The sequence below is a fragment of the Lampetra fluviatilis genome, chromosome 81 (genome assembly GCF_964198595.1).
Source record: "Lampetra fluviatilis chromosome 81, kcLamFluv1.1, whole genome shotgun sequence".
Lineage (NCBI taxonomy): Eukaryota > Metazoa > Chordata > Hyperoartia > Petromyzontiformes > Petromyzontidae > Lampetra > Lampetra fluviatilis.
The window spans coordinates 1066195-1210373 of NC_136355.1; the positions used below are offsets into that span (position 1 = coordinate 1066195).

Sequence of the window (144179 nt, forward strand, 5' to 3'; positions counted from 1 at the left end):
TTGTGGTGGTTGTAGTTGTGGTTGTCGTGGTGGTCGTAGTTGTCGTGGTCGAAGTTGTGGTTGTTGTTTTGGTTGTGGTTTTAGTGCTCGTAGTAGTGGTGGTTGCTGCAAGGACGGATCAAGGTTCTTATAGGCCATAAGTGATAACTTTCAACAGCTGCTACTGCTGCCCACGTTACTACCGTCGCTGCGTTCGATCTCGCATAGATTGAAGCAGGCTGCTTTATGTGAGGAGCTCGCAAATCCTTGAAAGATCTGGACAGTCCCATCGGTGAACTCCTCCAACAGGCGAGGCTGCGTCGGCTGGGTCATGTGCCCCGTATGCCCAGCCACTGCATGCCCAAGCAGCTTTTGTTAAGTTATATACAGGAGCCTAAACGGGTGTGTCATGGGCTAAAGATGAGATGATATTATACAGGACGATGTATGAGTGATGTGATACAGGATGATGTGGAGCTGAGTGAATTTGCTCACGACTGGTACCAGCGGTGTCAAGATCAGCCTCTGGAGGAGGAGGAGACTCGTGAAGGACGCTACTGGACAGTTGAAGGCAGTCGCCCTCCAGCAACAACGGAGGGCAGAGGAGCGACGCTCTCTACAAATGAGAGGATCGCCGGGTGGCTAAAACACATCGAACTGGCACAGTAGAGGACACAGGTGATGCATCTGCCAATTATCTCAGTCAACCCATTGTTCTGGGTCTGTCTTGTGACCAGCCAGTAGGCGTTCAACAATTCACATGGCCTTAAAGTGCACAGTGCCTGGCACAAGCACGTGGTGATGTCACAACAGTGTCAAATAGGTTATTGTTGTGTGTATGTGTATATATGTTTTGTGTGTAATATGTATGTATAGCTACTGGGTGTACTGCATGTGAACGATGCCCGGGTGCAGTCGAGGGATGGCTCCTTATTGGTCAACCATATTAGGGGCCGTCCATAAATGACGTCACGCGATTTTGGCCGAATTTTTGACCCCCCTCGTCACATAGCGTCACAAAAAGTCAGACCCCCCTCAAATATGACGTCCCCCAAAACAATATTTCCATTTAAAAAAAACATGCTTCAAATCACTTTTAACTATTGTCACTGTAGTGCGTATTTAATGTGGCGCTGCACTCTGATGTTGTAGGAGAAAACATTTATTAAAAAGGAGCCGTTGGAAAGCTGAAATTTCGCGTAAATTTTCTCATAAAATGTACTTGAAAATATTAAACTTTAAATAAAACTGCCAATATTCAGAATATATTGAAATTATATTATAATAGAACGAAGCAAAATGGAGAGTACAATTATAACAATCACATATTCATTCCGCAGAATGAAAGCCCTGGTAGAATCATTAAAATATATATTTTTAATAACAATCATTCAAAAAATTTACAAAATGTATGCTTCTCCATTCTACCATGGAGAAGCAAAATGCTCCTTCATGGAATAAATAAAATGTGACCTTAGTCAATTTAAATCATCAAATAGTTAATAATGAAAATTAATACAAAAATAAGTGTTATAACGCATGTTATGTTTATATTCATTTAAAGTTGCGCATTTTGATGTGACGTGAGATTTCTCAACCCCCCCCTCCCCCTCTCGTCACACATCGTCACAAATGTCTGACCCTCCTCCCCCCCCTAGGTGTGTGACGTCATTTATGGACGGCCCCTTATGTTTGCTGATGATCTGGTGATTGCTGCTCACTCAGAGGTGGAGTTGGAGGCGCTGCTGCTGAACCTGGAGTGTGTCACAAAGAGGTGGGGTCTTACCATCAGCCCCACCAAAACTAAGCACCTGCCTGGGTATTTTGTGTCATCAAAGACTCCACCCCCTCAGCTCCCTATTGGTGGTGTAGCAGTTGATGAGAGGTTGGAGAGTTTCCCATACCTGGGCAGTGTGCTTATGTCCAGCACCGGTTTGACGACAGAGGTCTCACTCTGAATCAGTTGGACATCATTTTCATTTAATCGACTGCATAATTCTGCGTGGCAGCTATCTCGCCTGTCGCTCCACACGAAGCTTCAGGTCTACTCGGATACAGTCATGCCTTCCCTTGCAAAATGTGGAGCCCCCTCTAACTGAACATCTGCACCAGCTTGTAATATTCAGGCTAGCCTGTCTACGATCCATCCTGGGTTTAACCACACTGGTTTGTGTAAGTTGTTCAGGGATCATTGCAAGATCTGGACAAAGTCCCATCAGTGGTGCCACAATGGTGAGATGTTAACTACATCGCCTGGTATACAGGAGGTCATCGGTTCAATCCGGACCCTGACATTTAGAAACATACTTTTAGAATATTTGGCTGCTAAAAATGTCCACGTGATGATAAGCCACTTCGTTGAGCTATCATTTGTGGCCAGGTCATTTCTGAAAAAGAGATCTATTGCTCAGTGCGCTTTACCTGGTGTGATAAAAAATATTTCATGGTTTAAAAAATCCGTGAGCTCTCCTGGCAAGTGAGTCTGCATTGGCTGGGTTATGTCACCCGCATTCCCAGCCACCGCATGCCTAAGTGTCTGTTGGGTTGGGTGTTTCATTTAGTTTAGTTTCATTTATTAGGTATAACCCTGTGAGCTATGGGTGCAACCGCAACAAAACAAAAACATGAACAAGAAACATCTTAAAGTGACTATATGCAACAGAAAAATCCTGGAAAAAAATGCAAAGTCTTCAAGAAAAAACACCGTATTTCAACGCCGTGTGCAAAAATCCCAGTGGGATGCAAGTCAAACAATAACCATACGACAATTTAGATTAAAGTTATCAGCCTAACTCTGTGCTACAACAAACAAACATGGCTTAACCAAAACGTTTTCAAAATCACCAAAATAAAGCTATAAAGACAATGTAACAGTAATCATAGGAACTCAATCAAATTTAACAATAAACGATATACATAACATGTACGACCAAACTTTGCAGCCATAGTTTGCTGCATGAGTCACTCCATAACAGCAGGAGTATCAGTAGCAGAATCAAAAAATTCAATACACCTTTACAGATCAACACACTATAATCAAAACTCAAGATCATACTTTGTAGCGGTTATCCGGAATGATACATTTGATTTCAGGCTATTCTGAATAGCAGTGGCAGCTAGGGATGTACATCTCCTCCAGAGCAGTTTTGAGTGAAGATCTCACAGGTAGTGATCCAAGTTGCAATTTATTGGCGATAGCATTCCAGACCCTGGGGGCATCAATGGAAAAGGCCCTTCCTCCAGTATTTGTACGGCAATAAGGAATGTGAAGCTGGTAAATGAGCAAAGACCTTAGGTCACATTTGTTCTTCGAAACAGTGAGGAGATCCAGCAGGTAGTCCGCTTATTTTTTTGTAAGTACATCGTGAATAATACTACGTGTGCGTGTATAATCTGTATATATTGTGTGTAATGTGTGCATCTCATGTCCCCTGGGTGTACTGTGTGTCAGTATGTAACGCGTGTGTATATTGTGTAAGGTGTAGATGTGTATAATGTGGAGGTGTTCTATAATGTGTATCATGTATATTGGTTATGTATATTTTGTGTGTAATGTGTAGGTTGAATGACATGAAGCAGAGACTCAAGACAGCCCAGTGGTAGAAGGAATCAATGCGAGCAGTGTCCATACGACATGAGCCACACTGGACACATTAATTTCAACCACAAATTACACATGGCAAAGAAGACCTTCAAGTGTACTATATGCGAGAAGGTATTTCGACGTTTACCACTACTTAGAACTCACCAGAGACAACACACAGGAGAGAAGCCCTTTAAGTGCACTGTCTGTGGTAAAGCGTTTCCACGGTCAGGATCTCTTAACGCTCACCAGAAAACACACACAGGGGAAAAACCTTTCAAATGCACTGTGTGTGGAAAGGCATTTGCAACTTCAGGAAATTTGTTTCAACATCAAAAAACACACTCAAGTGATAAGCCCTTCAAGTGCACTTTGTGTGAGAAGACATTTAGACAGTCATCACAGCTCCAAATTCACCAGATAACACACACTGGCGAGAAGCCCTTCAAGTGCACTGTTTGTGGTAAAGCGTTTACACAGTCAGGATATCTTAACATTCACCAGAAAACACACACAGGTGAGAAGCCCTTCAAGTGCACTGTGTGTGGTAAAGCGTTTACATGTTCAGGATCTCTTAACATTCACCAGAGACAACACACAGGCGAGAAGCCCTTCAAGTGCACTGTGTGTGGTAAAGCATTTACACGCTCAAGATGTCTTACCATTCACCAGAGACAACACACAGGCGAGAAGCCCTTCAAGTGCACTTTGTGTGAGAAGACATTTAGACAGTTATCACATCTCCAAATTCACCAGATGACACACACTGGCGAGAGGCCCTTCAAGTGCACTGTTTGTGGTAAATCGTTTACACGGTCTGGATATCTTAACATTCACCAGAGAAAACACACAGGTGAGAAGCCCTTCAAGTGCACTGTGTGTGGGAAGTTATTCACACGGTTAGACGGCCGAAATAGGCATGAGAAGATCCATGTGGAGAAGGAGGTGGAATCGAGCCCATCTCGCATGAAACAAGACCCAAAAGACAACCCGAGTTTAGCAACGTGGCCAGCAGTGAAGGTTGAATGGGAAGAAGTGAAGGGGGAATGTGAAGAGGTGAAGGTGGAATGTGAAAATGTGAAGATGGAATGTGAAGAAGTGAAGGTGGAATGTGAAGATGAAGACTCAACTCCAGGCCCTGACCTCCAGTTGAATGGAGGCAGCGTTAAGCAGGAGGAGCATTCGGACTCTGAGGGAGGGCGAGGCGACCCCCAGGAGGTTGTGGATGTGGAGGTGTGGGTGGAGTTTTTGGCGGAGGGATCGTGCATTCGTTAGTGTGCTGTCTTACGAGCGCAGGAACCCGAGTTTGATTCCCGTTCACGGTCGACATCGGTGACAATTATCTGAATTGGTCCTGGGCCTCCCCTAGGTCAACTCAGCCTCAAATGAGTACCTGGTGTGGTGCCTAAACACCACTGGGAAGATAAAGGCGGACGGGCATGGTTCTGACCACCCACCCCCTCGTGTACCGTGCCGGCCTTCATCGGTGCTCGCTGCCACACTTGTCTTTAAAGTCTGTTCAGGCTCTCAAGGGGCAAATTTATCTTCAAAGTTTTTGGACAAAGCAGAGTAAGAGGGCCCAGCACGTTTGAAGTGGGGTCTGGAAAGGTCTGAAAGAATTCCCAATGAGGTCACCTTATTTACAGGCATCTCATTACAACAATACGTGCAGCTTTTAGCGTCATCCACTCAGAGGTTACCTTTCATTTAACGTAGCTACCCCAAAGCCTTGGGAACCACCTAAGAAGTTTCGTCTCTTGGAATCTCCATCCGGCCATCTCTCATTCAAACTGACTCTCTTTTAAAATCACCAACGTTTAAGTGTGAATGCTATTTTACAACGTAATTACTATTATTACATTTCTTTGTTTTATCTGAAATTGGGTGGAATGCTTTGATGTTACTTACTGGCCCGAGTCGCCCTTAAAACAAATCTCTGCTCAATGGGGTTTGCTCGGAAAATATACTTCTGGTTCTTCGGATTCTGTAAATCTGATGGCATTGAAAACATTATTTAGCATTATGAACGAATGATTACCCATCAACCGATTGTGAGTCTCGATGTAACAAGTTGCGTGTATCGGGGTCACGTATAGAATATGGGATGTCTGGACAGATCAATTGTGTGGTATGAATATGAGCAATGCCCTTGTATTCATGTGACTGCAGATGTTTGTGCGACACGAACTGTCAGCTTAGAAGTGTAGGTACCATCTTCCTCTCGATAACAATTCGTAGTTTTCTTTAAAATAAGGAACCTAATGGGACCTGTCTCGACCTCGCTGTGCATTTCTCTGCACCACTTCGTCTAATAACACAAAACAAGGATAAACGTCAAAACTCCGATGCGTTTAATTAACTTTTTTGTTAACACGCTTTCATGAAATGTACTAAAAAGTAATAAATACATATTTTCTGTTCAAGTACTTTGCATTATATATGTTTCATGTACTCTTGTTGTAACTGACTAAATGAAAGCGTGGGGCGCGCGTACTATTTTTTGAGCAAATATGTCTGTATTCACAATGGAAAGTAAGTGTTCATATCTTGTTAATATGTTGTAATTTAAATATTTCGATTTAAAGCTTTCGTGACTGCAGGGTTTCATATTCTTGGTTCTTCCGGTAAAGTCACGTAGAAGGGAAATAATAAAATAATACAAATTAAACATTAAATTCTCACGACGTTAAGACCACAACGCAAGCAGCCGTCCTCAGATGAAGAACAGATCTGTCGGAAAGACAGCGTCCTAATGAACACTGCTTAGCTTGGCAGTGTATTTTAAGCTGGGTGGGAGGAGCAGAGCACCTTGACAAAGGAGTTTACATATCAACAGGAATTTAGCGTGTTGATGACATGCAGATATGGGGTTAGTCACTCCTTGTGGATTGTGTAGGCGGTGGGGGGGTCTCAGTCATATTATGCGAGTGTATTATGTAGGACTAGCGGTAAGTACCCGGCTTTGCTCGGGCGAAACAGACAGACACACATCTACTTACATACATCGACCCACACCCATAGAAACACATCGACTTAGACGCACACACACACATATGGTTAAACCCAGGATGGATCGTAGGCAGGCCAGCCTAAATTTTTCTTACCGGCGAAGATGTTCCATTAGGGGGGTCCAAGTTTCACAAGAGAAGGAAGGGAATGACCGTGGGCGAAAAGACCTGGAGCTTCGTGCGGAGTGAGAGAGCAGGTAGCTTCCACACAGTGTTACACAGCCCGTGAAAATATAATGCCGCACGACTGATTCGGAGTGAGACCTCTGCTGTGAAACCGGAGCCAGTCATGAGCACACTGGGCAGGTATGGGAAACTCTCCACTCTCTGCACAACTGCCCAATCACCAATTGTGAGTTGTGGGGGTGGATTGTACGATGGTACAAAATACCCAGGCAGGTGCTTAGGTTTGGTGGGGCTGATGGTAAGGCCCCACCTCTTAGTGGCAAGCTCCAGGTTCAGCAGCAGCGCGTCCAACTCGTCCTTTGAGTGAGCATCAATTAGCAGATCATGGGCATACATAACGTGGTTGACCAATAGGGAGCCATCCCTTGACCACAGCCGGGCATAAATCAGCCTCCCATTGTATCTGTACCAAATGGGAATTTTTCTGGTACAGCCATTGAAGGCTTGACGAACTACGTGGTCCAAATATATGTAAAATAATGTGGGAGGCAGAGGACATCCCGGTCGCACCCCAAGGTATAGAGGGAATGGCTCTGACTCACGGCCACGTAGTTTGAAGCAGGGCCGCTCTCCATCATGAAGGTCCTCAAAGAGCGTGGGCAGTGGGTCAGGGACTCTGAAAGCACGAACAACAACCCAGAGCCCAGGCCTACTGATGGTATCATAGGCCTTGACCAGGTGAATAAAGTACACACATGGACTAACACGCACACATGGACTAACACGCACGCAAATAAATGTACTTACACTGACTAACATGGAGGCACGCACACACAGCGACTTTAGACACACACACATGGAGTTACACAGACACATCGACTTATACACACACATACATGGACTCGCACACACATAGACATCCACTTTAGATACACACACATGGAGTTACACACATATCAATGTACACACAGACATACGTGACCTCACACACACATTGACACAATCAACAACAACCGCCATTCGCCACTAAGTGGCGGTGATATCACCACGACGCTTGTGCCAGGCCATGTGCACCTTGAGGCCACGTGAAGTGTCGAACGCCCGCTGGCAGGAGGTCACGGGGCAGACCCAGGTGCCACGGGTCGACTGACTAAGATGACCGAGATGATTGGCTGATGCACCACCTGTGCCCCCTACTGTTCCAACTTGCTGTGCTTTAGCCATCCGGCGCTCCGCTCGTTGTGAGCGTCTCTCCTCCGCCCTCCGTTGTTGCTGGAGGGCAACTGCCTCCAACTGCCCATTAGCGTCCTTCACGAGCCTCCTCCACAGAGGCCGATTTTGACACCGCTGGTACCAGTCATCGGCAAGTCCACTCAGCTCCACGTCCTCCTGTACCACATCACTCCATCTCTTCTCTAGCCCATGCCGTGCCCGTTTAGCCCCCTCGATCCGGCCGAACAAAAGCTGTTTCGGCATGCGGTGACTGGGCATGCAGGCTACATGACCCAGCCAACGCAGCCTTGCCTGCCAGAGGAGCTCACCGATGGGACTTTGCCCAGATCTTTCAAGGATGTGTGAGCTCCTCACACAATCTAGCCTGGTTAAACCCAGGATGGATCGTAGGCCGGCCAGCCTAAATGTTTCCAACCGGCGAAGATGCTCAATTATGGGGGTCCACGTTTCACAAGCGTAGAGAAGGGAGGGAATGACTGTGGCCGAGAAGACTTGAAACTTCGTGCAGAGCGCAGACTATGTAGCTTCCACACCGCGTTACGCAACCGATGAAAAGATATTGCTGCTCGACTGATTCGGAGTGAGACCTCTGCTGTTAAACTGGAGCCGATCATAAGCAAACTACCCAGGTATGGGAAACTCTCCATTCTCTCCACAACTTCCCCATCACCGATTTGGAGTTGTGGGGGTGGAGTGTCCAATGGTACAAAATATCCAGGCAGGTGCTTAGGTTTGGTGGGGCTGATGGTAAGGCCCCACCTCTTAGTGGCTCGCTCCAGTCTCAGCAGCAGCGTCTCCAACTCCTCCTCTGAATGAGCAGCTATTACCAAATCATCGGCATACATAACGTGGTTGACCAATAGGGAGCCATCCCTTTGTAATAAAGGACTCTCTCTCAGATGTCAATCTCTGTTGTCCTTTATTGGGTTCGTAGAAGCTCGTTACCACGGCGTCCTCGCTCAGGCCCGCGTCTCTCCCGACGATCTCTCCACAGCCACTCGGTTGCTCCGATATGCAGTCTCCCTGCTGCTCCACCTTGCAGCCACACCGCTGCTCCGCTCTCTAGCTTCACTGCTGCCCCGTATACAGCTAGCCTCCCACAGCCGCTAGCTCTCTGCGTCTGACACCGATGGCTGACGGTGTCGACGTCTCCCACCGCGTGGTGACCGCGCCACTCTCTCCGTCCTGCCCAGCGTGGCCTCCTCCTGTTTCACTCCGTCTCAACTCCCCCTTCCCCTTCCGGTTCTCCCCCTAAATCCTCTCTCCCACGTGACCCTAACTCCTCCCTCTCCCCACGTGACCCAGACTCCGCCCCCCCTCAATCCTTGCTCGCATTACACGACCCCCCCTCTGATGAAAACCCAGCCGTCCCCGGCTGCAATAAATATAATAAAATAATGCGAGCAACATTTTAACCATCTGGCATCACTGGACAATGGAAAATATAACAACGATAACAAGAACAACAAGAACAATAACAATCAACGAAAGGGATTTGGAACGCGTGCGGGTCGCCGGCCCGTCACAAACGGGCGGCGGTCCCCCCACAGACCGAGAACGCGACGAGGTTTTAAGATCGACGGGAGTAGAACCGCCCGCCGCTGTTGGAGGCCCGTCAACGCCAAGGTCCCGTTCCCCAGAGAGACCCAAGTCCGGGGTCTCTGGCAACCGTGTCTGTGGTGGGGTTGGAGGGGCAGCGGGGTCAAGTGACCCCGTCGCTGTGGTAGGCCCACCCAGAGCAGGATTCGCCACATCCGCCTGCGTCACGGCTGGTTCGTCTGTAGAAGGGCAGAGGTGCGTCGGGTGCAACAGACACCGGCAAGGCAACATCAGGGGATGACGCATCCGTCCGTGGGGCCACGTAGGGCTTCAACCTAGACGTATGGACGTACCAGCGCCGCGATCCGAACCGAACCCGCGCGGACTGTGGGTTAGGGACTTCAATAAGCTTAACCGGCCCCTGCCATGGTTTCTGAAGCTTAGGGGAGGTCCCTGGCCGCACCTGCGGGCAGTGCAGCCAGGCCATGTCCCCCACTCGCCAGGGGCATGTACCGGACGAGCGCCGGGCGCAACGCTCGTTTCGCGCCTGAGTCTTGACAGTAGCCAATCGGGCCCCCTCCCGTGCCTCGGCGACGCGTCGAACAGTGTCCTGAATGTACTCGAGGAGAGGTTTAACAGGACCCTTCGCCCCCGTACCCAGCTGTACTTCCACCGGCGGCACATTCTCGCGGCCGTACATTAGAAAAAATGGAGAATACCCTGTGGACGCATGAGGCGTCATTTGATACACGGAGAGTACCCCAGGTATATGCAAGTCCCAATCAGCTTGTTTCTCGTCAACCGTGTGACATAGCATGGCCGACAGCATCCGATTAAGCCGTTCCACCATGCCATCTGTCTGCAGGTGGTAAGGAGATGTACGAACCTTCTTGGTTCCCAGAGCAGCGCACACTTCCGCCAACAATTTAGAATAAAAATTTCGCCCCTGATCCGTGAGTAGCCTCTCCGGCGCCCCTTTGTCCAGCACATATGCAAACAGGAAGGCGTCCGTGATAGACGCCGCCGACTGGTCGGGTAAGGGCCAAGCCATCGGCCAACGAGAAAGATATTCCACCCCGACCAGCAAAAATGTATTACCCCTAGCGGATGGCGGGAAAGGTCCCAAAATGTCCAGCGCCACCAACTCGGTGATTCGAGACACCTGTATAGACTGCACCGGCGGCACATAAGGGTTTTTAGGTGGCTTCCGCTGGGCACACTCGGGACACACCCGAATGTGTCCGACGACATCCGGCGTCATGCCGTGCCAGAAGTAGTCTCGCTGCAATGTTAACAAAGTCTTCTGCACCCCGAAATGTAATAAAGTGTTGCCGTGCAGAGTCCGAATCAATTCGTACCGTAACGACGACGGTACTACCAGACACCAGCGGTCATGCAATCCCTCCCTCCACATGAGCAACCCATCCCGGAGAGCGGCCCCCGGCGTCCCACCGGACAGCAATCTCCCCGCTCCCTTCGCAGCCCGACTCCGTAAAGCCCCCAACGAGTCGTCAAGCAATTGTTCGCGAATCCATACCGAGCGCGGCAGGTTCAGAACCCCATCGGCCGGTCCTGGGCACACCGGAGCTCCAGGCACCTCGACAGCTGACACGACAGGCCGAGGGGGTAGCTGAACCGGCGTACACCTATTCGTACCCGACGCGCAAGCGCAAGGGGACCCCTGCGGTAATCTGGAGAGCGCGTCCACATTCACGTGACGCGACCCCTTCCGATATTGTATGTCGAAGGAAAATTCCTGCAGGGTCTCCAACCATCGTGCCAGTTGGCCAGATGGTTGGTCAACTCTCAGGGCATATTGCAGAGCCGCATGGTCCGTGCGCACAATAAACGAACGGCCGTAAAGATACGGCCGATATTGGCGGAGAAAATAGACAATAGCCAATAGTTCGCGGCGAGTAACGCGGTAGCGGGTTTCTGCCGGGGACAGTACACGGCTACCGTAGGCTACCACGCGTTCCACGCCGCCCTTGGACTGTGACAGAACGGCCCCGATCCCAGTGTCACTAGCGTCTGTATCCAGAATAAAAGGTCGATCAAAATCCGGATAGTCCAATGTGGGCGCCGTCGCCAACCGATCGCGTAGGCCCTGAAACGCCGCTTCCTCCGGCGGACCCCAACTGAACCTCCGACCCTTTCCCGTAAGGAGGTGCAAGGGCCTAGCGATCACAGCAAAGTTCGGAACGAACCTGCGATAATATGAGGCGAACCCAAGGAAGCGACGTACGTCCCCAACCGAGGCCGGGGTCGGCCAGTTGTGGACGCACGCCATCTTCTCCGGGTCCGTGGCCACCCCGTCCGCACTGACTATATGTCCCAAATAACGCACGGATCGTTGCAGTAGGTGACACTTTTTCGGTTTGAATTTTAAATTGGCGGAGCGCATCCTAGCAAAAACCGTCTCCAATCTCTGCAAATGTTCGTCAAATGTGCGGCTAAATACGATGACATCGTCTAAATAAATCAAACATGTCTCCCACTGCAGACCTGTTAACACCAGCTCCATCAACCGCTGAAAAGTGGCGGGGGCCGCATTCAAGCCCATTGGAAGGCAATTAAACTGAAACAGTCCCTGCGGCGTACGGAAAGCCGTCTTTTCCCTCGAGGACTCGTCGAGGGGAAGCTGCCAGAATCCCGAGGAGAGATCCAGTGTTGAAAAAAACTTCGCCCCAGACAAGGCATCGAGGGAATCGTCCATACGCGGCAAGGGGTACGCGTCTGCGACGGACACCTTGTTCAATTTCCGAAAATCGACGCAAAATCGCAGTTTCCCATCCTTCTTCTTCACAAGGACTACCGGCGCGCCCCATGGACTGTTAGACGGGGATATTATGTCAGCGGCCAGCATATCCTCCACTGCACCGCGAACCTGATCCCGCTCCGTCGGGCTCAACCGATGCGAGTTCAACCGAATCGGAGCGGCATCCCCCGTATCAATGTGGTGGGAAAGCAAGGAGGTGCGTCCCAAGTCAAAATCATCCGAGCTGAACACGTCGGAATAACTTAGCAACAGCGCGCGAAGCACGGACCATTGTTCTCCGGTCAGGGATGAATTCTCCCCGCATAACTCGGCAACCCAACGATCATCCTGCCCCGTAGGCCCCGAAACCCCCCCTACCATGTCCCGGCGGGCCCGGTTGTCATGGGCCGTGAACGCGGTCGTGGCGTGAGCCAAAACCGTTCCGGCCGGGACACTGCCATTCTCTGCACTCCCATTTAGCACCTGTAAGAACGGGGGCTGGCCCGGCCGGACAATCGTTTGTGCCCCAACCAGCGCTGAGCCGCCCGTTATAGCCGTGGACGGTGATAACAAAACCCCCGCCGCTCCCTCAATGCCAGGTACTGGCTTCCGATATCTCAACGGGATAAGCATCTGCGAACCAGGTGGAATGTCAACAGATACCTCGGACAGCGCCTGTACCTGGCAAACAGGGGCAGGCCGGCCCCATGGCGACGGTAAGAACAAAATTTTCCGCCCCCCTGGTAATTCAATGCAATTTTGATCAACCCTTATTTGAATGGGCATTTTTGCCAGGAAATCAGTCCCCAACAAACAGGGTACCGCGAGGGACCTAGAGATCAAAACGGTCCCTGAAGCCGACACCCCCCCAATCGATATGTTGGCGTCCACCTGGCCCACAATGCCCATATTTCCCCCGTTTGCCGCTATGCATGAATCATAAACCGCTCGCACTCTCCCTGGCGGAATGCCCAAAAGATGGAAAATTACATCCGAAATAATGGTCGCCGATGCACCGGAGTCCACCAAAATACGCACCTCAACCCCCTGAATAGAACCCGGTACCGTGGACGACCCCGTAGCGGCCGCAACTACCCTCCGCGCCAATCGGCGCCATTGCGTCAGCGAGCGACACGGGTCAATCGGAGGCACCTCGTTGTTAACGATACACGGAGCGCGCGGCGATGGTGATGCATGAGGTGACAGGCCTTGCCGGGTGTCTGATGCGCACCGACTTGCCTGTCCTGGCTGGTCTTTTCACGCGACGTCCGTGGTCGAGGCCTCCTGCTGGGGCGGCCCCGGGATGCGAGCCCAACAGTCCCTGGCGAAGTGGCCCTTACGGCCGCAGCGGAAACACTCCACGTCGTTTCGGCGCGCGACACCCCCTCTGTCCCGACGCTCCCGCGCCGGCGGGAAGGACCTCGGCCCCGTTCCCCCCCGAGCAGGCCACTGGGCGGAGGCAGCCGTCAACTCCTGCGGACCCTTGTCGTCAGGAACGTAGACCGCCTTCTTAGGATCCCACCGCGTAGCACCGCCTTCAACGATGGGGCCCCCCGTCCAAGCTGATACCTGTTTCCAGCGTCGGAGATTAAATTGAGCGTCCAAGCACTTAGCCGCAGCACGGGACGTCAACTTATCATGGCTGCACACCGGCATGGGGATCCCCAGGTCTCTAGACAATTCCAGCATCTTGCCCAACACAAGGGGCTCCAACAAATCCGGCTCCGTTTCGGGGTATGCTGCCATCGCCAGTTCCAGAACTGCGCCTCTGAAAGCCACTGGCGAATCATCAGTCACCCGTTGCCGCTGAACAAATCTACGATGGGCATCGTCCGGAGGCTCATACGCATCCGCCATTTCCTCGAAGACACCCTGCAGCGTCCTCTTCATGTCGGCCTTGATGGAGCGGAAAAACCGGACGGACTCGTCGTCGAGAAGTGTTGGTAGGACTTCCAGGGCCTCCGCGTTCGTCCATTTGGCGGAGCGTATGGCCGCTTGAAAACGGCAGGCGAATGCGCTCCAATCGCCGCCGATGGAGAATTCTTTGACCGTTGTTAAATGACGGCTGCGGGTCCTTGCTCTGCCGTCCTCCGCCGATGGTGACTAACGCGGCAGCGACAAGATGGCGTCACTCCGCAACGTGTGTAAGATGGCGGCTTCCCGCGGCGGACGGCGCAAGATGGCGGCTTCCCGCGGCGGAGGGCGCAAGATGGCGGCTTCCCGCCGTTCCTCCTCGGCCACGCCCAAGATGGCATCTTCGTGCCGCGTGGTCGAGAGGGCTGATGGCCCGCTGTTCCCCGCCGGGCCTCCCCAAAGTCGTCGCCGGCATCACAAGGTCGCACAACTGCGCCAACACCGTCTTCAGCGCCTCCAGTTGGGCCGCCACCTGTCGCCATCCGTCTTCAGCGTTCAGTCGCGCGGATGGGCCCACCGAGGCGGCCACGTCCTGCACACACGGACCCCCGCTCGTCCCAGCGTCGCTTTCCTCCTCCATCGTCGGTAGCGCCACCGCTGGAGGGAGGTCGTCGTCAGAAGATGCTGCAGAAGATGGTGCAGGGACGTTCTTCCTCCTGAGCTGTTTTGACATGCCGTTTCACTTCTGACACCAATGTAATGAAGGACTCTCTCTCAGATGTCGATCTCCGTTGTCCTTTATTGGGTTCGTAGAATCTCGTTACCACGGCATCCTCGCTCAGGTCCGCGTCTCTCCCGACGATCTCTCCACAGCCACTCGGTTGCTCCGATATGCAGTCTCCCTGCTGCTCCACCTTGCAGCCACACCGCTGCTCCGCTCTCTAGCTTCACTGCTGCCCCGTATACAGCTAGCCTCCCACAGCCGCTAGCTCTCTGCGTCTGACACCGATGGCTGACGGTGTCGACGTCTCCCACTGCGTGGCGACCGCCCCACTCTCTCCGTCCTGCCCAGCGTGGCCTCCTCCTGTTTCACTCCGTCTCAATTCCCCCTTCCCCTTCCGGTTCTCCCCCTAAATCCTCTCTCCCACGTGACCCTAACTCCTCCCTCTCCCCACGTGACCCAGACTCCGCCCCCCCAAATCCTTGCTCGCATTACACCTTGATCGCACCCGGGCATCGATCAGCCTCCCATTATATCTGTACCAAATGGAGATTCCCCCGGTACAGCTATTGAAGGCTTCACGAACTACGTGGTCAAAATAGATGTTAAATAATGTGAGAGCCAGAGGACATCCCTGTCGCACCCCAAGGTGTACAGGGAAATGCTCTGACTCCCGGCCACGTAGTTTAACCCAGGCCCGCTCACCATCATGAGGGTCCTTAATGATCGTGAGCAGAGGGTTAGACACTCCGAAAGCATGAAGAACAACCGAGAGCCCAGGCCTACTGATGGTATCATAGGCCTTGACCAGGTCAATAAAACAGAGATGTAGGTCTTGTTGAAATTCTCTACACTTCTGCTGTAGCAGACGGACATAAAATATGGCATCTGTGCAGGACTGCCCTTTCCTGTAACCGCATTGGGGCTCCGCAAGCCTCTCCTCAGCGTGCCTAGCAAGGCGATGTTGAATAATCCTTGCCAGGACCTTACCCGGCACACTGAGGAGTGAGGTGCCCCTGTAGCCACTGAGGCAGACTCCATCTCCTCAGCAACCCGCGACCACCACCTATCCTTGCAGCGCCTTACGACTCTCTGAACCTCCGAGCGAAGGCTGTGGTAAGCCTCCTCATTCTCTGACGTCGAGTGCTGTAGCCGATGAGAGTGGGCCTGTCGCTTTTTCTCAACTATCCTGAATACCTCTGTCAGCCAGGATCTCTGGGGAGGTCTGGACCACGTACCCAAAGCAGCCATTGTAGCTGCATGAGTCACAGTCCTAAACCTCGCCCATTTACCCTCGACATCAGGAAGAGTGGGGGACGATGCCAACCCCAGCTGCAAGCGATTATGAAATTCTCGCTTGCAACTTTCATCAGCTAACTGAGACCAGGCCATTTTAGGTTGGAATGGGGTCCTGGGTGTACACCCACCACCAGAGTGGAAGAATGGCAGGCGCATCTTACAGATGGGCAGATCAGCTCCACGATAGGTCCTGGTGTCAAGGACATGGGCTCGCATCCACTGGTCCATCACTATGTAGTCCAGCAGATGTTCTTGCTGGGACCCAGCATGCATCACTGATGTTGTCTGGATAAGCTGATGCCGGAACAGCATGTTGGTAATTACCAGCCCATGGGCTGCACAAAAATCTAGCAGCCTCCTACCGTTGTTATTGAGCTGATCTGGCCAATGCCTTCCAATCACTCCAGACCAGGTGCCAGCATCATGACCAACTCGGGCATTGAAGTCACCCAACAAGATGACTCTGTCCCGAGTGACCACTTTAGCCAGCACCTGTGACAGGAGATCTTAGAAGGCATCCGACTAATCGGCTTTGCCTGCATCCCTCCATGGATGTTCGTTTTCGGTGGGGGCATAAGTAACCACGACCACCACTCCTCGCCTCCGGTTGATGGGAAGGCGAGCGCAAAGTAGCCTGGGGCTTAAAGCTTCTCACACCTCACCGCCACGCTCCCACGCCCCCTTAATTATTTTGTTCAGAAGAAGAGCCACACCCTGTTGTTTGGCAGTCTCCTGCCCCGAGTAGAGGACTGCTCACCCCTCATGGTGGCAGGAGCCAGACCCGGTCCACCGGACCTCCTGAATGCCACAGAGATCCAGGCGGTAACGGTCCAGCTCCCGACAAAGGAGTGGCAGCCTCTCCTCCTTAGTGAGCGTTCGAACATTCCACGTGGCCATCCGTAGTGGCTTTTCGTTTCTGGAGGAGCCTCAAGGGTGAAGATTCAATCTCCTGGCTCTGCCAATTGGGGTTTGGCCGGGAGACGTCATAGACGTCTGTCCCACCGGGGCTTCCGGCACAAGCTTATTAGTTACATATTTATGTTTAATTCGTAGTTTCGTGGTAATGAATTGAAGGTGGAGGGGTTACCAGCCCCTCGCACCCGTCCAGAGCCCCCGTTTAGCCACTGTGGTGGTCACAGACGCCATGAGGGGAGAGGCCAATGGGCATTGGCCCTCCACCCACAGCACTGTCCACGACAGAGTTGCCCCACGAGGAGGTAGGGGGTTGTTTTGCCGGACCCAAACACATATGTACTTACACACACACACATTTCGACTAAGACACACATGGACTTGTGTGTGTAAGACACACATGGACTTACACACACACACACATGGACCCACACACACACATCGACGTGCACAGCAATCCCCAATGATGGCACAGCTATCAGCCTCGAAGCAGTACGTATCAGTAAATAGCATGACGTGACCAATGGAAACAATGGAAATGCATAAAAGAAATAAGCTGAAATAAGTGTAAATTAAAGAGCAGCAGTACGCACAGGTAAGTTGAGAAGCAGGCTACAGTCTTGATTATAGACTGGCAGGTCGCCGACTCAATGACATAAGCATTGCTACAGTTGACATTAAAAGCTGAAAATACGGGCAGCAGCTGAAAAAGCAAGATACAGTCGACATGAAAGGCAGGCAGTACACTGAGTGTGGTAAAGAAGCAGGCACCAGATTAGAGACTGGCATATACTCATAATGGCCAAAAGGCAAACTAGCAGTAATAGAGTGCCAGTGCACTGGCGTTAATTAATGAGCAGGCAGCGGTCCACAGCACAGACTGGCAGTACACCATCGCAGCGTAAAAAATAGACAGCAAAAAAAGGGAATATTTAGCAATCTACTAATGAAAAATAAGTTTTCTGCACACAAACATTATTATTGTAATCTTTGCCAACGTATTCATTTGATAATAGTGTAGGGGATCTGCGAGCCACCCTCACGCACACGCACCACGCAAACATGGCGTCACCCGGACCAAGGCGTGCCAGACGGGAGTGTCTATTGGAGATGCGTTAAAGGGCACTGTGGGACGGGTGTTCGAGGTGGGTTGTGGAACGAGTGTAGCTGTGCATTGGTGAATTAAAGAAGTGCTTCAAACCATTATCGACTCCTCTTCAATAGTAAACAATGAACCTGAGTTATCTGCACACAAACATTATGAATGTAATATTTGCCAACGTAGTTGTTTAGTAATAGTGTAGGGGTCTTACGGAAGAAATATGTGTCGAGCTGATATGTATGGGATCCAACGGGAAACTAGCACAGTGAGCGGGGCTACGTCAGTGCACGGGCAGGTGCCCTCTACGACGTCCGCGCTTCGGACGTTACGATCCCCCGGGGCCCCACCCCTCAGGGAGGGGGATGTATAAAAGGGGAATGTATCGGGGGGCTAGGGAGAGTTGGGTTAGCTAAGAAGAGAAGACGGAAGACGTCCGAGACAGAGCCCTGGTCTCCCCCTGCTACGCCGTCCTTGTCAGGACCGCGCAGGCTCGAGCCAGTGGCGTGGTGCCAGAGCCAGTGTTGGTCTGGACTCTGAGTACCGGGCCCGACTGACCAGTGTCGGGCCAAGATAGCCTCCCCTAGTCCACGAGAGGAGGACTCTGAGGCAGGCTAGGGTTAGCTAGGAGGTGTGTCCTCAGAAAGACGGGTGAGGGGGCCGATACCCCCTCAAGTGTGTATGTCACGACGGTTGTTGTAATAAACCTCAGTGTGCCTCAACCCCGGGTGTCGACCTGTATTCGACGGTACTACATCTGGCGTCAGAAGTAAACAACAACGAACATGGACACGCGCCGAACAGCTCGGGCCGGGGTGCAGGAGGCGGAGGACACCGCGGGAAGTGCGGTACCAGAGACGGTTGATGGGGCCAACGAGCAGCCGGGACCGAATGCGTCCTTACCGGGGCATCGGGAGGAAGGGGAGTTGCTGTCCGACGGGCTGCGGCTGGCGCACGCGAGGTTGGCGGAGCTGCTATACGCTGCTGCCGCCACACTCGAGACCATCACTCGGCTGGGGGCTGCTGGACCACCGCGAGGCGAGGACAGCCGACGGCCGTTGCACCTTCCCGCCATTTCTACCGACGGCACTTTTGAAAGTCCCGCCATCGCCGCAGCAGCTGCCGAGGGCGTGGCCAACCTCAACTTGGGGTCCGACATCGACTCCGCTGGAGCTGCCGCGTCACCGCCTTCGGACGAAGCGTCACTATCTGCGCGACAGGCGATTACAGCTGCCGTTCGTGCTGACGCTCGGCCGAGTCGCGGGGACATCAAAGTGCGGCCCTCCACGGCGGTCGCGGCACTACACCAAAGGCTACCCCCGCTGAAGGAGTTCGTGGCTGAGGAGGGCGACTGGGGGGGATTTCAGCGGCGCTTCCTCGCGCATCAAGAGATGGCGGGGTGGTCAGACGACGAAGCCCTCTGCGCACTACCGGCGCTCCTTGACGGCGACGCCCTCGCCGCTCTTACGTCCGCATCGAGGGACAAGCGCTCTACTCTTCAGATGGCGCTGCAATTGCTGGCTGGGGTTTACGGACCCTCGGCGGAGTGTAGGCAGCGATTCTACGACCGCCAGCGGGGTGCGAAGGAGTCGCCCCTCGCCTACCGTACCAGCCTTCTGGCGCTCGCAAAGACGGCCTTCCCTCGTATGGATGACCAAGGCGTCGACGCCATGGTCACCGAGAAGATCCTTCTGCTGGCGGACGACCTGGACGTCGCCATCGTCGCGCAGGAGGACGTGGAGATGGGTTCCCTCCAAGCGGCGCGGCTCCTCCACGCCAACCTCCTGTCGCAGCGAAGGAAGGCCAGCAGGGCAGCTGCCGGCCGTACGGTGGCTGCCGTCACCTCACCGACGGAGGAGGTCTACGCCGCCGACTTCCGACAGCAGCAACGGATGGGAGCGCGGGCGGACCGGGATGGCCCGACCCGCCCCGACCGCCCGTCTTCACGACCTGCGCTCCCGCGCTGCTATAACTGCGGCGTCCGGGGCCACGTCGCCTTGGGGTGCCGTTCCCCTCGACAGCGGGGGACGACGCCTCGCCGGGACGCCGGCCCTCCTCCTCCTCCTCCCAAGCTCCACCGACATGACCCGGCGAGTCGCGGCACCCCACATGTTTGGCCAAAGCACACACCCGTTACACATGTACACACCGCAACGAACGGGGGGCCAACATTGCACACCATGGGGCCAACACGAACCACTATGGGGACCAAATTCGAACCAGCCCAGTGGTCCGTGTTGGCCCATCGCGTTCTAGCTGCGCCGTCGGGCTCGTCGGCCGTAGTAGGGTATATTGACGGGGTCGAAGTGCGTATCCTCGTCGATACAGGTGCGTCGGCAACCATCATTTCGGAACTAATATACAACATTCTCCCTGTCCAAAGTCGTCCCTTGCTACCGGTAAATGTGCCATTCTACGCTGCTAACGGGGGCTCACTGGGTATCATGGGGCAGATTCGCGCGCAAATTTCGATCGGTGATATTAAATTGTCCGGCCCTATTTTTGTGTCCTCCTCGCTGGCGGTTCCGTGCCTGCTGGGGACGGATTTCTTGGGCAAAATGCCGATTCGGATCATGATTAATCAGGGTTGCATTGAACTCCCGTCGGGACGGCGGATGGCGTTTTTGCCTTCCCCTACTACGGATCGTTCGGCGCTCGCGACGGTACCCGCGTTTGTAGTTCAGACGGTTCGCGTGCCGCCAGGGGCACAAATGTTGGTACCCCTGAAGCTTCGTAGGCCCTTCGCTAAGGGTGTTGGGGACCAGGGTGTCCTGCTCGGCCCATCTAGGGCTGGGGTTAGCGGGCCGCATTTGATTCCCGCTCAGACCATTGTAAGGGGGGACGGGGACCCCTTCATCGCGGTCCTCAATGTGGGGTCGCAGGCCGTGGTAATTCCCCAGGGGACCGTGCTTGCTCACGCAACGCCGGTGCCCTGTGAGGAGTCTGTCGCAAATCACGTGCATGCTGCCACTCTGCCGACTCCACATTCGGACACCGATGAAGGGTGGCTTGAGGCGCTTTGTGCGGGATCGACGGACCTGTCGGATGTAGAGCGTCAAAAACTTAGGACACTATTGCGCGAATTCGCCGATGTGTTTAGTCAAAACAAATTCGATCTGGGCTGCACCCATTTGCTGCGTCACCATATTGATACTGGTGACAGCGCGCCCATACGCCAAAATCCCTTCCGGCTGAGTCCCGCCGAGAAGGACCATGTCAAATCGGCTGTTGATGACATGTTAGCCGCCGATATCATTTCTCCCTCTACCAGCCCGTGGGGAGCACCGATCGTTCTGGTAAAGAAACAGCATGGATCGTTGCGGTTTTGCGTCGATTTTCGCCGCCTCAACAAAATTTCCGTTGCTGACGCATACCCGCTTCCCCGTATTGATGAATCACTCGACGCCTTGGCGGGGGCGCGATTCTTCTCCACATTGGATTTGCTTTCGGGATTCTGGCAGCTTCCTCTGGATGATGAATCTAAGCCTAAAACCGCATTCCGTACGCCACATGGTCTCTTCCAATTTAACCGGTTGCCGATGGGATTACACTCGGCGCCGGCGACTTTCCAGCGATTGATGGAATTGGTTTTGGCTGGATTGCAGTGGGATTCGTGTTTAATCTATTTGGACGACGTTATCGTCTTTAGCAGAACATTCGACGAGCATCTCCAGAGGTTGCGGGCCGTTTTCCTCAAAATGCGGGCTGCTAATTTGAAATTTAAACCCCAAAAGTGTCATTTGTTGCGCGAATCGGTACGTTATTTGGGGCACATCGTAGGGCGCTCGGGTATTGCTACCGATCCCGCCAAAACGCAGTGCGTCAGCTCCTGGCCGACTCCCACCTCGGTGGGAGAGGTCAGGAGCTTTGTGGGTTTCGCGTCATACTACCGACGCTTTGTCGTGGACTTTGCCACCATTGCTAAACCCCTGCACGCTTTGACGTCAAAGGGGGTCCGTTTCCATTGGGGACAGGAGGAGGAGGCTGCGTTTCGCTCACTTCGGGACGCTCTGGTTAATGCCCCTCCCCTGGTTTATCCAGATTTTTCAAAACCCTTTGTGCTCGATACTGACGCAAGCAACACAGGTATTGGGGGCGTGCTGTCCCAGGTGGTCGAGGGCGTCGAACGGGTGGTCGCGTACGGTAGCCGAGTGTTGTCTCCAGCGGAGCAACGATATTGTGTCACGCGTCGGGAACTGCTGGCAATTGTCTACTTCATCCAGCAGTACCGGCCGTATCTGTACGGACAGTGTTTCACCGTCCGTACAGACCATGCAGCGCTACAGTACGCCCTGCGAGTCCAACAACCATCGGGACAATTGTCTCGATGGCTGGAGGTTCTCCAGGATTTTGATTTTCAGACCACGTACCGTAAGGGCGTTCGCCACACCAACGCGGACGCCCTGTCACGCATGCCGACCACCCCCGAATGCGCATGTCTCCTGGGGTCGGGTCGGTGCAGGCATCCTGCTGAATTGCCTGTCCCGGTCTTGGCGGCTGCTGATGACGCAGCATCAATGACTAATTCTATCGCACAACAGGGTTCTGATTCCCTGTTGGGGTTGCCTGCTACGGAATGGGGCCGGTTGCAAATGGAAGATACTTCCCTCCTTGCGTTGCGCTGCCGCGTCAGGGACCGGGGGCGGGGGAGGGGTGATGCCGACGCATGGGAAATGCTCGGTGGGTTGTTAATGCATTGGGACGGGAAATCCCATCGCCACCGGCTGGTGGTCCCTTCGGGGTTACGGGGTAGGGTGGTGTGGGCCGCTCACGAGCGCCTCCTCCACCTGGGTACCCAAAAGACCCTGGCCTTGCTCCAACTTGATTTCTTTTGGCCGGGCATGACAAGGGATGTCGGGGATCTATTAGCATCGTGCCCTAGATGTGCGCAGCGCAAACCACCAGCGAAGGAGTCGAACCCGCCCCTGCAATCTATCAGGGTTTCCCGGGTGAACGAACTCGTCGCGCTGGACATTCTAGGACCGTTCCTCGCCACCCCTAGGGGAAATAGGTATTTGCTAACGGGGGTTGAATATTTCACGCGCTGGCCTATGGCCTGGCCCCTGGCCAACCAGTCGGCGGCAGCCATCGTGGAGGCCTTTGTCCAGGGATACGTCCTTGACAAAGGTGCTCCCGAGAGGCTGCTGACCGACCAGGGTAAAAAATTTTCAAGCAAATTGCTCAAACAGGTCTGTGACATCCTTGGCACTAAAAAGATTCGCACCTCTCCATATCACCCACAAACCGACGGGATGGTCGAGCGGTTGCATCGTACCATCACGTCGATGCTGTCGCAGCACGTTTCTGACTCACAGACGGATTGGGATTTGAAAATTCAGGGGGTCCTGTCAGCATACCGGTTGGCCCCCCATACTGCAACGGGATTTTCCCCCTTTTTCCTTATGTATGGCCGCGAACCGGAGCCACCTGTTCAGGCCCAACTGCAGATCCCGGCGCCGCAAGGAAAAACTCAATTGGCCGAACACGTTAAATTCAACCTGGAAAAATTAACGGAGGCTCGGGATGCTGCCATGCAAAATTCTGCCAGGCGGCAGAGGGCTAATGAGCGCCTCAGAATGGGTCGCGCGCATGTAATACAGTGGAAGCCGGGGGACAGGGCATGGTTGCACTGTCCCCAGGTACCGCTCGCGTCCTCCTCTAAACTGCTGCGACCGTGGCGGGGTCCCGTCGAGGTGGTTGAGGTCCTGAGACCTCAGTGCGTGCGCATTCAATGGGGGAGGCGCCGGTGGTTTGTACATCCTGCCAGGCTAAAACCCTTCGTTGCGGTGCGAGATCCCACTACACACGCGCGTGGCCAAGCATGTGGGGGGGCGTCCGACTCAGAGGGGTCTTCTCCGTTGCTCCCGCCTAACGTGCTGCCGGCTGTCCCACCCCCAGGCGCACCGGGAGTGACGGGCTCACGCCCGACGACCCCCGCAGGTGATGCTGAGGGTCTTGCGACGTCGGCAACAGACTCGCTCTGTGATGAACACCTGCCGGCCAACGACCTGCCGGCCGACGACCTGCCGGCCGCGCCTGTCCCGTGTGACGGGCCTGCGGCGAGGACGCGCGCAAAAATGCGCAAACTCTTGTGAAAAAAAGAGAGAAGAAAAAAAAAAAAAATTTTTGCGTCTTTTGTGGCTTCTCTTTCCGGTGTACATTCGCATGTTGTGCTCACGGTGTGGGGCGTCCGTGCTGTGTTCCCGGCACGTGCCGCGCTGCGTTGTACGATTATTGGGTGTGTGTTGTGTGTGTTGTGTGTGTTGTGTGTGTTGTGTGTGTTGTGTGTGTTGTGCGTCTTCTGTGGGGGGCTGGAGGGGGACTCCAGGTAAAGAAACACGTGTATATACGCTCGTCCTACGGTTTTCGTATTTATTCGCGGGGGGGGTTCGTCGGGTTATTTTTTTTTCTTTCTTCCTGTTGTTCTTCTCGTTGCGTTATTGTTGGAAAAAATGAGGCACACGCTGGGGTATCGAGGGCTGAATAAACTTTTATTGTCGATGTTGCAGCCGGGACGGCTGCGAGCTGTACAGGGGGGGGGTGATGTAGGGGTCTTACGGAAGAAATATGTGTCGAGCTGATATGTATGGGATCCAACGGGAAACTAGCACAGTGGGCGGGGCTACGTCAGTGCACGGGCAGGTGCCCTCTACGACGTCCGCGCTTCGGACGTTACGATCCCCCGGGGCCCCACCCCTCAGGGAGGGGGATGTATAAAAGGGGAATGTATCGGGGGGCTAGGGAGAGTTGGGTTAGCTAAGAAGAAAAGACGGAAGACGTCCGAGACAGAGCCCTGGTCTCCCCCTGCTACGCCGTCCTTGTCAGGACCGCGCAGGCTCGAGCCAGTGGCGTGGTGCCAGAGCCAGAGCCAGTGTTGGTCTGGACTCTGAGTACCGGGCCCGACTGACCAGTGTCGGGCCAAGATAGCCTCCCCTAGTCCACGAGAGGAGGACTCTGAGGCAGGCTAGGGTTAGCTAGGAGGTGTGTCCTCAGAAAGACGGGTGAGGGGGCCGATACCCCCTCAAGTGTGTATGTCACGACGGTTGTTGTAATAAACCTCAGTGTGCCTCAACCCCGGGTGTCGACCTGTATTCGACGGTACTACAATAGTAAACAATGAAGCGGAGTTGTTATCTGTGTAGAGGTGTTACAGAGGGCTTAACAAACACACTGGGCGTGGTTATGCCCGTACGCTGTGAGGCGCTTACATCGACGTCCGCGCCGTTCAGCCTGGGGGGCTGACACGGAGCTGGGATCCCCCACGGGCCCCACCCCTCAGTGGGGGAGTGGATATATAAGGCGGTGAGCCGGAGGGCTCGGGGTTCAGTGTTCAGCCTTAACCAGTGAAGCAAGAAGACCTGCTAGATAAGCCCTGGGACTCCCCTGGCTCGCTGTCCTTCTCAGGACCGACCAGGCCGAGCCAGTGGCGTGGCCCCGAGAGTCCAGAGCCGATGCTCTTGTAAGAGCCGGTCTGGGGACTCTCGGTGCCGTAATCCCAGCTTAACCAGGGCTGGGTTAGCTAGCCTCCCCTAGCCTGGTAGTGGAGGACTTAGGAGTAGGCTAGCTGTGTGATAGAGTGTTGATCTCCCAGTTATACGGGTGAAGGGGTCGATACCCCTTCAAGTGTTGTACATCTCGGCCTGTTATGTACTTTGTGCTTAAGTGTGCCTCCAACTACGTCGTCCAAGTCTCCTGGAACCTACTACAACTGGCGTCAGAAGTGGTCTTCTAAGGATGGATACAAGACGGACGGCTCGTACCAAGGAACCTGGGGAAAGAGGAAACCTCGGCTGACTCAGAGCCCGAGATTGCGGAGGGCGAATCCGAGCAACCGGGGCCGAGTCCACCCACACCGCAATGGCAGGACGGGTGGGGACCGTCGGCTGATGGGCTACGACTGGCTCACTCCCGCCTGGCAGAGCTACTCTACGCGGCAGCCGCCACGTTGGAGGAAATCACTCGCCTGGGGGCTGGAGGAGCGGCGCGGGGCGACGACGGACGACACGTGGCACCGGTTCCCGCCATTTCTACGGGCCTGGAAGTCGGATTTGCCACCATCAGTACAGTGGGTGCTGAAGGCGGGGCCGGGCTACGTCAGGCGACCGACTCTCGCCAACCAGGAACCGCCACGTCATCAATGGCGGCCGGCGTGTCACCCGAAGAGCGACTGCCGATGGCACCCGCCATTCCCGCCAAAACTGTGCGGAGTGGCGGGAACGACGGGGCGCGATCTCCGACTGTGGACGCCGCATTACAGCAGCGATTACCACCTCTCAAAGAGTTCGTGGGGGAAGACGGTGACTGGGGAGGCTTCCGAAGACGCTTCCTCGCTCACCAACAAATGGCACAATGGACTGATGACGAAGCGCTACGCGTGCTACCAGCGATGCTCGACAGTGACGCCCTCGCTACCCTCACCTTGGCGCCAAGAGCGAAGCGCACCACTCTGCAAATGGCGCTTCAACTCCTGTCTGCAGTCTATGGACCACCTTCGGACTGCAGGCAACTGTTCTACGATCGCCAGCGGGGCGCCAAGGAATCGCCTTTGGCATACCGCACAGCTCTCCTGGCCCTAGCGAAGGCGGCTTTCCCTCGGATGGACGAGGAAGGGGTGCATGCCATGGTGGCGGAGAAGATACTGCTGTTGGCGGACGATTTGGACATTGTCGTCTTGGCGCAAGACGACACGGAGATGTGTTCCCTTCGGGCCGCGCGGCACATCCACGCTAACTTGCTGTCCCAGCGTCGCAAGGCCAGCAAGGCGGTGGCCGGGCATGCCGTGGCTGCGGCCACCCTCCCATCGGAAGAGGTCTGCGCTGTGGATCGCCCGATGGAGTGGAGAGCCGGGGGACGACCGGCTCGGGACGGACCGAGCCGCCAGGATCAGCCCAAGCCGTCTGGGGCGCTCACGCGCTGCTACAACTGTGGCCTCCGGGGCCATGTGGCTTCGGGATGCCGGGCTCCCCGACAGCGAGGAGCGACGCCTCGGCCGGACGTCGCGCCTCTACCCAAGCCTCACCAGCAAACTCCGGCGAGTCGTGGCACCCCACATGTTTGGCCTACGCACACACCTGTGACACACTCACGCACTGCAACGAACGGAGGTCGGAAATTGCATGTCGTCGCGCCGAACCATACCGCAGTGGGGAGTGCGTTTCAACCGGGCCAGTGGTCCGAGTTGGCCCATCGTGTTGTTGCCACGTCGTCGGGGTCGTCGGTCGTTGTGGGGCATATTGATGGGGTTGAGGTGCGGGTCTTAATTGATACGGGGGCATCGGCAACTATTGTGTCCGATTTGATTTATAACATTCTCCCCGTTCAAAGCCGCCCTTTGCTCCCCGTTGATGTTCCGTGCTACGCTGCTAACGGGGGCTCGTTGGGCATTATCGGACAGATCCGCGCGCAAATTTGTATTGGGGACATCAAACTATCCGGCCCCATATTGGTCTCCTCCTCGCTGGCGGTTCCGTGCCTGTTGGGGACGGATTTCTTGGCCAAAATGCCGATCCGCATCTTGGTCGACCAGGGTTGCATCAAACTCCCGTTGGGCCGGCGTATGATGTTTTTGTCCTCCACCGCTACTGTCCGTACGGCATTTGCGACGGTACAGGCGCTGGTGACGAGGACGGTACGCGTACCGCCGGGAGCTCAGATGCTCGTGCCTCTTAGGCTGCGGCGACCATTTGCCCAGGGTGTTGGGGATCGGGGGGTTCTGTTGGGGCCATCTAGGGCCGGGGTCAACGGACCCGATTTGATAGCGGCCCAGACCATTGTGAAAGGGGACGGGGACCCCTTCATTGTGGTCCTCAATGTGGGATCGCGAACGGCTGTGGTTCCTCAAGGGACCATGCTCGCGCATGCGACGCCGGTGCCCTGTGAGGAACCGGTCATTGGTCAGGTGAGCGCCGCTCCGCCGGCGCGACCGCATTCGGACCGTGATGAGGGATGGCTGGATGCGCTTTGCGCGGGATCATCGGACCTGTCCGACTCACAGCGTGAGAGGCTTCGAATCCTCCTGCGCGAGTTTTCGGACGTTTTTAGTCAAAACAAATACGATATTGGGTGTACTAAACTGCTGCGACACCATATTGACACGGGTGACAGCGCGCCAATCCGCCAAAATCCTTTTCGGTTGAGTCCCGCCGAAAGGATCATGTCAAATCGGCCGTGGACGACATGCTAGCTGCGGATATTATATCTCCTTCCACCAGCCCTTGGGGAGCGCCGATCGTCTTGGTTAAGAAACACGATGGCTCATTGCGTTTTTGTGTCGATTTTCGTCGGCTGAACAAGATTTCTGTGGCCGACGCATACCCGCTCCCTCGGATGGATGAATCGCTTGATGCCCTGGCAGGGGCGCGGTTCTTCTCCACATTAGATTTGTTGTCCGGGTTCTGGCAGCTCCCTCTCGATGATGATTCTAAACCGAAGACTGCTTTCCATACGCCGCACGGCCTTTTCCAATTTAACCGTTTACCGATGGGGCTACATTTAGCGCCGGCAACTTTCCAGCGATTGATGGAATTGGTCCTGGCTGGGTTGCAATGGGATTCATGTTTGATTTACTTAGACGATTTCATCGTCTTTAGTAAAACATTCGATGAACACCTCCAGAGGTTGCGTGCTGTTTTTCTCAAAATGCAGGCTGCTAATTTGAAATTCAAGCCCCAGAAGTGTTTTTTGCTCCGCGGTACGGTGCGGTATTTGGGTCACATTGTCGGCCGTTCGGGTATTGCCACAGATCCCGCCAAAACGCAATGTGTCAGCTCCTGGCCGAAGCCCACCTCGGTGGGGGAGGTCAGGAGTTTCATTGGATTCGTGTCGTATTACCGTCGGTTTGTCGCTGATTTCGCCACGATTGCCAAACCCTTACATGCCTTGACATCCAAGGGGGTCAAGTTTCATTGGGGTCAGGAGGAGGAGGCTGCTTTTCGCTCCCTCCGGGACGCCCTGGTGGGGGCTCCGCCATTAAGTTACCCTGATTTTACAAAACCCTTCTTGCTCGATACGGACGCAAGCAACACGGGCATTGGGGGCGTGCTTTCGCAGGTTGTTGGGGGCGTAGAGCATGTGGTTGCGTACGGCAGTCGGGTGTTGTCTCCGGCGGAACAGAGGCACTGTGTTACCCGTCGGGAACTATTGGCGATCGTTTACTTCATTCAGCAATATCGCCCGTATCTGTACGGTCAACGTTTCACCGTCTGCACAGATCACGCGGCGCTGCAGTACGCCTTGTGGGTTCAACAGCCATCGGGACAATTGTCTCGATGGTTGGAGATTCTCCAGGATTTTGATTTTCAAACTACTTATCGTAAGGGCGTTCGCCACACGAACGCAGACGCTCTGTCGCGTTTTCCGCCCACCTCCGAGTGCGCTTGCCTCCTGGGTTCGGGGTGTTGTAGACCTCCGAATATGATATCTGATCCGGTCCTTGGGGCCGCCGCTGATGCGCCTTCGGTTGCCGGTCCTTTTGAGCACGAAGGGAGGGATTCTCTGCTGGGGTTGTCTGTCACAGAGTGGGGGCGCCACCAAATGGAGGACACCTCCCTCCTCGCTTTGCGCCGTCGCATCGGGGGAGTTGGTCGGGGGGGGGGGGGGGAAATGTCGACTCATGGGGGTTATTTCAAGGTCTTTTGATGCATTGGGACGGGAGATCCCGCCGCCACCGGCTGGTGGTGCCTTCCGCATTGAGGGGTAGAGTGGTGTGGGCTGCGCACGAGCGACTCCTTCACCTGGGGACTCACAAAACCCTTGCCATGCTCCAGCTGGATTTTTCTTGGCCAGGCATAGAAAAGGACGTGGAAGATCTTTTAGGGTCGTGTACTCAGTGTGCGCAACGGAAGCCACCAGCGCGGGGGTCCAACCCACCATTGCAGTCTATCAAAGTTTCCCGGGTTAACGAGCTCGTTGCGCTTGATATTATGGGCCCGTTCCCCGCTACACCTATGGGAAATAGATACTTATTGACCGGGGTGGAATATTTTACGCGATGGCCTATGGCCTGGCCCCTCGCCAACCAGTCTGCAGCAGCCATCGCGGAGGCCTTTGTCCAGGGCTACGTCCTCGACAAGGGTGCTCCGGAGCGGCTGCTGACCGACCAGGGTAAAACATTTTTGGGTAAACTTCTACACGAAGTCTGCGAGCTCCTGGGAATGAAAAAAATTCGTACCTCCCCATATCATCCGCTAACTGACGGGATGGTGGAGTGTCTGCATCGGACTATCACGTCCATGCTGTCCCAACAGGTCTCTGAATGGCAGACCGAGTGGGACCTTCATATTCCGGGGGTTTTGGTGGCATACACAATGGCTCCGCATGCGGCGACCAGATTTTCGCCCTTTTTCCTAATGTATGGCCGCGAGGCTAGCCCACCTGTCGCGACCCAGCTGTAAATCTCCGCGCCGCATGCTAAATCTAAATTGACCGACCATGTCAAATTCAACATCGCTAAATTGACAGAGGTGCGGGAGGCGGCCGTCCAGAATTCAGAACTTCGCCAGAAGGCGAATGAGAGGCTCAGGCTGGGTCGGGCGCATGTGCTCCAGTGGAAACCGGGTGACAAGGCGTGGTTGCACTGTCCCTAAATACCACTGGCGACCTCGTCTAAGCTGGTGCGGCCGTGGCGGGGGCCCGTGGAAGTGGTGCAGGTCTTGCGGCCGCAATGTGTGCGTATCCGGTGGGGGAAGCGTCGGTGGTTCGTGCACCCCTCCAGGCTGAAACCGTTCGTTGCGCCCCATGTTCCTTACACACACGCGCGTGGCCAAACATGTGAGGGGTCCACCGACTCCCGGAGTCCGACTTCGCTGCTTTCGCCTAACTTACCACCAACTGTTCCACCTCCAGGTGCACCGGGATTGACGTGCTCACGACCGCCAACCCCTCCCGGGGGGGTCGGGGGTCGCTCCGCAGCGAAGCCTGACTTTCTCGCACCCGGACTGTTGACACCCACCACTGGGCCGACCGGGGTTGCCCCGTGTGACGGCCCCGCTGCAAGAACGCGCGCCAAAACGCGCAGACTTTTGTGAGGTCGGCCGCTAGTGCGGCCCTTGCGGGGGGGGTGGTCCTGGACTTTGTATATATGTTGCGTTTTTACGGGGTTCGGTATTTATTCGGGGGGGGGGGTGCGTCGGGTTATTTTTCTCTTTCTTGTTGTTATTGTTCATTGTTTACGCGAGGCACACACGGATTTGGGGGGGATGCATCTTTATTGTAATTTTGTTGCAGCCGGGACGGCTGCGGGCTGTACAGGGGGGGGGTGATGTAGAGGTGTTACAGAGGGCTTAACAAACACACTGGGCGTGGTTAGGCCCGTACGCTGAGAGGCGCTTACATCGACGTCCGCGCCGTTCAGCCTGGGGGGCTGACACGGAGCTGGGATCCCCCACGGGCCCCACCCCTCAGTGGGGGAGTGGATATATAAGGCGGTGAGCCGGAGGGCTCGGGGTTCAGTGTTCAGCCTTAACCAGTGAAGCAAGAAGACCTGCTAGATAGGCCCTGGGACTCCCATGGCTCGCTGTCCTTCTCAGGACCGACCAGGCCGAGCCAGTGGCGTGGCCCCGAGAGCTCAGAGCCGATGCTCTTGTAAGAGCCGGTCTGGGGACTCTCGGTGCCGTAATCCCAGCTTAACCAGGGCTGGGTTAGCTAGCCTCCCCTAGCCCGGTAGTGGAGGACCTAGGAGTAGGCTAGCTGTGTGATAGAGTGTTGATCTCCCAGTTATACGGGTGAAGGGGCCGATACCCCTTCAAGTGTTGTACATCTCGGCCTGTTATGTACTTTGTGCTTAATAAATAAGTGTGCCTCCAACTACGTCGTCCAAGTCTCCTGGAACCTACTACATCTGCACGCAAAATTATTATTGTAATGTTTGGCAACTTATTATTTCGATTTAAAGCTTTCGTGACTGCAGGGATTCGTCTTCTTGGTCCTTTCGGTAAAGTCACGTAGAAAGGAAATAATACAATAATAAAACATAATAAAATAAAAATTCTCACGACGTTTCAGCCACAACACAAGCAGCCATCATCAGGTGAAGAAACAGAGCTGTCGGAAAGACAGTGTCCCAATGAACACCGCCAAGCTTGGCAGCGTATATTTAAGCTGGGTCGGGGGGAGGAGAGCGCCTTGACAAATGATTTTACATATCAACTCCGGAATTAAGCATATTGATGGAAAATGCAGATATGGGATTAGTCACTCCTTGTGGATTGTGTAGGTGGTGGGGGGGGGGTTTCAAATTCATATTATGCTAGTGTATTATGTAGGATTAGTAGTGATAAAGGGAGGGAATTTTTAATCGTAAGAAACTGCAGCAGCCAAACCACCGCGTATCAAGATCGTGCATTGTGTGGGCAACAAAGAAGGAGGAGTTTCTAAAGAACTGCAAATACCCTACTACCATATAATACACCTGTGTGAAAAAACTAAATATAAACTACATCAATATAATCAATGTGCTCAATATACTCTCCAATAAGCTGAGCTATTAACATTAAGTAACTGGGTATACGCTACACAACAAAATTCAAGAACTATTCAACGATGGCAGCTATACAAAAAATAAAAAGAGACCCCACCAACAGCCTCGTCATCAAAACCAACAATCATTTCTGATTCAACCACATTAATTGATCAAACCAAACAGTTCTCGTTGAAACCTTCTGTGGTCAGGCCACCAAGATTATATGGCTTACCAAAAATACATAAAGAAGATACACCCTTTCGTCCAATTGTGTTACTATCAACTCCCCCACCTACAAACTGGTTCGTTTTTTGTCTGAAATCCTGCGGCCTTTCACTGGAAAAACCACCTCTGTGGTACTAAACTCTACCCACCTGGTATCGACAATCAAGGGTATTTCCCTGTCCCCAGACGACCTGCTTGTCAGTTTTGATGTGATTTTCTTATTCACCAAAGTTCCTGTACCTGACACCATCGCAATCATTGAAGACTTGGTTCATCAAGGACTGAATACTGAGGTACCCCCCTGGTGAGACACTGCATACTTCACCTGGAATGAAACTTTCTACAAACAAATTGAGGGCACCCCAATGGGCTCCCCCTATCTCCGGTTGTAGCCAACGTTTTCATGGAGAAATTTGAGACTGACGCCATCCAGACTGCCTCTCGACGCCCGACCTTATGGAAGAGGGGCGTGGATGACACTTTTGTCATCTGGCCACATGGCCGGCTTGCTCTAGAGTCTAGACCAATTCCTCGACCACATGAATTCCATACACCCAGCCATCAGATTCACCATGGAAGTCGAAAAAGATGGCAAGCTACCCTTTTTGGATGTCCTAATTAAAAGGAGACCTGATGGTTCAATGAGCCACTCTGTCTACAGGAAAGCTACCCATACGGATGCTTACCTAAAACCGAATTTCCACCACCATCCATCCCAGAAGAATTCCCTCATCAAGACTCTACACCATGAAGCCCAATAGATCTCCGACCAGGAACACATTGCCTGTGCACTCAAGCACGTACACCTAGCTCTCAAGGCTAATGGTTACTCCGACTACACAATCCGCAAAGCCATCACTCCAACCATGAAGAAGGATCCTCTTGAGGAGCCTTTCAAAACCATCAACTTACCCTACATTGCGGGGGTCACAAAAAAGACCTCCAAAATCCTGAACAAACACAAGATCCAGGTCCGATTCAACACAGTACATAAAATCCGTGATCTGGTACCTTCTGTAAAAGATGTGGTTCCAGACATACAGTACCTTGGCATCTACAAACTAGGTTGCCTCTGTGGTAGCAGTTACATTGGAGAAACGAAACGACATGTCTTGGACCGCATCCGTGAACATAAAGCAGACTTGAAACACGGTAGAACGAACACCTCAGCCATGGCAGACCATTGTTATAATTCAGTGGGCTCACATGACATTGACTTCTCCAAGACGGAGGCTCTTTGAAGGCCATCCGGCTACCATGAGAGATTCGTTTATGAGGCCATCCACATATATAAACACAAAGACCATTTCAACCGAGAAGATGGACTCTGGCTCAGCAATCATTGGAAGGACGTGATAAACCATTTCGGGTCTTAACTGATTGTGTTCACGTTTTCTCCTCACGAAATGGAATCTTTGCTCTGCTGCAAGTCTCCTGCTACCACTCTCCCATTGACATATTTCGTTGCTTCCTCTTGGTACCTTTCACGCGACGATCAATGAGATGGTGTATAGCAGATTGTATAATAATAAATAGTATAACAGTGTAATGTCTAATATAATGTATAAGGTAATATATAGTATCGTAATTGTATAGTGAATATACAGCAGTGTGGTATACAGTAAGGTGTGTAGAAAAGTAATATTACAATGTATAGTCTAAGGTGGTGTATAGTAACACAGTGTATAATTCAATGTTGGGTTTGTCTATGGCAGTGTATAGTACGGGGTATATCCGTGTGATGTAAGAAAAAAGTTTAGCTGGAGGCATATTATTGTGTTTTTTGCGACGTAGAAGTGTAATGTATGACTTACTGTTAGTAGCTGAGCTTATTGGAGAGTATATTGACTATATTGATTACATTGATGTATTTTATATTTTAGTTTTTATCGGTTCACTATATGGTAGTCATTATATAGTGTAGCGTATACCCAGTTACTTAATGTTAATAGCTCAGCTTATTGGAAAGTATATTAAGCACATTGATTATATTGATGTAAATTTCGATTTAAAGCTTTCGTTACTGCAGGGATTCATTTTCTTGGTTCTTTCGGTAAAGTCACGTAGAATGGAAACAATAAAATAAAACATAATAAAATAATATAAAGCTACCCATACGGATAATAAAATAATATAATATAAAATAATATAATAATCTATTTTATTATGTTTATTATTATTTTATTATTTCCATTCTATGTGACTTTACCGAAAGAACCAAGAAGATATATTGATGTAGTTTATATTTTAGTTTCTTCACACAGGTGTATTATATGGTAGTAGGGCGTTTGCAGTTCTTTAGAAACTCCTTCTTTGTTGCCCACACAATGCACGCGCTTGATACGCCCCGCCCTCTCCCCCCCCGCCCCTCCCCCCCCGCCCCTCTTCCCCCCATGCCACTCATCCCCCGCCACTCACACTGAGCCCGTCTCGCGCTCGATGACGTCACGAGATGACCCCTGAACCAGGAAGTGACGCTGGTGAGTCGTCTCCGTGGGTCTCTGAGCAGAGGTGTTGACATCGTAGTTGTTGTGGTGGTTGTGTTGTGGTGGTTGTGGTGGTGGTTGTGGTGGTCGTGGATGTGGTGGTTTTGTTGTGGTCGTAGTTGTGGTGGTTGTAGTAGTTGTGGTGGTTGTGGTGGTCGTAGTTGTCGTAGTTGTGGTGGTTATGTTGTGGTGGTCGTAGTTGTTGTGGTCGTGGTTGTGGTGGTGGTTGTGGTGGTCGTAGTTTTGGTGGTGGTTGTGGTGTTTGTAGTTGTGGTGGTCGTGGTTGTTGTGGTGGTTGTGGTGGTCGTAGTTGTGGTGGTCGTGGTTGTTGTGGTGGTTGTGGTGGTCGTAGTTTTTGTGGTAGTTGTGGTGGTTGTAGTTGTGGTGGTGGTTGCAGTTGTGGTGGTCGTAGTTGTGGTGGTTGTAGTTGTGGTGGTTGTAGTTGTTGTGGTCGTAGTTGTGGTGGTCGTTGTTGTGGTGGTTGTTGTGGTGGTGCTGGTTGTGGTGGTTGTGGTGGTTGTAGTGGTTGTAGTGGTTGTGGAGGTGGTGGTTGTGGTGGTCGTAGTTGTGATGGTTGTAGTTGCGGTCGTCGTAATTGTGGTCGTAATTGTTGTTTTGGTTGTGGTTTTAGTGCTCGTAGTTGTGGTGGTTGCTGCAGGGACGGATCAAGGTTCTTGTAGGCCATAAGTGATAACTTTCAACAGCTGCTACTGCTGCCCACGTTACTACCGCCCACGTTACTACCGCCGCTGCCTTCGATTTCGCCTAGATTGAAGCAGGCTGCTTTATGTGAGGAGCTCGCAAATCCTTGAAAGATCTGGACAGTCCCAACGGTGAACTCCTCCAACAGGCGAGGCTGCGTCGGCTGGGTCATGTGCCCCGTATGCCCAGCCACTGCATGCCCAAGCAGCTTTTGTTAAGTTATATACAGGAGCCTAAACGGGTGTGTCATGGGCTAAAGATGAGATATTATACAGGACGATGTGTGAGTGATGTGATACAGGAGGATGTGTAGCTGAGTGAATTTGCTCACGACTGGTACCAGGGGTGTCAAGATCGGCCTCTGGAGGAGGAGGCTCGTGAAGGACGCTACTGGACAGTTGGAGGCAGTCGCCCTCCAGCAACAACGGAGGGCAGAGGAGCGACGCTCTCTACATTTGAGAGGAGTGCCGGGTGGCTAAAAGACATCGAGCTGGCACAGTAGAGGACACAGGTGATGCATTTGCCAATAATCTCAGTCAACCCATTGTATCTGGGTCTGTCTTGTGACCAGCCAGCATGCATTCAACAATTCACATGGCCTTAAAGTGCACAGTGCCTGGCACAAGCACGTGGTGATGTCACAACAGTGTCAAATAGGTTATTGGTGTGTGTATGTGTTTATATATATTGTGTGTCATATGTATGTATAGCTACTGGGTGTACTGCATGTGATCGATGTCCAGGTGCAGTCGAGGGATGGCTCCTTATTGGTCATCAACCATGTTAGGGGCCGTCCATAAATGACGTCACGCGATTTTGGCCGATTTTTTACCCCCCTCCCCCCCCTTGTCACATGGCGTCACAAAAAGTCAGACCCCCCTCAAATATGACGTCACGAAGCTCTGCCCCCCCCCCCCCAAAACAATATTTCCATTTTGAAAAAAAACATGCTTCAAATCACTTTAAACTATTGTCACTGTAGTGCGTATTTAATGTGGAGCTGCACTCTGATGTAGGATAAATACGTATTAAAAAGGAACCGTTGGAGAGCTGAAATTTAGCATAAAATTCACTTGAAAATATTCAACGCGTAACTAAAACTGCAAATGTTCAGAATATTATATTGAAATTATATTATAATTATAAAATATTAAAAGTAATTATAAGTATAAAAAAATACTTGAAACTTTGTAGTAGAACGAAGCAAAATGGAGAGTACAATTATAACAATCACATATTCATTCCACAGAATGAAATGCCCTGGTAGAATCATTACAAATAATTTTTTTAATAACAATCATTTTAAATTTTTACAAAATTTATGCTTCTCCATTCTACCATGAAGAAGCAAAATGCTCCTTCATGGAATAAATAAAAGGTGAGCTTAGTACATTTAAATAATCAAATAGTTATACTGGTAGGAACGAAGTGAACCAGCCTACAATAGATTATATCGTCCGTCCGTCCTTCCGTCCGATGTCTGATTAGGTGTAGCAACATCGCCCCCTACTGCAAACACTTGGCATGACCCTACAAAAACCTTTAGACTCAGTGAGGCTTTCCTGGCTAAACAAGTGTAATAATAGATTATCTTTATATTCTTTGCTTATTTGTTCCTACCAGCCCACCCCGCAGGGACCTGTTAATGAAAATTAATCAAAATTAGTGTTATAACAATTCGCTTGTTTATATTTATTTAAAGTTGCGCATTTTGACGTCGCATCACATTTCTCAAACCCCCCCCTCCCCCCGTCACACATCGTCACAAATGTCTGACCCTACTCCCCCCCCTAGGTGTGTGATGTCATCTATGGACGGCCCCTTATGTTTGCTGATGATCTGGTGATTGCTGCTCACTCAGAGGAGGAGTTGGAGGCGCCGCTGCTGAACCTGGAGTGTGTCACAAAGAGGTGGGGTCTTACTATCAGCCCCACCAAAACTAAGCACCTGCCTGGGTATTTTGTGTCATCAAAGACTCTACCCCCTCAGCACCCTATTGGTGGTGTAGCAGTTGATGAGATGTTGGAGAGTTTCCCATACCTGGGCAGTGTGCTTATGTCCAGCACCGGTTTGACAGCAGAGGTCTCACTCTGAATCAGTCGGACAGCATTTTCATTTAAGCGACTGCCTAATTCTGCATGGCAGCTACCTCGCCTGTCACTCCACACGAAGCTTCAGGTCTTCTCGGATACAGTCATGCCCTCCCTTGCAAAATGTGGAGCCCCCTCTAACTGAACATCTGCACCAGTTTGTAATATTCAGGCTAGCCTGTCTACGATCCATCCTGGGTTTAACCACACTGGTTTGTGTAAGTTCAGGGATCATTGCAAGATCTGGACAAAGTCCCATCAGTGGTGCCACAATGGTGAGATGTTAACTACATCACCTGGTATACAGGACTTCATCGGTTCAATCCGGACCCTGACATTTAGAAAATACTTTTAGAATATTTGGCTGCTAAAAATGTCCACGTGATGATAAGCCACTTCGTTGAGCTATCATTTGTGGCCAGGTCATTTCTGAAAAAGAGATCTATTGCTCAGTGCACTTTACCTGGTGTGATAAAAATATTTAATGGTTTTAAAAAAAATCTGTGAGCTCTCCTGGCAAGTGAGTGCATTAGCTGGGTTATGTCGCCCGCATTCCCAGCCACCGCATGCCTAAGTGTCTGTTCGGCTGGGTGTTTCATTTAGTTTAGTTTCATTTATTAGGTATAACCCTGTGAGCTATGGGTGCAACCGCAACAAAACAAAAACATGAACAAGAAACATCTAAAAGTGACTACATGCAACAGAAAAATCCTGGAAAAAAGAGCAAAGTCTTCAAGAAAAAACACTGTATTTCAACGCTGTGTGCAAAAATCCCGGTGGGATGCAAGTCAAACAATTTAGATTAAAGTTATCAGCCTAACTCTGTGCTACAACAAACAAACATGGCTAAACCAAAACGTTTTCAAAATCACCAAAATAAAGCTATAAAAACAATGTAACAGTGATCATAGGAACTGAATCAAATTTAACAATAAACGATATACATAACATGTACGACCAAACTTTGCAGCCATAGTTTGCTGCATGAGTCACTCCATAACAGCAGGAGTATCAGTAGCAGAATCAAAATCAATACACCTTTACAGATCAGCACACTATAATCAAAACTCAAGATCATACTTTGTTGCGGTTATCCGGAATGATACATTTGATTTCAGGCCATTCTGAATAGCAGTGGCAGCTAGGGGTGTACATCTCCTCTAGAGCAGTTTTGAGTGAAGATCTCACAGGCAAGTTGCAATTTATTGGCGATAGCATTCCAGACCCTGGGGGCATCAATAGAAAAGGCCCTTCCTCCAGTATTTGTACGGCAATAAGGAATGTGAAGCTGGTAAATGAGCAAAGACCTTAGGTCATATTTGTTCTTCGAAACTGAGGAGATCCAGCAGATAGTCCGCTGATTTTTTTTGTAAGTACATCGTGAATAATACTACGTGTGCGTGTATATTCTGTGTATATTTTGTGTAAGGTGTGCATCTCATGTCCCCTGGGTGTACTGTGTGTCAGTATGTAACGCATGTGTATATTGTGTAAGGTGTAGATGTGTATAATGTGGAGGTGTTCTATAATGTGTATCATGTATATTGGTTATATATATTTTGTGTGTAATGTGTAGGTTGAATGACATGAAGCAGAGACTCAAGACAGCCCAGTGGTAGAAGGAATCAATGCGAGCAGTGTCCATACGACATGAGCCACACTGGACACATTAATTTCAACGACAAATTACACATGGCCAAGAAGACCTTCAAGTGTACTATATGCGAGAAGGTATTTCGACGTTCACCACTACTTAGAACTCACCAGAGACAACACACAGGAGAGAAGCCCTTTAAGTGCACTGTCTGTGGTAAAGCGTTTCCACAGTCAGGATCTCTTAACGCTCACCAGAAAACACACACAGGCGAAAAACCCTTCAAATGCACTGTGTGTGGAAAGGCATTTGGAACTTCAGGAATTTTGTTTCAACATCAGAAAACACACTCAAGTGATAAGCCCTTCAAGTGCACTTTGTGTGAGAAGACATTTAGACAGTCATCACATCTCCAAATTCACCAGATAACACACACTGGCGAGAAGCCCTTCAAGTGCACTGTTTGTGGTAAAGCGTTTACACAGTCAGGATCTCTTAACATTCACCAGAGACAACACACAGGCGAGAAGCCCTTCAAGTGCACTGTGTGTGGTAAAGCATTTACACGCTCAAGATGTCTTACCATTCACCAGAGACAACACACAGGCGAGAAGCCCTTCAAGTGCACTTTGTGTGAGAAGACATTTAGACAGTTATCACATCTCCAATTTCACCAGAGAAAACACACAGGCGAGAAGCCCTTCAAGTGCACTGTGTGTGGTAAAGCATTTACACGCTCAAGATGTCTTACCATTCACCAGAGACAACACACAGGCGAGAAGCCCTTCAAGTGCACTTTGTGTGAGAAGACATTTAGACAGTTATCACATCTCCAATTTCACCAGATAACACACACTGGCGAGAGGCCCTTCAAGTGCACTGTGTGTGGTAAAGCGTTTACAAGGTCAGGATATCTTAACATTCACCAGAGAAAACACACAGATGAGAAGCCCTTCAAGTGCACTGTGTGTGGGAAGTTATTCACACGGTTAGTCAACCGAAATAGGCATGAGAAGATCCATGTGGAGAAGGAGGTGGAATCGACCCCATCTCGCATTCAACAAGATCCAAAAGACAACCCGAGTTTAGCAACGTGGCCATCAGTGAAGGTTGAATGGGAAGAAGTGAAGGGGGAATGTGAAGAGGTGAAGGTGGAATGTGAAAATGTGAAGATGGAATGTGAAGAAGTGAAGGTGGAATGTGAAGATGAAGACTCAACTCCAGGCCCCGACCTCCAGGTGAATGGAGGCAGCGTCAAGCAGGAGGAGCATTCGGACTCTGAGGGAGGGCGAGGCGACCCACAGGAGGTTGTGGATGTGGAGGTGTGGGTGGAGTTTTTGGCGGAGGGATCATGCAGTGGTTAGTGTGCTGTCTTACGAGCGCGGGAACCCGAGTTTGATTCCCGTTCACGGTCGACATCGGTGACAATTATCTGAATTGGTCCTGGGCCTCCCCAAGGTCAACTCAGCCTCAAATGAGTACCTGGTGTGGTGCCTAAACACCACTGGGAAGATAAAGGCGGACGGGCATGGTGCTGACCACCCACCCCCTCGTGTACCGTGCCGGCCTTCATCGGTGCTCGCTGCCACACTTGTCTTTAAAGTCTGTTCAGGCTCTCAAGGGGCAAATTTAACTTCAAAGTTTTTGGACAAAGCAGAGTAAGAGGGCCCAGCACGTTTGAAGTGGGGTCTGGAAAGGTCTGAAAGAATTCCCAATGAGGTCACCTTATTTACAGGCATCTCATTACAACAATACGTGCAGCTTTTGGCGTCATCCACTCAGAGGTTACCTTTCATTTAACGTAGCTACCCCAAAGCCTTGGGAACCACCTAAGAAGTTTCGTCTCTTGGAATCTCCATCCGGTCATCTTCTGTCCTCATTCAAACTGACTCTCTTTTAAAATCACCAACGTTTAAGTGTGAATGCTATTTTACATCATAATTACTATTATTACATATCTTTGTTTTATCTGTAATTGGGTGGAATGCTTTGATGTTACTTACTGGCCCGAGTCGCCCTTAAAACAAATCTCTTCTCAATGGGGTTTGCTCGGAAAATATACTTCTGGTTCTTCGGATTCTGTAAATCTGATGGCATTGAAAACATTATTTAGCATTATGAACGAATGATTACCCATCAACCGATTGTGAGTCTCGATGTAACAAGTTGCGTGTATCGGGGTCACGTATAGAATATGGGATGTCTGGACAGATCGATTGCGTGGTATGAATGAGCAATGCCCTTGTATTCATGTGACTGCAGATGTTTGTGCAACACGAGCTCTCAAGACTCTGATATTGACCTGTGTTTGAGTTGTACGCCTTCTGGTGTCATCTGGTCCAACACCAATGGGGACTAGGCTCTAAAGAAAGCCGTCTCGGGTGTGGACCAATCAACTTCAAGGACAGTGCATATTATTATCATTATCAGAGTTGCTTCTTTTTGTTTGCTTTTTTGAATTCTTGTGTTGTGGTTATTGCAAACATGACGCCTTGAATAAAGGTGTCAGTTTTGTACCAGTTTAAAAGGGTAAAAACCTACTACTATATTTTGCCACTGGTAAAAGAGATCTCATAGTGTAAATGCTTACCCCAAGCTCTCAAGACTCTGATATTGCACTGTGTTTGAGTTGTACGCCTTCTGGTGTCATCTGGTCCAACACCAATGGGGACTAGGCTCTAAAGAAAGCCGTCTCGGGTGTGGACCAATCAACTTCAAGGACAGTGCATATTATTATCATTATCAGAGTTGCTTCTTTTTGTAAAGTCACGTAGAAGGGAAGTAATAAAATAATAAAAATAAAACATAATAAAACAATTCTCACGACGTTTCGGCCACAACGCAAGTAGCCGTCCTCAGTCGAAGAATGAAACACCACCAAGCTTGGAGCATATATTTAAGCTGGGTTAGAGGGGGGGAGGTGGGAAGAAGAGCGCCTAGACAAAATAATTTGCATATCAAGAGGAATTCAGCATATGGAAAATGCGTAGGAGGTGGGCGGGGGGGGGGTTCCAAATCAATACTATGCCCGTGCATTATGCAGGATTAGCAGCATCAAAGGGGGGGGGGGGTAGCATTAACAAAGGAAAGGAATGTTAATAGTATGTAGCTGCAGTTACTAAACAACCACGTAAAAACTAAAGTATAAACTACATAGCATCATCAGTATACTTACTATACTCTACAATAAGCTGAGTTACTAACAGTAAGTAATACATAAAAAATTCTACGTAAAAAATTATATAATATGCTTCCATCTAAACTTTATTCTCTTACATCACACGCGTCTATACCGTACTATATACTGCCATAGACAAACCCAACATTAAATTACACTATGTATTATTCTACCCACCCTAATGTGTATCGAAATGGTTTATTACGTCCTTCCAGTGATTGCTCAGCCAGAATCCATCTTCTCGGTTAAAATTGTCTCTGTGTTTGTATATGTGGATCGCCTCATGAACGAATCTCTCATGATAGTGTAATTTAATGTTGTGTTTGTCTATGGCAGTATATAGTACGGTATAGACGCGTGTGATGTAAGAGAATAAAGTTTAGATGGAAGCATATTATATAATTTTTTACAACGTAGAATTTTTTTATGTATTACTTACTCTTAGTAACTCAGCTTATTGTAGAGTATAGTAAGTATACTGATGATGCTATGTAGTTTATACTTTAGTTTGTTATGCAGTTTATACTTTAGTTTTTACGTGGTTGTTTAGTAACTGCAGCTACATACTATTAACATTCCTTTCCTTTGTTAATGCTACCCCCCCCCCCCCTTTGATGCTGCTAATCCTGCATAATGCACGGGCATAGTATTGATTTGGAACCCCCCCCCCCCGCCCACCTCCTACGCATTTTCCATATGCTGAATTCCTCTTGATATGCAAATTATTTTGTCTAGGCGCTCTTCTTCCCACCTCCCCCCCTCTAACCCAGCTTAAATATACGCTCCAAGCTTGGTGGTGTTTCATTCTTCGCCTGAGGACGGCTACTTGCGTTGTGGCCGAAACGTCGTGAGAATTGTTTTATTGTTTTATTTTTTATTATTTTATTACTTCCCTTCTACGTGACTTTACCGAAAGAACCAAGAAGATGAATCCCTGCAGTCACGAAAGCTTTAAATCGAAATAGCTTTTTTTTTTTTTGCTTTTTTGACTACTTGTGTTGTGGTTATTGCAAACATGATGCCTTGAATAAAGGTGTCAGTTTTGTACCAGTTTAAAAGGGTAAAAACCTACTACTATATTTTGCCACTGGTAAAAGAGATCTCATAGTGTAAATGCTTACCCCGAGCTCTCAAGACTCTGACATTGCACTGTGTTTGAGTTGTACGCCTTCTGGTGTCATCTGGTCCAACACCAATGGGGACTAGGCTCTAAAGAAAGCCGTCTCGGGTGTGGACCAATCAACTTCAAGGACAGTGCATATTATTATCATTATCAGAGTTGCTTCTTTTTGTTTGCTTTTTTGACTACTTGTGTTGTGGTTATTGCAAACATGATGCCTTGAATAAAGGTGTCAGTTTTGTACCAGTTTAAAAGGGTAAAAACCTACTACTATATTTTGCCACTGGTAAAAGAGATCTCATAGTGTAAATGCTTACCCCAAGCTCTCAAGACTCTGATATTGCACTGTGTTTGAGTTGTACGCCTTCTGGTGTCATCTGGTCCAACACCAATGGGGACTAGGCTCTAAAGAAAGCCGTCTCGGGTGTGGACCAATCAACTTCAAGGACAGTGCATATTATTATCATTATCAGAGTTGCTTCTTTTTGTAAAGTCACGTAGAAGGGAAGTAATAAAATAATAAAAATAAAACATAATAAAACAATTCTCACGACGTTTCGGCCACAACGCAAGTAGCCGTCCTCAGTCGAAGAATGAAACACCACCAAGCTTGGAGCATATATTTAAGCTGGGTTAGAGGGGGGGAGGTGGGAAGAAGAGCGCCTAGACAAAATAATTTGCATATCAAGAGGAATTCAGCATATGGAAAATGCGTAGGAGGTGGGCGGGGGGGGGGGTTCCAAATCAATACTATGCCCGTGCATTATGCAGGATTAGCAGCATCAAAGGGGGGGGGGGGGTAGCATTAACAAAGGAAAGGAATGTTAATAGTATGTAGCTGCAGTTACTAAACAACCACGTAAAAACTAAAGTATAAACTACATAGCATCATCAGTATACTTACTATACTCTACAATAAGCTGAGTTACTAACAGTAAGTAATACATAAAAAATTCTACGTAAAAAATTATATAATATGCTTCCATCTAAACTTTATTCTCTTACATCACACGCGTCTATACCGTACTATATACTGCCATAGACAAACCCAACATTAAATTACACTATGTATTATTCTACCCACCCTAATGTGTATCGAAATGGTTTATTACGTCCTTCCAGTGATTGCTCAGCCAGAATCCATCTTCTCGGTTAAAATTGTCTCTGTGTTTGTATATGTGGATCGCCTCATGAACGAATCTCTCATGATAGTGTAATTTAATGTTGTGTTTGTCTATGGCAGTATATAGTACGGTATAGACGCGTGTGATGTAAGAGAATAAAGTTTAGATGGAAGCATATTATATAATTTTTTACAACGTAGAATTTTTTTATGTATTACTTACTCTTAGTAACTCAGCTTATTGTAGAGTATAGTAAGTATACTGATGATGCTATGTAGTTTATACTTTAGTTTGTTATGCAGTTTATACTTTAGTTTTTACGTGGTTGTTTAGTAACTGCAGCTACATACTATTAACATTCCTTTCCTTTGTTAATGCTACCCCCCCCCCCCCTTTGATGCTGCTAATCCTGCATAATGCACGGGCATAGTATTGATTTGGAACCCCCCCCCCCCGCCCACCTCCTACGCATTTTCCATATGCTGAATTCCTCTTGATATGCAAATTATTTTGTCTAGGCGCTCTTCTTCCCACCTCCCCCCCTCTAACCCAGCTTAAATATACGCTCCAAGCTTGGTGGTGTTTCATTCTTCGCCTGAGGACGGCTACTTGCGTTGTGGCCGAAACGTCGTGAGAATTGTTTTATTGTTTTATTTTTTATTATTTTATTACTTCCCTTCTACGTGACTTTACCGAAAGAACCAAGAAGATGAATCCCTGCAGTCACGAAAGCTTTAAATCGAAATAGCTTTTTTTTTTTTTGCTTTTTTGACTACTTGTGTTGTGGTTATTGCAAACATGATGCCTTGAATAAAGGTGTCAGTTTTGTACCAGTTTAAAAGGGTAAAAACCTACTACTATATTTTGCCACTGGTAAAAGAGATCTCATAGTGTAAATGCTTACCCCGAGCTCTCAAGACTCTGACATTGCACTGTGTTTGAGTTGTACGCCTTCTGGTGTCATCTGGTCCAACACCAATGGGGACTAGGCTCTAAAGAAAGCCGTCTCGGGTGTGGACCAATCAACTTCAAGGACAGTGCATATTATTATCATTATCAGAGTTGCTTCTTTTTGTTTGCTTTTTTGACTACTTGTGTTGTGGTTATTGCAAACATGATGCCTTGAATAAAGGTGTCAGTTTTGTACCAGTTTAAAAGGGTAAAAACCTACTACTATATTTTGCCACTGGTAAAAGAGATCTCATAGTGTAAATGCTTACCCCGAGCTCTCAAGACTCTGACATTGCACTGTGTTTGAGTTGTACGCCTTCTGGTGTCATCTGGTCCAACACCAATGGGGACTAGGCTCTAAAGAAAGCCGTCTCGGGTGTGGACCAATCAACTTCAAGGACAGTGCATATTATTATCATTATCAGAGTTGCTTCTTTTTGTTTGCTTTTTTGACTACTTGTGTTGTGGTTATTGCAAACATGATGCCTTGAATTTCGATCTGAAGCTTTCGTGACTGCAGGGATTCATCTTCTTGGTTCTTTCGGTAAAGTCACGTAGAAGGGAAGTAATAAAATAATAAAAATAAAACATAATAAAACAATTCTCACGACGTTTCGTCTTCAGCTGAAAACGGCTGCTTGCGTTGTAGCCGAAACGTCGTGAGAATTGTTTTATTATGTTTTATTTTTATTATTTTATTACTTCCCTTCTACGTGACTTTACCGAAAGAACCAAGAAGATTATCAGAGTTACTTCTTTTTGTTTGCTTTTTTGACTACTTGTGTTGTGGTTATTGTAAACATGATGCCTTGAATAAAGGTGTCAGTTTTGTACCAGTTTAAAAGGGTAAAAACCTACTACAGTAATGAATACATATTTTCTGTTCAATTACTTTGCATTATATATGTTTCATGTACTTTTGTTGTAACTGACTAAATGAAAGCGTGGGGCGCGCGTACTATTTTTGAGCAAATGTGTATTCACAATGGAAGTAAATGTTCATATCTTGTTAATATGTTGTAATTTGAATATTTCGATTTAAAGCTTTCGTGACTGCAGGGTTTCATATTCTTGGTTCTTCTGGTAAAGTCACGTAGAAGGGAAATAATAAAATAATACAAATTAAACATTAAATTCTCACGACGTTAAGGCCACAACGCAAGCAGCCGTCCTCAGGTGAAGAACAGAGCTGTTGGAAAGACAGCGTCCTAATGAACACTGCTTAGCTTGGCAGTGTATTTTAAGCTGGGTGGGAGGAGCAGAGCACCTTGACAAAGGAGTTTACATATCAACAGGAATTTAGCATGTTGATGACATGCAGATATGGGGTTAGTCACTCTTTGTGGAATGTGTAGGCGGTGGGGGGGTCTCAGTCATATTATGCGAGTGTATTATGTAGGACTAGCGGTAAGTACCCGGCGTTGCTTGGGCGAAACAGACAGAAACACACATCGACTTAAAGACATCGACCCACACACATAGAAACACATCGACTTAGACGCACACACACATGGTTAAACCCAGGATGGATCGTAGGCAGGCCAGCCTAAATGTTTCTTATCGGCGAAGATGTTCCATTAGGGGGGTCCAAGATTCGCAAGCGTAGAGAAGGGAGGGAATGAACGTGGCCGAAAAGACCTGGAGCTTCGTGCGGAGTGAGAGAGCAGGTAGCTCCACACAGTGTTACGCAGCCGATGAAAATATAATGCCGCACGACTTATTCGGAGTGAGACCTCTGCTGTGAAACCGGAGCCGGTCATGAGCACACTGGGTAGGTATGGGAAACTCTCCACTCTCTGCACAACTGCCCAATCACCAATTGTGAGTTGTGGGGGTGGATTGTACGATGGTACAAAATACCCAGGCAGGTGCTTAGGTTTGGTGGGGCTGGTGGTAAGGCCCCACCTCTTAGTGGCAAGCTCCAGGTTCAGCAGCAGCGCGTCCAACTCGTCCTTTGAGTGAGCATCAATTAGCAGATCATGGGCATACATAACGTGCTTGACCAATAGGGAGCCATCCCTTGACCACAGCCGGGCATAGATCAGCCTCCCATTGTATCTGTACCAGATGGGAATTCTTCCGGTACAGCCATTGAAGGCTTGACGAACTTCGTGGTCCAAATATATGTAAAATAATGTGGGAGGCAGAGGACATCCCGGTCGCACCCCAAGGTATAGAGGGAATGGCTCTGACTCACGACCACGTAGTTTAAAGCCGGTCCGCTCACCATCATGAAGGTCCGTAAAGATCGTGGGCAGTGGGTCAGGGACTCTGAAAGCACGAATAACAACCCAGAGCCAGGCCTACTGATGGTATCATAGGCCTTGACCAGGTGAATAAAGTACACAACATGGACTAACACGCACACATGGACCTACAGACACGCAAATAAATGTACTTACACTGACTAACATGGAGGCATGCACACACAGCGACTTTAGACACACCCACATGGAGTTACACAGACACATCGACTCACACACAAACACATCGACTTATACACACAGACATGGACTCGCACACACATAGACATCCACTTTAGATACACATGGAGTTACACACACATCAATGTACACACAGACATACGTGACCTCACACACATTGACGCAAACAACAACCGCCATTCGCCACTAAGTGGCGGTGACGTCACCACGACTCTTGTGCCAGGCCATGTGCACCTTGAGGCCACGTGAAGTGTCGAACGCCCGCTGGCAAGAGGTCACGGGGCAGACCCAGGTGCCACGGGTCGACTGACTGAGATGACCGAGATGATTGGCTGATGCACCACCTGTGCCCCCTACTGTGCCAAATTGCTGTGCTTTAGCCATCCGGTGCTCCGCTCGTTGTGAGCCTCGCTCCTCCGCCCTCCGTTGTTGCTGGAGGGCGACTGCCTCTAACTGCCCAGTAGCGTCCTTCACGAGCCTCCTCCACAGAGGCCGATCTTGACACCGCTGGTACCAGTCATCGGCAAGTCCACTCAGCTCCACGTCCTCCTGTACCACATCACTCCATCTCTTCTCTAGCCCGTGCCGCGCCTGTTTAGCCCCCTCGATCCGGCCGAACAAAAGCTGTTTCGGCATGCGGGCTACATGACCCAGCCAACGCAGCCTTGCCTGCCGGAGGAGCTCACCGATGGGACTTTGCCCAGATCTTTCAAGGATTTGTGAGCTCACACAATCCAGCCTGGTTAAACCCAGGATGGATCGTAGGCAGGCCAGCCTAAATGTTTCCAACCGGCGAAGATGCTCCATTATGGGGGTCCACGTTTCACAAGCGTAGAGAAGGGAGGGAATGACTGGCCGAGAAGACTTGAAGCTTCGTGCAGAGCGACAGACTAGGTAGCTTCCACACAGCGTTACGCAACCGATGAAAATATATTGCCGCTCGACTGATTCGGAGTGAGACCTCTGCTGTTAAACTGGAGCCGGTCATAAGCGCACTGCCCAGGTATGGGAAACTCTCCATTCTCTTCTTCTTCTTTTATGCCTGATGATGATTGCTTGTGTTGCAATCGAAACGTCGCTATTATTTTAATTTATTATTTTATCTTTAGACGTGACTTAACCGAAAGAAACAAAGAATAATTCCTGCAGTCACGAAAGCTCCAAAATTAAGATTGAACCACTTCTACGGGGAAGTTTTAAGCTTATCCTTTTCTCTCTCTGGCTATGTGTTCTCTCTGCCTTTGTCCTCTCTTTAGAATTTTCACACTTAAAATTCTAACTTAGCAATCTTTGGGATACGTAATCAACCAGGCTATGCGTTAATTGTGTGTTAACCGACTCTCTGTGTTGTATTACATCACATTTCGATATTTTGCTAGGTTATTTAATTTTCGTGTGCCTTTCTCCTAGTTTTCAAGCTTGCGTGCCCGTGCCACGTCGTCATCTTGTTTGCAGCAACGGTACGTTGCCGTACACTCATTGATGTGCTGGTTTTCTCTGCCCCCTCCCTCTCTCCGTCCCCGCCCCCCCTCTCTATGTTTAAGGGACCGTCACAGGGTCGGCCCCTCTCTTTGTGCCGATGTGTGTCCTCTCTCTGTGTGCCGTTGTGATGTCTGTCTGCTTGTATGTCTGTCTATAGTTTTCTAGTTAGATTTTTGTTACTATTTCTTTTATGCCTGATGATGATTGCTTGTGTTGCAATCGAAACGTCGCTATTATTTTAATTTATTATTTTATCTTTAGACGTGACTTAACCGAAAGAAACAAAGAATAATTCCTGCAGTCACGAAAGCTCCAAAATTAAGATCTCCATTCTCTCCACTCCTGCCCCATCACCGATTTGGAGTTGTGGGGGTGGAGTGTCCGATGGTACAAAATACCCAGGCAGGTGCTTAGGTTTGGTGGGGCTGATGGTAAGGCCCCACCTCTTAGTGGCACGCTCCAGTCTCAGCAGCAGCGTCTCCAACTCCTCCTCTGAATGAGCAGCTATTACCAAATCATCGGCATACATAACGTGGTTGACCAATAGAGAGCCATCCCTTGATCGCACCCGGGCATCGATCAGCCTCCCATTATATCTGTGTAATAAAAGACTCTTCAACAGTGTAGATCTCCGTTGTCCTTTATTCGGGTTTTTGTCTCTCTCTCGCCCCTAAGGCGTCCTCGCTCAGACCCGCACCTCCTCCACCGTACACCCTGCAGCCACACTGCTGCTCCGCTCAGCAGCTACACCGCTGCTCCGTCTGCAGCCACACCGCTGCTCCGCTCTGCAGCCACACTGCTGCTCTGTGTGCCCCGCACACTCTGCCAGCTCTTCACGCCCGGCTGGCTTCCCACACTCCATTAGCTCTGCTGTGCCCCACGTACACCGCTGGCCGATGGTGCCGTGGCCTTCCACCACGTGGCAATCGCGCCACCCTCTAGCCACTGCCCAGCGTGGCCTCCTCCTGTTTCCACTCCTTCTCAACTCCCAGATCCCTTCCGGTTCGCCCGCCGCTGTTGGAGGCCCGTCAACACCAAAGTCCCGTTCCCCAGAGAGACCCGTCGCCGGGGTCTCCCGCAATCGCGTCCGTGGTGGGGTTGGAGGGGCAGCGGGGTCAAGTGTCCCCGTCGCCGTGGTAGGCCCACCCGGAGCAGGATTGGCTGCATCCGTCAGTGTCACGGCCGGTTCGTCTGTCCTGGATGATCCTGCCGCGTCGCGTCCATGGTCGAGGCCTCCTGCTGGGGCGGCCGCGGAATGCGAGCCCAACAACCTCTGGCGAAGTGGCCTTTATGGCCGCAGCGGAAACACGCCAAGTCGGTTCGCCGTGCAGCACCTCAGGACCCCTGTCGTCCCGAACGTAGACAGCCTTCTTCAGGTCCCATCCTGTCGCACCGCCTTCGACCGAGGGGCCCCCCGTCCACGCTGACACCTGTTTCCACCGTCGAAGGTTAAATTGGGCATCCAGGCACTTAGCAGCCGCACGGGACGTTAACTTATCGTGCCCGCACACCGGCATGGGGATGCCCAAGTCCCTGGATAACTCCAACATCTTCCCCAATATCAGGGGTCCCAACAAATCGGGCTCCATCTCCGGATACGCGGTCATAGCCAGCTCCATCACGGCACCCTGGAATGCCACCGGCGATTCTTCAGGTGCCCGTTGTCGCTGCACGAACCTAGGATGAGCATCGTCCGGGGGTTCATACGCCTCCGCCATTTCTTCGAACACCCCCTGTAGCGTCCTCTTCTTTTCGGCCTTGATGGAGCGGAAGAACCTGACGGGCTCGTCGTCAAGAAGTGTTGGCAGAACCTCCAATGCTTCCGCGTCCGTCCATTTCGCGGATCGTACAGCCGCTTGAAAACGGCAAGCGAATGCGCTCCAATCTCCGCCGATGGAGAACTCTTTCACAGTTGTTAGACGATGGCTGCAGGTCCCTGCTCCGCCGTCTTCCGTCGATGATGATTCGAGCGGCAGCGACAAGATGGCGTCACTCCGCAACGTGTTCAAAATTGCGGCTCCCCGCGGTGGAGGACGCAAGATGGCGGCTTCCCGCCGTTCCTCCCCAGCCACGCCCAAGATGGCGGTTTCGTGCCGTGTGTCGGAGAGGGCCGACTGCGTCGGCAAGGCCCCAGTCGGATGGTCCCCACTTGGCCTCCCCGAACTCGTCGTGGGCGTCACAAGGGTGTATAACTGCGTTAAAACAGCCTTCAGCGACTCAAGTTGGGCCGCCGCGTGTCGCCATCCTCCGTCGGCGTCCACCAACGCGGACGGACCTGCTGAGCCGGCAACGTCCTGCACCCCCGGCGCGTCGCTCGTCCCTGTGTCGCCTCCTCCCTCCATCGTCGGTAGCGCCACCACCGGAGGAAGATCGTCGTCAGAAGATGGTGCAGAAGACGGTGCAGGGACGTTCTTTCTTCTGAGCTGTTTTGACATGCCGTTTCACTTCCGACACTAATGTAATAAAAGACTCTTCAACAGTGTAGATCTCCGTTGTCCTTTATTCGGGTTCTTGTCTCTCTCTCTCGCCCCTACGGCGTCCTCGCTCAGACCCGCACCTCCTCCACCGTACACCCTGCAGCCACACTGCTGCTCCGCTCCGCAGCTACACCGCTGCTCCGTCTGCAGCCACACCGCTGCTCCGCTCTGCATCCACACTGCTGCTCTGTGTGCCCCGCACACTCTGCCAGCTCTTCACGCCCGGCTGGCTTCCCACACTCCACTAGCTCTGCTGTGCCCCACGTACACCGCTGGCCGACGGTGCCGTGGCCTTCCACCACGTGGCAATCGCGCCACCCTCTCGCCACTGCCCAGCGTGGCCTCCTCCTGTTTCCACTCCTTCTCAACTCCCAGATCACTTCCGGTTCTCCCCCTAAATCCTCTCCCTCACGAACTACGTGGTCAAAATAGATGTTAAATAATGTGGGAGCCAGAGGACATCCCTGTCGCACCCCAAGGTGTACAGGGAAATGCTCTGACTCCCGGCCACGTAGTTTAACCCGGGCCCGCTCACCTTAATGAGGGTCCTTAATGATCGTGAGCAGAGGGTTAGGGACTCCGAAAGCATGAAGAACAACTGAGAGCCCAGGCCTACTGATGGTATCATAGGCCTTGACCAGGTCAATAAAACAGAGATGTAGTTCTTGTTGAAATTCTCTACACTTCTGCTGTAGCAGACGGACAGAAAATATGGCATCTGTGCAGAACTGCCCTTTCCTGAAACCGCATTGGGGCTCCGCAAGCCTCTCCTCAGCGTGCCTAGCAAGGCGATGTTGAATAATCCTTGCCAGGACCTTACCCGGCACACTGAGGAGTGAGGTGCCCCTGTAGTTGTTACAGTCTGTGCGGTCCCCCTTCTTAAAGAGGGGGACCACCAGGACATCCTTCCAATCCTGCGGAACCTGTCCAGCGGTCCAGACTGTTGTTATGATGTCATATAGGGCAGTCTGTGCACAAACCCTATCCTCCCTCAGCATTTCGCTTGGGAGATCATCTCTGCCCGGTGCTTTTCCTGGTCTCAGGCTCTGGATCGCCTTCAGTATTTCCTCAACAGATGGCACCTCAGCCAGCCACTCACAGGGGGTGACCTCTTCCAATATTTTAGGCACCGCAGTCTCAGCAGGGTTATCCCCACTTTGTGCCATCATGTTTTCCTGGCTGAGGGATTTCCCCTCCCCCAGGACCTCACAGAAATGATCAGCAAATCTGCAAACCTGTTCCTGGGGGTCGGAGATTGGATCACCATTTTTTCCCCTAATGATGGTAATAGGTGTGTCGCTGCAGGTTACTTTTTGGATGGAGTTAAATAGTGATTTGTGATCGCGGGCCACTGAGGCAGACTCCATCTCCTCAGCAACCCGCGACCACAACCCATCATCCTTGCAGCGCCTCACGGATCTCCGAACCTCCGAGCGAAGGCTGCGGTAAGCCTCCTCATTCTCTGACGTCGGATGCTGTAGCCGATGAGAGTGGGCCTGTCGCTTTTTCTCAACTATCCTGAACACCTCCTCTGTCAGCCAGGGTGGGGAGGTCTGGACCACGTACCCAAAGCAGCCATTGCAGCTGCATGAGTCACAGTCCTAAACCTCGCCCATTTACCCTCAACATCAGGAGGAGTGGGGGACGATGCCAACCCCAGCTGCAAGCGATGATGAAATTCTCGCTTGCAACTTTCATTAGCTGAGACCAGGCCATTTTAGGTTGGAATGGGGTCCTGGGTGTACACCCACCACCGGAGTGGAAGAATGGCAGGCGCATCTTACAGAGGGCAGATCAGCTCCACGGTAGGTCCTGGTGTCAAGGACATGGGCTCGCATCCGCTGGTCCGTCACTATGTAGTCCAGCAGATGTTCTTGCTGGAACCCGGCATGCATCACTGATGTTGTCTGGATGCGCCAATGCCGGAACAGCGTGTTGGTAATTACCAGCCCATGGGCTGCACAAAAATCTAGCAGCCTCCTACCGTTGTTATTGAGCTGATCTGGCCCATGCCTTCCAATCACTCCAGACCAGGTGCCAGCATCATGACCAACTCGGGCATTGAAGTCACCCAACAAGATGACTCTGTCCCGAGTGACCACTTTAGCCAGCACCTGTGACAGGAGATCATAGAAGGCATCCGACTCATCGGCTTTGCCTGCATCCCTCCACGGATGTTCGTTTTCGGTGGGGGCATAAGTAACCACGACCACCACTCCTCGCCTCCGGTTGATGGGAAGGCGAGCCCAAAGTAGCCTGGGGCTTACAGCTTCCCACACCTCACCGCCACGCTCCCACGCCCCCTTAATTATTTTGTTCAGAAGAAGAGCCACACCCTGTTGTTTGGCAGTCTCCTGCCCCGAGTAGAGGACTGTCCACCCCTCATGGTGGCAGGAGCTAGACCCGGTCCACCGGACCTCCTGAATGCCACAGAGATCCAGGCGTACCGGTCCAGCTCCCAACAAAGGAGTGGCAGCCTCTCCTCCGCAGTGAGCGTTCGAACATTCCACGTGGCCATCCGTAGTGGCTTTTCGTTGTTTCTGGAGGAGCCCCAAGGGTGAAGATTCAATCTCCTGGCTCCGCCAATTGGGGTTTTGCCGGGAGACGTCATAGACGCCTGTACCCCCGGGGCCTCCGGCACAAGTTTATTAGTTACATATTTATGTTTAATTCGTAGTTTCGTGGTAATGAATTGAAGGTGGAGGGGTTACCAGCCCCTCGCACCCGTCCAGAGCCCCCGTTTAGCCACTGTGGTGGTCACAGACGCCATGAGGGGAGAGGCCAATGGGCATTGGCCCTCCCCCCACAGCACTGTCCACGACAGAGTTGCCCGTCCGGCACCACGAGGAGGTAGGGGGTTGTTTTGCCGGACCCAAACACATATGTACTTACACACACATATCAACTAGGACACACATGGACTTGTGTGTGTAAGACACACATGGACTTACACACACACACATATCGACGTGTACAGCAATCCCCAATGATGGCACAGCTATCAGCCTCGAAGCAGTACGTATCAGTAAATAGCGTGACGTGGCCAATGAAAACAATGGAAATGCATAGAAGAAATAAGCTGAAATAAGTGTAAATTAAAGAGCAGCGGTACGCACAGGTAAGTTGAGAAGCAGGCTACAGTCTTGATTATAGACTGGCAGGTCGCCGACTCAATGACATAAGCATTTCTACAGTCGACATTAAAAGCTGGAAATACGGGCAGCAGCTGAAAAAGCAGGATACAGTCGACATGAAATGCTGGCAGTACACTGAGTGTGGTAAAGAAGCAGGCACCAGATTAGAGACTAGCATACTCTCATAATGGCCAAAAGGCAAACTAGCAGTGTAGATAATAGAGTGCCAGTGCACTGGCGTTAATTAATGAGCAGGCAGCGGTCCACAGCACAGACTGGCAGTACATCATCGCAGCGTAAAAAAAGACAGCAAAAAAAGGGAATATTTAGCAATCTACTAATGAAAAATACGTTTTCTGCACACAAACATTATTATAGTAATCTTTGCCAACGTATTTATTTGATAAGAGTGTAGGGGATCTGCGAGCCAGCCTCACGCACACGCACCACGCAAACACGGCGTCACCCAGACCAAGGCGTGCCAGACGGGAGTGTGTATTGGAGATGCGTTAAAGGGCGCTGTGGGACGGGTGTTCGAGGTGGGTTGTGGAACGAGTGTAGCTGTGCATTGGTGAATTAAATAAGTGCTTCAAACCATTATCGACTCCTCTTCAATAGTAAACAATGAACCTGAGTTATCTGCACACAAACATTATGAATGTAATATTTGCCAACGTATTTGTTTCGTAATAGTAAACAATGAAGCGGAGTTGTTATCTGCACTCAAAATTATTATTGTAATGTTTGGCAACTTATTATTTCGATTTAAAGCTTTCGTGACTGCAGGGATTCGTCTTCTTGGTCCTTTCGGTAAAGTCACGTAGAAGGGAAATAATAAAATAATAAAACATAATAAAATAAAAATTCTCACGACGTTTCAGCCACAACACAAGCAGCCGTCATCAGGTGAAGAAACAGAGCTGTCGGAAAGACAGTGTCCCAATGAACACCGCCAAGCTTGGCAGCGTATATTTAAGCTGGGTCGGGGGGAGGAGAGCGCCTTGACAAAGGAATTTACATATCAACACCGGAATTAAGCATATTGATGGGAAATGCAGATATGGGATTAGTCACTCCTTGTGGATTGTGTAGGTGGTGGGAGGGGGGGTCTCAAATTCATATTATGCTAGTGTATTATGTAGGATTAGCAGTGATAAAGGGAGGAAGTAGGATTAGCAGTAATAAAGGGAGGGAAATTTTAATCGTAAGAAACTGCAGCAGCCAAACCACCGCATATCAAGATCGTGCATTGTGTGGGCAACAAAGAAGGAGGAGTTTCTAAAGAACTGCAAATACCCTACTACCATATAATACACCTGTGTGAAAAAAACGAAATATAAACATCAATGTGCTCAATATACTCTCCAATAAGCTGAGCTATTAACATTAAGTAACTGGGTATATGCTGCACAACAAAATTCAAGAACTATTCAACGATGGCAGCTATACAAAAAATAAAAAGAGACCCCACCAACAGCCTCGTCATCAAAACCAACAAAATCATTTCTGATTTAACCACATTAATTGATCAAACCAAACAGTTCTCGTTGAAACCTTCTGTGGTCAGGCCACCAAGATTATATGGCTTACCAAAAATACATAGAGAAGATACACCATTTCGTCCAATTGTGTTACTATCAACTCCCCCACCTACAAACTGGTTCGTTTTTTGTCTGAAATCCTGCGGCCTTTCACTGGAAAAACCACCTCTGTGGTACTACACTCTACCCACCTGGTATCGACAATCAAGGGTATTTCCCTGTCCCCAGACGACCTGCTTGTCAGTTTTGATGTGGTTTCCTTATTCACCAAAGTTCCTGTACCTGACACCATCGCAATCATTGAAGACTTGGTTCATCAAGGACTGAATACTGAGGTACCCCCCCTGGTGAGACACTGCATACTTCACCTGGAATGAAACTTTCTACAAACAAATTGAGGGCACCCCAATGGGCTCCCCCCTATCTCCGGTTGTAGCCAACGTTTTCATGGAGAAATTTGAGACTGACGCCATCCAGACTGCCTCTCGACGCCCGACCTTATGGAAGAGGGGCGTGGATGACACTTTTGTCATCTGGCCACATGACCGGCTTGCTCTAGACCAATTCCTCGACCACATCAATTCCATACACCCAGCCATCAGATTCACCATGGAAGTCGAAAAAGATGGCAAGCTACCCTTTTTGGATGTCTTAATTAAAAGGAGATCTGATGGTTCAATGAGCCACTCTGTCAACAGGAAAGCTACCCATAAGGATGCTTACCTAAAACCGGATTCCCACCACCATCCATCCCAGAAGAATTCCCTCATCAAGACTCTACACCATAAAGCCCAATGCATCTCCGACCAGGAACACATTGCCTGTGCACTCAAGCACGTACACCTAGCTCTCAAGGCTAATGTTTACTCCGACTACACAATCCGCAAAGCCATCACTCCAACCATGAAGAAGGATCCTCTTGAGGAGCCTTTCAAAACCATCAACTTACCCTACATTACGGGGGTCACAAAAAAGACCTCCAAAATCCTGAACAAACACAAGATCCAGGTCCGATTCAACACAGTACATAAAATCCGTGATCTGGTACCTTCTGTAAAAGATGTGGTCCCAGACATACAGTACCCTAGCATCTACAAACTAAGTTGCCTCTGTGGTAGCAGTTACATTCGAGAAACGAAACGACATGTCTTGGACCGCATGCGTGAACATAAAGCAGACTTGAAACACGGTAGAACGAACACCTCAGCCATGGCAGACCATTGTTATAATTCAGTGGGCTCACATGACACTGACTTCTCCAAGACGGAGGCTCTCTGAAGGCCATACGGCTACCATGAGAGATTCGTTCATGAGGCCATCCACATATATAAACACAAAGACCATTTCAACCGAGAAGATGGACTCTGGCTCAGCAATCATTGGAAGGACGTGATAAACCATTTCGGGTCTTAACTGATTGTGTTCACGTTTTCTCATCACGAAATGGAATCTTTGCTCTGCTGCAAGTCTCCTGCTACCACTCTCCCATTGACATATTTCGTTGCTTCCTCTTGGTACCTTTTACGCGACGATCAATGAGATGGTGTATAGCAGATTGTATAATAATAAATAGTATAACAGTGTAGTGTCTAATATAATGTATAAGGTAATATATAGTATCGTAATTGTATAGTGAATATACAGCAGTGTGGTATACAGTAGGGTGTGTAGAATAATACATAGAGTAATATTACAATGTATAGTCTAAGGTGGTGTATAGTAACGCAGTGTATAATTCAATGTTGGGTTTGTCTATGGCAGTGTATAGTACGGGGTATATCCGTGTGATGTAAGAAAAAAGTTTAGCTGGAGGCATATTGTGTTTTTTGCGATGTAGAAGTGTAATGTATGACTGTTAGTAGCTCAGCTTATTGGAGAGTATATTGACTATATTGATTACATTGATGTATTTTATATTTTAGTTTTTATCGGTTCACTATATGGTAGTCATTATATAGTGTAGCGTATACCCAGTTACTTAATCTTGGTTCTTTCGGTAAAGTCACGTAGAATGGAAATGATAAAATAAAACATAATAAAATAATATAAAGCTACCCATACGGATAATAAAATAATCTAACCTATATAACTAATTTTTTGTCTGTCTGTCTGTCTGTCCGTCCGTCTGTCCGTCTGCGTACGCTCCCTTCCAGGGGATGTAGCTCTCGTACCGTGGGGTTCGCCGAGATTAAATTTTGCAGGTGGGCACGCCCCTGGCCCCGCGGTAAACTTAGGCATTTCAGATTTTTCGTCTCTAAACTTTAAATAGGACCGATTATCTATTTAGTGCGATTTATCTTTATTTATTTATTTACTATTGCCGACCAGCACGTAACGAAGCACGCCGTTGCGCATGAGTGAAGGCGGTTGCCCCTGGCAACAGGCGGTTGGCCCCTGGCAACGGGCTGCAACGCTGCTTCGAGGTGGACGCCATTTTTAATTCCCGTAAAAAATATGCGCACGCATTAACACGCGACTCTGAGGTAAATTCATCAAAGTTTCACGTCCTCTTCACTTCCCCACCACCCCAATGTGTGCAATTACTATTATAGGGTCGGTAGATAATAAAATTATAGCGATTAGACAGTATTATTGTAGCGCGGGGGGGGGGGGGGGTAACGGCCCCAGTACCCAGCCTCAGCCGGGTGGGCAATCTAGGCGAGGCCGGAGGCTCTGCACGGTACTAGGCCTCGACACCCCACACGTGTCAGGTGACGACTTTGTGGTATAAACTCGATATACCCAGCGTTGCCTGGGGGAAAAATACATTTAAAATCTTCTGAAAACTTTAAAACATAACATACCAATGAAAATACAACTGTGTAATTAAAATTCTAAACCCGACCGCGCCAAGAATCGATTCTCTGAATCGCGAAGAGGAATCGAAGGTTGTAGATTCATTTAGAATCGCCCTGTTCCCGTTTCATATAAGTTTGTTATAGAGTCGATGTAAACTGCTACGAATGGGAAATATCCAGCGTTGACCGGGGCAAAAATATAATTAAAAACTCCTGAAAACTTTAAAACATAACATACCAATGCAAATTAAACTCTGTAATTAAATATGGAAACCTCCTACGCGCCAGGAATCGATTCTTTGAATCGCGCAAAGGAATCATCGAAGGTTGTAGATTCCTTTAGAATCGCCCTATTCCTGCCACGTTTGCTTAACATTTCCCACACACACATTCACACATTTAGCTTTTACATTTAATATACAAAACGTCAGCATCTACTGCTGTCATCATAGGTAAAAATATATACACCTTCACCACTCTCCCTCATCACTCTCCCTCACTCACCCTCAACACTCACTATCACTCACTATCACTCACCACTCACTATCACTGACCACTCACTATCACTGACCACTCACCACTCACACTCACCCTCACCACTTACCCTCACAACTCACCCTCACCACTATTCCTCACTACTTACCCTCACCACTCTCCCTCACCAATCACCAATCACCCTCAAGCATACTTGGCGACACGTAAGTAAGTTTTTAAAACGGGAATAGGGTGAGTGGTGGTGGTGAGTGGTGAGTGGTTAGGGTGAGTGGTGATTGGTGAGGGTGAGTAGTGAGGATGAGTGGTGAGGGTGAGTGGTTGTTGTGAGGGTGAGTGGTTGTTGTGAGGGTGAGTGGTGAGGGTGAGTGGTAAGAATGAGTGGTGAGGGTGAGTGACGGTTGTGAGAGGTGATTAGTGAGTGGTGAGGGTGAGTGGTGATTGTTGAGGGTGTGATTGGTGAGAATGAGTGGTGAGGGTGAGTGGTGAGGGTGAGTGGCGGTTGTGAGTGGTGATTAGTGAGGGGTGAGTGGTGAGGTTGAGCGTGAGTGGTGAGGGTGAGTGGTGAGGGTGAGCAGTGAGGGTGAGCAGTGAGTGGTGATTGGTGATTGGTGAGGGTGTGATTGGTGAGGATGAGTGGTGAGTGGTCAGGGTGAGTGGTGAGGGTGAGTGGTGAGTGGTGAGGGTGAGTGTTGAGGGTGAGTGGTGAGTAGTGAGGGTGAGTGGTGAGCGTGACTGGTTAGTGGTGAGGGTGAGTGGTGAGGGAGAGTGGTGAGGGAGAGTGGTGAGGGTGAATGGTGAGGGTGAGTGGTGAGGGTGAATGGTGAGGGTGAGTGGTGAGGGTGAGTAGTGAGTGGTGAGGGTGAGTGGTGATTGGTGAGGGTGAGGGTGAGTAGTGAGGGTGAGTGGTTGTTGTGAGGGTGAGTGGTGAGTGGTAAGAGTGAGTGGTGAGGGTGAGTGGCGGTTGTGAGTGGTGATTAGTGAGGGGTGAGTGGTGAGGGTGAGCGTGAGTGGTGAGGGTGAGTGGTGAGGGTGAGCAGTGAGGGTGAGCAGTGAGGGTAAGTGGTGATTGGTGAGGGTGTGATTGGTGAGGATGAGTGGTGAGTGGTCAGGGTGAGTGGTGAGGGTGAGTGGTGAGCGGTGAGGGTGAGTGTTGAGGGTGAGTGGTGAGTAGTGATGGTGAGTGGTGAGCATGACTGGTGAGTGGTGAGGGAGAGTGGTGAGGGAGAGTGGTGAGGGTGAATGGTGAGGGTGAGTGGTGAGGGTGAGTGGCAAGTAGTGAGGGTGAGTGGGGAGGGTGAGTGGCGGTTGTGAGTGGTGATTAGTGAGGGGTGAGTGGTGAGGGTGAGGTTGAGTGGTGAGGGGAGGTTGAGCGGTGAGGGTGAGCAGTGAGGGTGAGTGGTAATTGGTGAGGGTGTGATTGGTGAGGATGAGTGGTGAGTGGTGAGGGTGAGTAGTGAGGGTGAGCGGTGAGGGTGAGTGGTTGTTGTGAGGGTGAGTGGTGAGTGGTGAGAGTGAGTGGTGAGGGTGAGTGGTGAGCGTGAGTGGTGAGGGTGAGTGGTGATTGTTGAGGGTGTGATTGGTGAGGATGAGTGGTGAGTAGTGAGGGTGAGTGGTGAGGGTGAGTGGTGAGGGTGAGTGTTGAGTGGTGAGGGTGAGTGGCGGTTATGAGTGGTGATTAGTGAGGGGTGATTAGTGAGGGGTGAGTGGTGAGGGTAAGCGTGAGTGGTGAGTGGTGAGGGTGAGCAGTGTGGGTGAGTGGTGATTGGTGAGGGTGTGATTGGTGAGGATGAGTGGTCAGGGTGAGTGGTGAGGGTGAGTGGTGAGGGTGAGTGCTGAGTGGTGAGGGTGAGTGGTGAGAGAGTGGTTAGTTTTGAGGGTGAGTGGTGAGGTTGAGTGGTGAGGGTTAGTGGAGAGTGGTGAGTGGTGATTGGTCAGTGGTGATTGGTGAGGATGAATGGTGAGTAGTGAGGGTGAGGTTGTGTGGTGAGGGTGAGTGGGGGTTGTGACGGTGAGTGGTGAGGGTGAGTGGTGAGGCTGAATGGTGAGGGTGAATGGTGAGAGTGAGTGGTGAGTGGTGAGGGAGAGTGGTGAGGGAGAGTGGTGAGGGTTAGTGGTGAGGGTCAGTGGTGAGGGAGATTGGTGAGGGAGATTGGTGAGGGAGATTGGTGAGTGGTGAGTTGTGAGGGTGAATGGTGAATAGTGAGTGGTGAGTGGTGAGGATGAGTGGTAAGGGTGAGTTGTGAGTGGTGAATGGTGAGGGTGAATGATGAGTACAGTCAATATGCACTGCTGTAATCATAGCAGGTACCACCACCACAGAATGTACTGCTGTCATCATAGCAGGTACCACCACAGTATGTACTGCTGTCGTCATAGCAGGTGCCACCACACTCGGTATGTACTGCTGTTATCATACCAGGTACCACCACCACAATATGTACTCCTCTCATCATAGCAGATACCACCACAGCAGTATGCACTGCTGTAATCATAGCAGGTTCCACCACAATATGCACTGCTGTCATCATAACAGGTACCAACACAGCAGTATGCACTGCTGTAGTGATAGCAGGTACGACCTCAGTCGGTATACACTGCTGTAGCGATAGTAGATACTGCTATTGAGTTGGTAGATACCGCTATAGTAAATACTAAAACAGTCAGTATATACCGCTACAGTCAGTCAATACTGCTACAGTCAGTATATACTACTATACAGTCAGTACATACTACCACGGTGAGTAGCTACTAGAGTCAGTAGATACTATTATAGAGTGAGTAGATACTGCTATAGATTTTGTAGTTACTACTATAGTCATTGGATACAACTATAGAGTCAGCAGATACTATACAGTTAGTCGTTACGAGTATATAGTCGGTAGATACTACTGTAGGCCCAGTAAATACTACTATGGTCAGTAGTTATTACAGTCACTAAATACTACTACACAGTCAGTAGCTACTACTGGCTCAGTAGATACTACGGTACAGTCAGTAGATACTACTACAGAGTCAATAGATACCACTTCCTCTGTTGTCTGTGTAATGAGTTCGAATTAGGTGCACACACACGCAGCTTGGAGGCAACACTATTTATTAACGGTAAGTAATATAACACTGTACATGAGGTGGTGACCACCTTCCTCAACTCACTAACACTCTGGAACGCGACACAGACTGGACCAGGCAGGCAACGGCCTGCCTGGCCCAGGACGACGACTCAGGACTTGACGACCGATGATGTCTTCTCCTTGGAGTACAGTACAACAGCCTCGCTCTGCGTTCACACCACGCTTATATCTGGTTTGGCGTGGCTGGCTCCGCCCCGGCGTGGCTGGCTCTCTTCAGGCCACGCCTCCCTTCCCAGGACACGCCTCACTTCCCCCACCTCTGGGAAGGTCCGGATCCCTCCAGCACGTGACCCCCCAGGCACCCCCTTGGGGCCCCCAGCCCTCGTACAGGCCGACACAGTAGTGACCATTCTATGTCACTACATCACCCCCCCCCTGTATAAACACACAGCCGTCCCCGGCTGTAACACAACTGTGAAAAATCGAAAAGGTGTGCCTCCGAACCAGCAACATAAATAAATGACCGGCGACCGATAAGAGATACAATCACGTAATATATACAGAATCGACGAGGGTAAAAGGGAACCGCATAGAAAACGGGGAATAAACAACAAATATACATGAAAACTGGCTAACCCACTTACGCTCCAGCACAGCCCCCCCCCCCGTTAAAATCACGCATGCAATGACAGTCACCCGTTAGCACCCCCCAGCCTTTCCGACGTGGCGTCACAACCAGTAGCACGCGTCGGCCATATCGGGGGGGGAATTTCCATGTTACCACCCCACCGCCTTTCCGACGCGGCGTCACAACCAGTAGCACGCGTCGGCCATATCGGGGGGGGAATTTCCATGTTACCACCCCACCGCCTTTCCGACGCGGCGTCACAATCAGTAGCACACGTCGGCCATATCGGGGGGGGAATTTCCATGTTACCACCCCACCGCCTTTCCGACGCGGCGTCACAACCAGCAGCACGCGTCGGCCATATCGGTGGGATTTTAACCCAGTCTCTCTCCAAGACTCGCATCGCAGCATATAGCTGTACCGACCGAGCTGAGACGACCCAGTCTCTCTCCAAGACTCGCATCGCAGCATATAGCTGTACCGACCAAGCTGAGACGACCCATCGTTCACTCACTGCACAACATGCACCCTAACAACTGAGGGATACAGTCTCAACGTAACAGGACAACTCCACCTGAACCTTACGAATCTCCAGCCCACTGTTTCAACGCGCCTCGGAGGGTCTCAACCTCCGAGCCGTCAGGTCAAGCTGTCAGCCATAGCATGACAGGACCACACTCCCCGAGCCATGTGAGCGCACAGCCCACAAGGCTAGACAAGCCACAGAGTGTCTCGATCTCCGGGCTGTCAGGTCAAGCCGTCAGCCATAGCATGACGGGACCACAACGTTCATGTTAGACACGCAACACTCACTGGGCCATCCTGGTCAGGACCTGCGCCCCAAGATAGGTGACAGCCAGCAGCACAATTCCAAATCCCTGGCAGCATGTCACCATCGCAATTTAACACCATCACAACACATACAATTTGAATTATGATCCCCCACAGAACTGATCCAATGCCGAACAGGTACGCACAATTTGTGACGATCCCGAATATTCAATGGTCACAACAATACACCTCACATCCCGTATCCGTACACATCATCTCCGAGACTCGCATTGCAGCATGCAGCTGTACCAACCGAGTGGAGAGAGCAACGCAATTTGATGGCAATTAACGGAAACGCACCCCCGATCCATGTAGAACACAAGAAGCATTCCCGCACAAAAGACATCATCTGTGCAACAACGGACAGGAACCAACCAGTGAGTTTGAAACAAACCGAACCTGTCATTTCAAAATCCCCTTCAACATTAACCATGGGACTCAGGGCATTAGAATTTTGAGAGCAAAAAAAAACTAGACACAAACGTCAAAAATCGCCGAATTGATTAATACAGTATATGCAGTATACGAAGTTCGTACAGTCAATCATTTGGCGCAATGCTCCATCCAGTCCCCACATATAAACAACAACAATCCTAGACAACCGCAACAACAAACCAATCCTAAACCCCTACGCCAAGCATCAAAAACGCCACACAGCAACACACCACAACACCAAGCACCCAACTAACATCCCTATGAATAGCAAACCAAAAGCCCTAAGCCAACCTCTTCCTGGCCACAACATCACAACAACAATATAACACCAAATAACACTCGCACAAGCCAAAATGCAAAAAGAACAGAGGGAAAAACCGTCCGCGAGGAACACAAAACCGGAGAGTCAAACTGAAAAAGTCCCTCCAAGCAGTGTCTCCAACGTCGAAACCCTCTCTTCAATCACGGGCCCCTCTCGCTCTCACCACCGATGCTCTCCCCCGCTCTTCTTACTTCAATGTGGGGAGGGAGGCCCGTAATCACAGGGCTGCAGCGGCGCGCCGCCAGGCCGGCGCAGCACACAAGGCGCAAAAGGCGGGAATGCCGCCACCGCGAAAACACTGCCGCGGTGAAAATAGCGGGAACGCCGCTGTGGGAAGTGCGGGAACGGCCACACGTTGAAATGGCGGGAACGCCACCGCCGCGGGAACGCTGGCACGTAAAAAAAAAAAAAATGGCGGGAACGCCGGCACGTTGAAGTGGCGGGAAACGCCGGCACGTTGAAGTGGCGGGAAACGCCGGCATGGTGCAAATGGCGGGAACGCCGGCGCTGTGAAACTGGCGGGAACGCCGCCGCAGTGAAATCCAGGAACGCCGGCACCGCCGAAACGGCGCGAACGCCACAGCTGCGTCATCTTGCAATTTCGCCATCACTCACCAACACCCGGCCACTCCCTTGCCACCAGCAGCTGGTCGAGTTGACGAGCGACGTCGCTCCAACTCGCCGTCGATGGCGACCAGCCCGGGCCCGCAGCCTCCTCCCATGCAGGCTGCAGTCGCCCATCCCCCGGGGCACATCACCGGGGCCCCGGACTCCGGGGTCGTCGCAGGGAGAAGCCAGGTGCAACCCACACCGTCCATCCGCACCTCCGGTTGGGTCTTGCACTTCGCTGCCAGCTTTTACACCATGGCAGCGAAGGGTACAGCTTCTTCAAATTAATCAGCGAAAGTTCGATGACCACTTCTACACCAAATGTAATGAGTTCGAATTAGGTGCACACACACGCAGCTTGGAGGCAACACTATTTATTAACGGTAAGTAATATAACACTGTACATGAGGTGGTGACCACCTTCCTCAACTCACTAACACTCTGGAACGCGACACAGACTGGACCAGGCAGGCAACGGCCTGCCTGGCCCAGGACGACGACTCAGGACTTGACGACCGATGATGTCTTCTCCTTGGAGTACAGTACAACAGCCTCACTCTGCGTTCGCTCTCTTCAGGCCACGCCTCCCTTCCCAGGACACGCCTCACTTCCCCCACCTCTGGGAAGGTCCGGATCCCTCCAGCACGTGACCCCCCAGGCACCTCCTTGGGGCCCCCAGCCCTAGTACAGGCCGACACAGTAGTGACCATTCTATGTCACTACATCTGTAAGGTGTTGTTAGTATATATACCTACGAGGGGTAAAGATATTTTTTGAGGGGGGGGGGGGGGGAGACCACAATTTTCGGAAACCTTTTGACATCAACTATTTACCCCACACTTTCTACAACTTTTTGGACTTGTGAAAGCCTCATATATTTGTTGGTGAAGAAATGTACAAACAGCCCACCGGGCTTTGACAATACCTTAGTATCTGTGTATATATATGTAAGGTTTTTAAGAAATATATTTTTCACCCGGGCAAAGCCGGGTACTTCCGCTAGTATAATATAAAATAATATAATATTCTATTTTATTATATTAATTTATTATGTTTATTATTATTATTTTATTATTTCCATTCTACGTGACTTTACCGAAAGAACCAAGAAGATATATTGATGTAGTTTATATTTTAGTTTTTTCACACAGGTGTATTATATGGTAGTAGGGCATTTGCAGTTCTTTAGAAACTCCTCCTTGTTCTTTGGTTCTTTCGGTAAAGTCACGTATAAAGAAAAAATAATAAATTAAATAATAACATACGACCTTTCGATTGCAACACAAGCAATCATCATCAGGTATAATGAAATAGTGACATAAAATCTAACCAGAAAACTATAGACAGACATATAAGCAGACAGATATCACCAAGATACATAGAGCGATCAACACATGTACAGAGAGGGGTGATCGTCTCTGTGGGGTGGCCTTAAATAGACAGAGGGGGGCGGAGGCAGCGAGAGGGAGGGGTTAGAGCCAAAATTTACATGTCAATGAGTACGAGGAGACGCGTTGAGAAGTACGCAGGCTTAGAGGGAGAAAGAGACACACTAAAATTAAATAACCTAGCAAAGTATCGAAATGTTATGTAAAACGACACAGAGAGTCGGTCAACACACAATTAACGCATAGCCTGGTCGATTACGTATTTCAAAGATTGCTAAGTTAGAATTTAAGTGTGAAAATTTCAAAGCAAGACAAAACATAAAAACAAGAGGAACGGAGACAAAGCAGAACCTAAGAACGACAAAAAACGAGTGTAGACAGAAAAAATTACACTAAATAAACAGGCAGAGAGAGAGAATAAAAACCCAGAGAGAGAGAAAAAAGTTAAACTTAGAACTTCCCCGTAGAAGTGGTTCAATCTTAACTTTGGAGCTTTCGTGACTGCAGGAATTATTATTTGGTTCTTTCGGTAAAGTCACGTATAAAGAAAAAATAATAAATTAAATAATAACATACGACGTTTCGATTGCAACACAAGCAATCATCATCAGGTATAATGAAATAGTGACATAAAATCTAACCAGAAAACTATAGACAGACATATAAGCAGACAGATATCACCAAGATACATAGAGCGAGCAACACATGTACAGAGAGGGGTGATCGTCTCTGTGGGGTGGCCTTAAATAGACAGAGGGGGGCGGAGGCAGCGAGAGGGAGGGGTTAGAGACAAAATTTACATGTCAATGAGTACGAGGAGACGCGTTGAGAAGTACGCAGGCTTAGAGGGAGAAAGAGACACACTAAAATTAAATAACCTAGCAAAGTATCGAAATGTTATGTAAAACGACACAGAGAGTCGGTCAACACACAATTAACGCATAGCCTGGTCGATTACGTATTTCAAAGATTGCTAAGTTAGGAATTTAAGTGTGAAAATTTCCGCCGCTGTCTATAGTTTTCTGGTTAGATTTTGTCACTATTTCATTATACCTGATGATGATTGCTTGTGTTGCAATCGAAACGTCGTATGTTATTATTTAATTTATTATTTTTTCTTTATACGTGACTTTACCGAAAGAACCAAAGAATAATTCCTGCAGTCACGAAAGCTCCAAAGTTAAAACTCCTCCTTCTTTGTTGCCCACACAATGCACGCGCTTGATACGCCCCGCCCTCTCCCCCCCGCCCCTCTTTCCCCGCCCCTCCCCATCTTCCCCCCCGACCCACTCATCCCCGCCCCTCACTCTGAGCCCGTCTCGCGCTCGATGACGTCACGAGACGACCCCTGAACCAGGAAGTGACGCTGGTGAGTCGTCTCCGTGGGTCTCTGAGCGGAGGTGCTGACATCGTAGTTGTGGTGGTTGTGTTGTGGTGGTTGTGGTGGTGGTTGTGTTGTTGTGGTGGTTGTGTTGTTGTGGTGGTTGTGTTGTTGTGGTTGTGTTGTTGTGGTGGTTGTGTTGTGGTGGTGGTTGTGTTGTTGTGGCGGTGGATGTGGTGGTTGTGTTGTTGTGGTCGTAGTTGTGATCGTAGTTGTGGTGGTTGTAGTAGTTGTGGTCGTAGTTGTGGTGGTTGTGGTGGTCGTAGTTGTGTTGTGGTGGTCCTAGTTGTTGTCGTAGTTGTGGTGGTTATGTTGTGGTGGTCGTAGTTGTTGTGGTCGTGGTTGTTGTGGTGGTCGTAGTTGTGGTGGTCGTAGTTGTGGTGGTCGTAGTTTTTTGTGGTGGTTGTGGTGTTTGTAGTTGTGGTGGTCGTGGTTGTTGTGGTGGTTATGGTGGTCGTAGTTTTTGTGGTAGTTGTGGTGGTTGTAGTTGTGGTGGTCGTAGTTGTGGTCGTAGTTGTGGTGGTCGTAGTTGTGGTGGATGTAGTTGTTGTGGTCGTAGTTGTGGTGGTCGTAGTTGTGGTGGTCGTAGTTGTGGTGGTCGTAATTTTGGTGGTCGTAATTTTGGTGCTCGTAGTTGTGATGGTTGTAGTTGTCGTGGTCGAAGTTGTGGTTGTTGTTTTGGTTGTGGTTTTAGGGCTCGTAGTAGTGGTGGTTGCTGCAGGGACGGATCAAGGTTCTTGTAGGCCCTAAGTGATAACTTTTAACAGCTGCTACTGCTGCCCACGTTACTACCGCCGCTGCCTTCGATCTCGCCTAGATTGAAGCAGGCTGCTTTATGTGAGGAGCTCGCAAATCCTTGAAAGATCTGGACAGTCCCATCGGTGAACTCTTCCAACAGGCGAGGCTGCGTCGGCTGGGTCATGTGCCCCGTATGCCCAGCCACTGCATGCCCAAGCAGCTTTTGTTAAGTTATATACAGGAGCCTAAACGGGTGTGTCATGGGCTAAAGATGAGATGATATTATACAGGACGATGTGTGAGTGATGTGATACAGGAGGATGTGAAGCTGAGTGAATTTGCTCACGACTGGTACCAGGGGTGTCAAGATCGGCCTCTGGAGGAGGAGGCTCGTGAAGGACGCTACTGGACACTTGGAGGCAGTCGCCCTCCAGCAACAACGGAGGGCAGAGGAGCGACGCTCTCTACAAATGAGAGGAGCGCCGGGTGGCTAAAACACATCGAGCTGGCACAGTAGAGGACACAGGTGATGCATCTGCCAATTATCTCAGTCAACCCATTGTATCTGGGTCTGTCTTGTGACCAGCCAGCAGGTGTTCAACAGTTCACATGGCCTTAAAGTGCACAGTGCCTGGCACAAGCACGTGGTGATGTCACAACAGTGTCAAATAGGTTATTGGTGTGTGTATGTGTGTATATATATATTTTGTGTGTAATATGTATGTGTTGCTACTGGGTGTACTGCATGTGATCGATGCCCGGGTGCAGTCGAGGGATGGCTCCTTATTGGTCATCAGCCATGTTAGGGGCCATCCATAAATGACGTCACGCGATTTTGGCCGATTATTTACCCCCCTCCCCCCCCTCGTCACATAGCGTCACAAAAAGTCAGACCCCCCTCAAATATGACGTCACGAAGCTCTGCCCCCCCCCCCAAAACAATATTTCCGTTTTGAACAAAAAACATGCTTCAAATCACTTTAAACTATTGTCACTGTAGTGCGTATTTAATGTGGCGCTGCACTCTGATGTTGTAGGATAAATACGTATTAAAAAGGAACCGTTGGAGAGCTGAAATTTAGCATAAAATTCACTTGAAAATATTCAACGCTTAACTAAAACTGCAAATGTTCAGAATATTATATTGAAATTCTATTATAATTATAAAATATTAAAAGTAATTATAAGTATAGAAAATACTTGAAACTTTGTAGAATGAAGCAAAATGGAGAGTACAATTATAACAATCACATATTCATTCCACAGAATGAAAAGCCCTGGTAGAATCATTACAAATACTTTTTTTAATAACAATCATTCAAAATATTTACAAAATGTATGCTTTTCCATTCTACCATGAAGAAGCAAAATGCTCCTTCATGGAATAAATAAAAGGTGACCTTAGTAAATTTAAATAATCAAATAGTTAATAATGAAAATTAATCAAAATTAGTGTTATAACAATTCGCTTGTTTATATTTATTTAAAGTTGCGCATTTGACGTCGCATCACATTTCTCAAACCCCCCCCCCCTTGTCACACATCGTCACAAATGTCTGACCCTCCTCCCCCCCTAGGTGTGTGACGTCATTTATGGACGGCCCCTTATGTTTGCTGATGATCTGGTGATTGCTGCTCACTCAGAGGAGGAGTTGGAGGCGCTGCTCCTGAACCTGGAGTGTGTCACAAAGAGGTGGGGTCTTACCATCAGCCCCACCAAAACTAAGCACCTGCCTGGGTATTTTGTGTCATCAAAGACTCCACCCCCTCAGCTCCCCATTGGTGATGTAACAGTTGATGAGAGGTTGGAGAGTTTCCCATACCTGGGCAGTGTGCTTATGTCCAGCACCGGTTTGACAGCAGAGGTTTCACTCTGAATCAGTCGGACAGCATTTTCACTTAATCGACTGCATAATTCTGCATGGCAGCTACCTCGCCTGTCGCTCCACATGAAGCTTCAGGTCTTCTCGGATACAGTCATGCCTTCCCTTGCAAAATTTGGAGCCCCCTCTAACTGAACATCTGCACCAGTTTGTAATATTCAGGCTAGCCTGTCTACGATCCATCCTGGGTTTAACCACACTGGTTTGTGTAAGTTGTTCAGGGATAATTGCAAGATCTGGACAAAGTCCCATCAGTGGTGCCACAATGGCGAGATGTTAGCTACATCGCCTGGTATACAGGAGGTCGTAGGTTCAATCCGGACCCTGACATTTAGAAATATACTTTTAGAATATTTGGCTGCTAAACATTTCCACGTGATAAGCCACTTCGTTGAGCTATCATTTGTGGCCAGGTCATTTCTGAAAAAGCGATATATTGCTCAGTGTGCTTTACCTGGTGTGATAAAAATATTTAATGGTTTAAAAAAAAATCTGTGAGCTCTCCTGGCAAGTGAGTCTGCATTGGCTGGGTTATGTCGCCCGCATTCCCAGTCACCGCATGCCTAAGTATCTGTTCGGCTGGGTGTTTCATTTCATTTAGTTTCATTTATTAGGTATAACCCTGTGAGCCATGCGACTCTTGACTCAGGTGCAACCGCAAAAAAACTAAAACATGAACAAGAAACATCTTAAAGTGACTACATGCAACAGAAAAATCCTGGAAAAAACAGCAAAGTCTTCAAGAAAAAGCACCGTATTTCAACGCTGTGTGCAAAAATCCCAGTGAAACAAAAACAACCATGAGACAATTTAGATTAAAGTTATCAGGCTAACTCTGTGCTACAACAAACAAACATGGCTAAACCAAAAGTTTTCTAAATCACCAAAATAGAGCTATAAAAACAATGTAACAGTGATCATAGGAACTGATTCAAATTTAAAAATAAACGATATACATACAGTGAGGGAAAAAAGTATTTGATCCCCTGCTTATTTTGTACGTTTGCCCACTGACAAATAAATGATTAGTCTATAATTGTAATGGTAGGTTTATTTGAACAGTGAGAGACAGAATAACAACAACAAAATCCAGAAAAACGCACGTCAAAAATGTTATAAATTGATTTGCATTTTAATGAGGGAAATAAGTATTTGACCCCCTCTAAATCAGAAAGATTTCTGGCTCCCTTTAAGAGTGTGTTCCTAATCTCAGCTCGTTACCTGTATAAAAGACACCTGTTCACAGAAGCAATCAATCAATCAGATTCCAAACTCTCCACCATGGCCAAGACCAAAGAGCTCTCCAAGGATATCAGGGACAATATTGTAGACCTATATAAGGCTGGAATGATCTTCTTGGTTCTTTCGGTAAAGTCACGTAGAAGGGAAATAATAAAATAATAAAAATAAAACATAATAAAATAATTCTCACGACGTTTCGGCCACAACGCAAGCAGCCGTCCTCAGGTGAAGAACAGGTCTGTCGAGAAGACAGCGTCTGAATGAAACACCCCAGGCTTGGAGCGTATATTTCAGCTGGGTTGGAGGGGGAAGAGCGCCTTGACAAAATAATTTGCATATCAAGAGGAATTTAGCATATTTATGGGAAATGCAGATATGGGATTAGTACTACTTGTGAAATGCGTAGGAGGTGGGCGGGGGGTTTCAAAGTCATATTATGCCAGTGCATTATGCAGGATTAGCAGCATCAAAGGGAGGGGATAGGGGTAGCATTAATAAAGGGAAGGAATGTTAATAGTATGTAGCTGCAGTAACTAAACCACCACGTAAAAAAAAAAACTGAAGTATAAACTACATAGTATCAGTATACTAAATATACTCTCCCATAAGCTGAGCTACGAACAGTAAGTAATACATTACAATTCTATGTCGCAAAAAATATAATATGCTTCCAGCTAAACTTTTTTCTCTTACATCACACTGGTCTACTCTGTACTATATACTGCCATAGACAAAACCAACATTAAATTATATACTGTATTACTATACACCACCCTATACCTTTGACTATACATTGTAAGATTAAACACAAGATCCAGGTCCGATTCAACACAGTACATAAAATCCGTGATCTGGTCCTGTCTGTAAAAGATGTGGTTCCAGACATACAGTACCCTGGCGTCTACACCTCAGCCGTGGCAGATCACTGCTACAATTCAGTGGGCTCACATGACATTGACTTCTCCAAGACAGAGGTTCTCTGCAAGCCATCTGGCTACCATGTTGGTTTTGTCTATGGCAGTATATAGTACGGGGTAGACCCTTGTGATGTAAGAGAAAAATGTTTAGCTGGAAGCATATTATATTTTTTGCGTCATAGAATTGTAATGTATTACTTACTGTTAGTAGCTCAGCTTATTGGAGAGTATATTTAGTATACTGATGATACTATGTAGTGGTTTAGTTACTGCAGCTACATACTATTAACATTCCTTCCCTTTATTAATGCTACCCCTATCCCCTCCCTTTGATGCTGCTAATCCTGCATAATGCACGGGCATAATATGACTTTGAAACCCCCCCGCCCACCTCCTACGCATTTCACAAGTAGTACTAATCCCATATCTGCATTTCCCATAAATATGCTAAATTCCTCTTGATATGCAAATTCTTTTGTCAAGGCGCTCTTCCCCCTCCAACCCAGCTTAAATATACGCTCCAAGCCTGGGGTGTTTCATTCAGACGCTGTCTTCTCGACAGACCTGTTCTTCACCTGAGGACGACTGCTTGCGTTGTGGCCGAAACGTCGTGAGAATTATTTTATTATGTTTTATTTGTATTATTTTATTATTTCCCTTCTACGTGACTTTACCGAAAGAACCAAGAAGATGAATCCGTGCAGTCACGAAAGCTTTAAATCGAAATTTAAGGCTGGAATGGGCTACAAGACCATCACCAAGCAGCTTGGTGGGAAGGTGACAACAGTTGGTGCGATTATTCGCAAATGGAAGAAACACAAAAGAACTGTCAATCTCCCTCGGCCTGGGGCTCCATGCAAGATCTCACCTCGTGAAGTTGCAATGATCATGAGAACGGTGAGGAATCAGCCCAGAACTACACGGGAGGATCTTGTCAATGATCTCAAGGCAGCTGGGACCATAGTCACTAAGAAAACAGTTGGTAACACACTACGCCGTGAAGGACTGAAATCCTGCAGCGCCCGCAAGGCCCCCCTGCTCAAGAAAGCACATATACATGCCCGTCTGAAGTTTTGCCAATGAACAGAATGATTCAGAGGACAACTGGGTGAAAGTGTTGTGGTCAGATGAGACCAATTCTCAATTCGCCGTGTTTGGAGGAGGAATGCTGCCTATGACCCCAAGAACACCATCCCCACCGTCAAACATGGAGGTGGAAACATTATGCTTTGGGGGTGTTTTTCTGCTAAGGGGACAGGACAACTTCACCGCATCAAAGGGATGATGGAAGGGGCCTTATACCGTCACATCTTGGGTGAGAACCTCCTTCCCTCAGCCAGGGCATTGAAAATGGGTCGTGGATGGGTATTCCAGCATGACAATGACCCAAAACACACGGCCAAGGCAACAAAGGAGTGGCTCAAGAAGAAGCACATTAAGGTCCTGGAGTGGCCTAGCAAGTCTCCAGACCTTAATCCCATAGAAAATCTGTGGAGGGAGCTGAAGGTTCGAGTTGCCAAATGTCATCCTCGAAACCTTAATGACTTGGAGAAGATCTGCAAAGAGGAGTGGTACAAAATCCCTCCTGAGATGTGTGCAAACATGGTGGCCAACTACAAGAAACGTCTGACATCTGTGATTGCCAACAAGGGTTTTGCCACCAAGTACTAAGTCATGTTTTGCAGAGGGGTCAAATACTTATTTCCCCCGTTAAAATGCAAATCAATTTCTAACATTTTTGACATGCGTTTTTCTGGATTTTTTTGTTGTTATTCTGTCTCTCACTGTTCAAATAAACCTACCATTATAGACTGATCATTTCTTTGTCAGTGGGCAAACGTACAAAATCAGCATGGGATCAAATACTTTTTTCCCTCACTGTAACATGTACGACCAAACTTTGCAGCCATAGTTGGTTGCATAACAGCAGGAGTATCAGTAGCAGAATCGAAAAATTTCAATACACCTTTAAAGATCAGCACACTATAATCAAAACTCAAGATCATACTTTGTAGCGGTCATCCGGAATGATACATTTGATTTCAGGCTATTCTGAATAGCAGTGGCAGCTAGGGGTGTACAACTACTTTAGAGCAGTTTTGAGTGAAGATCTCACAGGTAGTGATCCAAGTTGCAGTTTATTGGCGATAGCATTCGAGACCCTCGGGGCATCAATGGAAAAGACCCTTCCTTCAGTATTTGTACGGCAATAAGGAATGTAAAGCTGGTAAATGAGCGAAGACCTTAGGTCACATTTGTTCTTCGAAACAGTGAGGAGATCCAGCAGGTAGTCTGTTGATTTTTTTGTAAGTACATCGTGAATAATACTAGGTGTAGGTGTATAATCTGTGTATATTGTATGTAATGTGTGCATCTCATGTCCCCTGGGTGTACTGTGTATATTTTGTGTGTAATGTGTAGGTTGAATGACATGAAGCAGAGACTCAAGACAGCCCAGTGCTAGAAGGAATCAATGCGAGCAGTGTCCATACGACATGAGCCACACTGGACACATTAATTTGTACCACAAATTACACATGGCCAAGAAGGCCTTCAAGTGTACTGTATGCGAGAAGGTATTTCGACGTTCATCACAACTTAGAACTCACCAGAGACAACACACAGGAGAGAAGCCCTTTAAGTGCACTGTCTGTAGTAAAGCGTTTACACGTTCAGCATCTCGTCATGCTCACCAGAAAACACACACAGGTGAAAAACCCTTTAAATGCACTGTGTGTGGAAAGGCATTTGCAGGTTCAGGAAATTTTGTGACACATCAGAAAACACACTCAAGCGATAAGCCCTTCAAGTGCACTTTGTGTGAGAAGACATTTAAACGCTCATCACATCTCCAAATTCACCAGATAACACACACTGGCGCCAATCCCTTCAAGTGCACTGTTTGTGGTAAAGTGTTTACACGGTCAGGATCCCTTAACATTCACCAGAGAACACACACAGGTGAGAAGCCCTTCAAGTGCACTGTGTGTGGTAAAGTGTTTACACGGTCAGCATCTCTTAACAGTCACCAGAGAAAACACACAGGCGAGAAGCCCTTCAAGTGCACTGTGTGTGGTAAAGCATTTACACAGTCAAGATATCTTAAGAATCATCACCAGAGACAACACACAGGCAAGAAGCCCTTCAAGTGCACTGTGTGTGGGAAGTTATTCGCACGGTCAGACGACCGAAATAGGCATGAGAAGATCCATGTGGAGAAGGAGGTGGAATCGAGCCCATCTCGCATGCAACAAGACCCAAAAGACAACCCGAGTTTAGCAACGTGGCCAGCAGTGAAGGTTGAATGGGAAGAAGTGAAGGGGGAATGTGAAGAGGTGAAGGTGGAATGTGAAGAAGTGAAGGGGGAATCTGAAGAGGTGAAGGTGGAATGTGACAAGGTGAAGGTGGAATGTGAAAAAGTGAAGGTGAAATACGAAGATGAAGACTCAACTCCAGGCCCCGACCTCCAGGTGAATGGAGGCAGCGTCAAGCAGGAGGAGCATTCGGACTCTGAGGCAGGGCGAGGTAACCCCCAGAAGGTTGTGGATGTGGAGGTGTGGGTGGAGTTTTTGGCGGAGGGATCGTGCAGCGGTTAGCGTGCTGCCTTACGAGCGCGGGAACCCGAGTTTGATTCCCGTTCACGTTCGACATCGGTGACAATTATCTGAATTGGTCCTGGGCCTCCCCTAGATCAACTCAGCCTCAAATGAGTACCTGGTGTGGTGCCTAAACACCACTGGGAAGACAAAGGTGGACGGGCATGGTGCTGGCCACCCACCCCCTCGTGTACCGTGCCGGCCTTCATCGGTGCTCGCTGCCACACTTGCCTTAAAAGTCTGTTCAGGCTCTCAAGGGGCAAATTTATCTTCGAAGTTTTTTTAGCAAAGCAGATTGAGGGCCCAGCACGTTTGAAGTGGGGTCTGGAAAGGTCTGAAAGAATTCCCAATGAGGTCACCTTATTTACAGGCATCTCTTATTACAACAATACGTGCAGCTTTTGGCGTCAACCACTCAGAGATTACCTTTCATTTAACGTAGTTACTCCAAAGCCTTGGGAACCACCTAAGAAGTTTTGTCTCTTGGAATCTCCATCCGGCCATCTTCTGTCCTCATTCAAACTGACTCTCTTATTAAAATCACCAACGTTTAGGTGTGAATGCTATTTTACAACGTAATTACTATTATTACATTTCTTTGTTTTATCTGTAATTGTGTGGAATGCTTTGATGTTACTTACTGGCCCGAGTTGCCCTTAAAACAAATCTCTGCTCAATGGGGTTTGCTCGGAAAATATACTTCTGGTTCTTCGGATTCTGTAAATCTGATGGCATTGAAAACATTTAGCATTATGAACGAATGATTACCCATCAACCGATTGTGAGTCTCGATGTAGCAAGTTGCGTGTATCAGGGTCACGTATAGAATATGGGATGTCTGGACAGATCGATTGCGTGGTATGAATATGAGCAATGTCCTTGTATTCATGTGACTGCATATGTTTGTGCGACACGAACTGTCAGCTTAGAAATGTAGGTACCATCTTCCTCAAGAGAACAATTCGTAGTTTTCTTTAAAATAAGGAACCTAATGGGACCTGTCTCGGCCTCACTGTGCATTTCTCTGCACACTTTCGTCTAATAACACAGAGCAAGGATAAACGTCAAAACTCTGATGTGTTTAATTAAAAACAAGAAAACTGGTGGATAAATAACAGATCAAATATATATTTTTAAACTTTTTTTTAAACACGCACTTATGAAATGTACTAAAAAGTAAAAAATAAATATTTTCTGTTCAAGTACTTTGCATTATATATGTTTCATATACTCTTGTTGTAACTGACTAAATAAAAGCGTGGGGCGCGCATACTATTTTTGAGCAAATATGTCTATTCACAATGGGAAGTAAGTGTTCATATCTTGTTAATATGTTGTAATTTGAACGTAAAGGTTTTAAGCCGTATATTTTTGGAATGTCTGCATTGAGAATGTAAAGTTTAACACGTATGCTTTCGCGACCAATATTATTCATATAGGTTATTTTTGGGTCAGATCGTGTTATTTATTTACTTTACATAGAATAGAATGTAAAGTAACTTAATATGTAGTGAATATCTTATTATTGTAACGTAGAGCTTTTCACGTGTTGATGATTGTGAATGTCTCGATTGACAATCGCAAGTAACTGGTGATATGTTGGTCATATGTTGTCATGTAAACGTGTAAGTTTTTAAGCCGTTTATGTTTGTGAATATGTCTGCATTGACAATGGAAAGTAACTGCTCATACAGTGAGGGAAAAAAGTATTTGATCCCCTGCTGATTTTGTACGTTTGCCCACTGAAAAAGAAATGATCAGTCTATAATTTTAATGGTAGGTTTATTTGAACAGTGAGAGACAGAATAACAACAAAAAAATCCAGAAAAACGCATGACAAAATTGTTATAAATTGATTTGCATTTTAATGAGGGAAATAAGTATTTGAACTCCTCTCAATCACAAAGATTTCTGGCTCCCAGGTGTCTTTTATACAGGTAACGAGCTGAGATTAGGAGCACACTCTTAAAGGGAGTGCTCCTAATCTCAGCGTATTACCTGTGTAATGTGAGGTTATATCCGGGTCGCTGACAGATCACAACTCGTCACGATGATTGGCTCTGTCGGTCCTGGTCCATAGCCAATGGGGGGAAGCCTAGGGGCGTGGCTCTGGAAAGGTGACAGCTGTAAATAGAGGATTGGTTCTGCTGGCTTTAGCCACATCCAATGGGGAGACGAGTCAGGGGCGTGATCCCGGGAGCCTACGGTGGAGTCTGGAAGATTCCATAGAGGCTAACCAGGATTGGTGGAAAGGTACCACGTGACCCGGGTATTAAATAGGGGTGGAAACGAACAACACGTAGTCAGAACTGGAACGAACGAAGGGAAGGGGCCACGCAGGAGCGGGGGTCCAGGCTGCCACGTGGCTGCGCGCGTCTCTCTCTTTCTATCCCTCTCACGCTGTCTGTCAGCAGCGTGAAGGAGTGTTGTAATGAAAGACGAATAAAGACCGGATTCCAGAAGTCGCTTCAACGACCTTTATTACATTGGTGACAGAAGTGTCTATTGCGACCGTTTGGACGATTCTTACAAAATGTTCAAGCACCTCAAGAAGAGAAACCCACCGAACCCTCCGTCGGAGGAAGATGTTGAGGTGGACGAGGACGAGCTGGTGGGAGCTGCGGGTCCTCTACCTCCGTCTGCTGCTCTCCCCGACAGGCCGGCGAAACAACGTCTCCTGCTGCGGACGAGGGGTGGCGTCGGCTGGCGGAGCAGATAGAATCGCTCCGTGCGATCCTGCTAAATCTTGTAACGGCGGTCGCGTCATCAGCGGCCCTCGGGCGGGCCGCGTGGAATTCACCCAAGGGCCAATGATCAAGATTTTCAGCGGGAAACGACGTCCGCCATTACTCCTGCCGCGGAGGGAGAGGCCTCCATCTTGGGCGGGGCTGCTGCAACTGAGCCGCCGGATGCCATCTTGGGCGGGGTTGCTGCCACGCAGCCGCCGGACGCCATCTTGGGTGGGGCCGCTGCCACCCGGCTGCCGGACGCCATCTTGACGGAGCCGCGTATTGCGCGGAGAGTGGGATCGGAGACGCTCGAGGCCTCGGACATTCACCGCGGCCATCGCCTTCCTCATATTAAAGAATTTGTCGCCGGGGGTGACTGGAGCGTGTTCACGTGGCAGTTCGAGTCAGCCTTTCGGTCGGTGCGATGGACGGAGGCAGAGGCGCTGGAGGCTCTGCCCACGCTGTTGGATGATGTCTCCTTTGGAGTCTTCCGATCCATCCCGGCGAGTAAGAAGAAGACGCTGCGTGACGCTTTCACGGAAATGGCGGAGTTCTACGAGCCGCTGATGGTGGCTACCAGGAAATTTATGCAACGTCGTCGAGGAGCAGAAGAATCGCCCTTGGCTTACCGAGGGGCGCTGTTAGCGCTTGCCATGGCCGCCTACCCCGATTCGTCAGCCGATCTCTTGGATCCTCTCATCCTTTCCAGAATGATAGAGTTAGCCCAGGAACTTAACATCTCATTACCGGTGTGCGTCCACGAACCGCTTATGTCTCGATGGGCGGCGCGCTGCTTGGACGCCAAGTTCAACCTCAAACGCTGGGATCAGATGGCTGCATGGACGGGGGATCCTGAGATAGACGGGCCACCGTTAGGGTGGTCTCCACGTCGGGTGGTCCACAGCTCCAACGACTCCAGCGACGATGAGGTGATGGCTGCTGTTCATCGCTGGGTCCCGAAACGCCGGCCACGCGAGCAGCGTGATGGGGCCGGACGACCACGAGCGGGGACCTGGGCGAACGACCGCCGGGCGGCGGCGGCCACGTGCTTTAAGTGTGGCCGACGAGGCCATTTCGCCCGGGATTGCCGCTGCCGACTTCAACCTCCTCAGCTTCCGTCGGGCCGACTTCCATCTCCTTCACCGGACGCGGATCCATGGCACCCTCGGGCAAGTCGGCACATATCGGACACCCGGCAGGTCTTGACACATCACCCATCCACTTGCACGCATGTTTGCACTCCGGAAGGGAATTGTGGGTCACCTGTGTCGATGCCGCACTCGGTTACACAATGGAAGAAATTGGCCTGTAGGGTGGTAGCCGTGTCGGGGTCCTCGATGGTACGGGGTACCCTCAATGGGGTCGATGTCCGTATTTTGGTGGACACAGGCATGTCTGCTACCATCACTTCCGATGTTATTTTTCATCTGTCCATTCCTACGCCGCGGATTCGACCGGCTAACGACGCGTGCATTGCTGCAAATGGGGGTAGCATGGGTATTTTGGGGCGAGTAGATGTGCGCATTGCTATAGTGAATATCACCGCGGAGGGACCAGTTTTGATCTCAAGTTCATTGGCCGTCTCATGCCTATTGGGCACCGATTTCCTTCGCCGCATGCCCGTTAAAATACTCGTCGACCAAGGTTGCTTGGAAATGCCAGGGGGCTGTAGAATGTCGTTCCTGCCGTCCCTGCTGGGCCGTTCGCCCCCAGGAAACGCTGTTTACGCGATTGTTACTGTCACAGTAGAAGTACCATCAGGCTCACAAATGCTTATTCCACTGCGTTACCAGAAGCGATTGGAAGCTGCGGATGGTGCGACGGGTGTGCTGTTGTCCCCGTCGAATTCTGTGGCAAAAATAAATATCTTTTGGTCGGGGTCGAATATTTTTCTCGCTGGCCTATGGCCTGGCCTTTGCCTGACCAAACAGCCTCATCCATCACCTAGGCTTTCTTGAATGGATATGTCATGGATAAAGGAGCACCCGAAGGGCTGCTCACAGATCAAGGACGTAACTTTTCCAAATTGATCAAAGAAGTGTGCTCTGCTTTGGGTACAAAGAAATCTGCACTTTCCCTTACCATCCGCAAACGGATGGCATGGTGGAACGATTTAACCGCACACTTTCGGCCATGCTTTGTCACACGGTGAGTGAAAAATCAAACCGATTGGGACTTGCACATACCGGGCGTCCTGGCGGCATACCGCATGGTTCCGCACGCGTCCACAGGATATTCGTAATTTTTCCTGATGTATGGCCGTGAGAATTGATGTGCAACTTGGTGCAGCAAGGAAACAACCGTCCCCTTCCTTGCCTGACCACGTGCGGGACTCGCTTAAACGGGTTACGGAGGAGCGAGAGGCCGCCAGATGTGCGACGGCCCGTACGCAGGCAAGGAACGAGAGGTATGCGCGTCGATCGCGAACTGACATGCCTTGGTCGGTGGGCGATATGGCATGGCTCCATTGCCCTCAGGTGCCAGTGGGTACATCCCCTAAACTGGACAAGCCTTGGCGGGGGCCTGTGAGGCTGGTGGACATTCGGAATCCCCAGAGTGTTCGCATCCAGTACGGCCAACGTCGTTGGTATGTCCATTCGTTGTGGCTCAAGCCCTATGTTGACCCGCGTGCTGGCCCTTCATCTCCACTTGTTGACCTGCCGGGGTCTGGCGTGCCGAATCTGCCACTTGCCTTGCTGATTGATCCCCAGCGGGGCTGTGTTAAACCCCCCACAGATGAACAGGTTTTGAAGGACGACGAGACCCCGGACGTTCCACCTCTAACGGTGCCTGTCCCAGATACAAAGGAAACTGAAAATTCTTCTTCTCCACGGCAACCACCTTCTGCTGAACAGTCGGCGAGGCAACCACGCGCGAAGGGAGGAGAGGGTCCGGCGTCGCGTACGCGGTCGAAGTCTCTCCCATTTCGCGAATACTGCTTTCCTTGCGGTCTGTCACCCTGGTGTTACTGCGCTACAGGGGCGCCCTAATGTATGTCGGTTGTTTTAATGTTTTAAATTCCTCGGCGCGTTGACGCCTACTACCCCTTACCTTGTTAATGCGTCTTAGACGCCCTAAGATTTATTCAAAGGGATTCGGGCTGTCACTCCTTTCCCAGCCGAGACGGCAGACTTTTTACACCGGGGGGGGAGGAGAGTGATGTAATGTGAGGTTATATCCGGGTCGCTGGCGGATAACAACTCGTCATGATGATTGGCTCTGCCGGTCCTGGTCCATAGCCAATGGGGGGAAGCCTCGGGGCGTGGCCCTGACGTAATAGAAAGGTGACAGCTGTAAGTAGAGGATTGGTTCTGCTGGCTTTAGCCACAGCCAATGGGGAGACGAGTCAGGGGCGTGGTCCCGGGAGCCTACGGTGGAGTCTGGAAGATTCCATAGAGGCTAACCAGGATTGGTGGAAAGGTACCACGTGACCCGAGTATTAAATAGGGGTGGAGACGAACAACACATAGTCAGAACTGGAACGAACGAAGGGAAGGGGCCACGCGGGAGCGGGGGTCCAGGCTGCCACGTGACTCCGCGCGTCTCTCTCTTTCTATCCCTCTCACGCTGTCTGTCAGCAGCGTGAAGGAGTGTTGTAATGAAAGACGAATAAAGACCGGATTCCAGAAGTCGCTTCTACGACCTTTATTACACCTGTATAAAAGATACCTGATCACAGAAGCAATCAATCAGATTCCAAACTCTCCACCATGGCCAAGACCAAAGAGCTCTCCAAGGATGTCAGGGACAAGATTGGAGACCTACACAAGGCTGGAATGGGGCTACAAGACCATCGCCAAACAGTTTGGTGAGAAGATGATAACAGTTGGTGTGATTATTCGCAAATGGAAGAAACACAAAAGAACTGTCAATCTCCCTCGGCCTGGGCTCCATGCAAGATCTCACCTCGTGGAGTTGCAATGATCATGAGAACGGTGACGAATCAACCCAGAACTACACGGGAGGATCTTGTCAATGATCTCAAGGCAGTTGGGACCATAGTCACCAAGAAAACAGTTGGTAACACACTACACCGTGAAGGACTGAAATCCTGCAGTGCCCGCAAGGTCCCCCTGCTCAAGAAAGCACATATACATGCCCGTGTGAAGTTTTCCAATGAACATCTGAATGATTCAGAGGACAACTGGGTGAAAGTGTTGTGGTCAGATGAGACCAAAATGGAGCTCTTTGGCATCAACTCAACTCGCCGTGTTTGGAGGAGGAGGAATGCTGCCTATGACCCCAAGAACACCATCCCCACCGTCAAACATGGAGGTGGAAACATTATGCTTTGGGGGTGTTTTTCTGCTAAGGGGACAGGACAACTTCACTGCATCAAAGGGACGATGGACGGGGCCATGTACCGTCAAATCTTGGGTGAGAACCTCCTTGCCTCAGCCAGGGCATTGAAAATGGGTCGTGGATGGGTATTCCCGCATTACAATGACGCAAAACACACGGCCAAGGCAACAAAGGAGTGGCTCAAGAAGAAGCACATTAAGGTCCTGGAGTGGCCTAGCCAGTCTCCAGACCTTAATCCCATAGAAAATCTGTGGAGGGAGCTGAAGGTTCGAGTTGCCAAACGTTAGCCTCGAAACCTTAATGACTTGGAGAAGATCTGCAAAGAGGAGTGGGACAAAATCCCTCCTGAGATGTGTGCAAACCTGGTGGCCAACTACAAGAAACGTCTGACATCTGTGATTGCCAACAAGGGTTTTGCCACCAAGTACTAAGTCGTGTTTTGCAGAGGGGTCAAGTAATGATTTCCCTCATTAAAATGCAAATAAGTTTATAACATTTTTGACATGCGTTTTTCTGGATTTTGTTGTTATTCTGTCTCTCACTGTTCAAATAAACCTAACATTAAAATTATAGACTGATCATTTATTTGTCAGTGGGCAAACGTACAAAATCAGCAGGGGATCAAATACTTTTTTCCCTCACTGTAGTCTAAGTTAAAACCAGTTAACTCACACTTTAAATCACATTGTACAATAGCAGTTGACAAGTGCCACTTTTTTCATGAAATAGCAAGTTTAATTAGCTGGTGTTGTTTTTTTATTAGCATTCTAGGGAAATGTCACCTAAAAAAGAGAATTATCACGCTACATGTTGACATATAGCATTCTTGTTTAACTGTGTTGGACAGCCTAATTGTGCATCTCCCATTAGTGTCGCATTACTTTTATACAAAACACGAAACCTTTGTCTGTAATGGGTCTAGTTACGTTCTTGAAAATAGCCACAGTTGGCAAATCCGCGATTCGCAAAACTCAAAAGGCATTGTGGGGAAAACGAGGGTCTGTTTCACGGGTTTTCTAATACAACACCTGCTCCTCCGCCGCCTGTTTGACATTACCCGAGGCGAGCTGTCAGGGCCAGCAAGGCCTTCTCTGCTAGCCTAGAGATTGTCAAAATCAGAAATGTATTATTTAATATATATTTTCATTAATGCTATATGTATTTTACAAAGTTCGTTCCCATCAGTCTATTAACGTCATGCCATTGCTACTCTCTCCCTCCGTAACAATGCTTTCAGTGCAGCTCATAAATTAGAGTGTGTATCCAATCAGATTTTCCACCTGTGCTGTCTCCGGGTGAAACATCTACCGAGGCCTTCAGAAATTTGAGTGAATCCCTTCTGCTATTGAAGCAAATGGGGACGATGTTGTCAAATTCTTTAACCAATCAGATTTCGAGTGCCATGTTGGGTGTGTTCTTTGACACGCCGGAGCCTTCTTGCTTGTCTCGCCGCCTACGTCAGCATTTTTCGTGTGGTGTGATCGGGTCAGCTAACTGAAACATGTAACGTGGCATCATCTTAGATTGATTTAAACTTTATTTCGTGACGTTTAGATTTTTTGATGTAATGCATTATATTTTTTGGTTAGATTTTTACTTAGCCCTGTTTTTTTTTTTACGCACAATGGCTGAAGGAGACAATTATTTGGTGGCGGATTTATTGGACATTACATTGATTTGGGCTATGCGATATCAATTTGTGATGCAGCATCCTGTCATACTGCATAATAGTGGTATATCCTTGGATTCAGTCACTATGTATTCATGTATCTCCAATTAGTGTATTGTAACTCTCAGGTGTTGAGCCTCGTGTTAAATAACTTGATTCCACTCGATAGAAGTTACTGTCACTGAATATGGGGGGTGGTTACGTCGAATGACAATAGCCTATTGCCCTCGTGTCATGGTGAGGTTATTCGAAGGCGGCTTGATTGCGGGAGGATAGCACTGAAGGCCTCGGTGTAAAATACATGGCCCACCACTGGTTACCCTACAGCCGACACCAACCCAGACATTACACGGGGAGTATCTTGAGTGAAAAATACGTGTGATATATTCTACAGTGTAAAATGTTATTTGAACAGTACATTTTCGAATTTTACACATCAATGTAGCATACAATACTGTACACGAATTCGAGTAAAGCAGCGTACGCTACTGTACAGTGCTGTACAATACCGGACACGTGTTTTCCTGACGCGTACACTACTGCGCATGGACAGGAAAGAAATTCACAGGCAGCAACACTGGAGGCTGGGAACACCACGTGATGTGGGACCCGCGATGGGATGCTGCGGAGACAAGGGAGAGGCAAGATTGGAGACAAGACGGCAGAGGTGTAAAAAGTACTCAAAAATGTTACTCAAGTGAAAGTACAAGTACTGAGGGAAAATTTTACTCAATTAAAAGTAAAAGTATCTGGCTAGAATCTTACTTGAGTAAAAGTAAAAAAGTACTACATTAAAATTGTACTTGAGTATTAAAGAAGTAAAAGTAAAAGCAAGAATGAAAACTAGAGATTCTTGTTTAAGCTTTTAATCTCAATGTTAGTTAATACATTAACTAATGAACCATATTGTAAAGTGTTACCGTTTTGACAATACAACATGTTTGGTAATTATTAAAAATAAAAATGTATCGCTTGATTTTCTTGTGTTGTGCATGAATTCAAACACAATGAGAGCACGGAACGATAATGATGATTCAAAGCAATACTGCTATAGGCGCCAAATTTCCCGTGGACCTAACGTTACCATAGCAAATAATTTACAGACAATTACCAATGCATTTTAGCATTTTATTACGTGAGCCTTATATTGTCAATCGCATGCATTAGTGAAAATAGGCCTACTACACATATAAAAGGCGCGCCGTCAAGGTCAAAACATGCACACAAAAAAACTATCAGTAAAACAAAATACTTAACGTACTTACCTCAATATGCTTCCTTAAGTTTGATAGCGAACATTTGAAGGCCGACATTTCCTTATCAAGCGGGAGACAAAGGACACATTTAATCTTGAATGAATCCTTATTAATACCACTAAAATAAAAGAATTCGCTAAGATACGGCCACGGGTGCTCTTGATCCTGTGGCTGATTTTGGACTGTGCTCGCAGCTGAATAATGTTCTTCCTCCATTTTCTTCCACTGATTGACTGTTATAATTTCTCTAATTTCCAGGTCAAGGTGCTGTGCATTGTGGTAATAGATGTGACATGACGTCACTTCCAAAGGACCAATGAACATGTCTGACCAATTCCATGTAATGTGAAAACGATTTTCATAGGCAGAATAAATAACATTTAAATTAAACTGGGCATCAGCGCAATTCAATTGGTTTGGTAATAGCAACGGAAAATAGAATGAAGTGATCTCCAAAAAATAAGTACTTTTTGACTGTAAATAAAATTGTAAGGAGTAAAAAGTACTTTTTTTCTAAAAAAATGTAATTAAGTAAAAGTAAAAGTATTGATTTTTATTCGTACTCAAGTAAAGTAAAAATCCCCAAAAATAATACTTAAGTACAGTAATCAAGTAAAATTACTCAAGTACTTTACACCTCTGCAAGACGGAGACAAGGTGGCACCGCGTGCATATCTTGAATGTATCTGGTGTCCATATCTTGAATGTATATGGTGTCAATATCTTTCCACCATCCTTCAACTAAAGTCCTGGAGCGAGGGATAAGGAGCAAAGCAGCAGGCCTGACGAGTTGCAAGCTGTAGAAACAAATTCACATACAGGTAGTTTGGGAAGATGGGTCGTGCAGTATCTGCATTAGTTATTGATCTGCAGGGCAGCACCCCAAGTGACTGCCCACCCCGATCCGGAGAGCAACCTACAAAAGGTAGCTTAAAACATGTTCACCCCAAATCGTACCTGATCAGCTCGGCGTGGCTGGTGGGTAACCAATTTAGTAATAAAAAGCAAAAGTATAAACAGAGAAATACATTTGTAATTGAAATTTGGAATGTTTGCACCCTAATTGATCGAGAGGTTTGCCCCAGACCAAAACGAAAGACTGCACTTATCTTACGGGAGCTCAATCGCTATGGCATAGACATTGCTGCTCTCTCTCTCTAAGACACATTATTCTGGGGAAGTACAGATCATGGAATACCTCGCAGGATACACCCTACACCCTCTGGTCAGAAAGACCCGAAGGAAAGAAACGTACTGCAGGGGTCAGTTTTGCCATGAAGAATTCCCTTGCCAGAACATTGCCATCGCTTCCTGAGGGGAATTCAGATAGACGCATGGTACTTCGCCACCCTCTTAAGGCCATTAGACACATCATAGTTGTCTCGCCTTATGCTTCAACCTTAAATAACCTCAAACGATAAAGGAAACGTTATATCATGAATTATCCTCCATTCACAGGAATGACAAGATCCTCTTGCTAGGTGACTTCAATTCCAGGGTAGGGACCGACCATGACACCTGGCCTGGTTTCATTAGAATGCATGGTGTGGGCAAGTTTAATAGCAATGGTCAACGTCTCCTGGGACTGTGCTCAATGCATAGCCTCTCATCAAATTATTTATATCTACTTCCTCACCATCTCAAAGCAATCTGGATGCACCTGAGGTCAAAACATTGGGACTTGATAGATTATATTATTACTCCACAAAGTGATTCAAAAGACATCTACATCACACGAGTAACAAGAGGTGCAATTGGTGACACAGACCAATGTCTTGTAAGATCAAAGATGCACCTTCATATATATATACTCCAAAGTGTAAAGACTGCACCACTTCCAAATAAACTCAACATAATCAAACTTAAGGCGGAATAGTTCCAGCTCTCCTTCCAACAGAATCTTGGCCAATCTCTGAGAAACCTTGCCTCCGAACGCAAAGATATTGCGCTACGTTTGACTAGTTTCAAAGACACCGTCTATAACGTCTCATCAAACGTCCTTGGAATTTCAAGTCGAAGACACAAGGACTAGTTTGATGAGAATGACCCACAGATCCAGGAGCTTCGATATGCAATAGCTTCAGCTCCTAACACCCTCCTTCAAGGCCCTCAATCCCAAAGGAGGAAACTGGCATATTATACAATATGGTCCACCCTCCAGAAGAAGCTAAGAGAAATTGAAAATAAATGGTGGCACGAGTAAGCAGCTGAAATACAAAATTACACAGATGCATAGCAGTATAAACAATTTTATCATGCACTTCAAGAAGTCTATGGCCCAGTTACTCATACAGAAACCCCACTTGAAATAAAACATGGCCAATGCCTGATCACTGAGATTGGGGAACTTATGAAATGGAGATAACTCTTACAAGGTTTATTGAACCAGCCTGGTAGAACCACAGAGCAAGCACTAGATAAAGTAACCCCACCTTAGATTCTGCTTGAACTTGACAGTGACCCCACACTTGATGAGGTCAAACTAGCAATCCGACAACTCAAATCTGGTAAAGCCCCGGGAGTGAACGAGATTCCTGCAGACATACTTAAAGCTGGTGGAGATATTCCCGGTGAAGAATTATGGCACTTATTCAGAGAGTTCTGGAAATGTGGAGTCCTACGACAGGACCTGAAGGATGCAGTTTTAGTACCATCTTTAAAAAGGGAAATAGGGCCACCTGTAACAATTACAGAGGCATTTATCTTCTTTCTATTCCACGTAAATGTTTAGCCGAGATGATTCTTAACATAATCAATAAAGCCATCACGAACAAAATTATCCCATAAAGCAAAGGTGGTTTTAGGGAAGGTCTAGACACAACCAACATGATTTTTACTCAGACAACTACAAGAGAAGTGCATTGAACATCAGTAACCACTGTACGTGACCTTGTTTGATCTCGACTTTGACATAGTAGGGAGAAAGGGACTTTGAAAACTACGACTAAAGTTTGGGTGTCCACCCAGAATCCTTGGAATAATCAAGATAGTCCCATGATGGTATGCAGGAAGGGTCAGCACTCCCTCAGACATATCAGATGCATTTATTTCAAATGGAGAGAAGCAAGGCTGTGCTCTAGCTCCAACTCTTTTAGCCTGTTCTTTGCCACTATGGTCGATGAGGCTATGAAGGATCTGAAAGCAGTAGTAGCTATCCAGTCCCGCACAGTTTCTGGGCTTCATAACTTGTCATAGTTACGCACGACAATTTCCCATCAGGGAGATCATAGTACGTGAACTTTAGTATGCAGATAACTGTGCCTTGGTTGACCACACTGAAGTGGGCCAACAACTGCTAGTCAGCTACATTTCCAATTCAGCCAGAGAATTTGGTCTCGCTGTGAGCCTAAAAAAAACTGAGGTAATGCATCAACCGGCTCCTGGGATCACTGAAGCTGGAGCAAGGATCCACATTGTCCAACACCAACTTAACTCAATCACATAGTTCACATATCTGGAAAGTACAGTGATAAGCAATGGTAATCTGGACCAAGAGATTAAAATTAGAATAAGCTGAGCCTCGTCCGCTTTCGGTCGCCTTAGAGAGCATCTATGGGACAAGCCAGGCATCACCATAAGGACAAAGTGCAGTGTTTACAGGAGTAGCTCTCCTTCATAGTTCTGAAAATTGGACTCCTTACCGTCGCCATTTACAACTCAACAACATCCAGCAGACCTTGCTAGAACTGGAATGGCTTCTGTGTCATCTATGGTCACCGCTTCCCAACTTCGCTGGGCTGGACACACTCGGAATGGGAGGAAAAAACACTCCCGAAACAATAGCTCTACACTAAATTGCAAAAGGACTCCCGAAGTGGAGGTCAGTGCCTGCGCTTTAAGGATGTATTTCACTAAAATTTGAGATGAAGAATATCGGTAGATTCATGGGAAAATCTCGCCAAAAACAGACAGCAATGGCACACAGCTACTCAACTGCTTGAGAGACATGTTAATGACACGGAGAAACACTAAGCCAGGAGACGCGGGTTAGAAGTGGTTACAGTATCGGCCAGTGCATCTGAATCTCAGGAGTTACCCTCAGTCCACTGTGCATGTGACCCATGTGGAAAGGTGTGTCGTTCAATCACAGGTCTTGCTAGTCAAAAGCAAACTCACAGGAATCAAACAGTACAACCACGTAAAATGACTAAAGTATACCGACTCCCGATGCAAGAGGTCATCGTCCTTGGGGACGCATTGCATGATCATGATGATGGCACACGAGGGGGTGGGTGGCTAGCGCTACGCTCGACTGCCTTAATCTACCCAGTGGTGTTTAGGCACCACCCCAGGTACTCATTTGAGGCTGACTTGACCTAGGGGAGGCCCAGTACCGATTCAGATAATTGTCACTGATGTAAACCGTGAACGGGAATCAAACTCGGGTTGCCGGGCTCGTAGAGCAGCGTGCTGACCACTAAACGATCACTGCCCCAAAAACTCCACCCACACCTCCACATCCACAAATTCCTGAGGGTCGCCTCGCCCTCCCTCAGAGTTTGAATTTTCCTCCTGCTTCACGCTGCCTCCATCCACCTGGAGGTCTGGTCCTTGAGTTGAGTCATCTTCATTTTTCACCTTCACTTCTTCACAGTCCACCATCACCTCCGCACAGTCCACCTTCACCTCTTCACATTCCATCTTCACTTCTTTACGTTCCACCTTTACTCCTTGACGTTCCACTTTCACTTTTTTACATTCCACCTTCGCTGCTGGCCACGTTGCTAAACTGGGGTCGTCTTCTGCTTCTTGTTGCATGCAAGATGCACCCAATGCAGCACTTTCACTTCTCGATTCCACCTCCGTCTCCACATGGATCTTCTCATGCCTATTTTGGTCATCTGACGTTGCATGTGCCTTCCCACACACAGTCCACTTGAAGGGCTTCTCCCGTGTGTGTTTTTTCTGGTGAACGTTACGAGATCCTGACTGTGTAAATGCTTTACCACACACCGTGCACTTGAAGGGCTTCTCGCCTGTGTGTTGTCTCTGGTGAATGTTAAGACATCTTGACTGTGTAAATGCTTTATCACACACAGTGCACTTGAAGGGCTTCTCGCCTGTGTGTTTTCTCTGGTGAATGTTAAGAGATCTTGAGTGTAGAAATGCTTTACCACACATAGGGCACTTGAAGGGCTTCTCGCCCGTGTGTTGTATCTGGTGAACATTAAGAAATACTGACCGTGTAAACACTTTACCACAAACAGTGCAACTGAAGGGCTTCTCGCCTGTGTGTTGTCTCTGATGAATGGTAAGACATCCTGACTGTATAAATGCTTTACCGCACACAGTGCACTTGAAGGGCTTCTCGCCTGTGTGTCTTCTCTGGTGAATGTTAAGAGATCCTGACCGTGTAAACCCTTTACCACAGACAGTGCACTTGAAGGGCTTCTCGCCTGTGTGTGTTCTCTGGTGATGTTTAAGAGATCCTGACCGTATAAACGCTTTACCACACACAGTGCACTTGAAGGGCTTCTCGCCTGTGTGTGTTTTCTGGTGAATTTGAAGTTGTGATGACCGTTTAAATGCCTTCTCACACAAAGTGCACTTGAAAGGTTTATCGCACGAGTGTGTTCTCTGATGTTGCAAAACATTTCTTGAATCTGCAAATCCCTTTCCACACACAGTGCACTTGAAAGGCTTCTCGCCTGTGTGTGTTCTCTGGTGAGTTTTAAGTTGTGATGACCGTCTAAATCCCTTGTCACAAGTAGTGCACTTGAAGGGCTTCTCGTCTGTGTGTATTCTCTGGTGACTTTGAAGTTCTGATGACTGTCTAAATGCCTTCTCACACATAGTGCACTTGAATGGCTTCTCATCTGTGTGTGTTCTCTGATGAATATTCAGGTGAGATGACCGTCTGAATTCCTTCTTCGCCATGTGTGACTTCTGGTGCAGATTCATGTGTCCAGGGTGGTCCGTGCCGTATGGACACTGCTCGCATTGGTGTCTTCTAGCACCGGGCTGTCTTGAGTCACTGCTCCTTGTCATTCAACCTACACATTACACACAATATATACACACACATTACACGCAATAGATATACACACACACACTACAAGCAATATACATGATACATATGCATTATACAACACCAACACATTACACACAATATACACGATACATAAATATTATTCACACAACCTACACACTACACACAATATACATCATATACATACGCATTGCACACTCACATGCAGTACACCCAGCAGATATACATGCACATTACACACAATATACACAGATATTATACGCTTACACGCAGTACATTAACTGTTATCAGCCAATAATATGTACTCCACATTATCTGCATACTCTTAGATTAACATAATGTTTAACTGTGATTAACCCAAACAATAGGCACGGGCATATGCTCAGATTAATATGTTCCATTATAACTTACACGACTACATTAACCCCTCTCTGGCTTTTGCACCGGATAGGCATCACAGTGATGACATCACCTTTACTCCCCTCTATTTCAGACCGGAAACAGAAGGAATTCTTCGCAATTCTGGCTATCGACCAATGGAGCTTGTTGCTGTTGTAATCAACACTAAAACGTCACAGCACTCGACTTGTAAATGTTGTAATGCGTTCACTCTCCAACACACAACTGGCGTGCTGAACTAGTAACTCATTGGCATGTTATGTTTACGTGACAAACCTTGGTAACTGGCTTTGTCAAGCGGTGGTGGCAGGTTTCACGGCACATTCACCCGATCAAACCCAAAAAAAGCTTTATGGATGTTTATTTTATATAGATTTAAAACGCGAACTTACAAATTGAACCGTGGAACTATTTTGTTCAGCACGTAATTGCGTGTGTAAAAGTAGTGCAGCAGTTAGCATGCTACGCTACGAACCCAGCGTCCAGAGTTTGATTCCCGCTTATGGACAACACCAGTGACGATTATCTGAATGGGCCTCCCTGAGAGGGAATCGGCCTCAAATGACTACCTGGTGTGGTGTGCAAACATCGCCACTGGGGATACAAAGGTGGTCGGGTGTGGTGCTGCCACTAACCCCCTCGTGTACCGTGACGGCCTTCATAGGTGCGCGCTTACAGCACCTGCCCCGACAGTTTATTTAAGCTATACGGGGAATCTTTTATATTCGTCTTTGTTGTGAGTGGGTGAGAGTGAATATGCCAGTGAGTGAGTGTGGGTGGGTGAGTGGGTAGTTCGATGGGTGAGTGGGTGAGTGGTGGACGAGTCCGTGAGTGGGTGGATGGATGAATGGGTGAGTTGGTGTGGGTAGGTGGGTGAGTAGCTGGGTAAGTGAATGGGTGAGTGGTTGAGTAGGTGAGTGGCTGGAATTGTGGAATGCTTTCATGTTGTCTGTCGGCCGAGTGGCCCTTGACAAATACCTTCTTAGCTCTGTGGGCTTTACTGGAAAATTATTCTTCTGACTGAAACTTTCTGCGTGGAGTTTGCATATTCTGCACCTGTTTTCCAAGGTTTTCCTCCAATTAAAAAATATGCAACCCCCCCCACATCCAAGTAATTGAATTAACATCGCAGTGCTGAAAATGCAGCTGCCTACAAATGACTCAAGTTGCAGGAGTCCTTGTAAAATATTCGCAGATTGGGCAAAAAATCCTGAAAGTGAGGATCTCACCGATGAGATCCAGCAACGAGGGCAGGCAGCAGGCCTGAAAGTGAACGAGGAGCATTTAGCAAAAGTAAATGGAGCAGCAGGGCAGACATCAAACACCGACGTACGATACACTTAAGACACCGATCCATAGCTGTGCGCACCTCAATCGATATCGTTACAAAGGGAGAGAAATAATGAAGCAAAAAAAAAGTAATCAAGGCAAAAGCAGCTGTATCACGTAAATCTAAGTTACATATTGAAGACTCGCCACAACATCGCGAAGCAGCCAGGAGAGATGATGTAGAGATGCACCAGAGTAGAATGACGACACAGCGAAGGGACAGGAACGGAGCAAAGGACTCGGCCGAGTGTCGTCTCCTCAGTGAGGTGAAGCAATGAGCCAGGCTGAGGACAAACAACAGAGCGAGAGAGAGAATCGCAATCAGTGAAGAGCGGTGGAGCAGCCCTGCACGGCCCCACGCTGTAGGGGGCCATCCATTTAGTACGTACGCATGGAGGGGGGAGGGGGTTAACCCAATTCCATACGCTTGCATATGGGGGGTCTACTGACAATGTACGCATAGGAAACGGGGGGGTGAAGCCTCGATAATAATGCAGCCAGCGGTGGACTGTTTGCTTAAACACGTTAATATTATTCATCCTTGTTCGTTTCTGCATGGATTAAATACGAGGGACGGGGGGACAGGGTGCGCAGGTGGGGGGGGGGGGTGTAAAAAGTACGCATGCGTACAGGAAGGGGGGAAGGGGTCAAGTTTTGACAGATTTTTTTGCGTGCGTACTAAATGGATGGCCCCTAATGCATCGCTGTTACAGCCTGAACGGAAATCCCCAGTTGATGCCACTAAATCGATATTCCTAGAACAGGAAGACGAAGCGAGGCTTCAGCTGGGTAAACAACCACCACCACACCCACTACAACAACCGCTACACCCACTACAACAACCACAACGCCCACAACAACAACCATCACACGCACTACAACAGACACCACCACACCCACTACAACAACAACCATGACAACAGCCACCACACCCACTACTACAACCACCACAACAACCACTACAACAGCCACAACAACCACTACAACTACCACACCCACTACAACCACCACACCCACTACAACCACCACACCCACTACAACAACAGCCACCACACCCACTGCTACAACAACCACTACAACAGCCACAACAACCACAACAACCACTACAACAGCCACAACAACAATCGCCATTCGCCAATAAGTGGTGGTGATGTCACCACGACGCTTGTGCCAGGCTATGTGCACATTGAGGCCGCGTGAAGTGTCGAACGCCCGCTGGCAGGTCGCGGGGCAGACCCAGGTGCCACGAATCGACTGAGATGACCAAAATGACTGGCTGATGCACCACCTGTGCCCCCTACTGTGCCAACTTGCTGTGCTTTAGCCACCTGGCGCTCCGCTCGTTGTTGTGAGCTTCGCTCCTCCGCCCTCCGTTGTTGTTGGAGGGCGACTGCCTCCAACTGCCCAGTAGCAGCAGCGTCCTCCAGAGGCCGATCTTGACACCACTGGTACCAGTCATCGGCAAGTCCACTCAGCTCCACGTCCTCCTGTACCACATCACTCCATCTCTTCTCTAGCCCATGCCGCGCCCGTTTATCCCCCTCGATCCGGCCGAACAAAAGCTGTTTCGGCATGCGGTGGCTGGGCATGCGGGCTACATGACCCAGCCAGTAGTTTTACCCGGACCCGCTCACCATCATGAAGGTCCTTAATGATCATGAGCAGAGGGTCAACGACTCCGAAAGCACGAAGAACAACCCAGAGCCCAGGCCGACTGATGGTATCATAGGCCTTGACCAGGTCAATGAAGCAGAGATGTAGGTCTTGTTGGAATTCCCTACACCTCTGCTGTAGCAAACGGACAGAAAATATGGCATCTGTGCAGGACCGCCCTTTCCTGAAACCGCATTGGGTCTCCGCAAGCCTCTCCTCGGCGTGCGATGTTGAATAATCATTGCCAGGACCTTTCCCGGCAAACTGAGAAGTGAGATGCCCCTGTAGTTGTTACAGTCTGTGTGGTCCCTTCTTAAAGAGGGGGACCACCAGGGCATCCTTCCAATCCTGCTGAACCCTTCCAGTGGCCCAGACTATTGTTATGATGTCATGTAGGGCAGTCTGTGCACAAATGCCACCTCCTCCCTCAGCATTTCGCTTGGGAGATCATCTCTGCCCGGTGCCTTTCGTGGTCTCAGACTCTGGATCGTCTTCAGTACTTCCTCAACAGATGGTACCTGAGCCAGCCACTCACAGATACAACAACCACGACAACAACCACTACAACAACCACTACAACCACAACAACAACCACTACAACAGCCACTACAACAGCCACAACAACCACTACAACAACTACAACAACCACTACAACAGCCATAACAACCACTACAACCACTACAACAGCCACAACCACAACAACCACAACAACCACAACAACCACTACAACAACCACTACAACAACCACTACAACAACCACAACAGCCACAACAACCACTACAACAACCAAAGCAACCACTACAACCATAACAACCACTACAACAGCCACAACAACAACCACTACAACCACAACAGCCACAACAACAACCAATACAACAACCACAGCAACAACCACTACAACAGCCACAACCACAACAACCACTACAACAACCAGAACCACTACAACAACCACTACAACAACCACTACAACAGCCACAACAACCACTACAACAACCACTACAACAACCAAAGCAACCACTACAACAACCACAACAACCACTACAACAGCCACAACAACAACCACTACAACAGCCACAACAACAACCACTAGAACAGACACAATAACTACTACAACAGCCACAACAACCACTACTACCACCACAACACAACCACTACAACAGCCACAATAACCACTACAACAACCACAACAACCACTATAACAGCCACAACAACTACAACCACCACTACCACAACGCAACCACCATAACACAACTACGACACAACCACGACACAACCACAACACAACCACCACAACACAACTACAACCACCACAACCACCACAACTACAACTACCACCATCACAACTACCACAACTACAACCACCACAACTACAACCACCACAACTACAACCACCACAACTACAACTACAACCACCACAACTACAACCACAACTACAACCACAACTACCACCATCACAACTACAACCACCACAACTACAACCACCACAACTACAACCACCACAACTACAACCACCACAACTACAACCACCACAACTACAACTACCACAACTACAACCACAACTACCACCATCACAACTACCACCATCACAACTACCACCATCACAACTACAACCACCACAACCACCACTACAACCACCACTACAACCACCACAACTACAACCACCACAACTACAACCACCACAACTACAACCACAACTACACCAACCACAACTACCACCACCACAACTACAACCACCACAACTACAACCACAACACAACTACCACCACAACACAACTACCACCACAACACAACTACAACAACCACCACAACACAACTACCACCACCACACAACGACCACCACCACACAACGACCACCACAACACAACTACCACCACAACACAACTACCACCACCACAACTACAACCACAACTACAACCACCACAACACAACTACCACCACCACAACTACAACACAACTACAACCACCACAACACAACTACCACAACACAACCACCACCACAACACAACTACCACAACTACAACCACCACCACAACACAACTACAACCACCACCACGACTACAACCACAACACAACCACCACCACAACTACAACCACCACAACCACCACCACAACACAACTACCAACACAACACAACTACCACAACTACGATGTCAGCACCTCCGCTCAGAGACCCACGGGGAGTCGACTCCCCGACTCCACTTCCTGGTTCAGGGGTCGTCTCGTGACGTCATCGAGCGCGAGACGCGTTCAGAGGGGTGGGGGGAGGGTGGAGAGGGATGAGGTGGGGGGAGGGGGGAGAGGTGGGGAGCGGGGCTGTGGGGGAGGGGCTGTGGGGGAGGGGTGGGGGGAGGGTGGAGAGGGATGAGATGGGGGGAGGGGTGGAGGGGGGAGAGGTGGGGGGCGGGGCTGTGGGGGAGGGGCTGTGGGGGCGGGGCTGTGGAGGATTACAAATGTGAAACCACTCTGGACGCTGAGGGTGAAGCCGATGCAGCAACGTGTGGATCAATCTTCCACTCCGTTTCAACTCCTTCCCGTGAGTGGCCACACGAGGGGAAGGCGAATCCTGGATCACCAGAATGTGGTGGACAGCAAGGTTGCGAAAGAAGTTCCACATTCATGCGGTTGATCGATTGTAATTATCTGGCACTGCGCGATTATCCGGCTTCCAACATTATCCGGCTTCCAACATGATCCGGCTTCCAACATGATCCGGCTTCCAACATGATCCGGCTTCCAACATGATCCGGCTTCCAACATTATCCGGCTTCCAACATGATCCGGCTTCCAACATGATCCGGCTTCCAACATTATCCGGCTTCCAACGTGATCCGGCTTCCAACATTATCCGGCTTCCAACATGATCCGGCTTCCAACATTATCCGGCTTCCAACGTGATCCGGCTTCCAACATTATCCGGCTTCCAACATGATCCGGCTTCCAACGTGATCCGGCTTCCAACATTATCCGGCTTCCAACATTATCCGGCTTCCAACATTATCCGGCTTCCAACATTATCCGGCTTCCAACATGATCCGGCTTCCAACATTATCCGGCTTCCAACATGATCCGGCTTCCAACATTATCCGGCTTCCAACATTATCCGGCTTCCAACACTATCCGGCTTCCAACATTATCCGGCTTCCAACATTATCCGGCTTCCAACATTATCCGGCTTACAACATTATCCGGCTTCCAACGTGATCCGGCTTCCAACATTATCCGGCTTCCAACATGATCCGGCTTCCAACGTGATCCGGCTTCCAACATTATCCGGCTTCCAACATTATCCGGCTTCCAACATTATCCGGCTTCCAACATTATCCGGCTTCCAACATTATCCGGCTTCCAACATTATCCGGCTTACAACATTATCCGGCTTCCAACGTGATCCGGCTTCCAACATTATCCGGCTGCCAACATGATCCGGCTTCCAACGTGATCCGGCTTCCAACATTATCCGGCTTCCAACATTATCCGGCTTCCAACATTATCCGGCTTCCAACATTATCCGGCTTCCAACATTATCCGGCTTCCAACATTATCCGGCTTCCAACATTATCCGGCTTACAACATTATCCGGCTTCCAACGTGATCCGGCTTCCAACATTATCCGGCTTCCAACATGATCCGGCTTCCAACGTGATCCGGCTTCCAACATTATCCGGCTTCCAACATTATCCGGCTTCCAACATTATCCGGCTTCCAACATTATCCGGCTTCCAACATTATCCGGCGGTCTTGGGCAAAACCGCTCCAAAGGCTGTACCCAGCCGGGAGGCGATCGGCACCACGTGCGTGACAAAACAAAATGTTGCTACGCTTAGGGCCAAATACACTGCATACAACAACTTGAACGATGAAAATACTGCACGTATATACATTTTTCATTACTTACAACTACAGGAACACAAAAATGATAATTTACACAGTGCAATCCGGCGAAACGTGCGCTGTCTAATTCGGAGTTCGCCCGAGGACCCAGTCTCAAGGCTCCATCAGTTCGGCGATCATCAAACACAAGTTGTTGAAACAAGAGCTTAGGGGGCGTCCATAAATGACGTCACGCGATTTTGGACGATTTTTGACCCCCCCCCCCCCCTGGTCACAAGGCGTCACAAAAAGTCAGACCCCCCCCCCCTCAAATATGACGTCACAAAGCTCTGCCCCCCCCCCCCCCTCCAAACCATATTTCCATTTTGAAAATAAAACATGTCTCAAATCGCTTAAAACTATTGTCATTGTAGTGCGTCACATTTATCAACCCCCCCCCTCCTCTCGTCACACATCGTCACAAATGTCTGCCCCCCCCCCCAGGTGTGTGACGTTATTTATGGACGGCCCCTTAGAACATCACTCCATGCAGAGCCCTTGGGATTGCAGTGGGAACTTCGGTACAATACACACGGTAACTTATTATAAAAGGATATATTTTTTTGTTTTTCATTAGTTTATATACGACAATTTGTAACAAAAAAACATACACAACACCTAAAAACATGTCTAATAAGAAGGGGCAAAAATAAGCTATTTTAAATCATGATTATAGATTATCCGGCGTTTTTCAAAATTCGGCACCCCATAATCGTTTATAATCGATGATCTACTGTACATCATCCCCATCTGTTCAAACTCGACTCCCATACCCCGACTCTGCAAGAAGTGTGGACTACTCTCCATTGTGTTCCTTCTGTGTTGTCCCCTCGCTTGTACGTGTAGGTTTTTATTTCCTTCCAGGTGCTTCCGCTTTCTTCCCACAAGTGTAACTAAATGCTCGTTAATTGGCAGAAAACATCTTGATGTGTAGAGGAGCACAGAGCTTGGGCAATTGATGGTAGCACGTGGCTCTCCCACCACTTGGCTGTTGCCTTCCCTGCTCGTGGTTTGATTCATCCTGCGCTAACGCAGTTCGGCATCGGCGACGGTGCAGTGCTATAAGTTGACATTGTTAGTGGCTACAGCTCTATGATAACCAGTGTAATTGCCCGTCACGTGACAGGCTCAAGAAATGTTAAGTTAATTAATATTATATTGTATTTATTTCATCAGACATTTTCTTATACATCACATTTGGTGTTATTTGACTATCATCTCTCAAAAGTTTTCCTCGAGATTACTTTAGTTAAATCAGCACTTTGATACTCTTTGGTTCTTTTGGTAAAGTCCACGTAGGTATAAACTATAATAAATCACCACGTTTAGATCGCAACACAAACGGTCGTCCTCAGGCGGAAAAAATATAATCCAGCAGTGGAACTGCTGAACTAACGTGTCGGATAATATTTTTTCCGCCTGAGGACGACCGCTTGTGTTGTGCCCGAAACGTCGTGATTTATTTTATTTTCTACCTACGAGACTTTACCGAAAGAACCAAAGAGTATGGATTCCTGCAGTCACGAAAGCTTCAAATCAAGACAGCACTTTGATGTTGGTTGGATTTTTGCATTTTTATAAAGCAACGTAATGAAGTTGTCCATGGGAAAAACAGGTTCTTTGAGATAAACAAACTAAAAAGTGTGTTTATCTCAACGACAAACTAAAAACGTTTGTGCTTGTGACTTATTTGACAGTGGTAGCAAATGCAGGAATGCGTGGAAATTGCCTTCGCTTCAAAATAAATGAACTCACATCAGAATCACCATAAAACCTGTAAATAAAGAATTACAATGGTAAATCACCTTTATCATAGTGTAATAAAGGACTCGACTACGGTATCTGGCTTGGTGTCTTTTATTCGGGTTCGTCTTCTCTTTCCCCACACGGCTCTCTCTCAGAGACCCTCCGCTCCGCGGCCGACGCTGTTGTCGCTGCTGTAGCCCCTTCCTCCGTCCTCCAGCAGCCCCGCTGCTGACCTCTTCGTGCAGCCTCTCCGGCTGCCCTCGCTGCAGCCTCACCGCTGCTGTCTCTCTCCTTCAAGGCAGCCCCGCTGCTGATCCCTTCGTGCAGCCTCCCCGGCTGCTCTCGCTGCAGCCTCACCGCTGCTCCCCGTTCCTCCGGGGTCGGTCACCGCTGGCCGACGGTGCCGACCGTACTCTGTGTGTGTGGCGATCTCGCCACTCCCCCAGCCCTCGCCCTGCGTGGTCTCACTCTAGCCCAGTCTCCAATCACTCCCCTCCTCTTCCGGTTTCTCCCCTTTAAGACCTGAACCCTTACCCCCACGTGACGTAACTCCTCCCCCCCGTGACGTCACATCCGGAAGGTCGTTTACGCCCGCATTACACCAGCGTTACGAGAGCTGTTTGAGTTACGTTTCTATTAGGAAGAAAGTAAACGAAATGTTTAAATGAAAAAATATTTTCCAAACTTAACATTTTCCACAACTGAGAGTGAATAAAAAAATATAAACATTTGGTTTTCCAATCTTGATTTGAAGCTTTCGTGACTGCAGGAATCCATATTCTTTGGTTCTTTCGGTAAAGTCACGTAGGTAGAAAAATACTAGATCACGACGTTTCAATCGCAACACAAGCAATCGTCAACAGGTGGGACAACCACAGCATGAAAAAACTGCTGAAGTAGGCGAGAGATCTGCCGTGGCACGAGGTTATGTAGTGTATAGTGTAGTGTATAGTGTAGTGTATAGTAGTGTATAATGTAGTGTATAGTGTAGTGTATAGTAGGCCTCGGCAGTAGGGGGGGAAGAGAGAAGTGGGGGGGAGGCAGGGCAGAAAGTGGACCCCGCGGCAGCACCCGGGTCACTGGAGTAGAGATCGGAGAGAGAGGCACAGAGAGAGAGAGACACACAGAGTCGGAAATAACAGCCGACATAGGCAGGTAGGATGGACACATCACAGTCAGTTAAGACTTTACCTGGTTAATAACTTATGTTTGTTGCAAATGGGCAATTGTTGTCGAAATTATCTAATTATTATAAGTATCGACTCACTGGATTCTGTATTTATGTGAATACAAAAAAAAGTTATAAACCGGAAGGACAGGTCGGTGTTCACGAATTTTCACAAATTTTCAATACAAGTGCGAGCAAAAGTCATCCAAGTGAAACCGCACTGAGTTAAAAATTTAAATGATTCCGCTTCTTTATTTCAATTTCTATTTGATGTGCAAAAAAAAAACTATTGTCACACTCAAATTAACTGAATAGATTATGAATAATTATTTTGTAATGGTCTGTTAAACGAAAAGATAAAATACAAAAACAGGGCCGCACTTGGCTTTTATCAAAAGCGGAGCTGGTTTATTTATGAAGAACATGTATTATTCTTGCCACAAACTAATAATTAGTTGCAAGTTTAACACGTGTAGGGCTGTTACAGAGAGCCCGTTATGCATGGCAGCCTATGGTAAACAAGCACAGTGGGCGGGGCTACGTCAGTGCACGGGCAGGTGCCCTCTACGACGTCCGCGCTTCGGACGTTACGATCCCCCGGGGCCCCACCCCTCAGGGAGGGGGGTGTATAAAAGGGGAATGTATCGGGGGGCTCGGGAGTGTTGTGTGAGCTAAGAAGAGGAGACGGAAGACGTCCTAGATAGAGCCCTGGTCTCCCCCTGGCACGCCGTCCTTATCAGGACCGCGCAGGCTCGAGCCAGTGGCGTGGTACCAGAGCCAGAGCCAGTGCTGGTCTGGACTCTGGGTACCGGGCCCGACTGACCAGTGTCGGGCCAAGATAGCCTCCCCTAGCCCATTAGAGGAGGACTCAGAGGCAGGCTAGGGTTAGCCTAGAGGTGTGTCCTCAGATAGACGGGTGAGGGGGCCGATACCCCCTCAGTGTGTATGTCACAACGTGTGGTGTTAAATAAACAAGTGTGCCTCCAACTCCGGTGTGAACGAGTCATAAGCGTTACTACATCTGGCGTCAGAAGTGAAACAAAGTACGAACATGGATACACGCCGGACGACTCGAGTCGGAGTACCAGGAGCAGAGGACACCGCTGCAGTTGGAGAGCCCGAGACGGCTGAAGATGCCATCGAGCAGCCGGGGCTGGGTGCATCCACGCCACAGCAGCTGGAGGAAGGGGAGCCGTCGACGGAGGGGCTGAGGCAGGCGCACGCGAAGCTGGCCGAGCTGCTGTACGCCGCAGCCGCCATGCTCGATAACATCACACGGCTGGGGGCTGCGGGACCGCCACGAGGCAACAGCAGCCAACGACCACAGCGCCTTCCCGCCATTTCAACGGAGCAACATTTTGAAACTCCCGCCATCGCCGCAGCTGCTGTTGAGGGCGTGGCCGCTCTAAGCATCGCGTCCAACGGCGGGAGTACAGTACCTGCCGCGTCACCACGGGTGCGACCGGCGATGCCATCGCTGCTTCGGGCCGACGCTGAGTCGAGTGAGGGAGACGAGGGAGCGCGATCGTCCTCTGCAGCCGCTGCCTTACATCAGCGACTGCCGCCGCTCAAACAATTTGTGGGCGAGGAGGGCGACTGGGGCGGCTTCCAGCGGCGCTTCCTCGCTCACCAGGAGATGGCACAGTGGACAGACGCCGAGGCTCTCCGAGCACTGCCAGCACTCCTCGACAGCGACGCCCTCGCCACACTAACATCGGCAACGAAGGAGAGGCGTTCCACGCTGCGGGAGGCGATGCAAGTGCTGTCCGCTGTGTATGGGCCACCATCGGACTGTCGTCAACTCTTTTACGATCGCCAGCGGGGGACGAAGGAGTCGCCCCTGGCGTACCGTACAAGCCTCCTGGCGCTGGCAAAGGAAGCCTTTCCACGAATGGACGACGAGGGGATCGACGCCATGGTGACAGAAAAGATACTTTTGCTGGCGGACGACTTAGACATCGTCATTGTCGCACAGGACGATGCAGAAATGTGCTCCCTCCAAGCGGCCCGTCTCCTCCACGCAAACCTGTCCTCTCAACGACGGAAGGCCAGCAAGGCGGCGAGCGGGCGCGCCGTCGCTGCGGCCACCCTCCCGGCGGAAGAGGTTTGCGCCATCAACCATCGACGGCAGCACGGAGCGGGAGCGCGGGGGGACCGGGCCGGTTCAAGCCATCTACAACGTCCATCGTCGCCACCAGCGCTTCCACGCTGCTACAACTGCGGCATCCGGGGCCACGTCGCCTCGGGGTGCCGCTCTCCTCGGCAGCGCGGGACGACACCTCAACGGGACGCCGGCCCTCGTCACAAGCTCCACCATCATAATCCGGCGAGTCGCGGCACCCCTCACGTTTGGCCCACGCACACGCCCGTCGCACACTTAAACACCGCAGCGAAGGGGGGGCCAATATCGCGTACCATGGCACCAACACGCACCGCTCTGGGTACTCACATTGAACCCAGCCAGTGGTCCGTGTTGGCCCATCGGGTTGTAGCCGCGTCGTCGGGGTCGTCGGCCGTTGTGGGTCACATCGATGGGGTGGAGGTTCGCATCTTGGTCGATACAGGAGCATCGGCGACCATTATTTCGGAGTTGATTTATAACATTCTCCCTGCCCAGAGCCGTCCTTTGATGCCTGTTAATGTGCCATTCTTTGCTGCTAACGGGGGTTCACTTGGCATCATCGGACAAATTCGAGCCCAAATTTGTGTCGGGGATATTAAATTATCTGGGCCGATTTTTGTTTCCTCCTCGCTGGCGGTTCCGTGCCTGCTGGGGACGGATTTCCTGGCCAAAATGCCGATTAGGATATTAATCGACCAGGGATGCATTGAGCTCCCATCGGGCCGACGCATGGCGTTTTTGCCATCCCCCGCTACGAGCCGGACGGCGTTCGCGACGGTGCCGGCGTTCGTAGATAGAACGGTGCGCGTTCCTCCGGGGGCGCAAATGTTAATTCCTTTGAGACTTCGGCGGCCCTTCGCTAAGGGCATTGGGGCTCAAGGGGTTTTGCTGGGACCGTCTAGGGCCGGGGTCAGTGGACCTAATTTACTCCCGGCCCAGACCATAGTGAGAGGGGATGGAGAACCCTTCATCGCGGTCCTCAATGTGGGCTCGCAGACGGTGGTGGTCCCACAGGGGACCGTGCTTGCTCACGCAACGCCGGTGCCCTATGAGGAACCCGTCGCGAGTCATGTCGGCGCTGCCCCTGCACCGCGACCACATTCAGACAGCGATGAAGGGTGGCTCGAGGCGCTTTGCGCGGGATCGACGGACCTGTCAAATTTAGAGCGCCAACGTCTTAAGACACTACTGAGGGAATTTTCCGACGTTTTCAGTCGGGATAAATACGATTTGGGCTGCACTCATCTGCTGCGTCACCATATTGATACGGGTGACAGCGCGCCAATACGCCAAAATCCTTTTCGGTTGAGTCCCGCCGAAAAGGACCATGTCAAATCGGCTGTTGATGACATGCTAGCCGCCGACATAATTTCTCCCTCCAACAGCCCTTGGGGAGCGCCGATCGTCCTGGTTAAGAAGCAGGACGGTTCGTTGCGGTTTTGCGTTGACTTTCGGCGCCTTAATAAAATTACGGTTGCCGACGCATACCCGCTCCCACGGATGGACGAATCGCTTGACGCCTTGGCGGGAGCGCGATTCTTCTCCACATTGGACTTACTTTCGGGATTCTGGCAGCTTCCTCTGGACGATGATTCAAAGCCTAAAACTGCTTTCCGTACTCCGCACGGCCTGTTTCAATTCAACCGGTTGCCGATGGGCTTACACTCAGCGCCGGCAACTTTCCAGCGGTTGATGGAATTGGTTTTGGCTGGATTGCAATGGGAGTCGTGCCTGATTTATTTGGATGACGTCATTGTCTTTGGCAAAACTTTTGAGGAACATCTCCAGAGGTTGCGGGCGGTTTTCCTAAAGATGCGGGCTGCTAATTTGAAATTTAAGCCCCAAAAATGCCATTTGTTACGCGAGTCGGTGCGTTATTTGGGGCACATCGTGGGGCGCTCAGGTATTTCTACCGATCCCGCCAAAACGCAGTGTGTAAGCTCCTGGCCGACTCCCACCTCAGTGGGAGAGGTTAGGAGTTTTATTGGGTTTGCGTCGTATTATAGACGCTTCGTCGCTAATTTTGCGACTATCGCCAAACCCCTACATGCTTTAACATCTAAAGGGGTTCGGTTTTGCTGGGGTCAGGAGGAGGAGGCTGCTTTTTGCTCCCTTCGGGATGCTTTGGTAAACGCTCCTCCCCTGATTTACCCTGATTTTTCAAAACCGTTCTTGCTCGACACCGATGCGAGCAACACGGGTATTGGGGGCGTGCTCTCCCAGGTGGTTGACGGCGTGGAACATGTGGTTGCGTACGGCAGTCGGGTGTTGTCTCCAGCGGAGCAACGGTATTGTGTCACCCGTAGGGAACTGTTGGCAATTGTCCATTTCGTCCAACAGTATCGCCCATATCTGTACGGTCGGCATTTCACCGTCCGCACAGATCATGCGGCACTGCAGTACGCCCTGAGGGTCCAACAGCCATCGGGACAATTGTCCCGATGGTTGGAGGTCCTCCAGGATTACGATTTCCAAACCACATACCGTAAGGGCGTTCGCCACACCAACGCGGACGCTCTGTCACGCTTGCCAACCACCTCCGAGTGTGCATGCCTCCTGGGGTCTGGACGTTGCAGGCCTCCAGGGGACACATCGGTACCTGTCTTGGCGGCCGCCAACGACGACGATGCAATGGTTCCTAATTCGATCGAACAACAGGGCAAAGATTCCCTGTTGGGGTTGCCCGTCATTGAATGGGGGCGCCTCCAGATGGAGGATGTCTCCCTCCTCGGGTGGCGACGTCGCGTTGGCGGTGCGGCGGGGGGAAAAAGAGGTGGTTCCGACGCATGGGAAATGTGCCAAGGTCTGCTAATGCATTGGGACGGGAAGTCACGTCGACATCGGCTGGTTGTCCCTACTGGGTTGCGGGGTAGGGTGGTATGGGCCGCTCATGAGCGCCTCCTACACCTGGGGACCCAAAAGACTCTCGCCTTGCTGCAACTTGATTTTTACTGGCCTGGCATGACGAGGGATGTGGGGGATTTGTTGGGATCGTGCCCTCAATGTGCACAACGCAAACCGCCGGCACGGGAGTCTAACCCGCCCTTGCAATCGATCAAAGTGTCCAGGATAAACGAGCTGGTCGCTCTGGACATTTTGGGACCATTCCCCGCCACCCCCAGAGGGAATAGATATTTGTTGACGGGTGTCGAGTATTTTACACGCTGGCCTATGGCCTGGCCTTTGGCCAACCAGTCGGCAGCAGCCATCGTGGAGGCCTTTGTTCAGGGTTATGTCCTGGACAAAGGTGCTCCGGAGAGGCTGCTGACCGACCAGGGCAGAAATTTTTCCGGTAAACTACTCAGACAAGTCTGCGATCTCCTGGGCACAAAGAAAATTCGGACCTCCCCATATCACCCACAAACTGACGGGATGGTCGAACGTTTGCATCGCACCATCTCGTCCATGTTATCACAACAAGTTTCGGACTCACAAACGGATTGGGACCTACAAATTCAGGGGGTCTTGGCGGCGTACCGGATGGCACCCCATGCGGCTACGGGGTTTTCTCCCTTTTACCTCATGTACGGCCGAGAACCAGACCCGCCTGTTCGTGCCCAGTTGCGGATCCCCGTGCCGCAGGGAAAAACTAATCTGGCTGACCACGTTAAATTTAATCTGGACAAATTGACCGAGGCACGGGATGCTGCAATGCAAAACTCTGACCTCCGTCAGAAGGCAAATGAGCGCCTCAGATTGAGTCGAGCGCACATGCTGCAGTGGAAGCCGGGGGACAAGGCATGGTTGCACTGCCCCCAGGTGCCACTGGCAACCTCCTCTAAACTTGTGCGGCCGTGGCGGGGCCCTGTGGAAGTGGTGGAGGTGTTACGTCCGCAGTGCGTGCGCATCAAGTGGGGGAAGCGGCGATGGTTCGTGCACCCCTCCAGATTAAAACCCTTCGCTGCGGTACACAACCCCACTTCACACGCGCGTGGCCAAACGTGTGGGGGGTCGGCCGACTTGCTGGGTCCGTCTCTGTCGCTCTCACCTAATGCCTTGCCGGCTGTGCCACCTTCAGGGGCATCAGGAGTGACGGGCTCACGCCCGATCACCCCTCCTGCGGATACCGAGGGTCACGCGGAGTCAGAGGAATGCTCACCTCAAGACGGACAGTCGCCACCTGATGGTCCGCCACGCGGGGTTACCCCGTGTGAGGGGCCCGCTGCAAGGACGCGCGCTAAAATGCGCAAACTGTTGTGAGGCCGGAAAATGTGTACATAGCTGTTGTGTTTATTGGCTGTTGTGTGGATGGTGTGTTTCCCGCTCCTCGGATGTACATATGTTGGGTTCACCGTTTGTTGTGTGTGCGGGGTGGGTTCCCTGCTGGTTGTATATAAGCTGTTTTTTTTTACGGAATTCGTATTTATTCGGGGGGGTGCGACGGGTTGTTTCTCATCTTGTTGTTGTGTCTTGTTCTGGTTCCTGTTATGGTTCAAAAATAGTGAGGCACACGTCAGGGGGTGAAGGCACCTTTATTGTCAAATTTTGTATGTTGGCAGCCGGGACGGCTGCATGCTATGTGGGGGGGAGTGATGTAGGGCTGTTACAGAGAGCCCGTTATGCATGGCAGCCTATGGTAAACAAGCACAGTGGGCGGGGCTACGTCAGTGCACGGGCAGGTGCCCTCTACGACGTCCGCGCTTCGGACGTTACGATCCCCCGGGGCCCCACCCCTCAGGGAGGGGGGTGTATAAAAGGGGAATGTATCGGGGGGCTCGGGAGTGTTGTGTGAGCTAAGAAGAGGAGACGGAAGACGTCCTAGATAGAGCCCTGGTCTCCCCCTGGCACGCCGTCCTTATCAGGACCGCGCAGGCTCGAGCCAGTGGCGTGGTACCAGAGCCAGAGCCAGTGCTGGTCTGGACTCTGGGTACCGGGCCCGACTGACCAGTGTCGGGCCAAGATAGCCTCCCCTAGCCCATTAGAGGAGGACTCAGAGGCAGGCTAGGGTTAGCCTAGAGGTGTGTCCTCAGATAGACGGGTGAGGGGGCCGATACCCCCTCAGTGTGTATGTCACAACGTGTGGTGTTAAATAAACAAGTGTGCCTCCAACTCCGGTGTGAACGAGTCATAAGCGTTACTACACACGTAAGCTTTTGCGACCAAAAATCATCCATAATAGAGGTTTGTGGGTTAGATCGTGTAAAAAATTGGCTCTCCAACACAACGGTGTGCTGTACGAGTGGGGAATTGCCATGTTCTATTTACGTGACAACCCTTACTAGTTGGCTGTCGGGTGGTGGTGGGTTTTAACGACACATTTATATATTCACGTGATATAACCCAAAAAACCTCTATTGTGAATTAGTAAACATTTTAATAATACGCCTTTCATGAATTTTTTTTTTAATGCATCAAAATCCACGTCGCCTACCCAGCGTTACACACAGCTTACAGTGTCAGGCGTTAAGCACAGATCACCAAAACTGCATGTATAATAGAGGTTTTTGGGTTAGATCGGGTTTAACGACAAATATTTACGCGATTTAACCCAAAACCATATATTATTAATTAGATCACAGTGTTGTGATGTGAAAAGTGGCATCACCGATTATATTATTCGCCCACCCAGCGATACCATGCAGAGACTGGAATCGACTGGACCACAATGCTTTGTGTCAGCATATCCGGTCATCATTTGCATGTCTAAATCCTACGTAGACGTTCGATTCATTGTCAGGTCAAATAGTTGTAGAAGCAGTTGAGACCCAGACCAAATAGTAACTTTTTTCCGACCATGAATAAACATAATATTGAAAGATGAGATTCCCCACAACAATGAAGTTATCTTTAGGACAAACATGCATGTCATTCGAATGCATTCTTTGTTAATGCCTCCAACGCATGTAATTACTAATAAATTTTGAGTTTTCATATAGCACCTGGAGGAAATCCACACACGGGAGTAAAAGTCCTTACCTTATATTTGATACATATATTATTACATACTTGCGCAATTATGACATAATTCACCCCAAATCAATGTTGTTTTTGTAACTAACTTTTAGTACGAGTGGTTTTCGAACGTAATTTGTCTGAGCTTCTATGTTACAAGAAATACATTTAATTTTAGTGTAACCTGTGTGGTTATGTACTTGTTAAATTGTGCATAGTTTCGCGCTTCAGTATTATAAGGAGAACCTCTTTATTTTCTTTTGAACATATTTTTGACAAAGTGCTGAGGTGATGATGGAGACTTCAGATTAACACGATCACTGATCGATTCGATTCAGTCTGATCGATTCGGTGTGGTCGAGTAGGCGTTTACGTCACCGATTTTAGAATCGATTCGGCACGGCGCAGGTGAGACGTTGAATGAGGGAGTTCCGTAAACATATAACTTGTAACCGTAAAATTAAAACTATAATGTGATGTAACTGCGGTGTACGGCAGGACTCGCGTCAGCAGGCCACGATAGACACGAGAGGGAGCATCTTGGGGAAAGGCCACAGAAGGGGCCCATCGGTAAGCCCCAGGAACCCATTAGTAGGTTCCAGAAGGGGGGCGTGGCCGGGGCGGAGCAAGGCCGTACTATCCGCCAAGCTGTCTCTCCCACCACACAGAAACAGCCACATGAAACTCCGACCAAAACCATCACGTTACCATACATAGCTGGCGTGACCAAAAAGATCTCCAAAATTCTAAACAAACATAAGATCCAAGTCCGATTCAGTACAGTGCATAAAATCCGTGATCTGATTCCATCTGTGAAGGATGTCGTTCCTGACTTACAGTATCCTGGAGTCTACAAATTGAGTTGCATTTGTGGTGATTGCTACATTGGAGAAACGAAACGTCATGTTTCTGATCGTGTCCGCGAGCACAAGTCAGATCTGAAACACGGCAGAACTGATTCTTCTGCCGTTGCCGATCATTGCTACAACTCGGTGGGCTCTCATGAAATTGTCTTCTCCGAGACCAAGGTTCTCTGCAAACCTCCCGGCTACCATCAAAGGTTTGTACACAAAGCCATACAAATATACAAACACAGACATAATTTCAACCGTGATGATGGGTACAAACTTAGTAATCATTGGAAAGATGTTATCAACCACGCAAAAAAGACTTAATTACATTTTTTTGGACCATCTTATCTGACAGGCACTATTTTACTTTACTTTACCGAGTGTTAACATCCCCAGTTGTTTTTTAGCAGTGCTCTCTTCATTGTTCAGCCAGCATTGGTATAAACATGGGCATTTTCGTTCTTTTGTCTATCATGTGTATTAGAGCTTCCCTCCCCCTCTCTGTCCATTGTGTTGGCGTGTGCGGCAGTTGGCCGCTTGCGCATAATCGCTCCATTGTGTTGGCGTGTGCAGTAATTAGCCGCTTGCGCACAATCGCTTGCACGCCGTCGCCCACCCTTTTGGCCTCGCCCCCCCCCCCTCCCTCCCGATACGTTCCATTCATTGGCTACCATAGTCTGATGAGCTCCCCCCTCCCTCTCCTCCCCCCCTCAACTCGCTTTTAAGGGATTACATCTTGAATCATTGCCGCACTTGATGCAGCTAATCTGGCTGTGACGGTCCCACCTGATGACGGAGACTTGTGTTGCCTCCGAAACGTCGTGAATTTCGATTTTATTTTATTTTATTTTCATTCATTTTGATGTTTTACCTACGTGACTTTACCAAAAAAACCTAAGAAGATGAGCTCGGGGCTGTTGCTGGAAGTGGAATCCCCGTCCCGGTTGTTTAAGATCGTCATCGTCACCATCTCGTTGTCGTCGTTTGCGTCTTCACCATCCCGGGGTGCTGTTAGTCACACAGCCTACCAACTGTTCTAACTAACTAGTGCCGCCGACAATAGAAGGTCTTAGTTATAAGTGTGCACCCATGTAGGGTGTGTATATATCCTGATGGTGCTTGTTTAATAAAGAAGTGTCTCCAAGTATTACTGTCTCCGATTCGCATCACTACAGAAGTACAAATAATTCAAAACCTGCAATTCATCCCATATGCGCAGGGATTTTGTCAGTGGGGCGTGAAGTTGACAGCACATTTGGTCGATTCAGGTATGAGATTCATTTCTTTTGAATATTGTATACACGGGTGGGGTTTGCGCGGGAAACTTAAGGGGAGGACGTTACTCCTGCGAGGCATGGTATATCATTGTTTTCTACTAGTATTTGTAGCGTATTTGAGTGCACTAGCAAATGAGACGCATCCTGGTCTCTTGAGTTCACACAACCTGGTTAAAGAAATAGTGATTTGCATCGCAAAAGTAAACATTCCAAATGAACGTATTAGCGGTACACCGGTAGTGCTAATTCACAACCCCGATCAGAAAATCATGCGGGGGGGGGTGGTGGTGCGTCAAAATCAGTTTGAGTGATGTCGAAGCGGTTGGAAGACAAACGTTATGAGCAGCTGAACATGACGCTTCACAGTATGTTGCCCTATAGCAGCACCCAGCCCTGATGTCGATTGGTGGGCTCCATGTTCCAAAGGCAGACTTCACTCATGCCCCTCGAGACTTGGTCGAACGGTTCCTCGATTCATTTCCAGAATTTTTTTTTCAGTTTTCGATTTAGTATAATGGTATAGTGTATAGTGGTGTAGTGTATAGTGGTGTATAATGCAGTCTATTTTAATGTATACGGTAGTGTATAGTGTAGTATATAGTAATGCATAACGTAGTATAAATATTGAACTTATTTCTGCACCATACGTAGCCAACCACGTAAATTGGAAGTATGCCGGGGAAGGATAACAAACTAAATACAAAAAGCAATTTTTTAGAGTTTTTAAATTTAGAGCTAAAAGTGCATCTGAAGCGTATGATGCAGTGACCACCTTCTTCGATGGCTAACAAGAACCCGTCTCTGCAAGGAGCATCTGAGTTTACATGATGGTTTTCTATCCATAATATGGAGAACACTATCCGCCCACCTCATAGAAAGGACATGATGGAATGAAAAGCCATTTCCCCAACATGACCACATTTCATATTGCATTGATGAGGTTCAGAAAAAATAGGCAAATTTCCAAAAAAGGGATTGAGGCTAAGGTTGTTACTATTTATCTTTGGAGTGACGTGTGAGTTATATAAGTGCCGTTGTTCAATCCGCTTTCTCATCATGAGCTCCTGAGGCCTGCCTGCTCAGGCTTCTGAAACGTCATCGTTCAAAACGATGTCACCCACTGCCAATTGTCCATTTTCTCTTTGTCCCGGGACTCGATCTGCTTCACACAGAGAAACAACGTTGGGATGTAAGGATCCTGCACGGCATACACAATTGCAAAGTTAAGTACGCTGTGAAAGAAGTTCAATATACATATGTACATAGTGTAGTGTATCATAGTGTAGTGTATAGTGATGTATACTGTAGTGTATAGTACTGTAGTATATATAATGGAGTTGTGTATTGTGTTTAGTTTCTTGTCCTTCCCTCGCACCTCCGATTAGCGCAATTGGCTAAGTACGGTGCGAAAGAGGTTCAACACACCGCAGAAACCATATTTGAGAACTTGGTATACATCACAGGCAGAGGAGGCGTGGATGAGAACCTAGGATCTCAGTGGTGGCATTAAGCGGTGGGTGGCCATCACCACGCCCAGCCGCCTTGGAATCCCCAGTGGTGATGTTTATGACACACCGCACAAACACACCACAGACACACGAGGAAGCCGCGCACTGCTCCGTGTAGGTGAATGCGTGAGTCTGAGTGTGGCTCCTGCTTCGTACCTCTCTCTTCCTCTCTCTCAGCTGCGCCGCCTCCTTCAGCTGGTGCCATTGGCTGCAGTTCGTGATCCCTGTTGAGAAAGCATTGGACGCGCGTCCATCACACATCCTCACCCTCACCAACATGTAGCCTGTGTCACCGTATGTATGTTGAAGTTATTTTGCACCGTGTATAGACAACCATGCGTGCTAATGAGAAGTGTACGGGGGAAGGACAACAAACTAAACACAAAAAGCATTTATAAAGAAATTCGTTTTCAATCTAGATGATTTTAAAGTGCAAAGCTCAGTAGCTTGCTAATATCGGAAGGAAGAGCATTCCAGACAGACGCAGAAGCTCATCTAAAAGCGTGCGATGCATTAACCTTCTTTGTGCAATAGCTAGTCAAAATTGTAGGGCATGGTGTAGTGTATGGTAGTGTACTGTATATGAGTGTAGTGTATAGTACTGTACAGTAATGTACTTCATAGTAGTGTACTATATCGTAGTGTAATGTATAGTAGTGTACTCTAAAGGAGTTTATAGTAGTGGTGTGTATAGTGTAGTGCATAGTTACAAACATGGAGGACAACGCCTACTAGAACACCTGCACTCCCTCATGGCCAGGATCTGGAATGATAAAGACCTTCCAAACGAACTGAAAGATGCCATCATTGTCACGTCTTCAAAAAAGGTGACAAGTCAGACTGTGACAACTACAGAGGAATCTCTCTTCTTGCCACCGCTGGAAAAATACTGGCATGAATCCTACTAAACAGACTTCTACCACTTGCTGCAAAACTCCTTGCTGAGTCGCAGAGTAGCTTTCGACCTGGCAGGGGAACCTCGGACATGATCTTCTCAGCCCGTCAACTCCAAGAGAAGTGCCAGGAGCAGAGACTACCATTGTACATGGCCTTCTTTGATTTGACTAAAGCTTTCGATTCTGTTAATCGTGAAGCACTATGGAGAATCCTTCTGAGATATGGCTACCAAACAACATTGTTAACGTCCTCCATCTGTTGCATGACGGTATGAAGGCTGTCATCCTCTCTGATGGTGAAACCTCAGAGCCAATCGAAGTAAGGACCGGTGTGAAGCAAGGCTGCATTATTGTACCAACTATTTTCTCCATCTTCCTGGCGGGAATGCTTCATCTGATAGAGAACAGACTTCCCAGAGGCATAAATATCACATATAGATAGGAACATATTCAAGATCAACCGTTTCAGAGCCAAGTCAAAAACATCACATTCGTTATTGAATTTCAATATGCTGACGATGCCCAAGTCAGCGAATGCTCAGAAGCTGAATTTCAGGTTATCGTCAACATATTTATAGATGCTTACAGCAGGTTGGGCCTAACATTGAACACCAGCAAAACAAATATCCTTTTTAAAAAACTCCGGGAAGACACCTACCACCCCGTACAATCATTATCAACAATGCAATACTAGAGAACGTTCCCAGTTTCCCATACTTAGGCAGCCATCTCTCTAGCAAGGTCTTACATCTGATTGCCTTTGAGAATCATAAGAACAGGGTCTTTGAAGACCACCACATTATCACCAAGACCAAAGTGGCTGTGTATAATGCTGTGATCATTTCAACCCTCTTAAATGGCGCAGAAACCTGGACCACCGATTGTAAACACATAACATTTCTCGAAATGTATAATGAACGCTGTCTCAGGAAAATAATAAACATCACCTTGGAAGAAAGACAAACTAATATCAGTGGCCTGGAGCGATCCAACTCATCCAGCATAGAGGCCATCATGATGAAGTATCAACTCAGATGGGCAGGTCACCTTGTGAGGATGAATGACTCGAGGCTTCCTAAGCAAATCTTCTATTCCCAGCTCAGCGATGGATCACGTGTCCGTGGAGGTCAAAGGACGTGTTTACGTGACAACTTTAAGATGCACCTCAAGCGATGCCACATAGATCCAAACAACTCGGAAATCTATGCTCTTGACACACCATCATGGTGGGCCAAAATAAACAATGGAACTCAGCATTTTGAGGCTGAGCGAAGAGAGTTGATAGCCAGGCAAAGAGCACGTCACAAAGCACACACACCAGAGACAGAGACAACAAGTTGGAACTCCAGGATGGACCATCCGTGCCCCCACTGTGCCAAGATCTGCAGGTCACGGTTGGCCTATTCAGCCATCTCCGGTCCCATGGCCAGCCAGGTCCACCTCACAACACAGACAAGTAATACCTGGAGGGAAATCATACTCGACTACGAGGGATCCCAGAATAAGTGCATAGTGTAGGGTATAGTAGTGTATAGTGTAGTGTATAGTGTAGTGTATAGTAGTGTAGTGTATAGTGGTGTCCTATATCGTAGTGTAGTGTATAAATCATTCAAAAGCGCACAATGAAGTGAACTTTGTTCAATGGCCAGCCAAAAGCGGCCACGAGTTGATGGTCTCAGCTCCGGCCACCAAATGATTGCACAAGAAACCACGGTTTTTGAATTTGGTTCTACACTTAATTTGGCAAAAAAAAATTCCGATATAATTTTATTTTAATCTCAAGTAACGATCTCTGCTGTGCGGGTCAAAGGTCGCTTAATAGGATCTGTGGCCATGGTGCTACCCGCTTACATAGATGTTAAAACTACATTATTTTGTATTGTACCGGGTAAGGTCTACTGAGCTATATAGCTCTTTTTCAGACGTCACCCAGCCATCACAAATGATAGCTCCACGAAGTGGCTTATCATTATGTGGAAATGTAGAGCTGCCAAATACTCTAAACCACGTTGATTATGAATGTGGGGGGGAAACCGGAGGGCCCGGAGAAAAATGAACTTGACCACGGGAAGAGACAGAGAAAGACACGCAGACTCCAAATATACAGCAGAAGGCATCGTCAGGGATCAAACTCACGACCTCCTGTACAGCAGGCGAGGGAAATAACATATCCTGACCACCGTGATGATGAGAGAGACGCAAATTCAAAATATATAACAGGCATCAGGGTTGGGATCGAACACATGACCTACATACCAGGCGAGGTAGTGAACATCTCACCACCACAGCAGCCTTGCGTTCTCTAGCATCATTCTTTAGCATGAAGGGTCGCACTGCTCTGTGAAAAATCTGATAAGATTGTTGGTCTCAGGATATGAGGCTGATCGGAGAAGCAGGATGTATGTACGTATGTACGTTGAACTTCTTTAGCACCGTCGGAGGTCGGACAGCACCGTCGGTTAGCACGGTAGGCTACGCACATTAAGAAATAAGTTCAACACACATGCATACATTGGGATGAAGGAAAAAACGTAAGAAAATAATGCCCTAAGAAAAGAGACAGAGATAACAAGGAGAGAAAGATGAAGACACGAAAGACTTGGGCTCTCAGTGGTGCCGACTCGGGGGTCTCCGTCACGGCCACTATGAGCCACGGTGTCACTACTCACCGTGCCCATCACAGTGCAGGTGGCAGTCAGTACGGGGCGTAACGAGTGAAAAAACTGCTAGGCGAAAAACTCGTTAAGTGATCGTCGTTTTCCCATCGACTCCCTCCCCCACTCCCGCCCGTGTTAAAATCTGAGATGTAAGTTTTAGCACTACACCTTGCCACCACAAGACACACGCCAATCAATCGATTGGTCTCGCCATGTGAAACATTTTTGCTCGTTTTGTGGGGGGCAACAAAATGTATTTAAAAAAATGCAAATTGTCCGTTATCACTAATCCTCATGGAAAGCACGTTCATTAAAGCGAGTTAACGCCATTTCACTCACTGGACGACTTCTTCTGGTGGTCTGTCACGTCTTGACATCCAGCGGTAGTAAACACCAATTGCAGCAGCAGCAACAATCACAGCAGCAATGCTGACCCCAGCAATGGCTCCAGCATTCAGCCCTCCAGGTGTTGGAGTTATGGTTGGAGTTGTGGTCGGAGTTGTGGTTGTTGAAGGAACTGGATCTAATGGGCACGCATCCACACACATGAGACAAAATCCCCCATATAGCCTTAACAGACTGTTGAGGCAAGTGCTGTTAGCGAGCACCTATTAAGGCCGGCATGGCACACGAAGGGGTGGGTGGCCAGCACCATGCCCGACCGCCTTTTGTCTCCCAGAGTTGATATTTACACATCGCACTAGGTAGTCATTTGAGGCTCAGTCAACCTAGGGGAGGCCCATGACCGGTTTAAATAATCGTCACTGCTGTTGGCCGGGTGTGGGAATTGAACTCGAGCCAACTGCTCTGGAGCTCAGCGTAGCGCTAACCGCTGAGCAACTCTTCTGAATTTGAATTCACAAACAGAAGACGCCACACACACACTCCCATATTCGCAATATGTACACGCACATAAACGTTTATACAGGCAGTGGCACAGTGGTTCATACCTTTGTGTTGAGTTCAATTGCCTTCCATGGCTAACATACGTGGCAAGTGGCATATAATAATAAATACCTTTAATGTAGTTTCATTCATGCCAATTTGCATCTCTATCTCGTAAAACTAAGCTTTTTTTGTTACCAAGTAGGGCCAACTGAGCTATATAGCTCTTTTTCAGAACGGACCTGGCCCAAAAATGAAGGGGCTTATCGTGAAATGTTAAATCGGGGAAAAAACCGGACGACCAAGAGACAAATCCTCATGGCCACGGGAAAGAGACACAAACTCCAAATATACAGCAGGCACAAGGGTCGGGATCGAACCCACGACCTCCTGTATACCAGGTGAGGTAGTTAACATTTTAAAGTTGGCTGCTATAAATTTCCACGTGATAAGCCACTTTCGTTGAGCCATCATTTGTGATCGCCATGGTTGCTTCTGAAAAAAGAAACTACATAGCTCAGCGGGCCTTACCTGGTAAATTATAAATAGTTTATTTTTAAATCATAACTTCTCAACTAAGCCAGGACACCTTCACAGGAGGTGTGTGTTTCTCTCTGCATGTGTGTCTGTCTATGCGTCTCCGTGTCTGTGTTTTGCCTCTCTCTCAGATTTAGCAATCTTTGGAAGAACGTAATCAACCAGGTGGGGTGTTGATTGTTGTGTTAGCCGACTGTGTTGTATTGCATTATATTTATAAGTTGACTATGTTTGGTTTTCTAATTCATTCTTATCTGATGACGGTTGCTCGTGTTGCAATCGAAACGTCGTATTCTATTATTTAATTTTATTTTCTACGTGACTTTACCGAAAGAACTAACGAGTTATTCCTGCAGTCACGAAAGCTTCAAATCTAGTTTGAGTGTCACAAGGTTACGACTCATTTAGACCAATCGGTCAAATGCCCAAAAATGTGCCGTTATATTTATCAGCGTATACCTGGATGAATAAAAAGGCCTTAGGATTTAGAGAATAATAATGATGCATGTTGAACTTCTTTCACACCGTGCTAATTGGAGTGGGAGAAGGACAAGAACTAAATACAAAAGGCAGCGTGGCTGCATATGGTGCGAAAGAAGTTAAACATATTCTTGGTTCTTTCGGTAAAGTCACGTAGAAGGGAAATAATAAAATAATACAAATATTTCGACTGCAACACAAGCAATCAGTGATAGTGGTTCCAAATAGACACGTGGTTGAAGCTCAGCGAATGGAAACCCTCAGCATGGCCGGGATGATGCTCAGAGAAGGCTCTAGTGAAGCCATCTATCAACCCCTCTATGGTCTTGATCCACACCTCATCCTGCTTCTCTCACTACTCTAACCACTCCCATTCCCATCCTCTATGTTCCCAGTCTCTACTGTTCCTCGCTGCGTCCAGCCTCCTCGCTCCCTCATCCCTGCTCCCCTCTCACTCCCCCTCCACTGCTGGAACCGACTCCTCCACTGCAGCACAAAGAGCAAACATCTTCATCACTCTAACAACCACAACCTGCAACTTCCGTTCCTTGGAACAACCCCCATCTCGTCTCCCCAAGCCCATCCTGCTGCCACTGCTACTCCCTGGCAATGCCATCCAGCTATGACCAGGCGTACTGCAACCCCTATGTCTACCCAAACCACTAGCACTACCCTAACCCGTATCACTACCCCTACCACTATGCAAACCCCTATAACTATCCCTACCACTACCCATACCAATACTGGAACCCATACTACGACCAGAACTCCTATCGCTACCTTTACCCCTATTACTATGCCAACCCCTATCGCTATCACTACGCCAAACCCTATCACTACCACTACAAAAACATCTATCACTACCCCTACCACTACCCCAAATCATATCACTACCCCAACCCCCATCATACCCAATCACTACCCCAACCCCTATCACTACCCCAACCCCTATCACTACCCCTATCACGACCCCATCACTACCCCAACTTCTATCACTACCCCTACCACTATCCCAAGCCCGATCACGACCCACACCACTACCACTACCCCTATGGCTACCCCTGTTACTATCCCAACCCCATCACTATCCCTATTACTAGCCAAACCCCTTTCACTATGTTGTATATGTTGGTTATCAAAATTTGTTATGTTGTATGCGTGCGTGGGTGAAATTATTATGTTGTATATGTGGGTTATGAATATTCAGTGAAAATAATAATAATTAAATGAAATTTGGCCAAATGTGTAATTATCCGGAAATATGTTAATTATGTAATTATGCACATTTAATTATGCCAATTCAAGAGGTAATCGTATTAATTATGCGAGTGGGTGTAATTATGATAATGCAAGTCGTTATGATAACCAGACCCCGCCTCGGTGACGAGGGTGGGTTATCGATCGGAATAAGGCAATTAATCGTATGCAGGTGTGGTGTAAGTATGCAAGATTAACTTAGATTAACTCGGCATCGTTGTCTAGGTTCGTCTCATTCTCGCTTTAACATTCCCAGAGTGGGTATTCGTGGTTATCTTTTAGGTCCCCGGTTCACCCCGTTATCGCTTTAACATTTACTGAGTATGTATTAGTGTGTTTATTAAGGTCACCAAGTTCAGATCTCAACGCAGAAGCAGATCTTATGCATAGATTTCAGGAAAGAATCACACAACCACTTCTGTATTAATCAATTTATTACTAATTCAACCTAAACTATGATATAGTATGAGAACTCTCAATCCCGGAACGTCAACACGGCATCAATACAGTATCATCAACGATTGTCTGATTTCACTTTGACAACGGCACATGGATCCCGCATAACGCGATGGTTGTTAGTGAGAGAGAGAGTCGTTAAAATATGCAAATACTATGCTAAGAAAACCTTAACGTTAATGAATGATTATACTCAATATTGTTCACGCAGTACCGCACTCCTTATTGATCATACGCAACCCTTATCACGTTGTTAGCACCTTGGGTCACGGGACAGTTGAATATTCTGTAGAGGATGCGAGTACGTGCGGCGATTATGACTGAAAGATACTTGAAAGATTATACGGCGATAAAAAAAACACAATCAAAAACAGTTATTATTCTTAAAGGCACCAATCTCAACAGATACATCGGCAGGTTATCTGACAACAGAACGGCTCGGAGTAAGGGCCTGCGACGGTGCTCCTTTTCCGAAGATCGTTATCTTATACCAAGTTTACTAATTGGGGACCAGATCACCTGATAAGGATCTGGTGGGCCACCACTCCCCACGTGAGCGTGGCTCGGCGGAAGGAGGTGCCAAGAATCAATTCGTATTGATGGATCTGTTGGGAATTTATGTGATTAAGAGTACAGCCCACTAAATATTAAAGATAAAAATTACGAATACACTTATAAACGACGGATGGCCATCACTCGGTCTCGTTGTGATGCCTTCACAGCCACGGATGGCTTATGGGTTCGAGTGTGTTTGAGTGGTAAAAGTTGTCTTGAATAGTCAGTGTTCGGAGCCGATTCTTTATGTCAAACAGACGCCTGGTGGTCGTGTGGTGAGGGGGCGGTGCGCGTCATACGTATCAGTCGCTCCCCTGTCACCGTGGTGAACTGGTTCGGATGCCCGTCGATACGCTGTCGCAGTTCGGAACCCGGTCGGTAGGTGGCGCCCACAGCTCGCTCGCAGCGTGCAGTGTTGACCCACGCAGGCCGAGTTGAGCTGTCAAGCGGGTCTTGCCCGCCTGCAGAGGAGATGGGGAGCCGCTTGAGTCGAGCCCCGAGAGCCGATCGAACTCGGCTGAGTCCCAGACGAGCTGAAGATGAGTCGAGCCGACCCGCTGGTCGCAGCTCGCTCCTGAGTCGACCCTCCCGGTCGAGCTGAAGATCAGTCGAGCCGACCCGCTGGTCGCAGCTCGCTCCTGAGTCAACCCTCCCGGTCGAGCTGAAGATGAGTCGAGCCGACCCTCCCGGTCGCAGCTCGCTCCTGAGTCGACCCTCCCGGTCGAGCTGAAGATGAGTCGAGCCGACCCGCTGGTCGCAGCTCGCTCCTGAGTCGACCCTCCCGGTCGAGCTGGTGATGAGTCGAGCCGACCCGCTGGTCGCAGCTCGCTCCTGAGTCGACCCTCCCGGTCGAGCTGAAGATGAGTCGAGCCGACCCGCTGGTCGCAGCTCGCTCCTGAGCCGACCCTCCCGGTCGAGCTGAAGATGAGTCGAGCCGACCCGCTGGTCGCAGCTCGCTCCTGAGCCGACCCTCCCGGTCGAGTTGATTTCCAATGCTCAGGATCCTTTCTTTTATGCCGAAAAATCCCTTTGGATCCCGCCCACAAGGCGGGGTTTCTTTCGATTTTTGCTGTGTCAGGATCTGTCCGTAGGTAGGTGTGTCCATGTGTGTGTCCGTACGTCCGTATGTCCTTGTGTGCATCACCCACGGTATATTCCGTTGTCATACTCCCTCCATAAAATCCACGAGCAAACAATCAGATGTTACAAATTGCCTCGAAGTCGTCTCTCTGTCTGGGTGCGATATTATCTCTTGTCTGGCCTTCTTCATGAACCAAAACACAGACGTTACAAATCGTCTCATAGGCGTCTTTGTCCGTGTTGCACGACCTGGAGGGAGGGGCAACACTCCCTCCGACCCTCACCGACGCACAAAGAAATGGTTAAAAAGTTTTAAGTTAACATTTGTCCCTTACCATTTCACAGTTATGATTCTGTATGTAACCTAAGGTCTGTCGTTTCCCATCGTGGTGCTTGACTCAAGTGGAGGTGTTTCCCCGAGCGTATACACACTCCTATCCCGCGCTGCGGGGATACAAAGACGGCCGGGATCTCCCTTTCTCTCCGACCCTGGGTTTAACATCGCTCTTTTATTATGTATTTTATATTCGACCTGGTGGTGATTCATCCCGTTATCCTGGCTTTTTGCTTACGTTTGCAGTTCGCCGTGCTCTTAATTTCCTTCCCTCTTCAACCTTATATCGACTATTCGCTCCTGTCTGGGTGCGATTCAATTTTGACTTAGGAAGGTTCTGATTGTCATATGCTTCGGGTCGAGTTGTATAGAAAGTATTAAAGTATGGAAATAACATTTCATATTGACTTAATGATGGTGATGGTTCAGTAGGCGTAACTTGTGGCCTGGTTTAATTGGAGTGGGTGTGAATATCAATAACTTTAGCCTACCCTGTTGTTAAATTCCGACTTTAACGTTACTTTAATAGCAATACAGAATAATTGAGCTTTTTGTCTTAACTAGGCGAACGCGAACGTCTGGTGACCCCCGCAGCCTTGTTGTTCAGCTGGGTCTGCATCCTTGAGAGATATACAACACTCTTATTCTCGTCTCACTGTGGCCATCCAACCTTCTGCTCTGGGAGTGTTATTCTTAATTTCAGGACAAAGGCCCCCTCACGTTCAGACGTGCAGGGTTGTTTAAATCAGCTCCCTCCCCTGTGCACACAGCCTTGAGCTTGCTCCCTCAGCTGCAGGAGGACAAGGCGTATTTCTACCTCCTCCCTGTGTGCACGTGTTCCAACTAGCTCGGAATCCCTAAACACACAATCAGTGATGATTCCTGGCTTCCTGTGGTTGCGATTTAGACAAAGGCGCCTCGGCTTTCTTCCATTGCCTTTGAGTCGACACTGCCCTATTATTCGCCCATGTGCTGAGGTCATTGAATTCGTTTTGACTTCAGTAATATTAACATTCAGTATTGGATTAGCAAATGGGCAATGGTTCATTGATGTAGCTCGCAGCCTGGTCTCCAATTTGAGCGAGCGCGAGGATCGATAATTTAGCCTACTCTGTTGTTGAATTTCGAATTTTGACGTTACTTTAAAACCATGCAGGATGGTTGGGCTTTTTGCCTTAACTATGTCTGGCTGACTCTCCCACTGTCTCTGCCGCCTACACGGGTGACATGTGCCCGTTCATCAGGCCTTATCTTTCCTTGAAGCAAGGTTGCAAATTCTGCCATCCTAGCCCTCCTCCAGTTCATTACTTAACAACACCTGGTATTTTGCAGTTTGCTGCGCTTTGGTGTGTTTTCATTCATTATATAAAAACAAGTAAAAAGATAATATATAAAAAATATCATCAAATGTTATTAATCTCAATTTTGGAAGAAGGGTTAGTATACAACAACTACCCATACCACTACTAGAACACCTATTACTACTCCTATCACTACCATTTTCACTATCCCTACCCCTATCACTACCCTACCCCTATCACTTGCTGATCTTGTCAATACCTTGCTGATCTTGTCAATGATAATCAAATCTATCACGCTAACTCTGGTCATACAGCGGCGTTTGGATAACCATCAAACAAAGACGGTTACCGCATCAAGCGTTTTCAGATGCGTTTCTAGAATGTTTTTCATTCCGATATAAGGAAGCTACTGAAGCTATGCACTTTCTAATCATCTTATTTGAAAACTAATTTCTTTTGAACTGCTTTTTGTGTTTAGTTTTTTATCCTTCCCCCCACACCTTCGATTAGAAAGGTTGGCTACGTACGGTGCGAAAGAAGTTCAACATACATACATACTGTACATTACTACCCCAATCCCTTTCACTACCCCAACCCATATAACCACTCCAACTCCTATGAACATGAGACCAGAACGGTTTTTAGATTCCCATATTAGTTATAATATAAAGACCTCATTTGAGAAGGTGAGGGACATCACCAAACTGTGATACATTCTGCTTAACAAAAATGCTGAGATGTTTCGTACTTCTGATATCTCTCGGTTAGATTCCTATCACAAAAACTGGGATTTTCTGATTCCAAGTGTAGTAATGTTCAGGAGGACTTGGACGCCGGGGTTGGAGGCACACTTATTTATTCAGTACAAGGTACAACACAGACCGGGACGTACAGCACTGGAAGGGGTGTCGGCCCCTTCACCCGTCTAACTGGGAAGTCACGCTCTAGGCTACACCTAGCCTACCTCTAGGTCCTCCACTATCGGGCTAGGGGAGGCTAGCTAACCCAGCCCTGGTTAAGCTGGGATTACGGCGCCCGGAGTCCCCAGACCGGCTCTGACAAGAGCACCGGCTCTGGCTCTCGGGGCCACGCCACTGGCTCGGTCCTGGTCGGCCCTGAGAAGGGCAGCGATCCAGGGGAGTCCCAGGGCTCTATCTAGTAGATCTTCCTTCTTCACTGGTTTAAGCTTAATACATACTGCCCCGAGCCCTCCGGCTCGCCCCTTTATATATCCCTCCCCCGTTGAGGGGTGGGGCCGCGGGGGATCCCAGTTCCGTGTCAGCCCCCCAGGCTGAATGGTGCGGACGTCGCTGTGAGCACCTCCCCGCGCACAGACATAGCCACGCCCAGTGTGTTTGTTAACCGTCCGACACAACTGTATAACACCCCCTCCGTAACACCCCTACACAAGCAACGTTGGCTCTAACTGGTTACATTTTTTGGGCAACCAGGGTGCTCAGACACTCTCACACACACATGCACGTGTGCGTCACTCACTCCATTTCGTAAACCACTGCATCAGCTCCCTGTTAAATTCAAGATGAATTTCACATTTCTGCTTACCACTTATGGTTTGGGCCCTTCACAGTGTGGGCCGTAATATTCACAATAACTGGAACGTCTTGTTGCTGAGAGTCGCAAATTGAATTCCGTAGTTGCTGGCCTTTTGGTAGTTTTGCTCTCGTGCTCCCTGCCCTGATTTTAGTATTTCAAGTCATATCATGAATGCTGCCAAAATTGCTCGTTGTTGTGTTTAGTTTATTGTCCTTCCCCCGCATATCTTATTAGCATGGTTGGCTATGTACGGTGAAAATTAAGTTCAAAATACATACAGACATATGCAAACAAATATGTAAATTGAAATATAACAATTTTTTGTGTGTATTTGTGTTGTCAGAGCCTTGACACCTGCCATTGACAAATACATAAAATTGTAACATATATAGTACTAGCATTCAGCGTGTTGATTGCTTTTGAAAAAAATTTCTTCCTGAATTTTGACCTGAAGATGATATGGGCAGTTTCAAGTGAAGCGCCCTATATAAAAATAAACTGTGGACTTTTTTTCTTTTAATTTTACCAGTTAAGGCTCACTGAGCCATGTAGCTCTTTTTCAGAAGCAACCTGGCCACAAATGAAAGCTCAACGAAGTGGGTTATAATGTGGACATTTATAACAGACAAATTCTTGTAACTCGTTTTGATTCTAAATGTGGAGGGAAAAACTGGAGAACCCAGAGAAAATCCACGCAACCACGGGGAGAGAGAGATACATAAACTCCAAATTTATAACAGGCTTCATGATCGGGATCGAACCCACGACCTCATGTATACCAGGTGAGGTAGTTAAGATCTCCTAGCCCCCTTGGCGCCCCTATCTCGTGCCGATGTTTTAGTCTGACACTGATGAGACAAGGCCATGGCGAAGGCTGTCTCTGGTGTAGGCCAATCAGCTTCAAAGACAATGCATGGCTTACTTTAGAATGTATTTCAGAGCATTCTGGGATGCCCCGAGTTAAGATTGGAACAGAAAGGACAATTCAAATGTCTTGAATTGGTAAGGGAGACTTTAAGCTAAAATATAAAAACTATATTTTTTTACCAGTGAAGCCCCATAAACCTACATAACTCTTATTCAGAACCGATCTGGCCATCACAAATGATAGCTCAACAAAGTTGCTTATCATCACGTCGCAATGTATTGCAGCCAAATACTCTGAACACGTTGTGACGTTGTTTCTAAATGTGGAGGTGAAAACCGGAGGACCCAGAGAAAAATCCACGTTACCACTGGGAGATGATAATACACCGGTCCTCATTAACAGTCTAAAATATACATTTTAATAACCAAATCTTTTTCTCAATCTTTTAATGACCCTGTCACAAAGTTTGACACGATTTTAAGGTTTATTCAGTCTACTGATACTTTTGATTTAAAGCTTCCGTGACTGCAGGGATTCATATTCTTGGTTCTTTCGGTAAAGTCACGTATAAGGGAAATAATAAAAATATAAACCAATAAAAACATATTTTTATTGTTTTATATTTTTATAATTTTTAATAAAAAAATATTTTATTGTTTTATGTTTTTATTATTTTATTATTTCCCTTCTACGTGACTTTACCGAAAGAACCAAGACTACTGATACTTGCTAAAAACGGTCAATATTGACCGTTGAATTAGGTCCCGTTGAATCAAAGAACCGTCCGACCAAGTCTCGGGAACGAGTAGAAATCTGCCTTTGGAACATGGAGCCGGCCAATAGTCATCATGCTGGGTTGCTGCTATACGGCATCAGACTGTGAATAAGCGTTGTGTTCAGCCCGCTCATAAACACTCATCTTTTGACCGCTTCAAAATCACGAGAAACTGATTTCGATTAACACCACCACCACCCCGCAAGATTGTCTTACTGTGGTTGCGAATAGAGGGAAAATACTAATTTATTTCGATTAATTTTTTTATATATCACACCATATCGGTGTAACTACAAATACGTTCAAATATTACTGTTGGCGGATGCAATACAGACCTGGTGCTGCTTCTTGTACCCTCAGCTGTAGAGTCTTTCTGCCTTGTTTGAGAGAGGGGAGAAGTGTGACCTCACAGCGGTAGGGACCAGAGTCGTTGTTCTGGATGTTGCTCATGGAGATGGACGCATCACACTTGGACTCGTCTCCCATCCACTTTACCCGCGGTTCATTCGAGCTCCGGAGTTCAATCTTATATATCTGGAAGCACAAAAGCATAGATCAACAATGTCTTAGTTAATGGGTAAAAAGTGTGCAAACCCATCACGCGTCAACGATACTTTAAATCAGTGACGACAAAAATGGACAATACGGTAGATCATCAATAATTATCCGGCAGCTTTAGTGGGGGAAGGGGGCGCCGTATTTTTTTTGTTAAACGGATAATCATTAAATTATTATTTAAAATAGTTTATTTTTGCGCTTACTTCTAAACAGTATGTATTAGGTGTTGTGTATATATTTTTTGTGTTTTAAATGTGTTTACTATAAGAAATTGGCATAAATAAAAATATACTAATAGGGAAAAAGAAATATTCTGGAAAAAAAAGTTACTGTATTTGCTGCACGGTACTTACCACGACAATCTCGACGACTCCGCATGAGAGGATGTACGGAGTTCTACGCTCTTGTTTCATCACAACCATGTTTTTGACGATCACCCGACTGATGCAGCCTTTAGACTGGGTGCTCCGGCGAACGACGAATTACACGGCACTTTTTTTAGGCAGCACCGTAAACATATTCTTAGGTTTTTTCGGTAAAGTCACGTAGGTAAAACATCAAAATTAATAAAAATAAAATAAAATAAAGATCACGACGTTTCGGAGGCAACACAAGTCTCCGTCATCAGGTGGGACCGTCACAGCCAGATTAGCTGCATCAAGTGAGGCAATGATTCAAGATGTAATCCCTTAAAAGCGAGTTGAGGGGGGAGGAGAGGGGGGGGAGATCATCAGAATGTGGTAGCCAATGAATGGAACGTATCGGGAGGGAGGGGGAGGGCGGGGCCAAAAGGGTGGGCGTCGGCGTGGAAGCGATTGTGTGCAAGCGATAAACTGCTGCACACGTCAAACGTTTTGGGTAAAGAAGGGGGAGGGGGGGAGGGGGGAGGGGGAGGCCTGATACACATGATAGAAAAGAACGAAAATGCCCATGTTTATACCAATGCTGGCTGAACAATGAAGAGATTACTGTTAAAACTGGGGATGTTAACACTCGGTAAAGTAAAGTAAAATAGTGCCTGTCAGATAAGATTGTCCTAAAAAAGTGTAATTAAGTCTTTTTTGCGTGGTTAATAACATCTTTCCAATGATTACTAAGTTTGTACCCATCATCACGGTTGAAATTATGTCTGTGTTTGTATATTTGTATGGCTTCGTGTACAAATCTTTGATGGTAGCCAGGAGGTTTGCAGAGAACCTTGGTCTCGGAAAAGACAATTTCATGAGAGCCCACCGAGTTGTAGCAATGATCGGCAACGGCCGAAGAATCAGTTCTGCCGTGTTTCAGATCTGACTTGTGCTCGCGGACACGATCAGCAACATGACGTTTCGTTTCTCCAATGTAGCAATCACCACAAATGCAACTCAGTTTGTAGACTCCAGGATACTGTAAGTCAGGAACGACATCCTTCACAGATGGAATCAGATCACGGATTTTATGCACTGTACTGAATCGGACTTGGATCTTATGTTTGTTTAGAATTTTGGAGATCTTTTTGGTCACGCCTGCTATGTATGGTAACGTGATAGTTTTGGTCGGAGTTTCATGTGGCTGTTTCTGTGTGGTGGGAGAGACAGCTTGGCGGATAGTACGGTCAGAGTATCCGTTCATCCTGAGGGCCCGATGTACATGTCTTAATTCACCGGTCAGGTGGTGTTGGTCAGAAATTCCATGGGCTCTGTGGTATAGCGTTTTGATGAGAGAATTCTTTTGAGATGGGTGGTGGTGGGAATCCGGTTTCAAGTAGGAATCTGTGTGTGTGGCTTTCCTGTAGACAGAATGTCCCAAGGATCCGTCAGGCCTCCTCTCAAACAGAATATCCAAGAATGGTAGTTTACCGTCTTTCTCCACTTCCATGGTGAATCTGATGGATGGGTGTCTAGAATTGATGTGGTCCAAGAAGTGGTTCAGTGCTGGGAGGCCATGTGGCCAGATGACGAAAGTGTCGTCCACATACCTCTTCCACAAGGAAGGACGCAGGGTGGATGTCTGGATGGCGTCTGATTCAAACTTTTCCATGAACATGTTGGCTATAACTGGTGACAAGGGGGAGCCCATAGGGGTACCCTCATTCTGTTTGTAGAAGGTGCCATTCCAGGTAAAATAGGTGTTGGTGAGGCAATGCCTAACCAGCGCAGGTACATCAGAATTCAATCCATGTTGGACTAAGTCCTCAATTATTGTTAGGGTGTCCGGTACTGGGACTTTGGTAAACAAAGATACTACATCAAAGCTGACGAGAATGTCATCAGGAGATAGTACCATGTCCTTAACCATAGAGACTAATTGGGTTGAGTTGAGTACTGCCGAAGAGGTCTTGCCTGTGAAGGGGAGCAGAGTATCTGATAGAAAACGGGCTAGTTTGTACGTAGGAGAGTTTATCGTCGACACGATGGGTCGTAGCGGGGTGCCTTTCTTATGGATTTTGGGAAGACCATAGAGTCTGGGAGGTCTAGCCGCCGATGGTTTTAGAGAGGGACGTTTGCTTGGTTCATTGGCTACCACATTCTGATGATCTCCCCCCCCCCTCTCCTCCCCCCTCAACTCGCTTTTAAGGGATTACATCTTGAATCATTGCCTCACTTGATGCAGCTAATCTGGCTGTGACGGTCCCACCTGATGACGGAGACTTGTGTTGCCTCCGAAACGTCGTGATCTTTATTTTATTTTATTTTTATTAATTTTGATGTTTTACCTACGTGACTTTACCGAAAAAACTTAAGAATATGAATCGTTGCAGTCACGAAAGCTTCAAATCTAAAATTAATGCCCTCTACGGGGAGGAATTCCACCTATCTGTTAGAGTTTTTAACAGACAACGAGACAAGAAGTCACAGCTTCTCGAGACGCTGGCCTTCCTCAAGAGATGCCGAGATAACAAGGTAATAAAATAAATAAAGATCACGACGTTTCGGAGGCAACACAAGTCTCCGTCATCAGGTGGGACCGTCACAGCCAGATTAGCTGCATCAAGTGAGGCAATGATTCAAGATGTAATCCCTTAAAAGCGAGTTGAGGGGGGAGGAGAGGGGGGGGGGGAGATCATCAGAATGTGGTAGCCAATGAACCAAGCAAACGTCCCTCTCTAAAACCATCGGCGGCTAGACCTCCCAGACTCTATGGTCTTCCCAAAATCCATAAGAAAGGCACCCCGCTACGACCCATCGTGTCGACGATAAACTCTCCTACGTACAAACTAGCCCGTTTTCTATCAGATACTCTGCTCCCCTTCACAGGCAAGACCTCTTCGGCAGTACTCAACTCAACCCAATTAGTCTCTATGGTTAAGGACATGGTACTATCTCCTGATGACATTCTCGTCAGCTTTGATGTAGTATCTTTGTTTACCAAAGTCCCAGTACCGGACACCCTAACAATAATTGAGGACTTAGTCCAACATGGATTAAATTCTGATGTACCTGCGCTGGTTAGGCATTGCCTCACCAACACCTATTTTACCTGGAATGGCACCTTCTACAAACAGAATGAGGGTACCCCTATGGGCTCCCCCTTGTCACCAGTTATAGCCAACATGTTCATGGAAAAGTTTGAATCAGACGCCATCCAGACATCCACCCTGCGTCCTTCCTTGTGGAAGAGGTATGTGGACGACACTTTCGTCATCTGGCCACATGGCCTCCCAGCACTGAACCACTTCTTGGACCACATCAATTCTAGACACCCATCCATCAGATTCACCATGGAAGTGGAGAAAGACGGTAAACTACCATTCTTGGATATTCTGTTTGAGAGGAGGCCTGACGGATCCTTGGGACATTCTGTCTACAGGAAAGCCACACACACAGATTCCTACTTGAAACCGGATTCCCACCACCACCCATCTCAAAAGAATTCTCTCATCAAAACGCTATACCACAGAGCCCATGGAATTTCTGACCAACACCACCTGACCGGTGAATTAAGACATGTACATCGGGCCCTCAGGATGAACGGATACTCTGACCGTACTATCCGCCAAGCTGTCTCTCCCACCACACAGAAACAGCCACATGAAACTCCGACCAAAACTATCACGTTACCATACATAGCAGGCGTGACCAAAAAGATCTCCAAAATTCTAAACAAACATAAGATCCAAGTCCGATTCAGTACAGTGCATAAAATCCGTGATCTGATTCCATCTGTGAAGGATGTCGTTCCTGACTTACAGTATCCTGGAGTCTACAAACTGAGTTGCATTTGTGGTGATTGCTACATTGGAGAAACGAAACGTCATGTTGCTGATCGTGTCCGCGAGCACAAGTCAGATCTGAAACACGGCAGAACTGATTCTTCGGCCGTTGCCGATCATTGCTACAATTCGGTGGGCTCTCATGAAATTGTCTTTTCCGAGACCAAGGTTCTCTGCAAACCTCCTGGCTACCATCAAAGATTTGTACACGAAGCCATACAAATATACAAACACAGACATAATTTCAACCGTGATGATGGGAACAAACTTAGTAATCATTGGAAAGATGTTATTAACCACGCAAAAAAGACTTAATTACACTTTTTTAGGACAATCTTATCTGACAGGCACTATTTTACTTTACTTTACCGAGTGTTAACATCCCCAGTTTTAACAGTAATCTCTTCATTGTTCAGCCAGCATTGGTATAAACATGGGCATTTTCGTTCTTTTCTATCATGTGTATCAGGCCTCCCCCTCCCCCCCTCCCCCCTCTTTACCCAAAACGTTTGACGTGTGCAGCAGTTTGTCGCTTGCACACAATCGCTTCCACGCCGACGCCCACCCTTTTGGCCCCGCCCTCCCCCTCCCTCCCGATACGTTCCATTCATTGGCTACCACATTCTGATGATCTCCCCCCCCTCTCCTCCCCCCTCAACTCGCTTTTAAGGGATTACATCTTGAATCATTGCCTCACTTGATGCAGCTAATCTGGCTGTGACGGTCCCACCTGATGACGGAGACTTGTGTTGCCTCCGAAACGTCGTGATCTTTATTTTATTTTATTTTTATTAATTTTGATGTTTTACCTACGTGACTTTACCGGAAAAAACCTAAGAATATGAATCGTTGCAGTCACGAAAGCTTCAAATCTAGAATTAGCACCGTAAAAATTTTCTGTTTTTAGTACCGTAGTTATTTGTCGTGAAAAAATGTATACATATGTAGTGACATAAGAGGGGAGGGGCTGCTGGGGGCTCTGGGACCCTAGGCAACCCAGACGCTTAAGCCCCTTGGCGCCAGGCACTAGGTTCCCAGGCAACCCAGACGCTTAAGCCTCTTGGCGCCAGGCGCTAGGTTCCCAGGCAACCCAGACGCTTAAGCCCCTTGGCGCCAGGCGCTACGTTCCCAGGCAATCCAGACGCTTAAGCCCCTTGGCGCCACCAACGGGGGGGGGGCTGTGTGTGCTCTGTGGGATATCTGGGGGCGCACACAACCCCACCCCTCGTTGGGGACGAGGCATAAAAGGGCAGCTCCCTGGACGATCGAGGCCAGTTGTAGCTCAAGACCCAAGACCCAAGACCAGCCATCTCAGGACCCTGGGACGATGTGAGGGTCAGTGGTGGGACTCTGGAACTCCCGGCTCTACGTCCTAGTGAGGGCGAGTTCCAGAGCGTAGCCAGAGTAGTGTATCTAGGCTGTGTAGCTAGGCTGTGTACCTAGGCTGTAACAGAGTATCAGGACTGTTGGAGTGTTGGATTGTAATAAAGAAGTTACCTCTACAAGTGTCTCCGGAACCCGTTACACATATATACGTACAGCATTTCATCAAGCTGGATGGAGTGTACAATGAACTGTATATATTTGACACTGAAATCAAGAATAGCTACTTTTTTTCGTCACGCACATGGTGCCGATTGCCGCACCTTTGCCAATTTCGTTGGATCAGTCCGGGTCCGCCGGATAATGTTGGAAGCTGGATAATTGTGCACTGCATAATCGATGGTAAACTGTACATGAATCATGCTGCTCATCACGTATTGAAATATATTTCTCTTTTTAAAATAGTTTTTATTGTATTTCAATCTTATTCTTTCATATGGCTGATATAGATACTGAGCAACAACTAAAATGTCACATTCGGGTGGTCAAGCCAGATAACTGCGTCAGGACGAGTGGAGTATATGGCTGTGATCTCTCCTCCGTATTTGTGGATTGGGGCTTTGACGTCGTCATACATTGTACGGTCTCAGCTCTGGATGACCACAGTCGCATACTCCTGGAAAGTTTATAATTACCCATTTGTGCATCAGGTATCCGCATCTTCTGCAGCCGTGGTTTATGCAGTGGTTGATGTGGTTTTAGGGTGGACCATGAGCCCGGTACGGAGCACGAACCGCGACGCAGGGAGGAAGGACGCTACAGAATCTCCGCTGGGACAGAGGTCCCCAACTCTGCGGCTACGGGGTTTAGAGGGAGGGAGATTGAGGCTCTGCCCCATTATCCGGCTTCCAAAATTATCCGGTTCATCCGGAGAAACCGCCAAAAAGCGCTCCAAAGGCTGTTAACCAGGTCCGGCGAACGGCACCAAGTGCGTATGATACAAACACAAGTACGTACAGTATATTTTATTTCAGTGTCAAATATTATATCTAGTACATCATACACCACATATAACTTAAACAATGAAAATACTGCACGTGTATACATCACCCCATGCAGAGTATTCGAGATTGGAGTGGTAAGTACGGTACAGTAAATTCAGTAGCTTTTTAAAGTAGAATGTTTATTTTAGCCTATTTGTTTATTAATGACAATTTCACTTAGTAAAAACATAAAAAAACACTAAAAAACACATCCACCAACACTAGACCACGTAATTTTATGCAAGAATGTGAAATTTTTAATCATGTTGATTTAGTGATTATCCGGCGTTTTTGAAAATCCGGCGCCCCCCACCCTGGAAACCACTGGATAATCGATTATCTACTTTTATGTGGGAAAGGACAAGATGAGGAAGGAAGAACTAAGATTATGAGAGAATTGGGGACGTTCATATTTCTCTTTATTAATCCTCTGTGGAATTGGCAGCTGTCTGGTGAATCAGGAGGCTGTCAGTGCACTGTTCACCCCTTCCCACATTCAATTTGTGAAGCAACATTTTATGTTGTATTCTTCTTGGCCTCTTTTTTCAACATCCTACCTACCTTCCAGAACTTGCTTCATCACGCTTTCATCTCCTACATTGTAACATATATATTGCCTCTTCCGCATTTTTTAACTATATTTGACTCCTACTTAACATTTTCAAGAACTTACTCATTAACTTGTACAGCTTGTTAATTTACTAATCTTGCTGATTTTCATAACCACATGTGGCACATTAGGAATGGATCACTCTTTTAAGTGTGTCCTTGTGCAGCAAGGGAGTAAAGTGTGGTTCTGTGAAGGTCCTCATGTGCTGTGCAATGCATCAATGCATGTGTGTACAGCAGCATGTAATGTCTGAGTCGGGCCTGTAGGTGGCTGGCAGGGTTAATGAATAACCGCACGTGTAAACCAGCCACATGGTTAATGGCGTCTCGGAAGGATTGCTGCGTGTAACACGCGCTGTTGCATTTTACAGGTAAAGGACCCAAAGGTTGTTTTTGATCGTTATATAAATGTTCTAGACTTGTTCTAGACTTGTTTTAGACTTTAAGCTTGGCTTTGAATTGTTCGTTTGTGATATATGCAATTAGAGGCGTTTTAGCACTGTGCATTGTAAAGGGATGACGCACTGTAATTAGTTACTGTCATTGTAATTCTCTAACTCTAATACTGTTTAGCCTATAACCATGCCCATGTACCCAGAGTATGACTACTTGCAATGATATTGAGCATAGAACACATGTAAAGTCGTAAGCTGTACAATGGTGATATACAGTACGTATACTGTACACATACAGTACATATAATGGGTGTAAGATACCGATAGAAGTGGATGGTATAGATAGACATACAGCTTAGGATTAAAGTAATATTCGAATAGTGATGTGCAAATGTGATTGTCAAAGACAAAGATGGTTTATCAGCAGTAGAATTGGGTTTAAGAGAAAGGGTTAATGAATAACCGCACGTGTAAACCAGCCACATGGTTAATGGCGTCTCGGAAGGATGGCTGCGTGTAACACGCGCTGTTGCATTTTACAGAGTGACGGTGCTGTTCTTCCCAAGATTCATATGAACCACAATAAATAAATGTGCTTGCCCTCGATTTGGAGCACCTGCCCACGTCCTTCATCTCGAGTGTGCAACATATTTTGGCGAGCCTGGCAGGAGAGTTTCCCAGAGTTCATTGACGGGGATCAACTCTTCCAAGGAGACGGACCAAGCAACTGTAAAGGCAGAATATATAAAGATATTCGTACAAGGATCTGAACGGTATTCACATCATGGCACTGGAACAGCTGCAGGACAAGGCCAGTACTGCTTTGGATCAGCTGCAGAAAGCCCAGCTCATGGAAACATGCAGATATTTGAAATGTTTCAATGATGATGAGACTGGTGAAGATAAAAGCAGACGGGCTTTGATTCGTATGGCAGAAAGAGTACTTGATGAAGTTGAAGACCAAGAAGAAGATGATGAGGCCTGTGCATATATTCAAAACCTGCTGTCTTTCATTGAAACAATACAGAAGAAAGACAAAGACAGCAGTGGAACGCGTCAAACACTGCCACCATCAAAACTTTCTGAAGATATGAATGGTGAAATACAAGAGTCACAAGAAGAATCCAGAAAAACCCTTGAGGAAAAGAAAATCTCAAGTGAAGGTGGAACAAAAACTACAGCAGCATTGAATCCCATACGAATGGCCAGACTAGGAAATGTGCCGGAAGTCACAATACGGAGAGAATTCAGGATCTGCGGGCAGATTGGTGAAAGAGGGCAGAAAGACAAGTTATCTTACACAACTATGATGCACCAGATCGACACAGGAACCCGTAAGGGACATGCCGAGTCTGACATCATTGAGGCAGTAGTCAGAGCAATAAGTCCTGGTCTAAATTTGAGGGACATGCTAGAAATAAAAAATGATTTGACTATTTACAAGTTAAAAACCATTTTGAAAGGACACTATAGAGAAGAAAGCACATCTGATCTCTATCAGAAGTTGATGAACATCTCTCAGGAGCCAAGAGAAACTGCACAGAACTTTCTGTTCCGAGCTATCGAATTAAATGACAGACTAGTATTTGCATCTAAAGAAAAGGGAGCTGATGACCAGTACAATCCAGATATGGTACGCAGGAAGTTCCTGAGATCGATTTGCACAGGATTGCTCAGTGACTCTATAAAATTCCAAATAAAGCCCCATCCTGATGACATCACGGTCACTGATGAGATGCTGATTGAAAAAATCAATGAAGCAGCCAGCTTGGAATTTGAGGGACAAAACAAGCCCAAGGGGGTCAAAGGCAAGGGGTATCCTGAGGGCAGCAAGGCCCGCGGGGCCGAGGCGCAGCCCAAGGGCGGGGTGAGGGCCAAGGCGCAGAAGGTCAAAGAAAAGGTGCTGCACAGGGTGTACGCAGTGCGCCACCGCAAGGTGCACACCTTCCCCACGTTCTGCAGGCCTCACATGCTGTGTCTGCAGCTGCATCCCAAGTCCCCGGGCAAGAGCACACCTACGCGCAACAAGATGGGCCACTACGCCATCATCAAGTTCCTGCTGACGACGGAGCTGGCGGTGAAGAAGAAGCCCTACAACATGCGTGATCCAGACAAGATATAAGCTGTGGTCATATAGTTGTTAGTTGTTTAAGATGTTTTTGTTTGTTAGTGTTGTGTTTAATATGTTAATAAGCGGTCATTGCCTAAGAGGAGAAAAATGGTGAGGAAAAGGTTTCAAGTATGTTGGTAGGCCGATAAGTAAGTACCTAAAAGGTAAATTCCACATGGCATTGACAAGCTGTAAAGGATTTTATCTAGACAGGTACTAGGAAAAGAATCCTAACCATTTCTGGTCAGTAAAATGTGAAGCATGGTTTACTAATACCAGATTGTCTGGTAATTCCAAAAGCATAATATAATGCTTGGGCTCCTATCTCTTCCTGCACAAAGAGTTGGAGTTCACCCCAAAATAGAGAGCTTCTGGAGTGGTGCTATCTTGGAAGGGATATGATCCCTAGAGAAATTGTGTTCACGATTTCATAAACTCCTTTCATGACCAGTTTAAGGAAAAAGACTGCAAAATGTTTGCAAGGAGAAAGGTGGAGTGTCGAGACGACACTCATTCTGTGGGGGAGAGTGTGGCACATTAGGAATGGATCACTCTTTTAAGTGTGTCCTTGTGCAGCAAGGGAGTAAAGTGTGGTTCTGTGAAGGTCCTGATGTGTTGTGCAATGCATCAATGCATGTGTGTACAGCAGCATGTAATGTCTGAGTCGGGCCTGTAGGTGGCTGGCAGGGTTAATGAATAACCGCACGTGTAAACCAGCCACATGGTTAATGGCATCTCGGAAGGATTGCTGCGTGTAACACGCGCTGTTGCATTTTACAGGTAAAGGACCCAAAGGTTGTTTTTGATCGTTATATAAATGTTCTAGACTTGTTCTAGACTTGTTTTAGACTTTAAGCTTGGCTTTGAATTGTTCGTTTGTGATATATGCAATTAGAGGCGTTTTAGCACTGTGCATTGTAAAGGGATGACGCACTGTAATTAGTTACTGTCATTGTAATTCTCTAACTCTAATACTGTTTAGTCTATAACCATGCCCATGTACCCAGAGTATGACTACTTGCAATGATATTGAGCATAGAACACATGTAAAGTCGTAAGCTGTACAATGGTGATATACAGTATGTATACTGTACACATACCGTACATATAATGGGTGTAAGATACCGATAGAAGTGGATGGTATAGATAGACATACAGCTTAGGATTAAAGTAATATTCGAATAGTGATGTGCAAATGTGATTGTCAAAGACAAAGATGGTTTATCAGCAGTAGAATTGGGTTTAAGAGAAAGGGTTAATGAATAACCGCACGTGTAAACCAGCCACATGGTTAATGGCGTCTCGGAAGGATGGCTGCGTGTAACACGCGCTGTTGCATTTTACAGAGTGACGGTGCTGTTCTTCCCAAGATTCATATGAACCACAATAAATAAATGTGCTTGCCCTAGATTTGGAGCACCTGCCCACGTCCTTCATCTCGAGTGTGCAACGCACATCTCGAGACTTCCCCGAGCGTCTTGTCTTCCTTTCTAAAATTTCAAGTTCCTGCTCCGTACAGCAACCACACTGCACGCCAGGATCGTCACGGGCGTCTGTTTCAACGCTCTCTTTTCTCTCTTCACTGTCGAGAGATAATTGGAAATCATGAAGAGCTCATTACTGCTGACGAATGCTAATCTTTGAGCCCATTTAATCTTTGTTTTTAACTTTGATTCCAATGGCATCCAGCAACGTACCAACTGCTGGGGAATTGTCTTGTCTCAGACTGCATGGGAACTACGCAGAATGGAGGCTGCACTGAGTTGTGTTGGTCCAGCAGGGGTGTGACATTTTAAGTCATGAAATGTTTTTCTCCCCCCCCAACCCCCGGTAATATCCCTACTGTGTTATTGGTGTCATGTCAAGGAGTAAAGTGTCGCTTTTAAAATCTCGCAGAGCAGTGCCAACCTTTCATGTTAGAGACAACGAACGTGGATCCATGTCAACGCTTTTTGTTGGGTTAGATGGCGTAAATGTGTTGTAAACATTACCTCCACCCGACAAAGCCAAATCGGTGAGGGTAGTCACTTGAATAAAACGTGACAATTAGTTACTACTTCAGCACAGCGGCTGTGTTGGAGAGTTAACCCCATAACAATGTTTACAATGCGAGTAATTGTGACGTTTCGCTGGTGATTACAACCAGCATCATCATTGGGCGATTGCCATAATTGTAAATAAGTGTTCCTGCTTCCGCTCTAAAATTCACTCGTGCGATCTAACCCAAAAACATGTCGTCACGAATGATAATATTAGTTGGGAATATCCTTCCTGTTAAATTGACGTGGAGCTGGATGACCGCCATTAACTTTGAGGGTTTCCTTTTGACCTGATCCACACACACAGAGTGGAAAAGGGCAGCGACTTTCCCCACACTCACTACACCACCAAAGAGCAGTGGCGATGATCAGCTCAAGTCGTAGCCAGTTGACGTCGTATTGGTATATGTTTTTGCCTTTTATTTAACAAAACGCGAGGCACGTTACAGCCCTTTGCATGGTTCACAAAGCTCCTGGGAGTCCCCAATCGCACGAGGAGAAGAACTGTCATGATGCAACTGAGCCAGCCATATGCAGGGAGTGATAGTCGAGGTTGTCATGGCTGAGATAGTTTGAGGGGAAGTAAAACCCCATCCTAATGAGGGAAAATCTAGGCCAGCAAGGGGGGAAGGAAATGGGATAAAGGGCAGATGGTGGGGGGGGGGACAAAGAAACACCCCATGAAAACAAATAATCTACATGAGGCCTTTGGGTGCTCATACTTTCCCTCTGCCTTTCTGAGTTCAGCTCTCTTTTAACCACCAAGTGGGGAGGGGGGGGGGATGCTGCATCGTATTATTGGCAACTTCTTTCGCACCATAAGTAGCCAACCGTATCTAATCGTAGGTGCTTGCTCTTGCATGGCGGAGAGACTACTTGCTTCAAGCAGCGCAGTGGCACTATGCCACCCCCAAGATTCAGCAGAAGAGAACCTCGTTACAAGAAAGGAATCCAGCCATGCCTCCAGAGAGATATCTTCACCCGTGGGGGGAACGGGAGGAACGCGCTGCTTGCAATGCACCACTCGCCAACACAGACCTTTTTCTTTTCTCTGTACCACTCCACCAGCGTGTGGTTATTGCCCTTGATGCCACAGAAGTAGAAGCATGGCAGGAAGGCGGTGTCTCCTTGCACCGCCGTAACTTCCCCAGGGGCACGGACTACCAGATCTATAGATAAAACCAGACAGGATATATTTAATTAAAATTGAAACGACTACACGCTCATTGCATGGCCCAGGTGAGGGAAAAACCTGGATTCGATCCCAGGACCTCGGTAGCATTGGCTGAGTGTTGTGACACGGCCTTGATGAATCCACTGATGCAAACAAACAATTTATATTTTTTAAGGTTTAAGGCCCCACTGAGCTATGTAGTTCTTATTCAGAAGCGACTGACTATATAGCTAGCACACGGAAATGCATAACAGCCAAATACTAGAAAACTGGTAACGTTGATTCTAAATTTAGAGGTAAACATCATATGAGCCATGGACAGATAGCCCGTAGTAGTTGTGTGTTCATTGCACATTTAGTAATTTGTTTCCACTTTCCTCTGTCTTGTAGTGCCAATATGTCTCAAGTAGTGGCCACATCTTTCTGGCACCAATCTCCGAATGTCGTCGTTAAGCCATTCTCTGTCAAGAGTCCCCCTCTCTTATCGGTTCCTTCCATTTTTCAGAACAACAACACCACCCCACTTTTTATTTTCCCATTGTCCATCCTTTCTACATACGTGTGTGTATGTCTCCAAACAGCACCAGTGTCCATTCTATTTGCTGCTCATACAACAAATCCAACGGCCGCGTTCGAATGAAAAGACCAAACAACTCGAGCCGTTGCGGGTGCGTCCATCCGCCTGTCTCACCTTTTGTCTCGGAGACTCTCAGCCTGACCACACTGAAGCCCTGATCGTTGGAGGGCTGGCGAATCACCTTGCACTGGTAGCTATCAGAGTCTCCAGTCTCCGCGTCATTGATGCGAATGGTGGCGTTGCAGTTGGACTCATCACCAGCCCACTCCAGCCGCGGGTGAGGTTTGAAGTAGTTGCCGTTCTTAACCAAGATCTGCGAGGTTTAGGGGATCATCCACAATGCGTGTGCACACGTTGCCATAAGTGACTTACGTTTGAAAGATGATCGTTCACTAAAAGGATGAGTAGTACACCCCTCCACTGGAATAAACACATTAAGCAGCACTGCCCCATATACACAACGCTGCAACTCATGGACTCAACACTGTAGCCCATAGACTCAACACTGCGTCTCATGGACTCAACACTGCCCCTGTACATTAAGCAGTCCCCCTCCTTTACCTCCTTCCGTTCCTCTCTTAAAGCCTCACCTCTTCTACATCACCCATTCCCTTCTTCTTCTCTTCCTCCACCCCTCCACTCTTTCCCGCCCCTCCACTACCCCTTCGTGATCCTCTAAGTATCCCCTCCATCGCTGTCACTCATTCATAAATCTTTGTAACATGGCCCCTGCCAACTGCATCATTCTATTTTGTGTCACCGTTTTGTAAGCTATGTGATATAGTGCCTTGAGTAAAGGTGCAACTATAAATAGGTGCAATTAGATTAGGTTAAATAATGCGTTGTCTTCCATCATGAGTGTTGCAACATTTTCCTTACTGAATACCAAACACAGGGCTTCCAAACACATTCATATGCATCTAATGCTGCATTGTACGCTCTTAGATGCGCGTCCACGGTCGTCTGAAATGCTCTTCCGATATTAGGAAGCTATGCACTTTTAAATCTTCTAGATTAACAACTCATTTCTTCAGAACTGCTTTTTGTGTTTAGTTTGGTGCCTTCCGACACCTCCGATTATCGTGGTTGGCTACGTATGGTGTGAAAGAAGTTCAATGTGTGTACACACAAATCCCGTCTCCTTTCTGTTCTTTCCTCACACTGGTCAACTTTGGAATTCTCTCCTATTGTATATCTGTCCCATAATCCTTAAAATAATACTGCTCCAATTTACACCATCAACAATGCACTTTCATTAGCTAGCTCATGGCATTCGGGCCTTTGGGGCCTGTGCTCAGGAAGCATGTAAAACA

General features: G+C 48.4%; 5 protein-coding genes across 14 annotated transcripts in view; 4 read left to right on the plus strand and 1 right to left on the minus strand.

The window, feature by feature from the left end:
• The window catches only part of LOC144953732 (uncharacterized), a 6909-nt gene extending 750 nt beyond the window's left edge, over positions 1-6159 (plus strand). The window contains exons 2-4 of one of the 3 annotated variants that reach the window (XM_078884317.1): positions 487-657; positions 1638-1753; positions 3540-6159. In XM_078884317.1, the coding sequence (XP_078740443.1) occupies positions 3614-4837 (1224 nt within the window). In that variant the 5' untranslated portion in view covers positions 487-657; positions 1638-1753; positions 3540-3613 and the 3' untranslated portion in view covers positions 4838-6159. Of the gene's footprint in view, positions 1-444; positions 658-1637; positions 1754-3539 lie in introns of all 3 variants that reach the window. The other 2 variants (XM_078884316.1, XM_078884318.1) reach the window with 2 other exon arrangements.
• Positions 6160-35253: 29094 nt separating this feature from the next.
• On the plus strand, positions 35254-52790 carry LOC144953729 (uncharacterized). Of its 5 annotated transcripts, none has more exons than XM_078884305.1 (4): positions 35254-35274; positions 36326-36493; positions 37777-37892; positions 39649-42561. In XM_078884305.1, the coding sequence occupies exon 4, from the start codon at positions 39723-39725 to the stop codon at positions 41028-41030; it is 1308 nt and encodes a 435-aa protein (XP_078740431.1). In that variant the 5' UTR covers positions 35254-35274; positions 36326-36493; positions 37777-37892; positions 39649-39722; the 3' UTR covers positions 41031-42561. The 5 variants fall into 5 exon arrangements, 3 of the variants coding, with proteins under 3 accessions (XP_078740431.1, XP_078740430.1, XP_078740432.1); XR_013640885.1 differs by lacking the exon at positions 39649-42561 and adding an exon at positions 50028-52790 and having other exon boundaries at positions 35265-35305; XR_013640886.1 differs by lacking the exon at positions 39649-42561 and adding an exon at positions 50040-52790 and having other exon boundaries at positions 35265-35305.
• Positions 52791-68945: 16155 nt separating this feature from the next.
• Positions 68946-86978, plus strand: LOC144953730 (uncharacterized). Of its 4 annotated transcripts, none has more exons than XM_078884310.1 (5): positions 68946-69063; positions 70172-70339; positions 71391-71506; positions 76277-77380; positions 82917-84287. In XM_078884310.1, the coding sequence occupies exons 4-5, from the start codon at positions 76351-76353 to the stop codon at positions 83168-83170; spliced, it is 1284 nt and encodes a 427-aa protein (XP_078740436.1). In that variant the 5' UTR covers positions 68946-69063; positions 70172-70339; positions 71391-71506; positions 76277-76350; the 3' UTR covers positions 83171-84287. The 4 variants fall into 4 exon arrangements, with proteins under 4 accessions (XP_078740436.1, XP_078740438.1, XP_078740433.1 ...); XM_078884312.1 differs by lacking the exons at positions 68946-69063; positions 82917-84287 and adding exons at positions 69068-69094; positions 86705-86978; XM_078884307.1 differs by lacking the exon at positions 68946-69063 and adding an exon at positions 69068-69094.
• A 2261-nt stretch (positions 86979-89239) lies between these two features.
• On the minus strand, positions 89240-98968 carry LOC144953722 (uncharacterized). The gene is made up of 4 exons (XM_078884292.1): positions 98935-98968; positions 95272-95408; positions 95025-95058; positions 89240-93400 (listed from the first exon to the last, which is right to left on the minus strand). Exon 4 carries the CDS (start codon positions 93393-93395, stop codon positions 91833-91835), a length of 1563 nt encoding a protein of 520 aa, XP_078740418.1. The 5' UTR covers positions 93396-93400; positions 95025-95058; positions 95272-95408; positions 98935-98968; the 3' UTR covers positions 89240-91832.
• A 6572-nt stretch (positions 98969-105540) lies between these two features.
• LOC144953703 (uncharacterized) lies at positions 105541-110321 on the plus strand. Its single transcript, XM_078884262.1, has 2 exons — positions 105541-105887; positions 109702-110321. The coding sequence occupies exons 1-2, from the start codon at positions 105541-105543 to the stop codon at positions 109805-109807; spliced, it is 453 nt and encodes a 150-aa protein (XP_078740388.1). The 3' UTR covers positions 109808-110321.
• Positions 110322-144179: the final 33858 nt, after the last annotated feature.

Coding starts and splice junctions, on each gene's coding strand:
- LOC144953729 (XM_078884305.1), top strand. CDS start 39,723: ATGAGCCACACTGGACACATTAATTTCAACGACAAATTACACATGGCC.
- LOC144953730 (XM_078884310.1), top strand. CDS start 76,351: ATGAGCCACACTGGACACATTAATTTGTACCACAAATTACACATGGCC. Junction 77,381..82,916: donor GGACTCTGAGGCAGGGCGAG/GTAACCCCCAGA, acceptor AACCCCCCACAG/ATGAACAGGTTTTGAAGGAC.
- LOC144953722 (XM_078884292.1), bottom strand. CDS start 93,395: ATGACAAGGAGCAGTGACTCAAGACAGCCCGGTGCTAGAAGACACCAA.
- LOC144953703 (XM_078884262.1), top strand. CDS start 105,541: ATGCAGAAATGTGCTCCCTCCAAGCGGCCCGTCTCCTCCACGCAAACC. Junction 105,888..109,701: donor AGCTCCACCATCATAATCCG/GCGAGTCGCGGC, acceptor TGCCACCTTCAG/GGGCATCAGGAGTGACGGGC.